Source organism: Sciurus vulgaris (assembly GCF_902686455.1).
Source record: "Sciurus vulgaris genome assembly, chromosome: 3".
Classification (NCBI taxonomy): domain Eukaryota; kingdom Metazoa; phylum Chordata; class Mammalia; order Rodentia; family Sciuridae; genus Sciurus; species Sciurus vulgaris.
The window spans coordinates 58,237,647-58,381,825 of NC_136463.1; the positions used below are offsets into that span (position 1 = coordinate 58,237,647).

Below are 144,179 nucleotides of genomic sequence, written 5' to 3' on the forward strand. Positions count from 1 at the left end.
CTCATCATTCCCATATCAAGCCCCAGTCCTGCTGGGGATGGGGACACTCATGGTTGCTAAACAGGGACAGAGTAAGGGAGGCTGAATGGACCTTGAGTCTAGCAGGTGAAGGGAGTGGGCAGCCAAGAATTTGTTTAGGTGACGTGAGGAGGCCTCTATGAGGGGTATCTCACATGAGCTGAGGTGCCCAGCCTCCCCAGCCTCCCATTCTGCCTGTGTGTGTGTTCCATTGTTCCGTCAGACTTACAAAACACAAATTCAAAGACAAAATTATGAGGAATTTCAAGACAGGGACTGGCAAGCATTAAACCCCAAGCATAAGGACCATGTGTACCTGTGCTAGTTGCACATCCAGCAAGCAGGCCCCATGCACACTGTATAATCCAGATCTAATTTAAGACTTGGACACTGACTGGTTCTTCACGATCATTGCTGAGGTTCTACATCCAATTACTAACTTCCCACAATGGTTTTTCTCCTATTAGATAGAGCTTAAAGCTTTCAGTATCTCAGTTATCATTCTGGACTTTCTTACCCTTGGGGATTGGTTGGGGGTGGGAGTATCCTTAATTTTCTTGCCTATTTTCTTCAACCCATACAGATTCCTGCTTTCTACATGTGATCTTCCTTAGTGGAAATAAGTTGGATCATTTTTTAAATTTTGAAACAGGGTCTTATAAAGTTGCTCAGGCCTCACTAAGTTGCTGAGGCTGGCTTTGAACCTCCTGGCTGTGATCTTCCTGCGTTAACCTCCTAAGCTACTGTGTTACAGGCATGCACCACCACACTGGGCGAGTTGAGTCACTTTTGTTCTGTCCTCTTCTCTCTCTGAACTACCCCCAGAGAACAAGCTAATTGAACAAGATTTTCTTCCTTTCATTACCCTATCTACCCCAAGAGCTGAATCACACTGAATGATTAACAACCATGGGGATAAACCAGTACTGTGGCTTTTGCCTGAAATTCCAACACCCTGGGAGCCTGAGGCAAGAAGATCACAAGTTTGAGACCAAACTCCATGACTTAGCAAGATTCTGTTTCAAAATAAAAAATTAAAAAAGGCTGGGGATGTAGCTCAATGGTAAAACATCTCTGGGTTCAATCCTCAGTCCCTCTCTCTCCCTCTCTCTCTCTCTCTCTCTCTCTCTCTCACACACACACACATTCACACAAACCCATAATGATGATCCAGTAATTCCACTTTTGAGTATAGTCTTTTGCCTCATAATGATATTTTGGTCAAGAATGAACCACATACATGATGTGGACCCATAAGATTATAATGGAGCTGAAATAGTCCAATTACCTAGTGGTACTGTAATGTTGTAGTGCAATGCATTACTTATATGGTTGTGATGCTGGTGTAAACAAACCTATGGGCTGCCAGTCATATAAAAGTATAGCACATACAATTATGCAAATATGATACCTGATAATAATAAATGAGTATGCCACTGATTTATGTACTTACTCAACTATAATTTTTATCATTATGTATTTATTTTTCCTACATTTTTATTGGTCCATTATAGTTTACATACTGATGGAATTTGTTGTTACATATTGATACATGCACACAATATACAATATAACAATATAATTTGACCAATATCACACCCCAAAACTTTCCTCCTTTATCATTATTTTATAGTGTACTCCTTCTTATTAAAAGCTTAGGCTGGGCGTGGTGGCACATGCCTATAATTCCAGTGACTTAGGAGGCTGAGGTAGGGGATCACGAGTTCAAAGTCAGCCTTAGCAACTTAGTGAGGCCCTAAGCAGCTCAGTGAGACCCTATTTCTAAATATAATATAAAAAGGACTGGGGATGTGGCTCAGTGGTTAAGTGTACCTGGGTTCAATCCCTTGTGTTCACTGTGCCTCTTGATTGCATTAAGGTGTCACATCAAGTGACTGACCTAGGTTTGTTTAAGTACATTTTATGGTGTTTACACAACAGAGTGTTATCTCTGTCTTTAAGCAATGAGTAGCTGCATATTCAAATGAATTGAAAGCAGAGTCTCAAAGAGGTATTTGTACACCCATATTCATAGCAACATTATTCACAATAGCCAAAAGGTGAAAGCAACTCAAATGTCCATCAACAGATGGGTAGGTAAACAAGCTGGTATACACATACAATGGAATATTATTCAATCTAAAAAGGAAGGAAATCATAACCCATGCTACAAGGAAGAACCTTAAAAACATGCTAAGTGAAAGAAGTCATTCACAGAAGGACAATTATTGTATTAGTCCACTTACATGAAGTTCCTAGAGTGGTCAAGTTCAAAGAGACAGACAGTAGAATAGGGGAGGGAGGAATAAACAGTGTTTAATTGGTACAGAATTTCAGTTGGGGAAGATGAAAAAATTCTGGATAGGATGCTGGTGATTGTTGCACAACAATGTGAATATATTTGATGCCACAAAACTGTACACTTAAAATTGGTTAAAATGGTGGGGTATGTTGGTGCATGCCTGTAATCCCAGTGGCTCAGGGGGCTGAGGCAGGAGGATCATGAGCTCAAAGCTAGCCTCAGGGGGGAAAAAAAAATGAGGTGCTAAGCAATTCAGTGAACCTTTGTCTCTAAATAAAATCCAAAATAGGGCTGGGGATGTAGCTCAGTGCTTGAGTGCCCCTGAGTTCAATCCCCAGTACCCCACCCCCCCACACACACAAAAGGGCTGGGGATGCAGTTCAGTGGGTAGAGTGCCCTGGGTTCGAACCCAAGTAATGCCATAAAAAAAAAGTTAAAATGGTAAATTGTATTTTATGTATATTTTACTACAAAGATACAGTTTGTTGTCCCCCAAATTATAATATCTGTAAATCAAGACCTTTGTAAATTAAAAGCAAATGAAAACCAGCCACCAAAGAGTCATGAAGCTCCTTTGGGCCAGCAATAAAATATATCATACAAAATATATTAGCAAATACTATTTAGATAAACATTCAGCCTTTCTTTCTTGGTCCCCATGGGTTACAAGGAGTGATGAGTCATGTGGACAGTGAAACGGGGGAACCACCATGTTTGCGTAAATGTGCCAAGAGATTTAATGACCAAGTTGTGCACCCTGAATTATACAACTGCCTTTTCAACAGTCTTTTCTTGAGTCTTGTACTTTCAATAGCTTCACCAGAGCTGTGGCGTATGGATGACTCATCCACTAGGGAAGTTACGTCTGAAGGTGAGAGAGAGACCTAGGCCCCTAGGCAGTAGCCCTAGGAGTAATGCAAAGAAAATATAGGTATCGCTGCAAGAGAGAATGGAGCCAGAGGGCTTTCTGATAAGAGCATTTGTCTACTCCATTCATTGCCTGCAAATGACCATGAACTTCATAACTCTAGGGACTAAGTGGTCCCTGTTTGCAGCTCTGTCCACATGGCCTGCCACATGGTAACATTCAATAAACTTCATTTAATGAAGAGACTTGGGGCCTGGTTCCAAGTTCTGTTGCAATAACACTTCTGTAGTACAGTGGGTTATTTCCCACCACCTCCTCTCTTTCTTTCTTTTTTTTTTATACCAGGGATTGAACACAAGGGTGCTTAACACCTGAACCACATCCCCAGTCCTTTTTATTTTTATTTTGAGACAGGGTCTCACTATGAGGCTTAGAGGCCTGCTAAATTCTGAGGCTGGTTTGGAACCTGTGATCCTCCTGCCTTAGCCACCCAATTTGCCGGGATTACAGGCATATACCACCACACCTAGTGATGGGTTGTTCTGATTAGTTCTGAGACCAGCCAAATCACCAGTCCAAGTGGAAGGACCTGGGATTTGTACCAGTGGTGACTTGTCCAACTATCCCCAAGGATTCTCTACTTCAGACAGGACTTATAAAGTATCTTTCTGTCTTTCAACACAAACAAACTCAAAAGGTTTGGTTGAGAAAAGAATTGCACTATAGACTGTGGAGTGCAATAAGAGCTAGTAGATGGATTAGGAGATGCATAGGACCTTCTTGACTTCATCCAAATTCAGTGATGGAAGTATCTGTGCTGATGTACAAGAAAGGGAGTCAGACCAGGGACCTAGAACTAGAGCTGGTGCTGGCTGTGTGACCTTGAGCCAATTCCTTTCCTTCAGAGGACCTCAGTTTTCCATTTAACAAGTGAAGGGATGACAATACTTTGCAGGTGGGGTGTGATCAGTCCATTTCTCATTCTGGAGAAAACAGAAACCAGCTGTAAGGGAAGCAATTGAGCAAGAGAGATCATCATGAGAATATTCATGTCCTTTGATATAATTATCCCATCCCTTAATATTGATTTCAAGGCAACTATCTAAAAGAAAGAAAAACTTTCTGCAAGAGTATTGCAGTACTGTTCATGGTGGGGCCGGGAAAGGAAGCAACTTGTTGGAATAAGAGGAGAATAGTTAATTGGCTCGGGTGGTGGGTGGGTAACCTGGGTTCTATCCCCAGCTCTGCAAAAACAAAACAAGACTGTAGCTACTGCATGAGTCATCCAGTCATCAGAGATGAGTATCTTGAAAACTTATGTGGCTTGAGGGATTCTTGTGATGATCCAAATCAAAGTCAAAAGGTAAGATTTAAAAGGACAATAAAAAGAAAATAATATTCCTACAGAGAAAGCCTGGGATGAAAAGAGTAAAGGTGGTAATTTTTACCTTGTTTGGATGTTGTATTCATGATGACCTCTTTCTCATTTTTCAGATCTTGTGTACCATTGATGTATGTGTGTGTATGTGTGTGTGTGTGTGTGTGTGTGTGTGTTTTGTACAACAAAAGAAATTAATAGGTATAGCCTGTGATATTCTAATTGATGCCCACAAAGACTAAGGTCCTTACCCAAATGTCTGGATGGCCCCATATTGCTTAGCAACCACCTGCTGAACAGCAGTTGCTAGGAAACCAGGAACAGAGCTGCTCTCCTTGAATAATAGTCCAGCATCAATACTACTGCCAGCCTCTTCCCCTCAAGTTCTCTCTGGTTGTGGCTCCTTCTCCAGCTTTCCCCCTCTGGGTTCCTACCTTCCTGGAGCTAACCTGCTAGTAGCACCCACTGGGATCCCATGATTGTAGAGCCCAGAGGACAGGTGATGACAGTTCACATAGGACTCTTTTGTTTCTGCTGCTCAAGGATTAGGTTCTAGACCAGAGTATGTACACGACTCTAAGTTTAACTTTGTAGTTATTCCATCATTGAAACAAGTATTGCCTACAGCCGCCAGAGGGTCATGGGCCTCTTCTCTGCCTGCTTCTTTGCCTGTTTTTTCCTCCAGAAAGAGCATGGACCTCATTATGGGCCTCCACAACCCCAGCAGGCGTCTGACTCATTGGAAGCATGAAAACCATGACTCTTGAATGAATCCTTTCTTCACAGAGGTCATGTGGATATCTCACTGTCTCAAGTAGCCCACTTTTTTTTTTTTTTTTTTTTGTGGTACCTGGGATTGAACCCAGGGGTGCTTAACCACACCCTCAGCCTTTTAAAAATGTTTTACTTAGAAAAAGGGTCTTGCTGAGTTGCTTAGGTCCTCACCAAGTTGCTGAGGCTGGCTTTGAACTCACAATCCTCCTGCCTCAGCCTCCCAAATTGCAGGGATTACAAGAGTGCACCACCGTGCCTGACTTAAGTAGCCCACTTTAATTAATCTAAGGTGAATTCATCCAAACACAACAATCCTGAAAGACCCCCCAATTTCCCACCATTATTAAGAATGATCCTGCACATGTAGATCCTTCTTTAAAATAGACCATGTCTTATGCCACAAAGCAAATCTTAACAAATACAAAAAATAGATATACTACCCACATTCTATCAGATCATAATGGAATGAAATTAGAAATCAACAATAAAATAAAAAAATATAAGCCACTCCAACACCTGGAGACTAAATAATATGCTATTGAATGATGAATGGATAGCAGAAGAAATCAAGGATGAAATAAAAAAATATTTAGAATGAGAATATCAATATATCAAAACCTCTGGGACACTATAAAGGCAGTGCTGAGAGGAAAGTTCATTGCATTGAGCTCATTCATTAAAAGAATAAAAAGCCAACAAATAAATGACCTAACATTACATCTCAAAGTCCTAGAAAAAGAAGAACAAATCAACACCAAAAGCAGCAGAAGACAGGAAATAATTAAAGTCAGGGCTGAAATCAATGAATCTGAAACAAAAGAAACAATTCAAAAAATTGACAAAACCAAAAGTTGGTTCTTTGAAAAAATAAATAAAATTGATAAACCCTTAGCCAAGCTAACAAGAGAAAGAGAGAGAAAACTCAAATTACTAAAATTTGTGATCACAACAGACACTACTGAAATACAGAAGATAATTAGGAACTATTTTGAAAATTTATACTCCAATAAAATAGAAAATCTCAAAGACAGACAAATTTCTAGAGACATGATCTACTCAAACTGAATCAGAGGACACACACAATTTCAAAGAGATCAGTTTCAAGCAAAGAAATAGAAGATGTCATCAAGAGTGTACCAAGCAGGAAAAGCCCAGGCCCAGATGGATTCCCAGCCAAGTTCTAAAAGACCTTCAAAGAAGAACTAACACTAATGCTCTTTAAATTATTCCATAAAATAGAAAAGGAGGAAACCCTTCCAAATTCATTCTATGAGGCTAGTATCATCCTGATTCCAAAACCAGACAAAGACACATCAAGGAAAGAAAACTTCAGACCAATATCCCTGATGAACATAGATGCAAACATTCTCAATAAAATTCTGGCAAATCACATAGGAAAACATATTAAAAAGATTGTGCTCCATGACCAAGTGGGGTTCCCAGGGATGCATGCTTGGTTCAACATATGTAAATCAATAAAAGTAATTCATCACATCAATAGATTTAAAGACAAGAATCATGATCATCTCAATAGATGCAGAAAAAGCATTTGACAAAATATAGCACCCCTTCATGTTCAAGACTAGAAAAACTAGGGATAGTAGGAACAAACCTCAACATTGTAAAAGCTATCTATACTAAGCCCAAGGCCAACATCATTCTAAATGGAGAAAAATTGAAATCATTCCTTCTAAAAACTGTAACAAGACAGGGATGTCCTCTTTCACCACTTCTATTTACATAGTCCTAGAAACTCTAGCCAGAGCAATTAGATGGAAGAAATTAAAGGGATATGAATAGGAAAAGAAGAACTCAAACTATCACTATTTGCTGAAGACATGATTCTATATTTAGAAGATTCAAAAAATTCCACCAGAAAACTTACAGAACTAATGAATGAATTCAGAAAAGTAGGAGGATAGAAAATCAACACCCATAAATCAAACACCGTCCTATACATCAGTGATGAATCCACTGAAAGAGAAATTAGGAAACTACCCTATTCACAATAACCTCAAAAACAAACAAACAAACACACAAACTTGGGAATCAACCTAATAAAAGAAGTGAAAGATCTCTACAATGAAAACTATAGAATTCTAAAGAAAGATATTGAAGAAGACCTTGGAACATGGAAAGATCTCTCATGTTCTTGGATAGACTGAATTAATATTGTAAAAATGGCCATGCTACCAAAAGCATTATATGGATTTAATGCAATTCCATTAAAATCCCAATGACATTCCTCATAGAAATGGAAAAAGTGATCATGAAATTCATTTGGAAAAATAAGAGACCCAGAATAGCCAAAGCCATCTTTAGCAAGAAAAGTGAATCAGGAAGTATCATACTACCAGACCTTAAATATACTACAGAGCCATAGTAACAAAAATGGCATGGTACTGGCACCAAAACAGACATGTAGATCAATGGTGCTAAATAGAAGACACAGAGACAAACCCACATAAACACAGTTATCTCATACTGGACAAAGGTGCCAAAAACATTCACTGGAGAAAAGATAGTCTCTTCATCAAATGTTGCTGGGAAAACTGGAAATCCATATGAAGCAAAATGAAATTAAACCCCTATCTCTCACCCTGCACAAAACTGAACTCAAAGTGGATCAAAGATTCAGGCACTAGAACAGAGACCCTACACCTTATAGAAGAAAAAGTAGGCCCAAATCTCCAACACTTGTGAAGGAACTGTCTTGTTACATCCTGTTACATCCCTGTTACATCTTGTTACATCCCTGTCTTGTTACAGTTTTTAGAAGGAATGATTTCAATTTTTCCCATTTAGAATGATGTTGGCCTTGGGCTTAGTATAGATAGCTTTTACAATGTTGAGGTTTGTTCCTACTATCCCTAGTTTTTCTAGTCTTCACAAGACTTCTAAAGCACAAGAAGTTAAATCAAGAATCAATAAATGGGATGGATTCAAACTAAAAGACCTCTTCACAACAAAGGAAACAACATGAAAAGAGAGCCTACAGAATGAGAGAATATCTTTACCATACACACCTTGGATAGAGAATTAATCTCCAGGATATATAAAGAACTCAAAAACAAACAAACAAACAAACACAAAAAAACCCTCAACACCAAAAATAACAAATAACCCAATCAATAAATGAGCTAAGGAACTGAACAGACACTTCACAAAAGAAGATGTTCAATCAATCAACAAATAAATGAAAAAGTGCTCTACATCCCTAGTAATTAGAGAAATGCAAATCAAAACCACTCTAAGATTTTATCAAGAATACAAGCAACAATAAATGTTGGTGAGGATTTAGGGGAAAAGGAACACTCATACATTGCTGGTGGAACTGCAAATTGGTGCAACCAGTCTGGAAAGCAGTATGGAGAGTCCTCAGGAAACTTGGAATGGAACCACCATTTGACCCAGCTATCCTACTTCTCAGTTTATACCTGAAGGATTTAAAATCAGCATACTACAGTGATGCAGCCACAGAGATGTTTATAGCAGCTCAATTCACAATAGCCAAATGATGGAATTGACCTAGATGCCCTTCAACAGGTGGATGCATAAAGAAAATGTGGTACCTATACAAAATGGTATATTACTCAGCCTTAAGGAAGAGTGAAATTATTTCATTTGCAGGTAAATGGATGGAGCTGGAGAATATCATACTAAGTGAAATAAGCCAAACCCAAAAAACCAAAGTCCAAATGTTTTCTCTAATATGAGGATGCTAATTCACTATGGGCAGGAGACCTGTGATGGGCTGACAGATCTGACTCCATGAGAATGTTATAGACCAGACTCTAAGGAACATGACTAAACAGACTCCATTTTGCTCTGAGACTCCATGTTATGTAGGAAATAAACTTCTCCCATGGGAACACCCCGCCTCTGTGCCCATCATCAGTTACTTAGTGTGACATGTTTAACAATACAGAATGATAATTCCTATGTAAAGAAAAATTACTCTCTTTTGATTTTTATTGATCCTAAACAATGTACCATGTGAACAGTGATTGTGTGGATGTTAGTAACCATTCTTTAGTTTGTACCTAGGTAAGGGTCATTCTGTTGGGGGCTGTGCCATGTTGGCGGGGCCGGGATGGCACCTGATCACATCGGCAGCGAGGAGGTTAATTGACATAAGCACACTCAGGTGATTTTATCGTCCACGCACACAATGTATGCGCATGTTTTCTCCAGCACTAATTGCCTGCTCCGAGCATCTCACCTAATCTTTGCGTAAGAGGCGTGGCCCTGCTCTCCGCCTCCTGGAGGTGATATAAGCGTAGGCAGAGAGAGACAGAGACACAGCAGCCATTAGCAGAAAAGCAGTAGAAGAAGACACACGCAGGGAAAAGCAGCTAGGAAACGCGTGACGGCAGCTAGTAGGGAAAAACGGCACAGCAGCTAGCAGGCAGCGGCGGAAGGCAGATCGCAGAACGGAGAACTGAGACACATCACTAGGGCACCTTAGGTAGACGTACCCTTAGTTCACAGGATGCAGGACTTTAAGGCGTAGCAAGTCTCTCTTCCTCTGGGCTCTAAGCAAAGTCTGTCCTCTCAAGGTCTCTCTTAAGCAAAGTCTCTCTCTCTCCTCTCAAAGCAAGTAAACCTCATTTCCTCTATCCTCTATAAACAAACAAGCAAGAAAGCAGTGCACTAAAGACAAAGATAGAAGTGCCTCAGTTTCCACTCCACCACCCATAAGACCCATGCAAGTTGTTGCTGCAGGTGGTGACAAATATCCACGGATTTTGGAACTGCAAAGAGCCAGTGACACATTCTGACCCACTTCCCAGACCTCTATCGATTAGCTCATGGTATTAATGTGTAATTTTGAATCATAGCAACAGACACTTATGATTAATATGATTTTTGGTATAAGAACCCCTACAACCCTGTGGTTGGGGCTGTTCTCCCAATAGCCATTTTTTGGGGCAGTGTGAGACAGTCAGCTGGCCAGCTTAATAAAGACTCTCAAATTTGGACTTCTCAGTGGTGATTGGTCTGTTCTTAAGTTGCACCCCATAACAGCACCTAGGGAAAAATAGAGGTACTTTATGTTAGGCAGAGGGCGGTGAAGGGAGGGGAAGGGGTAGAGGGATAAGAAGGATAGTACAATGAACTGGACATTATTATCCTATGTACATATATGATTACATGATTTGTGTGATTCTACATCATATACAATCAGAAGACTGAGAAATTATACACCATTTATGTGTGATGTGTCAAAATGCATTCTACTGTCATGTGTAACTCATTAAAACAACAACAAAAAAAGAATGACCCTGCACTTGTTCCTATCATCTCTACCACCTTGCTCTACCATCACCTTCATCCTGAGGAAGTCATTTTCACCTCTGTCTAATACCCACTGACTGCTCTGTTGAAAAAAGAAAAAAGAGTCAGAGAGATGGACCAGAGTAAGCTGATGACAACTATGAAATGGAGCCAGAGAGCACCCTAGACAGGCCCTCCTGGGAATGAATAGTGGTGGCCCTCTTTTTCTAAGTGGGAATGTGAGTGAATGAACTCACCCTGTGTTCAGCCACACACTGGTTCCTTGACTTATAGAAGTCGCCCTGAAATGTGTTTTGGGTCCGTTATTGGGACCTAAATTGCCTTTTTCTGACCTACTCACAGGTCAAAAGTGTCAGAGGTGTCTCCAAAGTTCAAACCTGAGATTCTGAAGGATTATACATGTCTCTTGAGAACCAAAATATGGGAAATGAACCAGAGGAAAGACAGGGCCTCACTTCTAAGTGGGATGATGGCAAACCTGATTGTCAGTTAAAGAACTCCTGTGTATTTAATATGCAAAGGTGAGAGGTTTCAAAGATTCAATATACTGCATTTGTCCAAGATGACTGCTCCAATACTTATGTCACATACTCTTCTCACAAAGTGACTGAACTACCAACCACTGAGAGGTTGGGGTTAAGTTCCTCCCCTTGAATCTTGGATGGGGTATGATTGCTCTCTTAGAGTATGGTAGAGGGGATACTATGTGACTTCCAAGGCTCGGTCATAAAAGGGTACAGCTTCTGCCTGTCTTGGAACGTTCACCCTGGGAACCCAACTGCCATATTGTAGGGGAGCTATGCAGGTGTTTCAGTCAGTAGCCAGCTAACATTTCAACTCATAGTCAGCATAAACCATCAGACATGTGAATGTGCAGCCTCTAGATAACTCAGGCCCCCAGCTTTTGAGCTTCTTCAATTAATCTGAGTGGAACTGAGGCAAGTTCCCATTTTGCAGTGTCTGTGTACAATAAATGTTGTCATCATTTAATCCAGTAAGGTTTAGGATGCTTTAATATATAGCCATAATAACTGGAACAGTGGACAACTAGAAATAAAGTAGAGCATGGTTACATGAGAAACTAGATATGAGACTTAGTTGGAAATCAAGAAGTGACACTATGCTGAGGTTTGTCCCCGCCATAACTCGTGTTAAGGCTTAATTCCCCCACTGTAATGTTGAGGTGGTGGGGACCTTCAGGGGGAGAATTAGGTCATTGAACACCACTTCAGAAGGAATCAATGCCCATTTCATGGGAGTGTGATAGATTCGAAAAGACTGAATTAATTCCCAAGAAAGCAAGTTATTGTAACCATCTAGCCCCCTTCTCTCCCTTCCTCTGCCTCATGCTACTGGTTTCTCACACTTGCTCCCATCATGAGATTGTTCACAATGTTGTGACTCAGTATAGGCCCTCTCTAAGTGCAATTGCCCCTCTACCCTTCAGAACCATAAGCCAAAATAAATATCTTTCTTTATAAAGTACCCAGCCTCAGGTATTTTGTTATAGCAATGGAAAATGGAATAAGAGCTGGATGCTATGGCACACTCCTGTAACCCCAGCAGTTCAGGAGGCTGAGGCAGAAGGATCCTAAGTTTGAGAGTAGTCTCAGCAACTGAGCAGGACCCTGTCTCAAAATAGAAAATAAAAAAGACTGAGGATGTGGCTCTGTGGTTAATGCCCCTGGCTAGGTTCCATCCCTGGTACCAGAAAAAAAAAAAAAAAAAAAAAAAAAGAAGAAGGAGGAGGAGGAGGATGAGGAGAAGGAGGAAGAAAAAGAGGAGGAAGAAGAAAAGAAAATGGGAGAACCACCCTGAGCCTTACACAACTGTACAGTATGATCTATGATCATCCTAATGGCGGTACAATCTTCCAGTACAGTTAAGGTTTTTCTATCCTTGGTAGACCAACATCTGGCTCCCAGGAAATTTTGTGGATTCACAACTGTATATACATGTCAAACATCAAATTTTATTCATTAAATATATATATTAAGAAATCGATATATGTATTTAATGAGTAAAATTAAAATTATGTGTTGATCCTATCTTAATAAAGCTGGACATGTGATTTTGTTTCTCTTGGGTCAGCAAGGAGAAGTAGAATGGCTTATGTTATAATCTTGGTTGACAGCACCATGAGAGTCTAATGAAGAATGGGGTGTGTGTGTGTGTGTGTGTGCGTGTGTGTGTGTCTGAGGGGGGGATGTAGAGCTTCAGTGAAGTCCCACACTCTACGGCACAGGGCCTCACTCTGTGGTCTAATTTGTGGCTGACATTCCTGAATCCAGAGCCTGTCTTGTTCAGCCCCTACAGAGACTCAACATCCAGCCTTCTGCAGGGTTAGGGGAACAACATTGCCTTTGCCCTGTGGGCTGGCAAGGATGGGAGAGATCTGGGGGCCTAACTCCTGGCTGCTCCTAATATAGACTTTGAATGAATCCTGCTGCTTTTGGCAACTCCGTGCCCATGTAGGAGAGACACAGCACTTCTTTCTTGGGTCCTGCATTTGCAAACTGGTTTCTTGTGAAACTCTACAGGCTCAGGTTTAGCTTTCCCTGCTGTGCCACAGAAGAGCTTATATTCATCTGCTTACCATCTTACAATATTTGTGTTGACATTCTTCATTTCTTACACTTTCCCTAGTTCTCATTATTCTGGGATTGTACTTTTTCTATTCCTCTATGGATATTTTAGTGGGATTTCAGGAGGGAACAGGGATAACTAAGTATACAGAATCCATATCAGGACTATCAAGATAGGTACAGGTATCACTACCATGGGGTCTTACAGGTGGAGAGAAAGATAGGGCACAACTCCAAATATAATAAGGAAAATTGTATATATCCATAACTAGAAGTACTGCTGATTTCTGTGATATAAATTATGTATATATATTTGTTTATTCAACAAATTGTTGAGGTGCCAGGGCATGTGAAATGCATTAGTGATTTATACATTAAAAAGAAAAACAGAAAAAGTGGGCTGGGGTGTAGCTTAGTGGTAGTGTGTGCTTTGCATGGAAGTCTCTGAGTTTGAAAATGGAAATAAATAAAGTAGAATAGAGGGAATTAAGAGTATGGAAGTGGAATATATCAGAAAGGGTAAGCTTGATTGAGAATATGAGTGAGAGTCAAGTCAAGTTTAAAGGAGGTGAGGGAGTTGGCCATGTGGCTATGGAGGAAAGAATATCCCAGGCAGAGAATATAGCGGAAAAGATGGAGGTGAGTCTGTTAAGGAAACTGCATGGCAGGAGCAGATGGAGAGGGGTTGGAGAGGTTGGGAGGCAGCAGGTAGAGCTTTGATATTTAATTCTATTTTATAAATCAATCAAAAACCCAGTGTGTGAGGGTGGGTATGTTTAAAAAAATGACATATGACAGTTGGCAAATTGAAAAGGCAGACTTTATTTAGGACTAATGGGGTTTTGTAGAAGGGGAAAAAATTGGGCCCAACTCTGATTTATAGCCAAGGAACAGAGTGGGACTTGGGGGAACCAAGGTAGGCCATTGGATGGAAAATGATCAAGAAGGTAGGTGCTATGTTTGAATGTGTCCCCTGAAGTTTGTGTGCTGGAAACAATCCCAAAGCAATAGTGTTGAGTGGTGACTGAGCCATGAGGACTCTGCCCTTATAAAGGGATTAATGCCATTACTTTGGTGTTATTTGGTGTTACTGGCTCAGTGACTTTTTGTGCTCTCAGTCAGAAGAATCAGATAAAGGCACAGCTGTGACAGGAACAAGACTCTACTAGGACTTCTTTTTTTTTTTTTAATATTTTTTTAGTTGTAGATGGACATAATACCTTGTTTCATTTATTTACTTATTTTTATGTGGTGCTGAAGATCAAACCCAGTGCCTCATGCCTACCAGGCAAGCGCTCCACTACTGAGCCCCAGCCCCAGCCCTCTACTGGGATTTCTGCTGGAACAGAAGGGAAACAGCCTTGACCAAGAGAGTGTCCATCTGGTTCCCTGGACAAAGGAAGACAGCTGATCGTATTCATGGGAAAGCATTGCTTGCCTGAATGGGCTAGGGTCTAGGAATTTTAATTGACTTTGGGCACATTTTCAAAGGTGTTTTCTTTGTGGAAGGGGGTTCAGCCTGAAGCCAAATGTCCCATCTCTTCCAGTATATTCTTCTTTGCCTTGGGATAAGGATGAGTCTGCAGTTGTTAAGGAAACAGGTGGGGAATGGAAGAAAACACAAACCATGTGAGTAGCAGGTTAAGTGTCCAGAGAATTTGCTGTTTCAGTGATTCCTCAACAGTTTTTCCTTTTATGTTGTTCGTCCTTGCAGAGTCAAGGTGAGATCATCCTGGTTTTGTGATGCACCTGATTTCTGGAGCAATAATAAGACTGAGAGTGAGAGAGTGAGCGAGGAGTTAAGGAAAAGCACACACTGGGCTCTCTTAATCCCTAACAAGCTAAGAAAGCATTTGCCCTTCTTGGGTGGGAGGTTGATTATATCTCATTCGCCCCTTGGGTTTTTTACTCCCTTAACCTTAAGGGATGCTTCCTTTCATAGAGTTGGAGCCCCTACTATCTTAGTGGTTGTGGGTGAGTTATCAAGGGAGTAGGTTCTTGATAGAAAGATGAGTTCAGGAGCCAGGTGCAATGGCACACACCTGTAATCCCAATGGCTCAGGAGGCTAAGGCAAGAGGATCACAAGTTCAAAATCAGCCTCAGCAACTTATCGAGTCCCTAAGCACATGCAGGGCTGCAGGTCAATTGCTTCTTGGAAAAGAAGAAATGTGGGGGTCAGCACAGTGGGCCATTTTATAGAATTATTTTCTCAATCTTGTGTTCCCATCACTCTCACCTGTCTGTCCCCTAAGGTTGTTATCAGAATTTTTGTGTTTGTAAGGTACAAACCCATAGCAGTACTCCAAACAGCAAGAACGTCTGTGAGCAATGGTCTGACCTAAATGACACCCCCTCAGAAAGATCCTTTCATCCTAACTAAAGTGGTGCACACAACCACTGAAACCAGAGTTTTGAGATGAGACTAGATTCCCCACTTCACCAATTTCCTCTGGGTTCTTGCCTTGCAAATTTTGAAGAATAAAATCCATGGGCAATCATGGAAGGGAAAAGTAAACAAATGGAGCAGGATTTATTTAAGCAAGAAAAGATAGAACTTTTGTTGACAGCTCAGTCCTTGTCCCCAATTGAAGGACATGGAAATGGCAACCCCCAAAACAGTGGCCTGGGAAGAGGGAGGGAGGAAGAAGGTGAAACATTGATAACTTTGATCCTTTCCCCACACATCCTTTCCCAGTGACAAGACCAACCTTGGGAAGGAAGAAAATATCACCCACTGAAAAGACAATCCTGGAAAAGGGCAAGCACTGATCCTTTCCCAATAGAACCTTTCTCAGTGACAATACAATAGGCCCTCCATTCTTGTCCTGTAAAAACACTGCCCAGTAAAAACAAATTTTGAATTCTTACAACCTGTTTCCTGAATGCCTAAACTATGTTCTGTTAAAGTCTCCAACGGTTAAAGTCATCCCCCAGCGTGTAACCTACATAAACCAAGACCTCTCCAGTAATTGGGGCCATTTTCTACCCAGAAGGTGAATCCTCCAATGCCTGCCTCTGCTGCTGAATAAAAGGCATAGCTGATCCATGAAGCCAGCTCCCGTCCTAGTTATTTGTACTTTCATTATGGTGCCGAAACTGTTTTGGTTATTTTTGTTTACACCGATGCCAATCCAATAATGAGGACAAGGTTTGGAGAAAAAGGAAAAAGGTTTGCTCCTTTGTTAACAGAGGAGAAACATAGGGGACTCAAAGGTTGTGGTTCTGCCCATCAGCAGGAACAGGTAGCTTTTAAAGAGGTGATTCAAAGGCTACATTCCATGAATTCTCTGTCTGGAGTTGTAATTCACTTGTTAGTTTGTTAGACAGTCATTTATGAGATCTTCTGGTACCATCCCCAAAGTCTGGATTGCTTCATTCCTGTGGTGGGTGTGTACTCAGGTGTAGTGGGTAACTGACCCAGGACTGGATACAAAATAAACTAAGGACACTGTAAAAATTAGTGCCTGGGAAAGGGTGAGAGTTCTCCTCCTCTATCCTGCCAGCTGGTTTTCAGGGAACCTAATTAGCACCATTCACTCTTTCCTTTTGGATTGTAAAGGACTTTCCCTAGGACTCAACTACTTTCCTTTGAAGTGTAAACGCCCCTTTGAAGACTTCAGGCCCAAGGCTAGGGATTTACTGAAGGCCTTGTAAGAGGAGCCAGTTCCCTTACTGCACTCTGCTTCTGAAAACACGACTCCCACTTGAAAACTCTTACACACTATCGTATATTGATTTTTGAAATCTTGTGCACAACTATGTATCGTTTTAGACTAGAAGATTTATGACACTAGATAGCCTATAAATGTAAAAAACTGGTACCAGTTTTTTTGTTTTTGTTTTTTTCTAAAAAACTTCAGAATCTGAAGTGCTGATCTCCTCAGGGCCCACCGGCGTAAAATAAAATTTGGTTTCTCCTACTCTTTGAGTGCTGTTCCTCTTCTTGCCTGATTTCCCCCAACACAGGGACAGATAACTGCCTAGGATGGGGAAGAAAGGTAGTCCAGTTTCTCCTGAGATTAGGGAGGGGGAGAGATTAGGGAGGAGCAGGGAGCGAGGAAGAGAAACAAGTCCATTTTAAAAATAAATCCCATTTGTTTACAATAAAAATAAAATAAAATAAAATTCTATCTTAAAAAATAAAATAAATTGCGGTGTTAGAGCAGCAAGGACTATATTCAAAGCATAAAGTGGACTACTGTTACAGAACTCTCACCATGTGGGAGGGGGCCAGATAGAAGAAAAAAAAGCTTGTATATGGTTCTGGGTAGAGCATGGAGCAAAAACTATGTTAAATAGGCGTTGAAAAAGTACCAGGGCTATCATCTTCCTTTCCATCTTCTTCCTATAACTTCCATCTGGGTTCACCCACACCTTCAGGTTTTCCAACTCTGAAACAAAGGAGTTGGCAGTAAGTGAACACCTGCAGGTGAGCCTCAAGGTCTTTTATATTAGGCCTTGAGGGTACTCATTAATGTCCTACACTTAGCCTCCAGGTGCGATTGGAGTTAGGGGCCCATCATCTTGACTGCCTAGTCATTTTACTATCTATTCTATTTTATCCTCATTCACCACCATCTATCTCCCTCCTCAATTTTTTCCCCTTCTTTTTTTCCCTTTGGCAGCACTGGAGATTGAACCCAGGGCCTTGTGCATGCTAGGCAAGTTCTCTTCCACTCTACCAATTTTATTTTCTTAAAGTACCTCCCCATATCTGAAATGATTTTATTATCTATTTGTTTATTAACTAGTTCTTATCTCCTTGCCAATAGAATGTAAATTGCTAGAGGGCAGATACTGTGGCTTTATTATCACTGGCACCTAGAGCAGCCCAGGGCACAATGGAGGTAGGTTTGTCTAATGATTGTTCACTGCATGAGTAACTGTATAGGAACCTCACCTCCATTAGCCTTCAAAATCAAACAACCCTTTGACTCAAGTACGAAAACTGAGGTTCAGAGAGATTTATATTGTTCCAAGATCACACAACTAGTGGACAGTAGAGCCAGTGATACCGACGGTTATCAGTGATGAGTTCAGTTTCCTCAAATGTTGAAGTTTGAACATTTGAGAAGCGCTGAGGCAAGTGTAGAAAGCAAATTTTATTTAAAAAATAGTAACACAGACTTCTCCCTGGAGGGAGAAGGGGCCCATAGCTGGTAATGGATATGGAAAATGACAAACCCCAAAATAGTGTGGCCTGGGGAGAGGGAGTGAGGAAGAAGGCAATACATTGACAACATTGATCCTTTCTCAATATATTCTTTCCCAGTGACAAGACAGGCCCTGGGGAGGCGATATCCCTCAAGTCTGGAATGATAGTGTCTGGGAAGAGGCCAAAGCATTGCTCCTTCCCAAAACAAATCTTTTCCCAGATACTAACTGCTGACCCCAGATCCCCCATCTCTTGCAGTAAGAACAGATCCAAAATTCCTGAGTGCCCAAACTGCCACCCCTCATTAATTAACTCACCTCTCAGGGTAACCTATGTAAGCACAGACTCCACTATTGGTCAGAGGCTGATTTTCCACCAGGAAACTGGGTCCGTCAGAGGAGTGACCATTGCTGAATAAAGGCTCTGCTGATCTGTGAAGTTTGCACCTGACTAGGTCCAAGAAGTGGGAATGTCTTGCCCCTTTTATACACTTTAGGTTTTCTTTGTTCTCCTGTCCTCTTCCCCCTTCTCTCTCTCCTTCCTGCCTACCTACATGACTAGGCCCTGGAGATGCCACGTGGAATGGCCAAAAGGTGCGAAGCAGGTGGGCTGGAAAGGCCAAGGTGGAGTGAGCCAGGCGGGAATGAAGCGGCAGCCCAGGGCGCATTAATTAGCAGCTCCCCATCTGTTCAGGGGGTGCTTCATTAATAACCTTCTGGGAGGAGCAACATAGGCAGGCCATCTTGGTAATCAAAGGGCTCTGGAGGCATTAACATTCCAACCTCCCAGGGGCGGTCTCCAACTTCCCGAACCCAAACCAGCCTCGTGATCTAGTTACCTATCTACACTGACTGCCTATCTTAATTCTTGCTTCACATTCACTATCTGTCCCTCAAAATTCCAGTTGTCGCTAATAGAATTGGAATCCAAAGCAGACGTGCATCTCTGTCTCTCCAACCACACACACTTGTTTGCTTCTGGTCTTTCTCCTACTCCTAGACTGGCCCCATTTTGGAGCTGGCTGCCTTGGAAACGATTTGGGAGTAGATTTCTGCAGCCTCAGGACAACGAATGTTTGAGACAGGCTGGGGGAGGGGAAAGGAAGAGGGCTTCGCGGAAGGGGGCGGGGCTGGATGGCCTTCCGAGGGTGTTGGAGCTGCAGCTGTGGTGCCCCTCCTCCTGCTCCATCCTCTCTTTCTTCTCATTTCCCGCGCGCCTGGGGAATGTCTGCCTGACCGAGTCCACTTGTGCGGACCCCATTCCCAAGGCGAGCGCAAGAAAACCACCCTGCGCCCCAGCACTCTTGCACCAAACCTGCTGCTCCGGTTTCCCCCGATTTCGTTCTCAGAGGTCCGGGGCCAGCCTCCCTCGCTTGCCACGAGAAAGCAGCTGGCCTGCGCCCTCTTATGTAGGCATCTGGGTGGTCACCCTAGGAGGTCGGAGCTGGATGCTCCAAGAAGACGCGGGAGGGCCCAGTGAACTGAATGTCTCTCACGACGGGGGTACCACCTCGTCCCCGGCGGTGCCCTCAGCTTCCATTTGCGTCCTTGAATTCAAACATTCAGGTCCATCGAGTCTTCTAGGCGAGTCGGGAGGGGCAGGCTTGGAGGGGTGGGTGGGAATGAAAATAGGTGAAACTTAAGACTTGAGACTTAAGCGGCGTTTTTTTGGGCGTCATCTCGTGATTTGGGGGAACATTGTCTAGTACGCGTCTAGATATAGGTCTCTGGACCTGTTTGACCCTTGTTTATTCTCCCAGTGAGTAAAGAAAAACTGGTGACTGATAACTGCAATCTTCTGAATACAGAGCATTTTGCACCAGAACATCTTTTCTAACTTTATTTGGGGTCTGTTACTGAATCTTACTTTGTGTGCTCAATTGTTGTGTAATTTGAGGAAATATCCCTGCCTAGAGTTTGTTGGCCCACCAGGAAGAGAATGTTCGGGCGTGGAATGGGAGCCCTCAGACATCGTCCTTTGGAAGGTTTGTTCCGAAGCCGAGGGGGTCACCTCACCCTCCTTGGCCCCTTGGATGGATGATGAGCTTAGGGTAGTGGGCTTGAGGAGTCTGCAAAGTAGAAACCCCATTGTCCCTCTTATCAGCCTAGGAGCCTGTTGCTTTCCGTTATTGAACTGTCTGCAAGTCGGTGGGTAGGCTCCATGTCTTCCTGCAGAGCCAGATCCGGATAGCGGCCCTCCAGAGAGGGCCTCCTGGGGAGAGTCAACCCTTTGGTTCTGTGGGGCCCGGAGCCTTGTAGTGCTTCATCGCCCGGAGGAGGAGCCAGTTGTGCCTCAGAGTTGACGCAGGCCAAGGGAGGATATCAGTGCTCAGCGGGTGCCCACCAGAGCGCTTGGAGTTTGTTGAGTTATAGTGCCTCGCACCCAGGGGCTCGGGATGACGTGGACTATGCGGTTTTTGTTTAATTTTGCCGAAGGCTTTGTCACTGCTGCCGAGCTTGGAGGACACTGGTAAGCCTGAGGAACCGTCTTCTTTGGAGGCCCCTGCTGGACATGTCCTGCATGTCTAGAGACTCCCCAACTGCAGATCTCCCTGGACGCGGGCCTAGAACTCGGTTGCTGAGTAGAATGAGACTCTGGGAGGCCCTCTGGGGTAAGAGGGAGGGCTATCTTTGGGGACTGTGGTAGCAAGCCTGTGCAGTCATGGGAAGGACATTGAAATATTAAAGACTTATTCATTACTAAAATAGTTCAGGAGAGAAGTGGCATTAAGGAAGGAATGGATCAAACATGCCCAAAGGGAGAAAAGACGGCTATATAGAAAAACGAGAGTGAGTGAGTGGAAGGAGTGGGAGTGGGGGTGGGGTATGACATACAACTTTTTAAAGAGCTTGGGATTCATTCATTGCTTGTCTGCATCAAACTTCCACTTGTGCATGCACTGTAATAGGTCCTAATGGTGCACTCTGTGTATGTGCCTGTTTGGCCACGGAAGTAGTGGAAATAAAATCTTTGGATTTGCTTATTCAGGGGATGGGGTCATTACTAGCTGGTTACTTATTGTGCCCAGGGAATCCTTAATGAATGCATGCGATGCTGCTCCAGTTAGAGACCAGAAACTTTGTGAATGTGCTGTTCATATCCAAATGGCATTGCATGGTGAAGAAATTGTCTTGTGGGGAAGTGAGCAATAATGCATTGATCACCTGAGCCCTTTTGCCTTCCTAAAGGCTGAGGACTTTTAGCGCTTGAGTAAAGAAAGGGGTTCTTTCCCTGGTCCGACTGTGACTTTAAGGAACTGCCTCTTCTCAAGGGGACAGGATGCAAAGGCCACAGGGAAAATCTAGGGGTACCAAGGGGTTGACCTTTCAGGATTGCCTGTTTTTTAGTGACTAACCCATCAGTATCTGGGCTCACCCTTTCTTGCCTCATCCCTACCTTTTTTCTCCTAATAATAGACCTTCTCCTGCCTTCCTAATAGTCTGTCCTATTAGGACAGACTTTCCATTAGAGCTCAGCACCTTCCTGTTCTGTTCCTCTGTATTGTCCCCTAGTAATCAAACTAAAGTCTAACATCTTCCACATATTCCTTGATTGTAGGTACCCCGTTTACTCAGGGTACTGCCTTGCTGTTTCCTCACTTAAGGAATGTAGTTTCCTGGTGTACAGATGTCTACAGACCCCTCAGAAGATAGTTGGGGCAGGGGAGGTCACACTCTGTAGTACCCATTTGGGCCTTCTTTGAACCTTAAATTGACAGGGGCTAATAGAGCCAAATTTAATGTTCTAATAAGGAGCTGAATATATTATATTAGTGGGAACAAAATAATGATTTAAGGGATCCTGGAAAAGCATAATTGCTCATTAATTTTCTGCCTTTTCCAAAAGAGATTTGAAGGAAGTGCTTTTTTGTTTGTTTATTTGTTTTTGGTTCTCTGGACTCTTAGTTGCAAAAACAGAAAAAAACATTGGAAATAGCTTGGGTAAAAAAGTGGATATGGTAAGGAACCAGAATGTCTCATGAACCCAAGGGCACAAATGTAACCTGACTTCAGCCACACAGTGGAAGCAGGGCCTGGAAGGCTGGACAATGTAGGGTGACTACCATCTCCATCCCTCACCCTGCCCACCTGCTTCATTTTCTTTTCTACTTCAACCTCCTATTCTGTTATGTCCAGGAAATGGTCCCTGCTAACATCTCCTCCATTACTATTCTGCTGAGGCTAGGGAGAAAGGGTCAGTTACAAACACAGCTATTTCTGCTATCGTTTAGCACGCTGGGGAATGGAGCAGCTCCGGAGGCATCCATTATACTCTGCCTCTGACTGCCCCTCACGTGGGAACACACACACTCATCAGAACATACAAACATTACACCACCCACACAGCCAAGCTTTCCTTCATCCACACTATTTCAAAGATACCCTGGCCTAATATACCCCTCCTCTGTTATACAAAAGCAAATAGTTACTGCCCTTTGCAATGGAATGAAATCCCCAAAAGTCCATGTTTTTGCAAGCAGAAGTATAGTGGTAAAGACATGACAGTTCCTCTGGAGGGACTGGCTGTTCTCTTAGTTATCCAGGGAAGTGATTAACCTTAAGGCAAGAGAAACTGGATCACCCCAAGTATTTCCTACAGGAAACATAAACCCACTTCCCACACCAAAGTCATTTTTGTTAGGCGGGTAAAATAGATGACAGCAGACAATTCTATGTGGGGCAAAATACGGATCCTGAAAATAGCTCTTTTACCAGTTAGCTACAAACCACTGGTTAAAGGATATTGGAGTTTCTTGGAATTTGGCGGATGTCACAGGAAATTTAAAAAAATGATTTCAGGATCACAAAATGGTGTAGAAGCCTATAGTTTTGCCAGCTGCCTGCCTAAGAGTAAGAGATAATGACCTAGTCTCAAATTTATGTTCTTGCTCCCCTAGTTGGCAAGGACAAGTTCCAGGAATCTCTACATTGAATGCATTTCCAGGTCTTCAGTGACAGCAGGCTATCTGTCCAACTGAGACTTGGGTGGGGACTCTGAAGCCAGCTTTCAAAGGGCTGAATCCCATCTCCACCATTTATTTTCTGTGGGACTTTAGGGAAATTAGCTAACATCTCTCTGCCTCAGTTTCCTTGTAAAACAAGGATGAGGATAGTACCTGTCATCATAGGGTTTGTGATGATTAAATGTTTCAACGTGGCTGTGCCATGATGCCCAGATATTTGGTCAAGCATTATTCTGGATGTTTCTGTGAAGGTGATTTTGGAGGAGACTAACATTTAACTTGGAGGACTTTGAATAAAGCAATTCTTCCAGCAGAAGAACATTAACTGTTCCTTGGATTTCCAGTCTGCTAGCTTACCCTGCAAATTTTGGATTTGTCAGACTCCATAATAGTGTGAGCCAATTCCTTAAAACCTCTCTCCCCATTATATTGATGGCGTTTCTCTGGAGAATCCTGAGAGACACAGGGTCGTGATTAGAATTAGATGAACTCTGCACATAATACTTTTTGAATAGGACAGGGATGGGGGTCATGCTAACAGATTCTTACTTCAGTGTTCACACATATATTTGAACTTCAAGGATATCTGTGTTTTCTTGCTCTTTGAACAAATCCCAAAGTTACTGAAAATGCCCTCTTACCTTCAGCAAGGGAGCAAGAGACACTTGAGTCTCCCTGCAAAGTCAGACATTCAAAGGTGGCACAGCAGGAAGTTGGAGGCTGTCCACAGAGACTGCCTGCAATGACTCTTGGTGTTGTAGCACCAACAATTGTGGCACCTCCAGCTGGGAGCTGCAACATGGAGGATAGTCCATTGGGCAGACCCTGACCTAACAGACTACACCTGTAGCTTCCTGGTGGTGTGGATCAGAACTTCCTCTAGAAAGCTTCAAGTTTTTACCTTCAAAATGGAATTGATGTGGGGCACAGTGATACACACCTGTAATCCAGTGGCTTGGGAGGCTGAGGCAGGAGGATCGCAAGTTCAAAACCAGCCTCGGCAACAGCTAGGTGCTAAGTAATTCAGTGAGACCCAGTCTCTAAATAAAATTACAAAATAGGGCTGGGGATGTGGCCCAGTGGTCAAGTGCCCCTAAGTTCAATCCTCAGTACCCTCCCCCCGCAAAAAAAAAAGAATATATTAATTGATTAGAACTGATTAACAGGGGCTGGGGAGATAGCTCAGTTGGTAAAGTGCTTGCCTTGCAAGCACAGGGTCCTGGGTTCGATTCCCAGCACCTCAAAAAAAAAAAAAAAAAAAAAAAAACTGATTAACGGACACTGTTCTATGCAATTTGATGTCTAGTGTAAGGCAAAATAGGCAAATAGTTTGATCTCTCTGTGCTTCTGAGAGGCTTTTATGAGACCTTTGTTTATGTAGAGAAGAAACAAAGTCTAAGACAAATGTGGCCTCTCACCCTTAAGATAGCTGAGGACATCAAATTCAGATGCAAGTTTTGTATCTGCCACATTTAGCAGAGAACTTGACACAGGGGCTGATCTGAAATTCCATCTAAATCATCAAATTTATTATGTATAGCTTTCTTGTCTTTGGAAGTGGAGAGTCACAGTCTTAGGTGTAGAGTCCTGAGATGCTGTAGGAGATTTTACTGTTAGCAACAGAAAGTAGCCAGTTATCTGGATCTTAGGTAAAAACATCCTTGTCAAAGCATGAGACTCCTCTTCCATTATAGGGCATGTCTAAGAGCTGGGATACAAAAATTTGGGGACATCCTCAGAATCAATCAAATTTGTGGAACATGTTAACAATGTGGTCTGAGCAAGAAGGTCAATGAGTCCAGAAGGTGGCATTTCTGGATCATGCTTATGAGGCAGCTGGGACTAATGTCACAAGTGTGAAATCCTCCCTTTCCAATTTGTTTTATGCTATGCACGAATCCTCTTAGATTCTCTGTGGGGATAGTTGTGGGTGGTTGAGCTATGCTGACCCCCCTCACCTATCCAGTGAGCAGTGAAGCCAAGAGATTGTACCTACCCTTTATTGCTGCAGTAGTCCCTCCCTGCCACCCCCAACACAGTTTCACTTTCTGTAGTTTGTTACCTGAGATCAAATGTATCCCAAGGATATTAAATGGAAAATTCCATGAATAAACAATTCCTAAATTTTAAATTGTGTGTCATTCTGAGTAGCATGATGTAATCTTTCACCGTCCTTCTCTGTACAGCCTGGGAAGTGAATCATCACCTTTTTGTGTGCATACATGCTGCTGCATATGATGTAGCCTCTTAGTTACTCAGTAGTTGTCTGGGTTATCAGACCAACTGTCACAGTATCATAGTCCTTGGGTTCACGTAACTCATTTTCCTTAATAATGGCTCCAATGTGGAAGAGTAGTGATACTAACAAGTCAGATATGCCAAAGAGAAGCCACATAGTACTTCCTTTAAGAAAAAGGTGAAGGTACAATAAGATATTTTGAGAAAGAGGGACCACATTAATTTAACTGTCTATACACACATATTCTCTTTTATTATTGATGATTGTTGTTAATCTCTCTCTTTCTTTCTTTGTACTAGGGAATGAACCTAGAAGACTTAACCATTGAGCAAAGTCCTTAGTCTTTTTATTTTTTTTTAATTTATTTTTTATTTTTATTTTTTGCAGTGCTGGGGATTGAACCCAGGGCCTTGTGCTTGCAAGGCAGGCACTCTACCAACTGAGCTATATCCCCAGTCCTATTTTTTTATTTTGAGACAGGGTCTTGCTAAGTTGTTTAGGGCTTCGCTAAGTTGCTGAGGCTGGTTTTAAACTTGTGATCCTCCTGCTTCAACCTCCTGAGCCACTAGGATTACAGGTGTGCACCACTGCACCCAGCTATTGTTAATCTCTTATTTAGCTAACTTATAAATTAGGTATGTATATATAGGAAAAACATAATTATCTCTAAGATTCAGTACTAACCACAGATTCAGGCATCCACTGGGGGGTCTTAGAATATATTCCCCGCAGAAAAGGGAGGACTTCTGTACAAACTATATGCTTGACACTGACTCTGAGCACCTGCATGTATTATCTCATGCAACTAAAATAAACCCTCAAGGTCAGGGACACCAAAGAAGAGATCCCCCCACCCAGAAATATCCTACTATGCAGTGGATGGGAAAGGAAGAGGGTGGGGGACTCAAGTGCAGTGGCTGACTGGGGAGGGAGATAAGATCAACTTGTGATTCTGAATCTTGGGCAGGGGTAGTATGAGTGAAGCTTTGCTTTCATGAGTCAAAGGCAACTTTGTATGTTGTATGTTGTAATACCAATGGGTTTAATTCTTTTTTCTCCATGCTTCATGAATTTTGTTATTTTTTAAAATTAAAAAAAAATTTAGTCATACATGACAGCAGGATGTATTTTGACATATCATACATACATGGAGTATAACTCTCCATTCTTGGGGTTGTACATGATGTGGAGTTACACTGGTCATGTGTTATATATGAACATAGGAATGTTATGTCCAATTCATTCTACTGTCTTCCCCATTCCCATCCCGTGCCCCTGCCCCGTCCATTCTGGTGAATCTCCATGCCCTGCTTTCCCGGCCTATTGGGAATCATTATCCGCCTTTCAGAGAGAACATTCAGCTTTTGGTTTTTGGGGATTGGTTTATTTCACTTAGCATGATGGGCTCTAGTTCCATCCATTTACTGGCAAATTCCATAATTTCATTCTTCTTTATGGTTGAACAATATTCCAATGGGTTCAACTCTAAGATTATGATTCACTGGAGTCATGGGTGTAGCCCATTAACTTGGAGATTATTAGTAGGGTAGACTCTGGCATCACATGGATAATGTGATGATCAGTGAGGGTATTAAGGGGAATATCCAGAGAAAGTGCCTTTACCATTAACCTATTAATAAATCTTTACTTAATATTCCCCATGGGCCAGGCACTATACTACGCACTGGGAAGGAATTGAAGGGTAGATCAGACATGGCTCCTGCCCTTAGGAAGCTAACCATTTAAGTGGGAGAAGATGAGCAATTGAAGTAGCAGGGATGATGCCACATCTGATGGGGCAAGAGGGACACAGGCTGCTGCAGGAACACAGGGTAGTGTGGTACCTAAACCTGATGTAAGGGCATGGAATCACTTTCTACAGGAGGACATCTCTCAGCTAAAACCTAGACTCCATTCCCCCTGTGGCCTCCTTCTCTGTCCCTCCTGGCTCTAGGAATCCATTTAGAACCAATATAAAAGCCAAGTCAACATGACAACTGGAGAGGCCCACAGTCCTAGCCCCCACTTCTTTATTTTTCTAAGAAACACAGACAACCTTGACTGCTTGGTAACCTGGCCAGCTGCTTGTTTTCTTCTGAAGGATGGAACCCAATGTGTGACTTTACCCATTCCTAGGCATTGATAAAATTGTCTAGATTAAACAGATTGAGTATGTGTCAAAACATGTAGAAACTATCCCTGGCTCTGAAATTTCATAAACTCTCACAAAAACTCCATGACCAAACACTCTCTCATGAATCTGCCTGTATAGAACATCTCCTTTCCTGGTATTCATCTAGAGGATGTTGATACCCTCTATAATAAATGCTTTAGATAGATCACCCTGGCATTTAGTCCTTCCTTCTTTGGAACCCTAACCAGATCTATCTTGGGGTGATTTGGGATAGTCCCTGGCAGGAATTCCCCTACAACCACTTTTGAGGAAACCACAGCTGTGAGTTTGGCTGGATAGAATAACTGAAAAAATAAATCTTTCCTCCTCCTATTCACAGGTCATTCAAACTCCTCAAATACACATGTCCATTTCCATTGTCTCAAGTCAGAGGTAAACAGTCCCATGGCCTCTCTATTCCTGTGTGCATCTGGATGGGACAAGGAGGATTCTGGGCTTGGCTGCTAGGGTCACAAGACCAGCCTCTTCAAGATCTGCAGGAATCTTGCCAACTTCAGAAGAACATTCCCTGAGATGCTGTTATCCCACCTAGACTGTAGGCTGTGAAAGTCAAAGGAGGTAGTCTGAGCGCCTGTGAGGCACTTCTGGGCAGGGATGCCCATCAGGGGGCATCATCCATAACTTTAGAGCTGGAATGCAACTCAGACGACAACTTGTTTATGGATGAAGAAACTGAGACCCAAAGAAGGATCAGGCAGAGCCAGGACTCAAAGGTGAGTGCTCAGACTTCAGTTGCTGAACCTGTCAGAGATTCCTGAGTCTTCTCCCCACTTCTCCCAGAGTTCCACAATCAGGTGAGGATGGATCTCCTTCAAGGCTCGGTAGAGCTTGTCTTTGCAGGACCAGTCCCAGGACCGGCTGAAGCTGAAGAGCTTGCGCATCTGACCTGGCTTGGTATTCTCAGCCCGTACCGTCTCATACTGTTCTTCGCTCAGCACCTGTCCATGCAGCTTGTCCAAGACAGGGTCCACTGATGTCACTCGGGCCACCAGCTGCTCCCGATGCTGATCCACGAAGTGCAGTGAGCCTGAGGCATCTGGGGGTGAAGTGAGGCTGTCAATGAGTGAGGACAGACTCCCACTGTAGGCCACAGTTCTAGCTCTTTTTGCTTATTTCCTCTGCATTTCTGGCTCCCTTCTCCCTCTGGAAAGGCATTTGACCACCAGAAAAGCACCTCAACCATTCCTCATGCCAGCATCTAGCCTCGAATTCTGATGGAGTAGGGAGGAAGGATTCATGATGGATTGTGTGACTGAGGGTGGGGTGCGAGGGCCTCCATGGGCAGGAGCAAGGTGGATGGGGAGGGCCTGTGCCCTGGGCATGCGCCGCTCTTCAACCAGATCCCTGGTGAGGTTTGCAATGAGAAGGTCCCTTCCTTTCTCTCTCCCCTTCCCTCCAGGACCAGACAGTACACCCCAGGACACAGCTGGTTCCTGTGGTCTCTGACAGATATTACTGACCTTTGGTGACCGGAGGGATCAGAGTAGCTGCAGGTCTGAGGTCACCTGGAGGAAAAGAGAGATGTAGAAGCATTCGTAATGGTTATAAACATATAGACACACCTTGAAACTCCCACCCACTTCTGAGATTCTTAGATTCTGAGAACAAATTACAGACAAATTGTGGTAGAATCTGGAGTAAGGCCTGGAAGGGCCTTTAGGGATTTATCTAGATGAATTCCTTCCTTATGCATATGGGGAAACCGAGGCTCAGAGGGAATGATCATAGACTAATAAAGAGAGAGAAATTATCTGAACGATCAATAGCAATTTCTCCTACAACATCACATCTCAGACTCAAGGTTTTATCCTGTCTTGGCCTGCACTGACTCTCTGATGGAGACTATGCAACTCCCTTGTCAGATAGCTTAAACTATTTGACATTCTTATTCTGAGCAAAAATGTACTCTTTGTACTTGTTTGATATTCTATGCACACAGACCAAATATGTGTGTTTTGAATTTAGGATGTCAGAATCAAGAACAAGCAAACCTTTGCACATGGAAATAATGAGTGAATTTTAACAGGAGAGAGCAACAGCAGCAGCAACAACAACAACAACGAAACAGTAGCAAATGAAGGGGCTTAAATAATTACTTTCATTAAGTAATGAAAGTACTTATACTTAATGGGGAAGGGGAAGTTTGCAGCAGTTCATGTGAATGAGGTCTGAGAGTTTAAGGAGACCCTAAGTTTAGTGGACCCAAAGGGCAAGGAAATGGGCACAAGGACCCAGGCTGTGGTATTGGGGGCACTGGGTCCATTTGTATGGCAGGGTAGGTGTTGGGGGAGGGTGTTCCTCATACTTGATTTTGACTGAAAAATCTTGGACTCAATTCTGACTCGTGCAATCTGGAGTATCTATTGAAGGTGACAGGGTGGCCAAGAATTAAAAAACCCAAGTATAAGAGGAATGATAGAGGGAACTGGAGATGTTTAGCTTGCATCAGGATAGACATGAGGGAGGTCCAGTATCTGAAGATTTTCCCTGGGGAGGAAAGTGGACTTGTGTGGGTTTCAAGGGACAGAAGTAAGATTGATAGGAGGAAGAAGTTGGCTTAACATAAGGAAAAAGAACAACATTGCCACTATTTATTAAGGATCATTGCTTGAGGCATGCACAGACATCATTTTATTTAGTCTTTCCAACAATGCTACCAGTTAGTCATTTTGATCCTCATTTTACAGATGAGTAACCCCAGACTCAAATGAGTTCAGTAATTTTCCCAAGATCACTCGGCAAGTAAATGCTGGGGTGGGATTCAAACCAGGTCTGAGGCTGGGGCTGGTTATTTCTCCACCTGTGGTTGCACCCAAGACAAGGCTGAGTCCAGCTCATCCCCTTTCCACCACATTGTGGAGCCTATTTTTGTCAGTCGAGTTGATACCATCACCATTGTTTGACAGCTGGCAAGGGCTGGTTGTCCCTAGAAGTACTAATTATGGGATTTTGGTTTTGGTGGACATTGGTACTGGGCTAAGAGACTGTAAGTTTTCTTCACCACTGAATGTTGGAAGCCGTGTATAAATTATGGGTTTGTTTGAGCCAACATAAGGCAGGGAGGCTACTTTTTCTGGGAACTCACTGGTGAAATTCCCCAGTTGGAGAAAGCCCAGATCATGCTGGTGCACCGCCTTAGCTCACACCCTAGATTCAAATGCAGCTGCCTGGAGATGGTCATAACCTGCCAAACCCCAAACAACTTGTTCTTCTCATCTTTATCTTGTTTTCCTCAAGAAGCCTGCCACACTGAAACTCTTTGACGTATTTCCCCTTAAATAAAGGATTTGGGTCTTTTTCCCTTGTTCAGTTCCAATTCCTATCTGGGCTGGAAGATCCACCAGGTGCCACACTTTTAAAACTATCTTCAGTCTATTGTCTTCTGTTCCCTACTGATTATTTTTAGACATTTTATTTCCCCAGCCAGTTCACACCTCCAAGCTGGAATCTACTCTACCAGGGTGCTGGTAACCTTGGCACCTGAAAGTTCATTATTTGATTTCCCCTTGTCTATTTTGAAAATACTGACTGATCCTGTGGTGCAATGTTGGCAAAAGTGGCTTAATCCATCAATGGTAGAACCATCTAGGGCTTACTCTCTCATTTCATATCCAAGCTATCATGAGCAACTGTGTCGAAAGCCTGGCAGATATTAAAATCTGCTGATTCAAGAGCAGTGTGGAGCCAGGTGTGGTGACTAAAATCCCAGCCACTCCACAGACTGAGACAGGAGGATTGCAAGTTGGAGGCCAGCCTCAGCAACTTAGCCAGATCCTAAGCAACTTAGTGAGACCCTGTCTCAAAATAAAAAAATAAAAAAGGACTGGGAATATGGCCCAGTGGTAAGGCGCCCCTGGGTTCAATCCCAGTCCTGAAACCAAACAAATAAACAACCTTCCCTCAACCAAAAAAATCCCACAAAACAAAAAGATCAGTGTGGAGATACAGCAGTACACAGGAGAGAAAATGGGGGCTTAGTAAATTAGATGGATTTGAGTTTAAATTCTAGTTATACCAGATGTTACATAACTTGAAAAAAACACATAACTTCTCTGGGCTATTCTCCTTCGTGGATTTTGAGCTCCCCGGCTACCCAACGCTGACTTTCCTTCCCCCACCTCTGAGCTTTCTAGACTTGTCCTGGTTTTACCTGGTTTTAGCAGGGCCTTCCATACTATAGTTCCACCTTTCTTGTCTTTTATTTGCAACTTGATCCCTGATCCCAAGTGACCAACATAGAACTCAGAGAAGAGCTGAGGTTTTCCAGGGCTCCGATAGCAGAGCTCCAGTTCCTGAAGAGACAAAGAGTTGCCATGTGAGAAGCCACTGTTCATCCTGCAAGTGAGGTCTTTCCTATCTGATACCTTGTTGGCCCTGCCCAACCCCATAAGGATACTGACTATCTCTTTTACTGGAATCGGTCTCCATCTTCAGACCACAAATCTCCAAAGGACAAGGACACAGCTGGGTACCTCATGCCTGAGTCAGGGCTCATCCTAAAGGTAGTGCTCACACATCCTAAGGCAGATCTTTCACCCTCCATCTTGAACGAATCTTTCTTCATCTGTCTCCCCCATCTGGAATCCAAATCCCCATGTCTCCAATCTAGAACCTTTCTTCCTGATAGATACCATACTCAAACCACTTTCAGTCAATAGAAAATTTATAGCCATCCCCTGTTGAAATCAAAACAGAACTCATGATTCTCAACTGTTTTCCAAACATTCCCCTCATGTTTCCTCAAACTCAGTTAATGGCTCTACAATCTATGGAGCACTCAGGTTCCAAATTTAAGCATCATTGTTGATTCTTGCCTTTTTCTTCTCATACACACCAATCTACCAAGTCCTGTTGCCTCTACCTCAAAAATAGCTTCCTTCCTCCCTCCTTTCCTCTCTCCATACCACACTTCTTCCTTCCTTCCTTCCTTCCTTCCTTCCTTCCTTCCTTCCTTCCTTCCTTCCTTCCTTCCTTCCTTCCTTCCTTCCTTCCTTCCTTCCTTCCTTCCTTCCTTCCTTCCATTCTTTCCTTCTCTTTCCCTTTTTGTGGTACTGGGGATTGAACCCAAGAGTAGTGTTCTACCTCTGAGCTACATCTCAGCCCTTTCTATTTTGAGGTTGGTTCTTGCTAAATTGCCAAGGTTGGCCTTGTACTTGTGATCCTCCTGCCTCAGCCTTCTAAGCGTCCAGGATTAGTTTCCACCAAAATAGGTTTTGAGAGCAGTTAGACTAATAGTATTTTTTTTTTTTTTTTTTGGTACTAGGTATTGAACCTAGGGGTACCTTATCATTAAGTCACATCACAACCCTTTAAAATTTTTATTTATTTTTTTGTTTTATTTTGAGGCAGGGTCTCACCAAGTTGTTTAGGGCCTCTCTCAGTTGCCGAGGCTGGACTCAAACTTCCAATTCTCCTGCCTCAGCCTCTCAAGTCACTGGGATTAGAAGCATGCGCTACCATGCCCCGGAGTCCTTGTTTTGGTCATCGTCTGTGTTTCAGTTGTCCTGAATCCATCAACTCTTCTCATCTTCATTGCTACGTCCCTAGTAGAACCACCATGAACTCTCACCTGCAGAATTGCAATAGCCTTTTGACTTGTTTCTCTGCTTCTAACCTTGCCTGCTTATCATCCATTCTCAGCCAGAGGCATCTTTATGAAAGTAAACCAGGTCTTACACTATGTTTAAGACACCCCAAGGACTTCCTATTGTGTGTAGAACAAAATCTAGACTCCATGCCAGGCCCAAGTGGACCAAAGAGCTTGGGAGACTTTGCCTCTGATCTTACCCCATCATTTGCTGCATACCCTAAACTCTGCCACTGTCCTTCTTTCTGATACCTGGAGGTGTCAAACTTGCCCCACTTCTGCACACATTCCTTCCATCTGAAACACTGTTACAAATCCTCACATGCCTGAACCTTTCTTGTTACCCAGGTCTCAACTTAAGTGGCAAGTCAGGAGATGCCTTCCATGACTACCCAGTCACTCTTTCCCCATGATGTACTTGCTTCATAGCACTTGGTGTCACTGTATTTGGTCACTGGTTCTTTAATTATTTGAACTTGGGATGTAAGCTTCCCAAGAGAAGGGATTCACCTGCTAGGGCCACTGAACTATCTCCATTGAAGAATATACTTGGCACTGGGCTAATGTTTGTTGAGTTACTGAATTTTGTCTCTCTCTCAACCCTCCTTAACAACTGACACTGCAGGAAAACTCCAAAATATTCATTCTCGGATTCGTACTTTCTAACTCTAAAGCTAAACATCACAGCCAGGCACAGAGGTCCATGTCTGTAATCTCAGCACCTCAGGAGGCTGAGGCAGGAGAATAGCAAATTTGAGACCAGTTTTGGCAACTTAAGAGATCCTGTCTCAAAAATAAAAAATAAAAAGGGCTGGGGACGTAACTCAGGGTTAGAGCTTTCCTGAGTTCTATTGTCAGTAACCACCCTCACCCCAAATCAATATCACTTACTCCTAACTATAGGACATCTATCTGTCTATTCATTAGATAGGATAATCAGGAATCTTTCAGAGGCTGCTGATTTTGGAAGTGGACAACTTCTGCTGAGATGTCAGAATAAGGTTTTCTCATCCCTCAGTACCCTTTTCTATCCTTTTAATTGTACTACTAACTCTCTGTCTACAACTCCACTTTGACACCCTCTACAACATTAATATATTCTCCCTTTTTTTTCAGCCTGTTATTTCTGATTCCCTCTGTTTTTCTTCTATCACTTGAGGAAAACCAAAACTCTCTTAGACACTTTCCCCAAATATAACTACTGCTCTGCATTTAGCTGCCTGTTGGATCTACCAACCTCCCCTTTTTCTTGCAGATAAAAATCTCACAGCTAGTCGAGGGAGAATTTTCACTATAGTAAATACTTCTTGTTGAATTTTCACTTGTTGCAATGGGACAATTTGTGACTAGGGAGTGGGGAGCACACTGGCCACCAAACTTTCTTTAACAGACTCAGTTGGATTCTGATGTTTTGCTTGATTGGATTTCATAATCTGGGATCCTTTTGGTTTTGGTAATTGTAGTTGTCTGATGTATCCTTTCCTGAGTCTTAAATGTTGGTACATAACCACTGTCATTTCAGATGGTTCAAAGACTCATCTTACACTCATCTAACCATGGTTCAACTATAGACCATCATTCATGGAGGTTTCTCTGATCCTAAGCAGCAAAACCTGGGCAATGATGATATCATGAATGAATGCCCAGTAAAACGATCTCATCTGCTTTTGGCCAAAGGAGGACAGTGGTACTGAGAAAGAACAAAAAATATCTCCTGGTGTCAGGAATTGATCTGATGCTCACAGCTAGACCTCAGTGTCATTATAAACTGATCTGAGGTTTGCAGCTCAGCCTGGTGGACATACACAGGACATCTACCTTAGACTGGTCACTAGGCAGCCCAGAAAATACCAAACATCCCTCCACCACACACTAAATGACTGCTATTTCTTTAACAATTACAGTTTTATTATTTATTTATTTATTTATTTTAGTACTGGAGATTGAACCCAGGGGTGTTCTATCAATGATCTACATCCCCAGCCCTTTTTACAAATTTTTATTGTGTGAGACAAGGTCTTGCTAAGTTGCCCAAAATGGTCTTGAATTTGCAATCCTCCTGGGTTACAAGCATGCACCATTATGCCTGGATATATTAATTTTTGTTTTCTTTAGTTTGTCTCTTAGAGATAAGATTTGTTGAGCTGCTCAATCATAGAATTGCTCCTGCTTTCTGACAATATCCAATCTAGAGCAAATCTGTTTCCTTAGACATTCCCTCCAATTACCCATTTGAGACCCAGATCCTAAAGTAGTTTTTTTTAACCTTTTACTGAGATGCCCTCATAATTTCCCATGGTGTGTAGTCTCCTGCTGCAACAAATAATAAACACAGTGTGTTTGATTACAGGTGCGTTCCTGGTGCATTTTGACTGGAAGGCATCGATACCCTGTAGTCCAAACACTTACCAGTGCCCTCAAGTTGAACCCCATCATACTCCCCATCCCAAATGTGATCGCCCTCCCCCTAACTTCCTTTCTTACAATCTTTGAAGCATTCTTACCCTAAATTCCACTTGCCTCTGCTCAATCCCAATTCACCTGGTCCCTGGGAAAGCCCTGAGACCTTCCCCATACGCTTTCCTAAGCATGAGTTCTGATTCACTGAGGAGCAAACATCTGGAATGCTCACCTTGGGAATGATTTCCAGCTTCCTTGAAGCAGACACAGTATAGCGGGATCCCAGGTAAAGGGGTGTCACTGGAGGTGGCTTGTGTATTCGCACAAAATGGAACTTCTTTTCTTCATCATCTATGGCCTGAGGAACGTATAGAAAAATGACTAAGGGAGATCTGCCTTACAGAATATGGTCTGAATAAAGTGAGATGCCTTCCTCTTCCCTGGTGTTCTGTCACATAGACAGTCCTATGCTTGGCCTCTGCTATGCCAGGGTAGAAATAGGGTCATTGCCAGAGAAGAAGGGAGGATAGAGAAAGGTCACAATTTTGGGCATGGAGGTTTTCTATCCTTTTGACTCTTAGAAAGAGGTTGCAAAAGAAAAAGGCTGTCTGGAGGTGAGTGGTGGAACAGTGAACATAGTTTGGGGGGACTTGAGTGTCAGAAGACTAGTCCACATTGAGCAGAGGGCAAGATTATTCACCCCAATCAAGGTTCCTTCCTTCAAAAGTCCCATCCTTATCCCCCGGATCCCTCTAGGAGACTCTCTGGTTGCATCTCATGTTTACTGTCAGTCTACCTTGCCTTTTTGGTTCTTAGCCTCACCTTCTGAATGGAGCAATCACTAGGGATCAGGTAGAGGTGGAAGGAGGTGATTTCCTTGGGATGGAGTTGATGGTACAGCAGTGTGGTGGAGGTGATGGGGATGAAGCACAGGGCGGTGGGGATCATTCTCAGGAGGATTCCCATCGGGGAGAAGCTGGGGTTTTCCAGGACTGCGTAGTGTGGCTCCACCCTGGCTGGCTTCTCCAGGAACATCCCCTCCTCTTTAAAGTGGGCCACATAGAACAGGGAGATGTCCACATGCCCCCCTGTCAAAGAGCCGATTTGAAGAGGTGAGGATTCAGTGTGCTCACAAAGTTAGGCTTGGCTGGGGTAGTAGGATACCTGGGTTTTGGCTCAGAGATCTTCCTGGGAGAAACCTAGAGCTATGGTCTGAATGTTTGGGTCTTCCAAAATTCACATGTTTAGATCCTAACCCCCAAGGTGATGGCATCAGGCATATTTGGGAGGTGATGAAGTCATGGAGGTAGAACCCTCATGAATAGAATTAGCACCCTTATAAAAGAGACCCCAGGGAGCCCTTCTATCCTGTGAAGTTACAACTAGAAGGTACTTTCTAATGAGGAAGAGGGCCCTTGCCAAACACTGAATCTCTGGGCACCTTGATCTTGGACTCCATAGTCTCCAGATCTGTGAGAAATAAATTAGTTTTTTATAAACTATCAAGTATATAATATTTTACTATAGCAGCCTCAAATGGACCAAGACACCCAGCATAAGGAAGGAGGGCATGTCTGGGCAGTTCTGGGAGGTGGCTTCAGTAGCCAGGGACAATACTGTCTCTAGCGTGGGAGCACCACAGGAACACTGACCCTTGAGTCCCCAAACTCAGACACAGGTCCAGCTGCTGGCCCTGGAACTGGGAGAGATTCTGACACTATGGTTACCTGTGCTGGTGTGGATTCTGTAACTCTGAGGACCTGATGAGCGATGCTGGCAGGTTTGACTAGGTAGGTAGAAAACAAGGAGGAGGATGGGGTAGTGAGAAAATGGAGTGACCAAGGGCAGCCTACATTGTTCATCTGTTTGGCTACCATTCAAACTGTTATTTTGGGAAGAACCCCTTCCTCCACCATTGTGTGGGTATTGGCAGGAAGCAGCTACTCTCTGGCAGCTATGACACAGGTGTGTGACCAAGACTTAAGTGGGTACTCCTAATCAGGACTCGAGTCTAGAGGGGTGAAGTTCAGATGAAGAGATGACTGGAAATAATTTTGGCAGTTGCAGTAGGGTCAAGAGTCCAGTGGTTCCCATGACAGAAGGATCCCACAGGGACTGTGATTGCAGTAGAGATGGCTTTGTATTTTCTTGGTGTGACCTTGGCTGTGTCCTTGGTTTCTCAGCATGGTTGGTTCACTGCTTCCCCCCACCCCTTAGACTTGTTGCATAACTTTTTGTTAAGAATATGGCTATTCAAGAATATTCTAATGCATTTCTTTACTTCCTAAACAAACCAGAATTTCTTTCTTTGATTGTAATCTCTGACCAGTGTACCAGGTTGGCGTGTTGAAGCCATAAGAGAGAGTTCCAAGAGATGAAGGCTGGGAATGGGAGCAACACTGGCTTAGAGATCAGGAGTTCTGGCTCCATCACTATTTTGTCAGGCAACCACTGAAATGCAGGTGGTATCTAGGTAGCAAGACATCCATCCAGCTAGACAAGGTCCTTAGTGTGGGTATCAATCAAAACATTACTGAGTGATATTAATTCTAGAAGGGGCCATGAGGACCATCACTTAAGACCATGCACTTATTAATTGCATTTTTGGATGAAAAATATTACAGTGGTGTACTTCTGAAAAGAAAATCAAGAATTCACACATGAATTTCACCAACCAAGCAATACAGCTATTATGATCATTGTTGCCTTTTCCATTACAGTCATTCTGTGCAGTAACACTTTTCCCATATATCCATCCTAGTCCAGGTAGCTTTTTCTCCTGCTTTTCCCACAAGGGTTTAAATTGTTGCAAGCACCTGTCAGATCTTTCTCATAATCACAGCATGTGATCCCCACTAGTGGAGGCCTCTCTCTTGTAATTCACCATCTGCCTCTGGTTGTAGAGTTGAGTTTGCTTCCAAGTTTTCACCTTGATAAATAGTACTGCAATGCACATATTTCTGCAGAGAGCTTTTCTATTTCCTTTGGGTTATTGACTTGGAATCAATAAGCACCAAGGGATGAGAAAAGGATATGAAAGCATATGGCCTTTCCCAGCCTCCCAAATGACTATTCCAAGAGGTGGTGCTGTTTGCTTGGCACTGTCATCAGTGACACTAGGTGAATGGTCTCACCTGGACCTCCACAGAACCAGAATGTCTGAAATCCTGGGAGGGAAGCCAAACAGCCAGCCACAGCCCTGGTAACATATTCCGGCACTCTGACCATAGTCTGTAGCACTTACAGATGCTCTGTGCCATGCTGATTTTGGTTGAATTCTGGAAGGTGCTCTGCCTCTCCAACTTACCTTCTTGCTAGGATGTCCTGAGGAGTTTTCTGGGATGTAGAACTTTCAATGCTAAGACCAGGAAAGTTCTGGGTCATCTAAGAACATATTTTGTCCCTTTTACAGACTGTAGCAAAATCACCTTCTCATATCTTCTTGATCAACAGTGTGTTTGGAGGGAAAAGAGTAACAGCAGAGAAGATTATGGTTTGAAGGGGAAGAAGCTTGAGGGATGACTGGGGCAAGTGTCATCAGCAGGAAGACCAGGGCCTTCAGCCTGAAGCTGGTCTCATTAGACATATTCAGAATAAGCCATCAGAGATAGGAGTGTTTCTATGGCAGGGTCTTGGGCCTGGGCCTAATATTTACTTATGGATGCTCCATGGACGTAGTTGGTAAGTGGGACAAATAAGCACTGCAGTGCTGGAGCTCATGGTTCAACAAGGAAGACAGACAGTGAATAGATCACCGTCGAAACGATCACAAGTACTCTGTCATGTGAAGCCCCTTAGCAGCCTCCTTTTCCCCCACCTTCATGCCCAGCGATTGCCTTGGTCACTGCTGCTCCCATCCTCTAAGTGGATCTTACTTCTTTGGACCCTGCCCTTGGGCCTGTGACCTGAGGTCACCCTGGCCCTGTCTTTCTGCTGAGAGTTGTCAGCACCTTCCAGGCTCAGGTGAGCTGTTGACTCATGCTCAAGGAGGGACAATGGGATTCACATGTAAAGACTGTCCAGTAGAGCAGTTAAATAAAGACTGCCTGAACTCCACTCCCAGCAATGCAGCTCAGAGCAAACTATATAACTTCCCTGTATATCATCTGAAAAGTGCAACCAAGAGTGTCTTCCTCCTATTGTGGTTATGAAGATTGAATGAGTTTGTATCTTAGGGTAGCAGGGGCTTCCTTTATGATCATGGAAATGCAGCTTGACCAGCTATATCATCATTTAACTCTTGCGGTTCTTTCCTCAAACAACTTGGCTCAGTTCTCCTGAGAACCCTTGGGGTCTGGGACTGAAAAAGTAGTAAGATCTTTTGAAGATGTATTTTGCTGAACCTGAGTAGATGTGGGGCTCTCTACTGCTGTACAGTCAGAAGGTATTGGTTCCAGAGAGCCAATGTGGGTCCCAGCAATCTAGTCTGGGTGAGCTTCTTGGATGGGTGGATAAAAGGAGTGAGTATAACACAAATGAGGGAATTCACCTTGCCATAGCGCAGGTAATGAGGAGAACAGGGGTCTATGTGCCCTGTTTTTAAAATTTATTTATTTATTGGTACAGGGGATGGAACCCAGGGGTGCTTTACCACTGAGCTATATCCTCAGCCTTTTTATTTTGAGACAGGGTCTCACTTAGTTTCTGAGGCCAACCTCAAACTTATGATCTTCCTGCCTTCTGTGACTATGTAGTCACATAATGGGTCTAGTATTGATTTCGCTATTCCTTTTTCCTCTTTCTTGCTTTGGATTTTTGGGATTTCTCATTCTGAGAAGTCTCATATCTCTCAGAAAGTCTACAAAAATGTTGGTAATTTCCTTTTTTAATATTGCATCTTTTCCATTCTCTTTATCATATTGCTCTGAAATTCCAAATAGATGTATATGAGACCTTCTTATGGTATCCTCCATGTTAATCTTTTGAAAATTTTTTCTTTCACATTTTCTCTCAATCTAATTTGTTAAAATTTATCATTTTTAATGACTTCTTGCTCACATTTTATTTTATTTCTTGGTACCAGGGATTGAATCCAGGGTACTGAACCACATTGCTAGTATTTTTATTTTTTATTTTAAGACAGCGCCTCACTATGTTGCTGAGGCTGGCTCGGAACTTGTGATCCTTCTGCCTCAGGCTCCCGAGCTGCTGGGATTACAGGTAGACACCACTTGCCCAGCTTCATATCTTAAAGACTACTTATCTCTTTGAGCATGTTAATCACACATATTTTATTTTCTGTTTCTGATAATTCCAGTAACTGAAGCATTTAAAGGGCTGACTCTGGAACTTGAGGGTCCCTCTGGCTCTCACTTGTGGTGGTTAATGTTGGTGAGATTTTTGACCATGAGGCTATAGTTCTTGGAACTTTATCTGTGGGAAGTTTTTGGAGGTGACTGAGAACAGAAGCCTTTATGACTACTGTCTTATGTTAGGAAGTCCATGACTTCAGCTTTCTAAAGGATTTCTTTTGTTTGTTTGTTATTTTGGTGATGCTGGGGATTGAACCCAGGGCCTCATGCATGCTAGGCAAGCACTCTACCAACTGAGCTATATCCCCAGCCCTCTCCAATGGCATTGGGCAACTCTGTCTTTTCCTGCCTACAGGGTTTGTAATGGTTTACCATTGTTGATAGGCCCTGGCTACTAAATATTCCTTGTTAGTTCACTAGCCTTACTTTGACATCATCCTGTCTTTAAAAATCTCTTTAAAAATCTCAGCTGAGCATATCACCTGTTTCCTGCTGGGACCCTGAATGATACAATCTATGTAAAGAACATTTAACATTAATATGCTAGTTAATCTTATAATTGAGGATTGATCATTTTCTATTTAGGGAAACTTTCAGGTAAACTTAGGTAAAAATAATTATAAGGCTGAGAGACATTTGTTTTGAAAAAAGATGTGTCCAATCAAGAATGGAATGAGGGAGAACCTCAGTCTCTACCTCTGTAACCTTACCCTCTGCCTTAGTAAGGAAGCCATGAGCTCCCTTCCTATCATTGATTATTCTATATTCTCAGGCCCATTATTACCACCCTCCTCCCTATCCTGCCCTCATTTACCTTGGAGGGCCACAAAGTGAGGTAGGTACACAGCGGCCACAGCTCCCCGCTCAGCTTTGATGTCAAACAGAGGCCCTGCCACCATCCAGCTGTGCAGTGGGACAGTGTTGCCTAGGAACTGGTCCCAGGCACAGAAGTCAATCTCGATGGTCACTGCCCTTCTCACCACAAAGCTGAGACCCGTGTTGGGCCAGTAGTAGGGACCAGCCACAGGGAAGTGAACTCTAGGAAGAAGAGGGAGATGATACTAAATTATACAAACTCCCTGAACACCTGCTGGATGTAGACCTGGTGCAGGAGCTTGTGGATACAGCAGAGGAGCTACAACCTCAGACTTTAGAGTCACAAGGTTTGGTTTGGATCCTGGCTCCTCTGCTCTCTGACTGTGTATCTCTGAGCAAGTTGTTTAGCCTTCCTAACCTCAGTTTCCTCATCTGTAATTAGGAATAATAGCAAAACCTATCTCTTAGGGCTGTGAGTGATGAGTAAACTAATGCAAGTCAGCAATTCATACAGGCCTGGGAGCCCCTAGCTATTGCTTTTTTTAAAATTATTTTTTTTATTTTTAAAGACTGCATTTTGATTCATTGTACACAAATGGGGTACATCTTTTCATTTCTGTGGTTGTGCATGATGTAGATTCATACCATTTGTATAATCATGCATGTACATAGGGTAATGATGTCTGTCTCATTCAACCATTTTTCATACCCCCTCCCTCTCATTTCCCTCTGCATAATCTAAAATTCCTCCATTCTTCTCTCACCCCCACCCCTTCACCCCCATTATATATCATCATCCATTTATCAGGGAAAACATTTGGACTTTGATCTTTTGGGATTGGCTTATTTCACTTAGCATGATATTCTCCAATTCCATCCATTTATCTGCAAATGCCATAATATAATTCTTCTTTATGGCTGAATAATATAGCTATTTCTATTACCATGATGACCATGATGAAATTGGCAAGTGTTCTTGCCAATTATTATTATTACTAAATGACCTACTTACCAGTAGTGAATAGCAATCTACATGCTGATATTAATGATAACTCTTGGAGCTAAAAACAATACTTTTTGGAGATTTTAAATGACTTTTCACTTGGTTCTCCACGTGGCACATGGTCTGCTAGACAGGTGCCACTTTCTGTAAATGCAAATTGGGAGTGATACTATCTCCCGTCTGAGAAAGTGACTTGACAGTGTTTGGTGAGTGGTGACATATTTGTTATGTAAGAGATCATGATTTTGATTATAGACATTTATGACTCATGAGATATAGATGCTTGGAGGGTAGGCTTACCATATTTATCTTAGGATTCCCCCACCAGTAGGGTAGTTATCACATAGTAGCTATTAATACAATGGAAGCACATAGATTAAAAGAGATTTAAGAGATACAATCAAATACAATGAGCAGATCTTGTTTTGATCACCAGCAAGCATGCATTTTAGATAACTGAGCAAATTTGAATACAGACTGGGTGTTAGATGATATAAAAACTCATGTCAGCTGTCAGCTTTGTTAGATGTCACAATGGCATGGTGGTTATAGAAGAAAAAGTATTTTTGTTTTTCTGGGTATGCCAAATGAAATATTTAAGGATAAAATAACCCAATGTCTTGGATTTAAAATATTATAACAATAATGAAAAAGGATGAAAGAGAATAAGTGAATTTGGCAAAATGGTGACTGAAATTGGGTAATGGGATATGAATGTTCCTTTACTGTTTTTGTGTATAGTTGAAACTTTTCACAATAAAACATTTTTTTTTTTACATAATAAAAACTACACACCTAGTATCTAAGTCCTGTCCCTGCCTGCTGATTTGGTAAGGGGAGAGTACCTAGTGGGGAGTGGGGCACAGGAGGCCAGCCTGGGACAGGCAGAGACCTCTCACTCACCGGTACAGGCTCCTCTCTTTGTCCACCATGTCAGGAGCCACAGGCCCTGTGGGGCCCCAGAAGTTTTCTTCAGTTCCCACAGACTCTGTGTGCAAGTCCTCCAAAGAGGCACAAGAAGACAGATGGAAGGGTTTCACTTGTGCTACTTGTGGGGAGCCTCCCTCTGGAATAGGCAGGACAGTGGTCAGTATTCTCCTGACTATCTGAGTCTATCCCTCTATCTGAGTCTATTCCTCCACTGACCTTTGACCCAGCCTCTGTCTACCTCCCCTTCCACGCTGGTTCAGAGTATCACTCTTTTCAGAATGCCCTAAGTGGACGGCTCAAAAGATAGATGAGCAGGGATGAAGAGGTGACTCCTTGAACTCAGGATCCCAGAATGGGAGTCTGATGCATGCATAGACATTGGAGTTGGGCAGCAGCAGACCCCAAGGCTGGGAGAGAGGGAAGCAGAAATTCCTCGAGGTTCTTGCAACCAGAATATCTTGCACAAGGCAGGACCCTTCTAGATGGGAAACCCCATCCTATTCCAGAGATAGGGAACTGGAGATCATCCCATGTCTCAGAGCTACCCATTTCATCATGAGGCTCCCAGTCCAGTCCCTTCAAATACCTGATTGTGATCTCTGCCGCTTGAGTGAGGACATGCTCTTACCCATCTCTCCTCCATCCAGGTTCCCAGTAGGGATCATCACACTTGGCTTCCTGCCAGAGAAGTTCATTTTCCCTTAGATCCTGGGGGAAGCTAGGGATGTCTACACGACATCCCCACTTGAAATTCAACTGATCTAAGTTCAAACCCAGTCCCATGCTTCTGTGGTCTCTGTCTCTGTGAATGGTCTCCATCCACCCATGCACCCATGCCAGAACCACAGCAACATCCTGATTCCTTCCTCCCTGCTGTGGTTTGATGTGTTGATGTGTCCCCAAAAGATCATGCATGAGGAAGTTAATCCCCTGTGCAATGGTGTTGGGAGGTGGGAGCTTTTTAAATGTGATGAGGTCACGAGGGCAGTGCTTTTCTCTGTAGGTTGATATCATTATCACAGGGGTGGATTTGTTGAGTTGAGGGTGGATTTGTTATAAAAGCAAGTTCAGCCCCTTTTTACTCTCTCACATGTACTCTCTGGCTCTTCTGCTTTCTTCCATGGATAATGCAGAGAGAAGGGCCTTTCCAGATGCAAGTTTCTCCACCTTGGACTTCCCAGCCTTTAGAACTGTAAGAAACAATCTCTGCTCTTCATAAATTACCCAGTTTCATATATTCTGTTATGGCAGCACAAAAGAAACTAAGACATTTGCCCACCCTGATAGCTGATCACCTTGATAACACCTCCCAATAGCTCTCCTTTCTATTCTCTATTCTCTGCCTCCAGAGCCTCTATCCTAGTTCCAGGGCCTTGCCTTTGTGGCCTGAACCACTATAGTATCCCTGCTTCTGCTCTGGGTCTCGCTCTAGCACATTTTCTACACAGTAGCTGATCTTAAAGTATGAATCCAATATATCACTACTGCTAAAGCCCTGTAATGTCTATTAATTGCTTCTGAGGGGAAAGTTCTTAAAATGGTCCAAAGGGCCTTGCTATGGCCTGTGTCCCTCTCCAACCCCACCTGTGCCATTTTCTCCCTACTCACTGATCTCTAGATCAGTGGCTCTCAAACTGTGTGTGTGTGTGTGCTTAAAAATTGCATGGAGGGTTTGTTAAAACAGATTCCATTGAAGGAAAATGTCCCCACCCCAGAGATTCCAGTTTAGTAGGTCTGGAGTAGGGCCTGAGAATTTGCATTTCTGAGAAGCTCCCTGGTGATGATGAGACTGATGCTGCTGGTCCATGGACAACACTTTGAGTAGCACTGCTCCATGCATCTGGTCTCCTGCTGTTCCTCAAAGGAGCTGAGCTGTCTCCTGCCTCAGAGTCTCTGCTCAGTTCAGCTGACCTGTCCCGTCTTTCAGAGCTCACCTCAGCTCCTTGGACAAGGTCAAACAGGCCCATTAGTGCACTCACACCCACCCCAGGAGCAATTAAACAGACTTGTGGCAGAACTTGTGCCGGTCTCTCTGCTGGATTTGAGATAGAAAAAATAAAATAAAGGTGTCTAAAGGAAGGAAAATGAGACTATAACATTAATCTGAAAACCTCGTGCTCAAGTTCCTCACACTTCATGTCCCTGGCCATGATCCCTCCCAGGCCTGTCACTCCCCAAGCCAATTTTTTTCCCCCTAAGGCCTGTCACTCCCAAATTTCTAGGACATCTCCAAATATTTATTCACAATCTTAGTGTTATTGGAAATTCACTAATGAAAATGTGCCACGTACTTTTAGGACAGATGGAGCAAAGGGAAATATGATATTTTAAGGAATCTATAACATAGGGAATATTCCAAACATTATCTATTGATCAGATAATGCAGACAATGTCGAAGATCCTGAGAACAGCCAGACCACCATAAACCATCTTGCAATCATCATCAGAGGAATATCATCCACCATACCTTTCCGTGCTTACCGCTTACAAAATTTGTTTTTTCTCACAAAGTTTCTTTTAAAAGGAGAACACAAGACCCCCCAAAGTGCTGTCTCATTTAAGATAGCCCATATTCTGTCTTGAATATATACTCTTTGCTTTCCTGAATAAATGTCTTTTTGTGCCTCTCTGACACATTGAACTTCTTTTCTCTGATGTATGTCAAGCACTTCATTATTCTGAGTTGAGATCCCCCATCCAGGACCTCCCTGCACCCCTTCCAGTGACAGACCGAGCTCCTGGAGGTTGGACTGTGTCTTGTTCACTGCTGTGTCCTCAGTTCCCCAAATAGTACCTCATACACAGGGAATGTTTGTTTAATGAATGGATGACTCTGTGCTTAAACCTAGGAGCCCTTTCCTTTCCATTTATGGTGAGTACACAGCAGTCAAGAACTTGAGGACAGAAAGACTTCACTGTCAGGTGCTGAAATGTGCCAAACTAGGAGAGCATGGGGGCCACAGTGCATTCCCTGGGGTGGAGGCTGGACTGTCTTGCTCTGAGGTGCTCACCCAAGTCCAGGGGATGCATACAAGTGTGGGCGGAGGTGGTAATAGGGAGATGTGATGGTGGTCTTTCCCTGAAAGGTCTCTCTGTGTCTTTGTCTTTGTCTCCCCCTTGTGGTCATCATTCCAAATCTCTGGAACTGGCAGTCACTCCTTACCATGCTCTGCTGGGCTCAGGATTCACTCACTCACTCACTCACTCACTCACTCACTCACTCACTCACTCACTCACTCACTCACTTTTTGACTCCTTATTTGTCAAGTGGAAGAGCTTAAGCAAGCAGGTGATATGATTCCATTTTCACTAAACAACCACAAAACTGATCTCACTCTGGCTTCTGTGGTTTTCTTGGTTTCTTTCTGGCTCTGTTTGTCTCTCCCACCACCCCAAGACTCTTTGTCCACCTCTTAGCTCTGGACAGCTTCAAGGGCTTAGCCCTGGGCCTGGGTCAGCCGGAGAGGTCCGGGTTCACCCTTACCATCTGCTGGAGATGAGCAACCTGGGTGTCTCTTCCTCCAGGGCCTTCAGCTCTTCCCTCACTTGGTCACTCAAAAGGGTATAGTCCAGCCTGCAAGCACAGGGGAGGTCTGGTTATCCTGGGATTCTTCACATGATCCCAAGGCCCTCAAGGACCCAGATCCTGGGTTCCACTACCTGCTAAAGGAACTGTCACAGGTTCCCTGGGAATCAGACTCTGAGATGGAGATAGAGCGAGGAAGTTTATTAGGGCATGTTCTTGGGTCAACTCCAGGACAAGGGGAGAGAGAGCAGAGGTGGAAACTGCTGTGATGTTGTCTCATTGGTGGCCGTGGCTAGCTCATGGGGACTTCTGAAGTTGGGATGAAATGACCCTTTGGAACTAGGATGAGGGACTGGGACTTTACACCCCAACACGGGCAGGTCATTGGATGCAGGCTGTTCGAGGGAGGGGCCATGACCTTGGGTGAGGTGGTTGTCATTGGCAGAGGACATCCCTGTGGCCAGCTACCATCAGCATGTCCAGTGGTGGGGGGATGCATCTTCATTCCTGAAGGGGCTCTGGGCAACACTTCACAGTGTTCACCATAGAATGGCTATTCAGAGTGATCACCTAGGTCCTAGGTGAAGGATATGGAAATGATAAAACTCCCCAAGACAGTCAGTGACCCTGGAGGAGGGAGGGAGAGAGAAGCCAAAACTTTGATCCTTCCAATCAATCATCTCCCAGTGACCAAACAAACCCTGGAAAGGAGATAACCATCAATCTGAAGATAGTAGTCCTGGGGGGAAGGATCCTTTCCCAAATAAATTCTCTCTCAGTGGCAGTGAAACCACACATCAGTCTTGTCCCCATGTCAATACAATGACCCCAGAAAGTCAGATGAGCACTAGATTCTGAACTCTGAACCCTCCATCCCTGCCCTATAAGAACCATGCCCAGTAAAAACACGTTCCAGGTGTTTGCAACCTTTTCCCCACATCCTGTTAAAGTCTTTAAGGACTAAGACACCTCCTAATGTAACCCACATAAACCCATATCTCTCCTGTAATTGGGACCATTTTCTACCCAGAAAGTAAGCCCATCTGATGCCTGACTCTGCTGCTGAATAAAAGGCATAGCTGATCCTTGAAGTCTGCTCTCATCCCAGTTATTTGTGCTTTCATTATGGTGCCAAAACTGTTTTGGTTATTGTTGCCTACACTCAGTCCTGGGATTTCCTTCCCAGAGGCTGAAAGGAGAGAATCCTGGGATTTCTGTTGTATTTAAGGTAGTTACTGCCTTCTCTGGGCCTCTGTGTCCTCAATCTATAACCTGGAATTGGTTGCTCCTGCTCTGCCCACTGTGAGGCAGGGTGAAAGAGCCTACATCTGCAAAAGGCCATGCATTGTTATTGCTGTCAGAGCTGTTCTTTGGGGGAGGAAGATTGAGTCCTTGAAGTTGAAGCTGGTCCCTGTTCACCAAGCCCAGGCTCCAGGAGCGGGGAGGCAGAAGCCATCTCAGGATTTCAGGAAGCAAGTTCCCCTTTGAGGAGGCCAAGGTTTGACAAGTAACCATTGATCCTGTATGCTTCGGGAGGGAAGGGTCCATTTCTGTATTGTATTCCTAGGGCCTAGGCAGTGCCTGACACATGGGAAACTAGCCAGGAATCAGCGTATGAGTAAATAATGGATGAAGCACTACCTGGAGTGAGGTGAATATGGGAAAGACCCTTAGAACATGCAGTCTCACCAATAATTATCAGGTGATCATGCTCATCTCTTGCTGGCACCATCTTTGTTTTTCTATGCAGTTTGTTTTAGTATAATCTACAAGGTGGGCACAATATTCCCATTACATAGATGAAGAAACCAAGTTTCAGATGAGATAGTGACTTGCCCAAGTCACACAATATAACTGGCACAGATGATAAGGAGTCCACACCACTTGGGCTATGCATTTATCCTTCTCCTTCTCCTGTCCTCTGGCACCCCACCTCCACCTCACCAGAAGGGACCCACAGGGCTCTTACCACAGGAGTGTGAGTTGGCAGGTGGGATGCTTGAGCCCCTTGTACAGCAGCCTCACACCATGGTCACCCAGATCATTCTGTTGCAGGTCTAGCTCCATCAGGCTGGGGCTGCAGCTGAGCACAAAGGCCAGGTCCTGGCAGCAGCTGGAAGTGAGACCACAGCCGACCAGCCTGCAGGAGAGATACACACAGGCCTTTAGGTAACTGGGGTCTGGTTAATTATTATGGCCCTTTGGTGTTCCTGGGTGACATTAAAGGAACATAAAGGCTGGGTATGGTGGCACACACCTGTAATCCCAGAGCCTTGGGAGGCTGAGGCAGGAGGATCATGAGTTTGAAGCCAGCTTCATCGACTTAGTGAAGCCTTAAGCAAATCAGTGAGATCCTGTGTCTAAATAAAAAATACAAAAAAGGGTTGGGGATGTGGCTCAGTGGTTAAGTGAACCTGATTGAGTTCAATCCCTGGTACCAAAAAAAAGGGAATGAAAAGATTTTCCTGGCTTGTGGTAACTTGGGAGGTTTAAATTTTCCTCTCAGGAAAATTAATCACTAACTTATGGAATTTAATTTGCAACCCAGGAACCACTCAGGATGTAGGCAACCTCCCTTTCTCACTCCTGTGTGAGGCATACAAAATCTGCCCGTGCACAATATGAATCTTGTATGAGCAATTTACTCAGTGTCTCATTGGTGTGTGTGGGTTTAGTTGTTAACCACATTGGCTCTGCCAAATACCCGAAGTCAGAGGACACAGGATGCTCAGTCGAGGAGAAAAACTAGTGAGTTTCTAATATATGAACAGAATTCTACTGGAATTCAGGGCCTATCCTGGATTCTCCAGTACATATTGGGGTCTGGAGAATATGCTGGTCCAGGCCAGGGCCATGTATCACAGGTAGCATGCTGCTCTGAGCAGTGCTAAGCTCTTTAGTCTGCCTTGTCTTATCTGTGTGGATAACTGTCTCCCAAAGTTGAGCTTCAGGTCAAATGGAATGAACATAGGGATCCATTGGTCAGCTGCTTCTGAACTTGGGGAAAGGTTCATGCTCCATGATGTCCAGAACAGTGCAATTCTGCAATTCTTACTATTCATGGGCCAAGCATCATAGGGAGATGATGGGATGGCTCATCTGGAAGAAGCAAGGATGGTGGGGAAGGCTGGTTTTACTGTTCTTCCAAATAAAGTCCCCTTTTACCTTTCACTGTATTCTGAAGTGGGGTAGCTCAGACATGCCCTGAGAAGGGGCTGGTGCTGTGTGCTTGGGGATAACTTATTGTGGCCTATTTAATCTTGGTAAAAAATGCCCCCCCCCCTTTTGGTACCAGGGATTGAACCCAGGGGTGCTTAGCTGCTGAGTCACATTCCCAGCTCTTTTTCACTTTTTATTTAGAGACAGGATCTCACTAAGTTGCTTGCTAAGTTTCTGAGACTGGCTTTGAACTCGAGATCCTCTTGCCTCAGCCTTGTGAGTTGCTGGGATTACAGGTGTGTGCACCACCACACACAGCTTCAACAATGTTCTCCTTAATTAGTACATCCTCTTTAGAAGGTAAAATTAGCAGTGCACATAGTCATTACCCAGAAATTCTCAGAATTTAATCTACAGATAATATACTGTGTCTCAGGCTACATAGACCTTCAAAAACTAATGGCAAATTTGTGTAGTGAAATTCCATGCTGCCATTAAAAAGAATGAACCAACTGTTATGTTTTGTTGTGGGACTGTCTCTAAGATCTATTTTAAATGATGAAGCGAGGTGCAGAACAACATTTGTGACCTTTTATACAAGAAGAGGCTGTGCATGTGCAATATGTATATATAGGCATTCTCCAGGTGATTGCTGTCTGGAGATCCTCTGCTCTTGGCATCTCAGTCCAACTTCTGCTGCCTTTGTCTTTCACAGCTGAATCTGCTCTGCTTGCAGCAGAACACTCAGGATGTATCTGCTGACCAACCTGGTAGTGTGTCACTTAAAGGGTCTTGGCTAAAAGGGGGCACTTGGCAAGTGGATTTTGATGTGAGACCTGGCTTCAAAACCCATTGCTACTGCTTCCTGCCTACACAGCCTTGTGAAAATAATTTAAACTTTGACTTAATTTTGTCATTTGTAGATGCAATAAGGACAAAATATTATGGATGTGACAGAGTTCCTAGCCTTCCAGGGATGGCTGATTCCTGGTGTTAGAAAGAGATCCTAGTGGCTTCCCTTCCCATCCTACTATCCCATTCACTTCTTTGCTCAGGATCATTGAGTGGGGAAACAGGTAATAGCTCTGTGAAGGGGAAGATTGGACCTTGAAAAGAAGGGAGGGAAGTGCAAATAGGACTAGAGATGTGAACAAACATCTCTTGGGGCTCAGGCAGAAGCCAAAAGGAGACCTCATGGCAGCTTTGAGACCTGAGTGCATATGTGTGTGTAATTTTGTGCATCAGGGTGGGGGTTCAGAGAGACTAGGAAGATGGGAGCAATCCACTTTTGTTTCCCTATGGTAGAGGGCATGGCTTTATCCCCCAGATGAAGACAGTAGTAAAAGACTGAGTCAGGTGGACACCAGTGAGTTCAGTTCTCTAGGACTGAACCCCATGCTAAGCAGGAGGACCTGTTACTAGGGAGACCATGGTAGGTGAGGACAGGAAAGCAATAGAAGCAAACACTGTCCTGAGCACGTCATCTCAGAACAATCCTATGAAGTCAGTGCTATTATTATCCTCCTCTGTGGTAGATTGTGAAATGGCCACAAAAGTTCTGTCCTGGTTCCCACTTGCACCTGTGCCCTTTGGTGGTGTCTTCCCATCAAGAACTACAGTCTATTCTCTACCCCTAGAATCCTGGCTTCTAGATATCAGGGGATCTTTCACCAATGGGACAATAGCAAAGGTGACTAAAACAGGTGCTTGAGAAGGGCTTGTACACTGGGACTTGGCCTCTCTTGCTGCTTGTGGAACCCTGAGGTTGCCCTCCTTAGTCCTGGTGTGGGTAAGCATCCCCTAGGGGAGTCTCCACAGTGAACTGAGTTTCTGCAGTCTCCTCCCCACACCACAAAGCAGATCCCCCTTTTCATTGCCTTTTTCCTTAATCTGCCACATGGTCAGCTTCTCCCTCTACCTGTCCATGCCCACCCTCACCAGACAGTGTCCATCAAAGAGGAACAATTACCATAGTCGCTGTAGCTTGCAATGATTCTGACTCAGCTCCTGGAAAAGGTGCTGGGCTCCAGTGTCTGCTATCAAGTTGAAGTTCAGCTCCAGCTCAGTCAGGGTCTGGCTGGTGTTCAGCCCCAAGGCAAGGTCCTTGCAGCTCTCAGCAGTGAGGCCACAGCTGGCCAACCTGTGGGAGACACACACATCCATGACCTTGATTTTATCACCTGTGGTTCAGTGTACACCCACAAGCAACCATGGAACACCTGCTGTGGGTCACATCTCTGGTCCAGGTGGAGGACCACCTCTCCCAGGTCCCCAGAAATGCACATGCTATGGTGGGGATAGACTTAGAAACAAATAGCAGTAGGTCAGTTTTTTTTTTTTTTTAAAGAGTTACATTTTATTATCATTGCTCAGTACTTGGGTCCCACACTGAGTGAGCTAGGGCAAGCAGAATTTGCGTATCTTGCTCACTACAGTATTTATAGCACCAGGAGTGGTGCCTGGGACAAGGAAGTTCCAGGTGTTTAGAGTATTGTTTAAGGAGTGAAGGTGTGAGGGTTGGTCAGAAATTCTCTTTTGCGGGTGGGAAAGGATGAGAATGACATTTATACTGTCTCCATTAAAGAATCTGGGGCAGAATCTCCCAGTGGTATGTCCCAGGAGCTCATGGAATGTATGGATCCTGGAGAAGACATTCAAATCTGCTCCAGCAGCTCAGAGAAGTAAGGGATTTAGGTGTGGTCTCAGAGTTCCAGTACACTTGGAAGGGGGTCAGCAATAGCAGCAGTAGTAGCAGAAGGGATCCTAGAGACATCCAGATGCTCAAAACGCTGCTGGGCTCCTGGCCTATGCTGCTTCCTTGGAACCTGGCCTAGGCCAGGCCTCCATCAGGATCTGCCAGGCCCAGCAGGTCCTCTGCCAGACTGGTGAGCTCATTCTCCTCCAGCGCCTCCACCAGGCGCTGCAGTGTAGCTCGGCGACCCTCAGCCTGCACGAAGCGACGCAGCAGCTGGAAGGCTTGCTGGTACAGCCCATCGCGCTCATACTCATAGGCCAGCGAGTCCAGTGCCGGGTCCCGCAATGCCCGACAGCCACGCTGCAGTGAGCGTCCCACCCTGCGCCACTTGAGGCCCACTAAACGCGCGAACGTCTGTTGGTCCTGCAGGTTTAGTGGCCGATTCACTACTGGCCGACCCTGGAATAGAAACGTCTGTCCAGACAAGGGCAGTGGCTTCTCCTCTGGCGGAGAGGGGATCAGGGACTGCGAGGGGGCCGGGACAACATCAACATCCACGCTATCACCCTGGCGCGCCAAACCGAACGTCAGATTGCAGAGCGCATCTTCCAGCTCAGCTAGTTCCTCGTCTGGGAGCCTGTCAGGCTTCTGGGCTAAGATGCAATTCAAACAATGCTCCTCATCTGTCAGGCAAGCATCCAGCCGCTGGGCACCGGCGCGTAGCTCCAGCTGCAGCAGTACGGAGTGTTGGGCCAGTGCTGCTGCCAAGCACCTTTGCAGCTGGGCACGCAGCGTCCCTTCACGGTAGACCAGGAGGAAGCGGCTACAGGGCTGTCGCCCACAGAAACGCAACTGCACAATCAGCTGCGGGTCACTGCGGTGGATCTTGAGTATCTGCAGCATGTTCTGGCCCTTGGTGCTCTCTGTCAATGATGTCTGCAGAGCCCTGTATATTGCCACCTTCTTCTGGGGGTGTGCATAGGCATCAGACAAAACCACCTTGTCCAGTAAGAATTCCAAAAACAGGTATGTGCTGCCCACCCACTCTTCATGCCCATTTGGCCCAGCAGCCATCTTGCCTCCTGCCCGCCTCCGCGGGGTCTGGGTTCCCACGCCCCTAGGTCAGTTTTTGATCAAAACTCTACAATGCTTTCCCACATTACTCAGAGTAAAATTTAAAGTTCTTATCCTGGTCACCGGGATCCATCCTGATGACCTGGATCCTTGTCATCTCTATTCTCATCTCTTTTAGCTCCATTGTTACTACCTCCTCCCTATTTCTTTTTTTTTTTAAATTCATTTTTATTGTAAACAAATGGGATACATCTTGTTTCTCTGTTTGTACATGAAGTAGAGGCATACCATTTGTGTAATCATACATTTACCTAGGGTAATAGTTTTTGATTCATTCTGTTATTTTTTTCCTCCCCCCGGACCCCTCCCACCCCTCTTATTCCTTTATACAGTCCCTCCTTCCTCCATTCTTGCCCCCCTCTCACCCCTCATTATGTGTCATCATCTGCTTATCAGTGAGATCATTCGTCCTTTGGTTTTTTGAGATTGATTTATCTCACTTAGCATGATATTCTCCAATTTCATCCATTTGCTTGCAAATGCCATGATTTTATCATTCTTTATGGCTGAGTAATATTCCATTGTATATATACACCACAGTTTCTTTATCCATTCATCCATTGAAGGGCATCTAGGTTGGTTCCACAATCTGGCTATTGTGAATTGAGCAGCTATGAACATTGTTGTGGCTGTATCTCTATAGTATGCTGATTTTAAGTCCTTTGGGTATAGGCCAAGGAGTGGGGATAGCTGGGTCAAATGGTGGTTCCATTCCAAGTTTTCTGAGGAATCTCCACACTGCTTTCCAGAGCAGCTGCACTAATTTGCAGCCCCACCTCCTCCCTATTTCTTAAACACACCAGGGCCTTTGTACTTGCTCCTTCTTCTGTGTGGAACAATCTGGAACAAATCAGTATCTTATGGTTTGCTTCCTCATGAGCTTCAGGTCTTTACTCGAAGGTAAGTCACTTGATGAAGTCTTGCTCACCACCCTGCCTATTCAAAATTGTACATCTGCCCCCAGACTCCCCACAACTTTGTTCTGCTTTACTTTGTCTATAGCCCAAATCATGCATTTTACTTGCTATTTGGATTTTTGTGTTCCTTCCTCTTCAGAATATAAACTCCATGAGTTTTGCCCATTTTTGTTACTAGCCACACTCCCACCCCTTGGTTAGTGCACTTCATAAGTATGTAGATGAATGTATGGAATAGCGTCAAAAAGGGGGGAAGTCAGGGTCAGCTGAAGGCAGATGAATTAGTGATTAATTGTGAGAGAGGAAGGAGGGGAAGGTGTGCCTGCAATGAGTGACTCCCTAAGGTGAGGGTGGGGTGGTGGGGCACTCCTGGTTGGTAGGGTGGATGTGAAATCACAGTACATTTTTAGTTTAGTTATGTTGGCATAAAGATTAAGTTTGAGGATATCAAGATAGCAGTAGGTCTCAGATGATGTTATGAGATACTTGGACTTTATTCAGTGGGCAGTGAAAGTGGGCCTGTGAAAGTTCTTGAGGATAGGTGTGATCTTTGTATTATTTTGAAAAGATCTCTGACAGCAAGTGGAGGATGCTGGGTTGGGCAATGCAAGAAGCACGGAGTGGGGGGAGAATGAACACCTGGGTCATTGTCGTGCTGTGGAGAGATGTTTCTGGGAGACCAGATGGCACTCAGTGACTCTTCAGATTTGGGTACCAGGGAAACTTCTAGATTGGATATGGAGTTGAAGCTACTGCACTTACTGAGAAAGCAGATGAGAGAGGACACAGAATGAGCTTCTCAGGCCCACAACTAAGTGTACTTGTCACATAGTGCCAAGTGCTCAGGAGGGCCCATGATTGGGGTTTAATTCTTTGTGGCTGCCATTTTGGATTTTAAATATGTCTATCTTTGAATATATGTTTTGGGAGCAAATTTGATGGAATAACAGAATCTTATCATATGTATGATCTTATCTCAAGCCACTTCCCTCCTTCCCTGAGCTAGAGGACTACCAACTTCTCTACCTCCTGGTGTCACAGGGCTCCAGTTAGCCTAATCTCAATTCAGTGACCACAGTTACCCTCTGTTCCCAGGGGGGCCTGGAATAGGTATGGGGAAGATCAAGGTGGGACACTTAGAACCATGGCACATTTGGTGATTTGGTGAGAACAAGTCTCTTGCACATTGCTGATCTGGATACCTCATGCATCCTAGCAATACCCTGGAGGGAGTGGTTCTCCCATCTGCTGTGAATTGGGTGGTAGAACTATGGGCACATACATGCTGTCTGGCTTGACTTTTGCACCCACTCTGGGGCATGGTGCATGGGTCTGGTGACTGTTGGGAGGGGAAACCTGGCATTTGGTGGGCTGTGTGCACATATTGAGTTGTGGGTGGCGTCCAAAGGAGTCTCTTTTGTGGCCTTCCTTATCTGCAGGGATACCCCTTCCTCAAATCCCAACTTCTCCCTATATCACCAAGGACATCTGGCCTCAGGCTTCAGTGAGAAGGCTAAGGTCATCTGGCTGGGGGTGGAGGAGTGGACTGGATAAATGTTCTGAAGCCAGACAAACATGGGTTTAGGTCTCACCTTTGTCTGCTACCAGTTGACTGTGGGCAGGTTTTATTGTCTTTGAGTTTCATTTACCTACCTATAACATGGATTTGCTAAGTCTATTGTGCAAAGTAGTTGCAAAGATCTGAGAAGATAGTGAATGCTGTGTATTCAGGATAGTGCCTGGCAGTATTTAAAGGTGCTGCCGCTGTGGGACCGGAAACCCTCAGCACCCCTCAAACTCTCATCCTCAGCGGCCATGCTTCCACAGTCAGTTTCTGTTCCTTTGTTCCAGAGGAGGCCAAGGCTCCTTCTTCAGGTATCTTTGACCCCATGTCCTTCTTACCTTCTTCTGACTTTGCTCTTTCTAGATCTTTGAGATCTCTATCCTCTTATCTTACAACTTCTCCTATGTCTATGTGATATGCTCCACTTTACAGGCTCATGAAAAAAATTTCATAGAATTCTTTTTTTTTTTTTTTTTTTCAGAGCAGAGAGTATTTGAGAACCCATGGACCACCAGCACCAGCATCTTGGGTATATGATGGATGCTTCTGCAGCATGTGTTCCATTTTATTTTATTTTATTTTATTTTATTTATTTTTTTATTGTAAACAAATGGGATACATGTTGTTTCTCTGTTTGTACATGGCGTAAAGGCATACCATTTGTGTAATCATAAATTTACATAGAGTAATGTTGTTTGATTCATTCTGTTATTTTTTCCCTTCCCCCCACCCCTCCCACCCCTCTTTACTCATAGAATTCTTGGTTCTAGCCCATTCAATGTATTTCAAGATAAATAAAAAAAATGACATGATCCTATATTTAGAAAATCCAAAGAAGGCTTTTCACAGTGGCATACACCTGTAATTTCAGCAGCTCATGAGGCTGAGGCAGGAGGATTGTAAGTTCAAAACCAGTCTCAGCAACTTAGTGAGACCCTAAGCAACTCAGCGAGACCCTTTTAATAAAAATATGCACTCAGACAGATGAATGGATAAAGAAAATGTTAAATATACACAACTCAGTCTTAAAGAAGAATGAAATTATGCATTTGTAGGTAAATGAATGGAGCTGGAGAATATCATGCTAAGTGAAATAAGTTGAACCCCAAAAACCAAAGACTGAATGTTTTCTCTGATAAGTGGATGCTGATCCATAATGAGGGTGGGGTAGGAAGGAATGAAAGAACTTTGGATTGTGCAGAGGGTAGGGTAGGAGATGGGGGGATGAGAAGGACAGTGGAATGAGACAGACATTATCACCCTATACACATGTATGATTACACTACCGGTATGACTCTGCACCATGTTCAGCCAGCGGAAGGAGAAGTTGTGCTCCATTTGTGTACAATGTGTCAAAATTCATTCTACTGTCATGTATAACTAATTAGAACAAATTAAAAAAATAAATATAAATATAAATATAAAAAATATAAAAAAGGGCTAGGGATGTGACTCAATGGTTAAACATCCCTGGGTTCAATCCCTGGTGCCAAAAACCAAACGAACATACATACAAACAAAAAATCCTCAAAGAAGTCCACCAGGAAACTTGTAGAACTGATAAACAAATTTAGCAAGGCAGCAGGATACAAGATCAACATACATAGATTTATTGCTTTCCTATACTCCAATAATAAATCTGTTGAAAAAGGAATTAGGAAAACTATCCCATTCCCAGTAATCTTAAACACAATCTGGAAATAAATCCAGCCAAGGAAGTGAAAGACCTCTACAATGAAAACTACAGAACACTGAAGAAAGAAATTGAAGAAGACCTTAGAAGATGAAAAGATCTCCTGTATTCTTGCATAGGCAGAATTAACGTTATCAAAAATCTCCATGCTACCAAAAGTATTACCAGATTTAATGCAATCCTATTAAAATATCAATGACATTCTTCACAGAACTAAAAAAAAAAAAGCTCTAAAATTCATTTATAAGAATAAGAGAAACAGAGAAACAAGATGTATCCCATTTGTTCACAATAAAAATAAATTAAAAAAAAAAAAAAGAATAAGAGACCCAGAATAGCTAAAGCAATCCTGAGCAAGAAGAGTGATATTGGAGGCATCACAATATTGGACCTCAAATGATACTAGAGAGTTATAGTAAACAAAATAGCATGGGATTGGCACCAAAACAGACCAATGGAATAGAGTAGAAGATGCAGAGACAAATCCACATAGATATAGTCATCTGATACTTGACAAAGGTGTGGAAAACATATGTTGGAGAAAGATAGCCTTTTAACGAATGATGCTGGGAAAACTGAATATTCACATGTAGAAGAATGAAATTTGATTCCTATCTCTCACACTGTACAAAAGCCAACTCAAAGTGAATCAAAGGCCTAGGAATTAGATCAGAAACTCTGCAACTGCTAGAAAAAAATATAAGCTTAACACTCCAATGTACTGGGACATGCATTGACTTCCTTAACAAAGCTTCTAAAGTGCAAGAAAGAAAACTAAGAATCATGTGGGATGGCATCAAATTAAAAAACTTCTGCATAGCAGAGGAAACAGGAATGTGTAAAGATAGCCTATAAGAATGGAAGAAGATCATCCGGGCATGGTGGTACATGCCTGTAATCCCAGTGGCTTGAGAGGCTGAGGCTGGAGGATCATGAGTCAAAGCCAGCCTCAGCAAAAGCAAGGTGCTAAGCAACTCAGTGAGCCTCTGTCTCTAAATAAAATGCAATATAGGGCTGGGGATGTAGCTCAGTGGTTGAGTGCCCCTAGTTCAATCCCTGGTAACTCCCCACCCCAAATAAGATAAAAAAAAAAAAAAGAATGGGAAAAGATCTTTGCTACCTGCTCCTCAGAGAGGGGATTAATATCCAGACTATATGAAGAACTCAAAAAACTTTATACCCCTCCAAAAAAACCTCACCAAATCACCCAATTAATAAATGGGCAAAACAAAAAACAAAAAACAAACAAACAAAAACAACAACAACAAAAAAAACTAAATAGACATTTCTCAAAAGAAGAAACACAAATGGCCAACACATGTGAAAAAATGTTCAGCATCTCTAGAAAACAGGGAAATGCAAATAAAAATTGCATTAATATTTCATTTCACTCCAGTCAGAATTGCAATTATCAAGAATACAAATAATAAATGTTGGCTAGGGTGTGTGTGTGGGGAAGGTACACTTGTCCATTATTGGTTGGACTGAATGTTAGTATAACTACTCTGTAAAGCAGTATTGAGATTCCTCAAAAGAAGAAATGAAATAACCATATGATTTAGCTCTCCCATCCATGGTATATATCCAAAAGATCTAAGCTCAGTGTACTATAGGGATGCAGTCACATCAATTGTTTATGGCAGTGCAATTCACAATAGTCAAGCTGTGGAACCAGCCCAGGTGGCCATCAACAGATGAATGGATACATAAAATATGGCATATATTCATAATGGAATTTTACTCAGTCATAAAGAACTAAATTATGTCATTTGCTGGCAAATGGATGGAACTGGAGAACATCATGCTAAGTAAACCAGACCCAGGAAATCAAGGGTTGAATATTTTCTCTCATATGTGGCAGCTAGACCAAAGTAAGGTGGTGGGGAATGAGGAGAGAATTCCATAAAAATAGAAGAGAAATTTGTGGAGTAGAGGAAGGGGATTGAGGGGCTGGGTGGAGGGACAGGAAAAGGGAGGAGTGGTGGAAAGAATCTGAACAAACATTCCTAAATACATATATGACTATACCATAGTGAACTTCACCTTTATGTATATCCGTAATGCACTAATTAAAAAGACTATAAATAGAATAAAGATTAATAGTGTAGCGGAAAGGGAACAGGGGAAGGGAGGAGAGAAGTGAAAGGGAAAGGGGAAGCACTGGGGACTGAATTGGAGCACATTACATTTCATGCTTATATAATGATGTCAAAATGAACCCCAACAGTGACATAAGCCAGAGTAGAAGAACATTGCATGATCTCACTTGTTTGTAAAAAAGAAATACACAAAACAATAGAATGGAGTTTACACAGGGGAGTCTGGGAGAGAATGCTATTCCCTCTGCCTGGAATGTTTTCCCTCTTGCTTCACTTAGTCAAATCCTCTGTGTTTTTTAGATCTCCTTCAAGTCACTTCCTCAAGAGGGTTTTCTCCACAGGAACCTTTATCTGGGCCTGTTGTCATGTTTGTTAGTATAGTTCTTTAATACAAACTGGGAAAAGATTTCTGTGTGGCTGTTTACCATAGTAGTACTGGCATCTGTCACAGTGCATGGTCAGAGGGGATCAATGGATATGTGATGAATACAAAGACTAGTCTCTCATCCTAGACTCAGTTTCTGCCTCCCATCTCCCACCTATTCCTATTTCAGTGCATACCCCAGGCCAGACTCACCGTAAGGTCTCCAGGTTGCAAGAAGATTGTCTCAAGGTCTTACCAAGATCCTGCACTGCAGAGTGACTTAGCGAATTTCCACTTAGGTCCAGCTCCTTCAGGCCTCCACTGATCCCAAGAGTGGAGAAGAGAACCTCCCAACTGTTGTTGGTGATTGGGGTCCACCTGGACCTGAGGGAGACAGAGAGGGGCAGGAGAGATGTGACTTGAATACGCAGAGTCTTGGTGCATAGCACTGCACAACAGAGTGGGGTTCTATCCTCCTGAACACCAGGCCTCAATTGGCAGTGCCATTGCCAGAGCTGACCCACCTGCTCCACCAACATGGTTAGGTGCCCCTTCTCTGTGTGGTACCTTAGTCTACATCCCATACAAGTGGCATACTGATGTGCTCTTCCTCTGCATCTATTTCTGTTTCAGCCTGGGGGTTCCTTGAGTGTAGAGGCAGATAGTTAGTATCTCTTTTTATCTAGTACTCAGGATAGGCCTTGGCATAGAGGAGGAGTTTGGTGATTTGGACCGCCATCCTCCCTTCAGTGAAGACATACTCTCTTTGGCACAAAATTTTGGAGTTCCAGTGGCTAGAAAGGAGATGGGAACAAAGTCTAAGAGAGGGACTTGAGGATGATTTTGTGATGGGATGTTGGATATGATCATATGTATACTGCATATATACTGCTGTCCATGTTGGTTTTCATGGGCCCTTGTACCTTCTAAGGATAGCAAGATCTTGGTGAAGATCCACAGGAAAGAGATGGCAAAGGGAATGTTCTAGGAGAGAATATTTACAACCCAGATGGGAGAGGATGATGGTTTTCTTTTTTTTTTTTTTTATTATTCCAATGCTATATTTATTTTTGCCATTGTTAGCTATCTTTATTTTAAGTTATATATTTTATTTTTAGTTCAGTTTTTCTTTTTTTTAAATTTATTTTAATTAAAAATCATAAATTTACATAGGGCAATGTTGTTTGATTCATTCTGCTATTTTTTTTCCCTTCCCCCCCCACCCCTCTTACCCCTCTTTTCCCTCTATACAGTCCTTCCTTCCTCCATTCTTACCACCCTCCTTATCCCTAACCCTAAACCTAACCCTAACCCTAACGCTAACCCCTCCTACCCCCCCTTATATGTCCTCATCCGCTTATCAGCCTGCAAATGCCATTTGCCTGCAAATGCCATAATTTTATCATTCTTCATGGCGGAGTAATATTCCTTTGTATATATATGCCACAGTTTCTTTAGGATGATGGTTTTCATATGGGAGTTTTAGAGTAGTCTCTGCCTTTTATGACTTCCGCCCATGTACTTTCTCCATTTTCACTTACCACTTTAATGATCTCATCTGCTTCTGGGGTGATATGGTTGATTATGAGGTGTCCCCCCAAACTCATGTTAATGAAGGAATATTCAGAGGTGAAACAATTCAATTGTGAGAGCTTTAAACTTATCAGTCCATTCTAGTTTGAATGGATTGGGTGGTAACCATAGGCAGGTGGGGCATGACTAGAGGAGATATGTCACTGGGGGTATGCCCTAGAAGGGTGCATCTTCCCTGTGCCTCTTCCCCCTCCCTCTTCCTGCTTCCTGACTCCATCTTGAGTTGAAAAGCTTTCCTCTGCTGGACCCTTCCCCCATGATGTGTTGCTTTACTTTGAGCCCAGAGCAATGGAGTCGACCATCTATGGACAGACCTCTGAAACCATGAATCCTAAATAAACTTTCCCTTCTCTAATTTGTACTTGTTTGGTATTTTGGTCACAGAGATGCAAAATCTTACTGAAACACAGGGCTTCAACTGCTCAAGCTATATTCCATGTTTCAGAGTGACATTTGTTTTCTTGCCAGATGTCTCTATTATCACACTCCAGTAACTCTTTGACCCATTAATGTCCAATCTTAATTCATCTTTTCCCCAAAGCCTCCAGAGCAGTGCAGAGGTGTGGAGCAGACTCTGAAACCAGCGACCTGCATGGAAGTCCCCTTCCCTGTGCCTTATTCAGTCTCCTTAGCTGCAAAATCAGGATAGCAATACTACCTGATGCTGCACAGGGTTTGTGATGATTACAAGATATTGCAGAATTGCTCCCAAATCCTAGTGCAGTTATAAACATTAATGACTTCAGAAATATAAATGCTGTCAGGTGTGGTGGTGCATGCCTATAATTCCAGTGGCTTGGGAGACTGAGATAGGAGAATCGAGAGTTCAAAGCCAACTTCAGCAAAAGTGAGGCACTAAGCAACGCAGTGAGACCCTGTCTGTAAATAAAATGCAAAATAGGGCTGGGGATGTGGCTCAGTGGTTAAGTGCCCCTGAGTTCAATCCCTGGTATCATCCCCGCAAAAAAATATGCTACCCATGCATCAAACAAAACAAAATAAAACAAAAAGATTCTCAAGGTGGCCAGTGTTGAATGAAACAAAATGTTAAAGATGTGTTATTCAAGTTCCACAAAACTAAATAACTGTAAAATAAATCAAATAATTAAAGTTTGAAAGGATGGATTTTTTTTTCAACACATACATAGCATTTTATACCAACTGAAAGGAAAAATGTAGAATTTATTCTTCAAAGTGCATGATGCTTGATTACAAGTCAAATAAATGCCTGAAGCCTCTCATCCTGCTATCTTCATTGCCTTGCTATCTCTGGCTGTCCTCCTTTCCCTTTCAAAAGCCTTTGGCCAGCCTCGTCATTTCTTCCTGGAATTTTTTTTTTGGTGGACTCTAGTTTCCTTGCTGTTCTCCCTGCCTGGACTGGCTGACTCAGAGCCTCTCAAATCTCCCTCTCCACTTGTGGCAGAACCCTATCACTTTCCCATAGATCTTCTCCAGGCTCCATTTGCCACCATGCATTCCAAACTTTCTTTCTCTGGCCTGGTGTCCCTGGTTCCCCTTGGCCCCCATCTGGCTTCTGCCTCTCCAGGTCCCACAGGCCACTGCCACCAGTATCACCTATATCCACATCCTTTAAGGGCAACATCATGTTTATAACCAAGAATAACTAGAAACAATCTAAAATGGCCATGAATAGGGGAATGGTCAAACCAGTCATAGAACTCTTCTGAGGGATTATTTTGAGGCTATTCAAAATGCTGTTGTATCAGACTTAATAGCACAAAAAGATAGTCTTGAGCTATTGAGCTATTAAGAAAAAAAAGCTGACTGATATAAAATGCATAGTATATCAAATGACTAGAAGATAAACTCAATTTTTTTTTTTTTTTTTTTTTTTGGTGCCAAGAATTGACTTCAGGGCTGCTTAACCACTGAGCCACATTCCCAGCCCTTTTTATTTGTATTTTTTATTTTGAGACAGGGTCTCACTAAGTTGCTGAGGCTGACTTTGAAGCTGCCATTCCCCTGCGTCAGGTTCCTGAGCCACTGGGATTACAGGCATGCTCCACTGTGCCCAAGCATGCAGAGGATCTTCAGTAAGTAGAGAACGGTGGTTGGATTGGGCAGTTAGAAATCATGGTGACCTCCATCCTTTTGCCCTTGGGACCAGGTTGAGTATGAGTGCCTCCAGTGCTCAGAATGTGTGGTCTTCATGGGACTGACAGGAGCTGATGAGAGGAAAGATCAAGATACTCACAGAACAATTCCAGGAGGCCTCCATACTTGTCCCTTCTGTCTGCTCTCATTCAGTTGAAGCCTTTTCACGTGACTGCAGAATTTAATGCAGAAAGTGAACACCAGAAGCTCCATGTCTGTCTGGACACATATCTTTGTTCCTTGGAAAGAGGCCATCACCTGCATTAGGAATTCCTCATCCTGAGTCTCATACAAACAGTGGAGAAACTCCAGAGAGTGTAGCTGCCCAGGTGGGGATTCAGCCTCCGCCCACCACAGCAGCTCCCATTTCCTTTTCTGAGACAGCCTGCAAGTGAAGATGTTCTCCACTGTTCTTGACCCCTGATTGCTTAAGAGGCCGAATAGGAAGCGCATGGTTGGTGCCCCAAAGAGGTTGTGCCTTCCATATGCTTCTAGCAGTTCTGCAATACCTCCAAGGCCATCAGGACTTTTGCTTCTTTCCTCCTTATCCCTCAAGGCATAGGATATTGCTGCAAAGAACTCCTGGAAACAGAGATGAATAAAGCTGTAGCTCAGGGAGTTGGGGTGCTTGTGAAGAACACCCATCTTCAAGAAAATGGTGATGATGGCTCCATTTAACCGGTGCTTCCTTAGGTCACCTGCACTGAACACGGTCTTTCTTTGCCAGATGCCTTCAGCAGCCAGAGAGCAGAAGTCCCTGAGCTGTGTCCCGAGGTGTGGAGCTGGGAAGTCCTGGAAAAGGTAGTGCAGACAGAGGGCTGTGGTGGTCTGAAAGGTGGGTGGGAGTGCTTCTCCCAACTTCATCTGCTCCTTCAGGCAAGTGCAGACCAGCCAAGACACCAAGGGCACGAGACACAAGGTCAAGAGCTCAGGATTTGATTTCAGCAAAGTTAAGGCTCTGTTTGCTTGGCTTTCGTCTGTGAAATATTTGTAGAAATATTCTTTCCTGCCAGACTCAGAGAAGCCTAGGACTTCTACCCAACGTGGTTGCTTCAAAGAAGGAATGAGTTTCTTCAGATCTGTGGTTCGAGCTGTGACCAGCAAGGAGGCCTCAGGGAGTATGACTTTCCCCAGCAAACTGCCCAGCAGTGCATGCATGGGCTGTGGCTGACTCCAGTGCACACAGAGCTCAGAACTCTGATTCTCCAAGACCCATTTTGGTTCATCGACACCATCCAAGATGAAGAGCAACTGCTCTGGCTGAGACAAGATCTGCCCAATGGGAGCTGCAGGGGCTGCCAAATCTTCTGAGATGAGCTCAGCCAGACTCACCACCTTGTACTGGGCCAGCTCTCTGCAGCTGAAGTAGAAGACATGCTGGAAGCGGTCCCTGTACAGCTGGCCTTCCTCCCAGGCTCCTCTCACCTGCCTGGCCAGTGTTGACTTTCCAATTCCTGCAGCCCCATGCAGTATAACAGTATGAGGTTCCTCCTGGATACCTGGGTCTGGGCCAAATAATTCGCTGATCTCAATCAAATGTCCTTTTTCCTCCACTACATCATGATGCCAGCTTTTCCTGGTCAGGGGATCCTGGCCTCCAGGATGAGGTTTTTGTAGAAGTAACAGCTGTGTGAATTTTTGGTGCAAGTCATCATTTTTCCAGGACTGTGTGTTGCAGAACTTTTCTTTTCTCTGGTTTTGGTATCTTTCTCCGATTCCTAAATAAGGGAGGGAACAATGGGACAAATGGTCAGAATAGAGGTGGTCATTCATTCATTTAACAACTGAATGAACTTAGGTACCTACTCCAAGCCACATACCACACTGGTTGCAGACAATGGTATGTTCTGGCCAGTGAAGTGGAAGGAACATGGACTTTTGAGTAGAAAATTCTAGTTCAAATCTTTACCAAGTCATACTCCCTGATGACTTCATTTCATTCAAATATTTATCAAGGGCTTACAATGGGCCAGGTGCTACTCTAGGAATGGGAATAAAGAGTGAACCACCAGACACAACTCTCTGCCTTCATTAAACCTATGACTTGGGCTATTAGCTGCACTGAGGCTGTTTTCTCATCTGTAAGTTGGACATTGTGATATCTCCTTGTAGGAGGAATGGAGGAGATCATGGATAATGGAGCAGATGCTGTTGTCTACTGAACAGCATCTTTTCAACACCCATCATTGCAGAACCTGCCAATCACATCCTTCTGCAAGCACTTGTGATTGTCTGTGGGTTCTCTTGTGGCTCACAAGTGCTGTGTGCCAGAAATACTGCTAAGTTAATACTCTAGGGAGACCATTAACTGACATCAGATGGGGTCTTCTGCACTCAGGACAGACAACTTTGAGGCATGTTCTGTATTGTCTCCTAGACATCCTCAGCAGCATCCAACCTCAGTTGCCGCTATGGTTTGGATGTCATTTGTTTTTCTGCAAAGATTCTGAAATTTGGTTGCCAATGTAGTGGTGTTGGTAGGTGGGGCCCAGTGGTAGGAATTTTAGGTCATGAGATAGGAGCTCTCATGAATGGATTCATACATTTCTTGTGGATATGGGTTAGCTGTGGAGGGCACTTGACTCCCTTTCTTCTCTTCTGTAGGCTCCTGCTTGCTCTTCTGCCCCCTGTCCCTCCTGCCACACATGGAGCAGCACAAGATCTTCACCAGAAGCTGAGCAGATGTGACCATCTGATCTTGGACATTTGGCATCCAGAACCAGAAAGAGATAAGTAAATCCCTTTTCTTTATAAAGAGGTCTCAGTTACCTGGTCTCAGTTACTTTGTTGTAGCAACAGAAAATGGACTAAGACAGATGTAGCCTGCTCCATAGTGCACCTTTGCTTGGATTCCCCCTCTCCTGACTCATTTACTTCTTCACTACCAGTGCATCTGGGGAATCACCTTCCCCCAAAATTTCCTGCACACAGATCTCATCTCATCTCAATATCTGCTTCTGAGGGAACCCAACTTGTGAAAAATGGAAAGATACCTTGTGGATGGTGAGAAGCTGAGCCATGTAAGGGATTGTTCCCCATGGAGGGACCTCAGGCTTCTAATTTAGTCATTGTTACAATCTCTCCCCATCTTTCTCTTCCCAACAGCTTGAATGCCTCTCACTTTCCCCCTTAGATGAGGTTTAAAGGTGATATAGATAATTCATCTGGGATGGTGAAGCCCAGTTCACCCCAGAACCTGCTGGGCTATATCTAGAGGTGAAGGTTGCTTCCTGTCTTACCTTTCAGGTGGGATGAAGAAAATCTGGGGAAAGTTGGGAGTGTGGAGTCAATTCATATTATTAGTCCTTGTGAGATTGCAGCTTCAGGGGCCAACTCACCTCTGAAATCATAATCTATAGGTCTGTCTTTATTGTTTTTTGTGAGAACATTTCTAGTAATGGGAGCATCTTCTAGGAACAACAGGATGGTTACCTGGGGCCATGGTTCACCCTGCTCAGGCTGTGCCAGTTGAGATGCCAAGAGAGGATTACCTCTTCTGATGTCGCTTTTTCTAAAACCTCCTAGTTTTTATGGATCTGTGACCATGGACCACCCTCTTGAATCAGGTCACACTTAAAAAATATTTTCTTTCTTGAATTAAGTAATTCTTAAAAAAATTCTCTACCTTGAATGAATTTCATTTTAATGTTATGCCCCTGACCAGGTGTTGGCCAGTTCCATTCAAATCCCAAAAAACGGGAGGCTGGCTAGATTTGGCCTGTTTGCCAGTCCCAAACAGCCACCTGTTTTTGTACAAATTGCAAGCTGAGAATGACTGTTATACTTTTAAATGGTTGAAAAAAATCAAAAGATGAATATCATTTCATGTGGTGACAATTATATGATATTCAAAATTTAGTGTCCATGAATACAGTGTCATTGGGACACAGTTATGACAGCATGTTGGTATATTGTCTATGGTTGCTTTGAGGCTGTGATGGCAGGTTTGAGTAGTTGTGACAAAGACCACAGAGTTGAAATATTGTATACCATTTCCCTTACACAGGCAAAATTTCCTCCTTTGTTCTTGATCAATCAAAAAGTCTGCCTTGTGATTTTTGTACTTGTTGTGAAACTTCAAGAATTCCTTAAGAATCTATAATCAGGGAAAACTGTATCTCTCTTGAATTGGTCTTTTCTGGCCTTATTGATAATAGCTACTATGTAACCCATTATATTGCCCTTTATGCTCTGCTTACCAGGATGCTCAGAACTAAGGGAACCTTTAATTTTCCTTCATGTTTTTCGTTCTTGTTTTTTTCATTTTTTAATGGTTATTGCATTCTAGTAATATTGCATTGGTATGTTTCTGTAAGATGCCTCTACTCCTTCCTATTTTCCTGCCTTTCCTCATTTCCTCCCTCCCTTCTTCTTTCCTCTTTCTTTCTTTTTTTTTTTTTTTGGATGGGAAGTGGTGTGACTAATTAAATCAGTTAATACACATTGAGCCTAGGCCACATTTTAGGCCCATGAATTCTGTAAGTTAACTCCCAGCTGTGTGTAGAAGGAATCTTTAATTCAACATCTTAGATACCAAGGGAGCATCTCCTAACATGAGTTAAGACCATGGCACTAGGAGCCAGTGTGGCTGTGGCTTTGGAATGACTGCCCTCATTGCCTTCATGGCAGAGGGAGTAGGTTATAGGGGTTAAAGTTGTGGACTGTGGTGTTGGGGAGAAGGAAGGCTGAATTCTGCTCTGCCCCTAATTGTGAGACATTACTTTTTTCATCCTCAGTTTTCTCATCTGCAAGGTGGGACAATAACAGTGGTTGTGAAATTTAAATAGAATGTGCAAATGAAGCATTGGGCACAGGGCCTGATGTGAAGTGGGGTATCCCTCAAACACTTGCAGGCATGTGACTTTCTCTAGACCACTTCCAGCAGGGGTTGGTGAGAAGCTCTGTGGACCTCAAATAGAGCTTTCCTGGTCCCTGGGCAGTGGAGTATGTTTCTTGTGTTGGAGAATACACCCACATTCTCATTTTGAGGGGTTTCCTGGAAGCAGTGCCTTGGTCCTGTGGTGAGATTCAGTGGCAGGGTTCCTAGGGAACAGATTCAGAGGTTTTCTGGGTCCTCTGCTCACCTGCCAACCTGGCCCCCTGGGGCCTGATTTGTTCATGCTTTGTACTCCTGCCCTGCCCCAGGAGCTCAGCAAGACCTCACCTGTGTAACAGTTTCCAGATGTTTCAGGCAGTAGCCACTCAGTCTCAGGAGCTCCCTGATGACTTGGTTCTGGGTTGATCTGAGGTGGAGGTTCCCGGCCCCCCAGCACTGTGGAGGTTGGGGGATTGGGTGACTCTTGGCTTGGAGACTCTTGGTCTGTGGAGCTTGAAGGAGCTTGGAGAAGAAACAAGGAAGGGTATCCTGGGCAGGCGGTGGGGATGACAGAAAAGAAATGGCTAGTTACTGAATATCTGTTTTATTTCAGACACATTTTTTTTTTTTATCTCTCTCTCTCTCTCTCTTTTTTTTTTTTTTTTTGGTGCTACTGGGGATTAAACCCAGGGCTTTGTGCATGATAGGCAAGTGCTCTACCACTGAGCTATTTCCCCAGTCCCTGGAAAGATGCATTTTGACTCTCACAACAATCTTGTGGCATAGTTGTTAAAATCTTATTTTTAAAGTCATGTAAAGGTAGATGTAGAGTTTTATTTTCCTATCAGCTGGTCTGAAATATTTTGGTGGGAGTACAATGTGTTTAAGGTAGAAAGATTTTGATGAGCTGGGTGGTGGTGGATGCTTGTAATCCCAGCAGCCCGCCAGTCTGAGGTAGGAGGATCATGAGTTCAAAGTCAGCGTCAGCAAATTGAGGTGCTAAGCAACTCAGTGAGACCCTGTCTCTAAATAAAATACAAAAATAGGGCTGGGGATGTGACTCAGTTGTTGAGTGTCCCTGAGTTCAAAACCTGGTGCCCCCCACCCCTACAAAAAATGATTTTGATGAACCTCTTGAGGACAAAACTCTCTATTTCAAATAACCACAGTTATTGCAGCATCCTAGGGAGGGTGGGTCCTCTTTACTGCAATGCACTGGTTTGCAAGGCACTGAAAACTCAGGTTATACAAGTTGGAGGTAGAGTGGAATTGTTCCAAGTAGTAGAGGGGGAAGAGCCAATGAGTCTGGGTATTGTGCTGGGCAATGGGAAGAGGAGGATGCTGTTGGCATAAATGGGGACCTTTGTGGGGGGAGACATGTGAGCAGTCTAGCCCCTCCTATAATATCTGTGGTAGAGTCTTTGCTCAAATTTTGTGCAAGTGGATTTGTGTGTGTGTGTGTGTGTGTGTGTGTGTGTGTGTGTGTGCACGCACGCGTATAGCTCAATTCTACACTGTGGAGTTGGAGGTGGCACAAGGAGCTAAAACTAAGTAGCATGAAGTCTCTCAGATGAGAGTGGAAAGGCTTGTTCCACATCACACAATAAGCCGGTGAAGTCAGGATGAAAACTGAGGGCAATGGAGTTGGAGCCTTCGTTCCCCCATGCCAGAGCTTGGGAGCAGAGGGGTGTGAGTGGGTACAGGGGAGAGGGAAGGGAGGAAGGGGAAGGGAAGGGGGTACAGATGGGACTTTCACAAAGCAGGGGCAGGGTGGAGAAGAAAATAACTTCCCCAGGCATGGATTGTTCTGGATTCTAGCCCTGGCTCTACCCCTAAGTGCTTGTGAGCTTGAACAGGTGGGCTAATCTCTCTAGCTCTTCTGCACTGGCAAGAAGTGGCCATTTTGATGTTGGGAAGGGACAGGAAGAGGCAGGGGTATAGCTGAGATTTGTACCCTGGTGACCAAAATGGTGGAGAATAAAATAAGAGAAGTTAGGAAAGGGAACTGGTTGGGGCCGAGGAATGAACCTAGCCTCTTCTTGGGGTCCATCTGGAGAATAGAGCCCTCCTTTCTACTTCTGGACTACCCTGACCCCACGGATCTTCAGTAGCCACCAAGATTATGCACTGAGCTCTGCCTGGTCAAGGACTTTGCCACCATGAAATCAGTTGGGTAAGACTGATGCACATGGGTCTCATTTTCCCCATCTGTCAAATGGAAAGGGGAGCAGTCTCAGCACCAAGAGGTCCCTGAACAACCATTACTTCCAGCCTTATTGCGTTCACTACCCTATCCTGGCTCCTTCATCGTTCCTCATAGTACCCCCATCCAGGTCCCCATGCAGGTACATGGTTACCTGTGGGGATCCACTGGCTGACTCACCCCTTCCTCCTGTCCCAGGGCTGTCAACTCAATTCAGCAAACCTCACCTTTCTGGATGTATCCAAGTGTGTCAGGAAAAATTCTTCTCTTTGATTCCTTGGTGCATCCCGGGCCAGAATAACCCCAGAGCTTCAGCACCTCTGTGGAGGTGGGCGAGCTGGGGGACTCCATGGTGGGTATACTTGGAGAGCTGAGGACTGAGGGAGAGTGGCCTATGGGAAGGAGACAGAGGTTGAAGGCTTGTCAGAGGGGCAGGGACAGGAGCAGACTGAGACTGGGGTTCTTCATATTAATCAGGCCCCAATTCTTAACCAAATGAGGTCAGGAGAAATCCATGAGCCTACTAAAGACCTCCATAACCTCCCCCACAGACTCATCCAGAGAATGATGGCCTCACAGTCATTACTGGGCAAAAAAGTCCTGATCTGGGGTTCAGGAAGTTTGCACACCAGTCCTGGTTCTAATGTTATCTCTTTGATAAGTTAACACTATGCTCTGAGCTTCTACTCTCCCATGTGGGGCTACCAGCTTCTGCCTGCCAGGGTTGCCAATACAATAATAGTAGCAGCAGCAATAGCAAGAGCTTGTATTTATTGAGAATTTACTGTATAGTGGACTGTGCTAAAGGTTTCACATGGATTATCTCTTTTAACCCTCACATGGAGCAAGGAGACAGGCTCTTACTTTCCCATTTTATAGATGGAGAAACTGAGGCAGAGTAGTGAAGTGATTTGCCCAGGGTGGCAATGCTGTGACAGAAGGCTGCCTCTGCTCTGCTCCCAGTCTGTGTTCATAGCTACAATGCTTTGCAAGGGCTTCTTGGGGAGCTGGGCTTGAAATCTGTGCCCGCTCTTCTCTGTACCCTTCTGAATGCCAGCCTCTCCATCACCAGCTCTTCAAGGAGCTGTGAGGACCACATGGGGGATGGTAATGCACTTGAATAGAAGAGGGTATAGGGAAAGGGAGCCCCTTTACAAGAGCCCCCCAGTAAGCCTTCCATCAGCCTAGCCTGGCACCTGGATGCTCCTTTGGGCAACCCCAAGCCACCCACCTAGAGGTGGCTTGGTGGGAGGGTTCAGTGGTGGTAGTGGGGGGTCCCAGTGGGACTGGAGTGGGGGTCTTTTTCAACTTACTTGATATCAAGGCTCTCTCTTCCTTGGCCTGGGCACACAGCAGATTCAGGCCCATCTGTTCCCAGGTGTGGAGGGCCAGGTCCCAGGCTTTCTGCTCCCCATACTGAGCCACCAGTTGCAAGGACACCTCCATGCCACTTGCCTTCTCTGCTTGAGCTGGTGTCACCCCAGAAGAGCACCCAAAGAATGTTTTGTTGGATAGACGAAGCTGGAACTCCTTTAGCTCCTCCTTCTTTAGTAGCTCCAAGTAATGGGCCAGCTGGTCCTGGGTTCCTCCAGCCATCTCTGCCCCAGGCAGGGGAGCCTTGGAGATATTCACGGGGGTAGGTGATGGGTGAGTGAGTGGGTGATGAATGGCATCAGGCAGGTAGAAAACAGTGTCTTCCTTTGCTGCCCCCTACCATTCTCAATGCACGACTCTCAAGGGACCATTTCTCTTGGCCTGGCAAACTCCTCTTCAGCATTTGGATCTCAGTTTTGTAAACTGAGGATATCTACCAATAGATGGTGTTGGGAGGAGAGAGGGGAGAGGGGTGGTAGGAAAAACCACAGAACAGATGAGCCCCAAGGGGACCAGAAGACACTGGAAGAAGTCAGATTCCATGGAGGTGCTGGGGCAGGGCCCAGGGCTAGTCAGGGAGGGTGATGGGGAGAAGGAATGGAGGATGGAGGGGTGGGAAGATGGAGGAATGGGGAGATGAGGGTGAGGGTGTGACTGGCACTTACTATTCTGGATTCCTCAGATTCTTCCTTCTCCTGGGATCTGGACTCCTGGATCAACCCTTGAGTTACAGCACCGAGAGGGGGTGAGGTGGGGGGCAAATGCCCTGCAGGGGTGGGTTCAGAGCCCAGGACTGAGCTCAGGGCTGCCCATTTGCAGGTCTCTCCAGAATCCTCCTGTTTGGGACATCTTCTAGTTGAGAATGACCCAGAGCAGGAAGGAAAATCACCCAGAGGGAACATATGAGGGGTGTGGTCTAGGGAGGGCACAGGCCAGGCCAGGCCTATTGCTACATCAAGGACACAGACACAAGCCTTGTACAGGTGCACATAGCACCCTGCCACCCATTACCTAGACCCAGGGTGCAGACTCTCCAGCAGGGACTGGGGGCCTGGGCCCTGGCTCTCAGGGTAGGTGGCGTCCCCCTGTGTCTGCCAGGGAAGCTCCTTAGTGTAAAATATTAGAGTTGATACTGGAAGCATCTTTCCAGCCTCTCGTGGTTTGGGGGCTTCCTGGGCCCCTTTGCCCATCCTGACATCTATCCATACATTCTATATCTATCTGGAATTATGTACATATATCCCAGACCTAGGGGACCGTGCAGGCTGCCCAGCACTCAGCTAGTAAACATCTCCACCCGAAAGCGGAACAGCCCCTGCATTATCACCGCAAAGTCAGGCACTGGGAGAGTCAGGCACAGATGTCCTTCCTCTTTTGTCAATCAGCAGAGCTTGGGGACTCTAGGTTGGAGAATGAAATTGCCCAACTCGTTTGCTGTTGTGAAATAACATCAAGAGTTTTGTAAGATGCCTGATTTACCCTGAGCTGCCGGAGCTCAGGCTTCCGGAGCTTCAGTCCATGGCTTGCTCAGATGCTGGGTCCCTGAGTGGCTGGTTCATTTCTTTGAGCTTCAGTCTGCTTGTTTATTTAGGGGGACATCAAAAGTTTGCCAGGAGCCTTCAGTTCAGCAAAAGTTCTTCAGACATCCTGGATCTGAGCTCTCAATCAGATCACTTTCTGCCTTGTTTCAGTAAATGACTGCTTGGGCCCAAAACATCAGGTCTTCTTTGACTCCTGTCTCTCTCTCAAACCTCACATCCAATCTAGCAACTCCTGCTGACATCATTGAGATAAATCCGAAACCAGACTCTTCTTCCCATACCCACAGAGACTGCTGGACAGCCAGCACATTCTTTTACCAGGATTGCTGCTCTAGCCTCTAAACTCTTCTCTGTGATGCTGATGCTGCCCTTTTGCTGTCTACTTCATCCAGCAGCCAGAATTTTCCATCTAACATATGAATTAATTAAGGCCACCTCTCAGCCCCAAACCTTTCAATTCTCTCCATCTCACTGTGAATCAAAACCAAAGTCCTCCCAGTGGCTCATGAGGCACTGTGATCTAGCCCTTGCTGTCTCTCTGGATTATATCCTACTCCCTTTCCCTCCCCCACTCAGCTGTGGGTCCTCTTAAGAGGCCTCCTTCCTATTCCTTGAACACACCAAGAATATTCTCACCTCAAGGCCTTTTCACTGGCTGTTCCGTTCTCTTGGAATGACATTCCCCAGATATCCAGTCTTTTTACCTGTCCTTTAAAGCTTTACTCCTTCCCTCTATAACCTTCACCCTGCTTTATTTTCCATTGACACAACCTGATGTTATAAACTTACTTTCTATCACCCTCACCTGAAAATAGAATGTTAACTTTTGGAAGACAGGATTTCACCTGTTTTATTGAGTCTTACATTTCCTGCGTCTAAAACATTGCCTGTCTCACAATATCAGTACCATGAATGCTTACAGATCCTGAATGTCTTTTGACCTTTCCTTTTTCATCCTTCTAAGCAACTATTCACTCTGGCCACTAGATGGCACTCAAGTACTTTCTGAGTGTTGACACTGCTTCAACACTCTCCCACTGAGGTTTTTTTTTTTTTTTTTTTTTTTTAAATTCGCTTTATTGCAAAAATAACTTCTTGTGGACCCAATTTAAAATCAAAGTAGTCTATTGGGTTTCTAACAACATCAACCCCCCCCCCCAAAAAAAAGATGTTATCTGTTCTCTGTCACTTGTGATCATGATGCTCCAGAGTCACCTGCATTCATTTTCTTAGCTGTCCTTTTAGACATTTGCTTTCACATTTCTTAATACACGTTTCTACTATTAGTTCTTTATCATTAGCTTTAGATATCAGCTATTGATTTCCTATTATACATTATGAGGATTTAACTCTTTTCATGCTCTTCTTCATCCAAATACAATCTTTCCCTTGCTCCATCCCCCATCTTCCCAATAGAGATTTCCCATCCCCCTAGGTAGCACATATAAATGGAATCGTACAATTAAAAAAAAAAAAAATTCCCTTGGGGCCTGGGTTTTTAAAGTTCTCTCTGTTTCTGGTGCTTTGGGTCTTTGTTTCCTTTCACTACAGGTTTTTAGGAACTCATGAAAATCCCACTTTTATTCAAGTCATGCTATTTTCTATTAAAAAAGAACTGATGAGGATAATCCACATGTCCCCTACCCTACTAGAGTAAACCAATGCTTTCTTTTCATATTTAAATTATTGTGACTTGAAACCAAATCTCTACAACTTTGGGGTGTATGTCTCTTTAACATTTGCTTCCGCCCAGCTGTTTCCAAGAGTGTCCCTGGCATTGTCTTCTGGGGATTCGGAGGTCAGTCCACGGTGTGCCCCATGATCTCCTGGTCTTACTGCCTTGCCGTTGTCCCCATGATCTCAGATGCCATCTCTGTCTTCCTGAGATTGGTGGGCCTTGTGGTTCTCTTTGGTCCACTAATTCTGAGGCCACTGTTCTTTTCCTGTGCACTTCATAATGTGGGACAGGATCCCCTTGATTCTCCATGCACAGCTAAGACCATGATATGAAGATAACAACTTTGAGCAGGACTCTCTTAAAGGATCATGGATAAAGGAAAGTAAATAGAGCAGAAGGTGACTTACAGTGGCAGCTGCTGGCAACGTTCTCAGCCCACAGGTCCAAGGCCATCCTTGGGCCCTCTCTCCCAGCTGGCAGTCTATAGCTCTGTCTGGTCTTCGGCTGACACGGATAGGTCATTCTTCAGCCCCAAGATTCTCCAGCCTCCATACTTTGGAGATTGGTCCATCTGGCTTCAGGTCCCCAGGAAGAGAACAAGTTTTCCCTATGTCCAGATCATTCCTATTAGAGCATTAACCTCCTCTCAGGATGAGAGCTATGGAAAAATATCTATCCCTTTAGGTGTGTGGTTAGCACTATGGACCCAGCAAGACAGTAGCTGACAATTCATCTTCCCCAAGCTGGTGTGTTTCAAGCTTAGAAAAAACCGTACACTGAATACCGGCAGTTGTAATTCTTTGTTAAAAAATGTAATCTAGTCCATCTAGTCTCCCTCATTCCCTGCACCTCCCCTTCCTCCTTCTTTTCTTGATACTGGGGATTGAACCCAGGGGTGCTCTACCACATCCCCAGCCCTCTTAATTTTTATTTTGTGATAGGGCTTGCTGACTTGCTGAGACTGGCCTTGACCTTGTGATTCTCCTGCCTCAGCCTCCCCGAGATGCTGGGATCACAGGTGTATGCCACTGTGCCTGGCTCCTCTTCCACCTTCTAATTTTTCCTCCAGTTCAAAAGTGAAGGAGATGTCAGACTTGGTGTCTGCCCCTAACCGTGGTTTGCATTTAATATCTGTGAAATTGAACAATATCAACATAAAAAATAAAAAAAAGAGATTCAGTGAAGAAAATTGATATTTATTGAGAATCACAGAACAGTTCATGAGAATATCAAGGTATTGCTGTGGGAATATGCATAACATGGTAAACTATGGGTGGGACGAGGCAGCCAACCATGGTGGAACATCCCTGTCATCCCAGCTACTTGGGAGGCTGAGGCAGGAGGATTGCAAGTTCGAGGTCAACCTGGGTAACTTAGTGAGTCCCTGTCTCAAAAAAAAAAAAAAAGTACAAAGGGCTGAGGATTGTAGCTTAAGAGCATCCCTGGGTTCAATCTCCTATACCTAAGTGGGGAGGAAAAAAAGATCAGGTTTTTTTTTTTTTTTTTTTTTTTTTTCACGTAAGGGAGTTTATTAAGCAAAGAGTGTCTCCCTGCAGGGTAAGAGAGAAAATGAGAGGAAAAGAGAAAGGGCATGTGCTAGAGAGAGTGGAAAGCAAGGAGGAGAAAGAAGTGAGTCACGGGGAGAGAAAAGCAAGAGAGAAAAGATGGTGGGGGTAGCTACCCTTAAGCAGTTGAATTCTGCCGGGCCAACAGGAGACTAATAACAGAGAAGGATACTTGCAAGCTAACTGATGAAATAATAGCTAGCAAGGATGTTCACAGACTGACAGTAGTTGGGAGGTGGGGAAATGGCTGCAACGGAAAGGGTGGGAGAGCAGCTTTGTACATTACATTCCCCCGTTTCTGTTTTTTTTTTAAATTTCATTTATTTATTTATTTATTTAAATTTATTTTTATTGTAAACAAATGGGATACATGTTGTTTCTGTTTGTACATGGAGTAACAGCACACCATTTGCATATTCATACATTTACATAGAGTAATGATGTTTGATTCATTCCATTATTTTTTTCCTTCCCCCCCACACCACCCACCTCTCTTTTTCCTCTATACAGTCCCTCCTTCCTCCATTCTTGCCCCCCTCCCACCCCCATTATGTGTCATCATCCGCTTATCAGTGAGATCATTCGCCTTTTGGATTTTTGAGATTGGCTTATCTCAATTAGCATGATATTCTCCAATTTCATCCATTTGCCTGCAAATACCATAATTTTATTATTCTTTATAGCTGAGTAATATTCCATTGTGTGTGTGTGTGTGTGTGTGTGTGTGTGTGTGTGTGTGTATATATATATCACAATTTCTTTATCCATTCATCAATTGAAGGGCATCTAGGTTGGTTCCACAATCTGGCTATTGCGAATTGAGCAGCTGTGAACATTGATGTGGCTGTATCTCTGTAATATGCTGATTTTAAGTCCTTTGGGTATAGGCCAAGGAGTGGGATAGCTGGGTCAAATGATGGTTCCATTCCAAGTTTTCTGAGGAATCTCCACACTGCTTTCCAGAGTGGCTGCACTAATTTGCAGCCCCACCAGCAATGTATGAGTGTACCTTTTTCCCCACATCCTCTCCAACACCTATTATTGCTTGTATTCTTGATAATCGCCATTCTAATTGGGGTGAGATGGAATCTTAGTGTAGTTTTGATTTGCATTTCTCTTATTACTAAAGATGGTGAACATTTTTTCATATGTTTTTTGATTGCTTGTAGATCTTCTGTGAAGCGTCTGTTCATATCCTTAGCGCATTGTTGATTGGATTATTTGTATTCTTGGTGTAGAGTTTTTTTGAGTTCTTTATATATTCTGGAAATCAGTGCTTTATCTAAAGTGTGAGTGGCAAAGATTTTCTCCCACTCTGTAGGCTCTCTCTTCGCATTGCTGATAGTTTCCTTTGCTGAGCGAAAGCTATTTAGTTTGAATCTATCCCAGTTATTGATTCTTGCTTTTATTTCTTGTGCTATGGGAGTCCTGTTAAGGAAGTATGATCCTAAGCCAAAAAGGTGAAGATTTGGACCTACTTTTTCTTCTATAAGATGCAGGGTCTCTGGTCTGATTCTGAGGTCCTTGATCCATTGTGAGTTGAGTTTTGTGCAGGGTGGGAGATAGGGGTTTAGTTTCATTCTGTTGCATATGGATTTCCAGTTTTCCCAGTACCATTTGTTGAAGAGGCTATCTTTTCTGCATTGCATATTTTTGGCACCTTTGTCTAGTATGAGAAAATTGTATTTATTTGGGTTTGTGTCCGTGTTCTCTATTCTGTACCATTGATCTACCTGTCTATTTTGGTGCCAATACCATGCCGTTTTTGTTACTATTGCTTTGTAGTAGAGTTGAAGTTCTGGTATTGCGATACCCCCTGTTTCATTCTTCCTGCTAAGGATTGCTTTATCTATTCTGGGTTTCTTATTCTTCCAGATGAATTTCATGATTGCTTGCTCTATTTCTGTAAGGTACGTCATTGGGATTTTAATTGGAATTGCATTGAATCTGTATAGCACTTTTGGTAGTATGGCCGTTTTGACAATATTAATTCTGCCTATCCAAGAACATGGGAGATCTTTCCGTCTTCTAAGGTCTTCCTTAATTTCTTTCTTCAATGTTTTGTAGTTTTCATTGTAGAGATCTTTTACCTCTTTGGTTAGATTGATGTCCAAGTATTTTATTTTATTTTTTTGAGGCTATTGCAAATGGAGTTGTTTTCCTCATTTCCCTTTCAGCTGTTTCGTCGCTTGCGTATAAAAATGCTGTAGATTTATGTGTGTTGATTTCATAGACTGTTATTTTGCTGAATTCACTGATGAGGTCTAGAAGTTTTCTGGAGGAGGTTTTTGGATCCTCTAAATATAGAATCATGTCATCCGCAAATAGTGACAGCTTAAGTTCCTCTTTTCCTATTCATATCCCTTTAATTTCTTTAGTCTGCCTAATTGCTCTGGCTAAAGTTTTGAGGACAATGTTGAATAGAATGGTGAAAGAGGACATCCCTGTCTTGTTCCCGTTTTTAAAGGGAATGGTTTCAGTTTTTCTCCATTAAGAATGATGTTGTCCATGGGCTTAGCATAAATAACCTTTACAATGTTCAGGTATGTTCCTACTATCCCTATTTTTTCTAGTGTTTTGAGCATGAAGGGGTGTTGTATTTTGTCAAATGCTTTTTCTGCATCAATTAAAATAACCATATGATTCTTATCCTTAAGTCTATTGACATGATGGATTACGTTTATTGATTTATGAATGTTGAACCATCCTTGCATTCCAGGGATGAACCCCACTTGATCGTGGTGCACAATTTTCTTAATATGTTTTTGGATACGGTTTGCCAATATTTTGTTAAGGATCTTTGCATCTATATTCATCAAGGATATTGGTCTAAAATTTTCTTTCCTTGATGTGTCTTTTCCTGGTTTGGGTATGAGGGTGACATTAACTTCATAGAATGAGTTTGGTAGGGTACCCTCCTTTTCTATTTCCTGGAATACTTTGAGAAGTATTGGAATGAGATCTTCTTTGAAGGTCTTGTAGAACTCGGCTGAGAATCTGTCAGGTCCTGGGCTTTTCTTGGATGGTAGATTTTTAATGGCTTCTTCTATTTCATTGCCTGATATTGATCTGTTTAAATTGTGTATGTCCTCCTGGTTCAGTTTGGGAGGAGCATACATCTCTAGAAATTTGTCAATGTCTTCAGTAGTTTCTATTTTGTTGGAATACAGATTTTCAAAGTAGCGTCTCATTGTGTTCTGTATCTCAGTGGTGTGTGTTGTGATATTTCCTTTTGCATCATGTATTTTAGTAATTTGAGTCTTCTCTCTCCTCTTTGTTAGTGTGGCTAAGGGTTTGTTTATTTTGTTTACTTTCTCAAAGAACCAACTTTTTGTTTTGTCAATTTTTTGAATAGTTTCTTTTGTTTCAATTTCATTGATTTCAGCTCTGATTTTAATTATTTCCTGTCTTCTACTTTTGCTGTTATTCTGTTCTTCTTTTTCTAGGGCTTTGAGCTGTAATGTTAGGTCATTTAGTTGTTGACTTTTCATTCTCTTCTGGAATGCGCTCCATGCAATGAATTTTCCTCTTAGTACTGCTTTCATAGTGTCCCAGAGATTTTGATATGTTGTATTGTCGTTCTCATTGACCTCTAAGAATTTTTTAATCTCCTCCCTGATGTTTTTTGTTATCTGTGTTTCATTCAATAGCATATTATTTAGTCTCCAGGTTTGGAGTAATTTCTCTTTTTTATTTAGTCATTGATTTCTACTCTCAGTCCATTATGATGTGATAGAACACAAGGCAGTATCTCTATTTTTTTGCATTTCCTAAGGGCTGCTTTGTGGCATAACATATGGTCTATTTTCGAGAAGGTTCCATGTGCTGCTGAGAAGAAAGTGAATCCACTCATTGATGGATGGAATATTCTATATATGTCTATGAAGTCTAGGTTATTGATTGTGTTATTGAGTTCTATGGTTTCTTTGGTTGGATTTTGTTTGGAAGATCTATCTAGTGGTGACAGTGGTGCATTAAAGTCACCCAGAATTATTGTGTTGTGGTCTATTTGATTCCTGAAATTGAGAAGGATTTGTTTGATGTACAGGGATGCACCATTGTTTGGGACATAAATATTTACTGTCATTATGTCTTCCGGATTTATGGTTCCCTTAAGCTATGAAATGTCCTTCTTTATCCCTTCTGACTAACGTGGCTTGAAGTCCATTTTATCTGATATAAGGATGGAAACCCTCACTTTTTTACTGAGTCCATGTGTGTGGTAGGTTTTTTCCCATCCTTTCACCTTTAGTCTGTGGATGTCTTTTTCTACGAGATGAGTCTCTTGCAGGCAGCATATTGTTGGGTCTTTCTTTTTAATCCATTCTGCCAGTCTATGTCTTTTGATTGATGAGTTTAGGCCATTAACGTTCAGGGTTATTATTGAGATATGATTTGTATTCCCAGTCATTTGGCTTATTTTTGGTTCTTATGTTGGCTTGGTTTCTCCTTTGAGTGGTTTTTCTCTAAGGTAGTTCCTCCCTTTGCTGACCTCCATTGTTGTTTTTCATTTCCTCCTCATGGAATATTTTGTTGAGAACATTCTGTAGTGCAGGCTTTGTATTTGTAAATTCTTTTAACTTTTGTTTATCATGGAAGGATTTTATTTCATCTTCAAATCTGAAGGTTAGTTTTGCTGGGTATAGGATTCTTGGTTGGCAACCATGTTCTTTCAGAGCTTGAAATATTTTGTTCCAGGCCCTTCTAGCTTTTAGAGTCTGGGTTGAGAAGTTTGCTGCTATCCGTATTGGTCTCCCCCTATATGTAATCTGATGCTTTTCTCTCGTGGCCTTCAAAATCCTATCTTTATTTTGAATGTTAGGCATTTTCATTATAATGTGCCTTGGTGTAGATCTGTTGTGATTCTGTGCATTTGGTGTTCTGTAAGCCTCTTGTATTTGATTTTCCATTTCATTCTTCAGGTTTGGGAAATTTTCTGATTTTCATTGAATAGGTTGTTCATTCCTTTGGTTTGTATCTCTGTGCCTTCCTCAATCCCAATGATTTTTAAATTTGGTCTTTTCATGATGTCCCATAGTTCTTGGAGATTCTGTTCATGATTTCTTACCATCTTCTCTGTTTGGGCCACTTTATTTTCACGATCAAATATTTTGTCTTCATTGTCTGAGGTTCTGTCTTTCAAGTGGTCTAGTCTTTTGGTGATGCACCCCATTGAGTTTTTTTATTTGGTTTATTGTCTCCTTCATTTCAAGGATTTCCATTTATTTTGTTTTTTTGAGAATCTCTATCTCTTTGTTGAAATGATCTTTTGCTTCCTGCAGGTGCTCTTTCAGCTTATTGGTATTATCATTCATTGCCTGCATTTGCTCTCTTATCTCATCCTTTGCTTCATGAATCATCTTAATCATGTATAATCTGAAGTCCTTTTCTGACATTTTTTCTAACATACTGTCATTGGATTCTATTAATATAGAATCTAGATTTGTTTGGATCATCTTCTTCCCTTGTTTTTTTCATGTTGTTCATGTATCTTCCCCTCTGGCAGTGCAGATCTGGGATATTACAGATTTCCCCCTATAGGCTTATAGTGGCCCTATAGGTTTCCAAAACCCTTTCTTTAAGGGGAGATCAATATTAGCAGGGCCCAAATCAGACACTATACAATCCTAGACCAAATAGCCCCTATGGGGACAATAACAAAATTGTCATAGTAAACAAAATGAGTTGAAATATTATCTTTGGTAAAACAAACAGGTTTGCAGTAAGGTCTGCAGTTTCTAATGGAGGACAAAGAGGATGCAGAGGGATGTAGAATGTGGCTGTTAATGGGATAAGAAAAGAATATACAGAAGTTCTAGAAAATAGAAAGGGTGAGAGTGTAATCAAAAGAAATCGGATATTAGCATGCAAAAAAGGGAGAAAGAGACTCTGAGGGAACAGGTAAACAAAAGGAAAAGAGAGCAAGAAAAGTAAAGAAATAAAAACTTAAAATTTTTAAAAAGGAGAAAAAAGAAAATCTACTGTATAACAGTCATATACTAATGAAACCTCCCAGTGTTCAGTAGCCTGATGCATGAGAGGTACCTGACAATGAGCTTCAAGCCTCCAGAAGGTGTCGCAGGATGGGATTTGCCCCACCCAAAGATCAGAGCTATGGCTTCCAGGATTATCCAAGATGGCCGCTCTGGCTTCGAAATATGTTGGCAAATGGGGAGCTGCAGCTCAGGGGTGGACATGGTCAGCTGGAGGTCCTGGAGAAGGGATGCAGTTGGTCTGTCAGGGGTCCTGGAGGTCCAGTGTGTTTGGTGTAGTTGTGAGATCCTGGAGGCCGGGTGCAATCAGTCAGTCTGGGGTCCCGGTGACAGGGCACAGTCAGTTGGTCTGGGTGTCCTGGTGGCAGGGAGCAGTCAGTCGATGTGAGGGCCCCAGAGGCAGGGAGTGATCGGTTGTGCTGAGGTATCCTGGAGACGGGGCTCATTCAGTCCAGCCAGGGGTCCTACGGGGCCTGGCTGTTGTCTCAAAATGGCAGCAGCCACGTGTGATCAAACCTGCAGGTACTGTAACAGTGAACTTCCAGGCGATAGCAGGCAGCTGGTGCTCCACTGGTGGTGGGCGATCAGTTTCCTGTTTTTGGATGATCGGGAGGTGAACCTCGTGTGTTGGGAGATGGATAGGTGTAAGGCAGGCGATGGACAGGCGAGAGGCAGGCAAATGGCGGGTGATAGAAGCCTGACAGTGAGCAATCTGCTCTCAAAAAAGGCGTTGATATGCTGGCAGACTGCAGGTCTTCATAGCAGACAAATGGGGTAAACACCAGGGGATCAATAAGCAGCAAAAACTGCCTCACAGAGAAACAGATATCCTCTGCTTGAACCCGGAGTTACGGAGCAACAAGTAACGCAGCCTCCCTCTAGTCCACCATCTTGGATCTCCTGGTTTCTGTTTTTATAAGAAAATCTTTTGTTCTCCAGTTCTTTCCAAAGCCTTCTCTCTCCTTCCTGTCTAAGTGAGTGGTGAGATGTCCGTTCTCCCAGGGGCAATCTTCAACTTCCAGACTTCCAGAGGCAGATGGTTTTCATGGACTTCATTTCCTTGATTTGACTGATCCCCTATTTCTACACTAACTGCCTGTTCCCAATTCTGGCTTCATTCACCCCTCTAATTTTAGGAACTCCTTTACTGCTGTAGGGAAAGGGGGGTGATGACTGATCTGGCTTCTTTGAGCTGGAAGTGGGCAGCGTGGGGCAAGCAGTTTGGAGTTCCCCTTTTAGAAATTGGGTTAGTTGAGGGGTCCATGGTAGAAGTCTGGTTGGGGAAGAGCAGGTTGTAAAGGCATTTGGGGATGGGTGCTTCTATGAGAGAAGAACAAGAAGACATGAGTACTGAAATGAGACTAATACAAATATAAATGTTGCAGAATCTGGAACATGCCGTCAGGAATGTAAACACACCATTTAGTACTAGCAAACATAGATTAAGCCTACCTGTGTCTGTAGGCCTTAAACTGACTAAAATCTTCTGACTCTGGCAGTTTATTTTTGATAGTTATCAGGTATATTTGCCTAAGAATCTCTATGGTGTTCGCTCTTGAAGCAGTACTTCAATCTGAAGTCTGGTGTTGCATGCAAAAAGCTGAGCGTCTGGGCGAATGGAAGGTGGGGTCATGTCCGGGGGCACTGGAGCGTCAGATGGGGTTCCACTTGCCTAAGAGGCAGTGGAAGGACCCATCCGAGTCACAGCACCAATGTAAGAAATCTCACGAAAACCACACTGGACACGGGAAATAACATAAGGGAGTTTATTAAGCAAACAGAGTGTCTCCCTGCAGGGAAAGAGAAAGGGCATGTGCTAGAGAAAGTGGAAAGTGAGGAGGAGAAAGAAAGTCAAAGGGAAGTTTTCAAAGACAAAAATGGGGATGATTACATCAGATATTTTGAAACAATAATCCTTGACCACAATGATTAATAATAGGAGTGGTGTCAGTCTGAGGTTGAGCAGACAGTTAGACATTTGCTGGGCAGATGTCCCTGAAGAAGCACTTTTTATATAATGTTGTGGTGGGGTGTTTGGTGATACTAACTACCAGGAAGTCATGTATTGGAACACTTTATAACCTTCCTGCTTTATTTACATTTTGTTGTTGTTGTTGGGGTTGACACAAGTGCCTCCATTTTTTTTTTTTTTTTGGTACCAGGGATTGAACTCAGGGGCACTTGACTGCTGAGTAGTATCCCCAGCCATGTTTTGTATTTTATTTAGAGACAGGGTCTCACTGAGTTGCTTAGTGCCTCATTTATTCTGAGGCTGGCTTTGAACTTGTGATTCTCCTGCCTCAGCCTCCCAAGCTGCTGGGATTACAGGCATGCACCACCACGCCCAGCTGAGTGACTCCATTTTGATGATAACATCATTCATATATCTTTCACAGCAAGAATATACATGCTCACATAACCATTTTCCAAGGACACACAAAATCCAAAGGACACAGTTAATTTATATCATTTACACTAGAACATATCCTCCCACTCTGAATATTCTCATTTGACTATCTTAATTGCATGTAAGTCTCAGTGAAGAACAATGATTGGTTCCTGTGTATGTCCCATAAAATCAACCATCACCAGGGTCCTCAAAGTGAGGCACACCGATATCTCCACCCCAGAAATCATGCGTAACTTTTTAGGAATTCTTTTTACCTTGAAAACATTTCAAATTTACAGGAAAATGGCAAGAGTTGCACAGTGAACTTCCATATAAACTTTACCTAGATTCCCCCATTATAACATTATGACATTCTCTTTCTAACTCTGTATGCTATTTTTCAATTTATTTTTATTTATTTTTGGCTGGTTATTTGAGAATAAGTTGTAGATGACATGCCCTTTTACTTATAAGGACTTTGGCAAGGATCTACTAAGAATAGTTATTTTCTTATATAACCACAATGCAATTCTGGAAATTTAACATCAATCTGATAGAACTATCCAAATACACTTAATTTTTAAAAAACAATTCTCCCTTGTTTTTTAACTAATTATTAGAATAACAAAATATAATACAAAAAATGTAAAGTAAAAAGTTAAAAAAATTTTTTGACTTCCATAACCATCCCAACCACTTCCCAGGGGTAACCAGTATTATATGAATGTTACATGAATATTTCAATGTTACATGAAAAAAAATCATATTTTTACATGAATGTAGTTACTTCTCTATGTACTTCATGTGCAGGACCTAATATATATATTTTTTATAGCAGAGAATTCTCTTATTTTTTGAGATGGGGGTCTCTCTATGTTGCCGAGGCTGTCATTTTAATTTATTTCTGGTTTTTGATTTGAATTAGTTTCTCCAGTGATTCACTGTTCTTCTAGTGTAGTTCCTCCCCTTGCTGGTTTTCGCTTTTATTTATCATTTCTTCTTTGTGAAATTTCTTATTGAGTATGTTTTGCAGTGCAGGCTTTCTAGGTGTGAATTCTTTTAACTTTTGTTTATCATGAAAAGTTTTTATTTCATCATAATTCTAAAGCTTAATTTTTCTGGGTATAGGATTCCCTGCTGGCCTCCATTTTATTTCAGTTTTTCTAGTGCTTTGAACATGAAGGGTGCTATATTTTGTCAAATGCTTTTTCTGCATCTATTGAGATGATCATGATTCTTGTCTTTAAATCTATTGATGTGATGAATTACTTTTATTGATTTACATATGTTGAACCAAGCATGCATCCCTGGGCTGAACCCAACTTGGTCATGGAGCACAATCTTTTTAATATGTTTTCCTATGTGATTTGCCAGAATTTTATTGAGAATGTTTGCATCTATGTTCATCAGGGATATTGGTCTGAAGTATTCTTTTCTTGATGTGTCTTTGTCTGGTTTTGGAATCAGGATGATACTAGCCTCATAGAATGAATTTGGAAGGGTTCCCTCCTCTTCTATTTCATGGAATAATTTGAAGAGTATTAGTGTTAATTCTTCTTTGAAGGTTTTGTAGAACTTGGCTGAGAATCCATTTGGTCATGGGCTTCTCCTGATTGGTTGACTTTTGATGGCATCTTCTATTTCATTGCTTAAAATCAATCTATTTAAATTGTGTATATCTGATTCAGTTTGGGTAGGTCATGTCTCTAGAAATTTGTCAATATCTTTGAGATTTTCTATTTTATTGGAGTATAAATCTTCAAAATGCTTTCTAATTATCTTCTGTATTTCAGTAGTGTCCATTGTGATATTTCCATTTGCATCACAAATTTTAGTAGTTTGATTTTCTCTCTCTCTTTGTTAGTTTGGTTAAGGATTTATGATTGTATGTATTTTTTCAAATAACCAACTTTTGGTTTTGTCAATTTTTTGAATTGTTTATTTTGTTTCAATTTCATTGATTTTAGCTCTGATTTTAATTATTTCCTGTCTTCTACTACTTTTGGTGTTGATTTGTTCTTTTTCTAGGGCTTTGAGATGTAATGTTATGTCATTTACTTGTTGACTTTTTATTCTTTTAGTGAATGAGTTCAATGCAATGAACTTTCTTCTTAGCACTGCATTCATAGTGTCCCAGAGATTTTGATATGATGTATTGGTGTTTTCCTTTACCTCTACAAATTTTTAACTTCCTCCCTGATTTCTTCTGTCATCCATTCATCATTCAATAACATATTATTTAGTCCTCAGGTGTTGGAGTAGTTTATACTTTTTATTTTATCATTGCTTTCTAATTTCATTCCATTATGATCTGATAGAATGCAGAGTAGTATCTCTATTTTTTTAATATTTACCAGGAGTTGCTTTGTGGCATAACATATGGTTTATTTTAGAGAAGGATCCATGTGCTCCTGATAAGAAAGTGTATTTGCACATTGATGGATGAAATAGTCTATATATGTGTTTTAAGTCTAAATTATTGATTTTATTATTTAGTTCTATAGTTTCTTTTTTCAGTTTTTGTTTGGAAGATCTATCCAGGGGTCAGAGTCGTTTGTTAAAGTCACCAGAATTACTGTGTTGTGGTCTATTCGATTCTTGAAATTGAGAAGATTTTGTTTGATGTATGTAGATGCTCCATTGTTTGGAGCATAAATATTTATGATTTTGATGTCTTAATGTATAATTCCCTTAAGCAGTATGAAATGTCCTTTTTTTTAATCCCTTCTGACTAACTTTGACTTGAAGTCTACCTTATCTGATATGAGGATGGAAACCCCTGCTTCTTTATGCAGTCCATGTGAGTGATATGTTTCTTTACCATCCTTTCACCTTCAGTCTGTGAATATTTTTTCTATGAGATGAGTCTCTTAAAGACAGCATATTTTTTTAATATTTATTTATTTGTTTATTTATTTTTTGTTGTTTGATTCATTCTGTTATTTTTTCCCTTCCCCCCACCCCTCCCACCCCTCTTTTCCCTCTATACAGTCCTTCCTTCCTCCATTCTTACCCCCTCCCTAACCCTAACCCTAAACCTAACCCTAACCTAACTCTAACCTCCCCTACACCCCATTATGTGTCATCATCTGCTTATCAGCGAGATCACTTGGCCTTTGGTTTTTTTAAATTTTTTTAATTTTTAATTTTTTTATTATTGTAAGCAAATGGGATACATGTTGTTTCTCTATTTGTACATGGAGTCAAGGCATACCATTTGTGTAATCATAAATTTACATAGGGCAATGTTGTTTGATTCATTCTGTTATTTTTTCCCTTCCCCCCACCCCTCCCACCCCTCTTTTCCCTCTATACAGTCCTTCCTTCCTCCATTCTTACCACCCTCCTTATCCCTAACCCTAACGCTAACACCTCCCACCCCCATTATATGTCCTCATCCGCTTATCAGCGAGATCATTTGTCCTTTAGTTTTTTGAGATTGGCTTATCGCACTTAGCATGATATTCTCCAATTTCATCCATTTGCCTGCAAATGCCATAATTTTATCATTCTTCATGGCAGATTAATATTCCATTGTATATATATGCCACAGTTTCTTTATCCATTCATCAACTGAAGGGCATCTAGGTTGGTTCCACAATCTGGCTATGGTGAATTGAACAGCTATGAACATTGATGTGGCTGTATCTCTGTAGTATGCTGATTTTAAGTCCTTTGGGTATAGGCCAAGGAGTGGGATAGCTGGGTCAAATGGTGGTTCCATTCCAAGTTTTCTGAGGAATCTCCATACTGCTTTCCAGAGTGGCTACACTAATTTGCAACTCCACCAGCAATGTATGAGTGTACCTTTTTTCCCACATCCTCTCCAACACCTATTGTTGCTTGTATTCTTGATAATCGCCATTCTAATTGGGGAGAGATGGAATCTTAGTGTAGTTTTGATTTGCATTTCTCTTGTTACTAGAGATGTTGAACATTTTTTCATATATCTGTTGATTGCTTGTACATCTTCTTCTGTGAGTGTCTGTTCATTTCCTTAGTGCATTTGTTGATTGGATTATTTGTATTCTTGGTGTAGAGTTTTTTGAGTTCTTTATATATTCTGGAAATTAGTGCTCTATCTGAAGTATGAGTGGCAAAGATTTTCTCCCACTCTGTAGGCACTCTCTTCACATTATTGATAGTTTCCTTTGCTGAGAAAAAGCTTTTTAGTTTGAATCTATCCCAGTTGTTGATTCTTGCTTTTATTTCTTGTGCTATGGGAATCCTCTTAAGGAAGTCTGATCCTAAGCCAACATGTTGAAGATTTGGACCTACTTTTTCTTCTATAAGAAGATTTGGATCTACTTTTTCTTTTATACTTTCTCTGGTCTGATTCCAAGGTCCTTGATCCATTTTTGAGTTGAGTTTTGTGCAGGGTGAGAGATAGGGATTTAGTTTCATTCTGTTGCATATGGATTTCCAGTTTTCCCAGCACCATTTGTTGAAGAGGCTATCTTTTCTCCATTGCATATTTTTGGCCCCTTTGTCTTATATGAGAAAATTGTATTTATTTGGGTTTGTGTCTGTGTCCTCTATTCTGTACCATTGATCTACCTGTCTATTTTGGTACCAATGCCATGCCATTTTTGTTACTATTGCTTTGTAGTAGAGTTGAAGATCTGGTATTGCGATACCCCCTGATTCGCTCTTTCTGCTAAGGATTTCTTTATCTATTCTGGGTTTCTTATTCTTCCAGATGAATTTCATAATTGCTTGCTCTATTTCTGTAAGGTACATCATTGGGATTTTAATTGGAATTGCATTGAGTAAAACAGCATATTGTTGGGTCTTTTTAAAAAAATTCAATCTGCCAGTCTATGTCTTCTGAATGATGAATTTAGGCCATTAACGTTCAAGGTTATTATTGAGATATGATTTGTATTCCTGGTCATTTTGGTTTATTTTTGGTTTTTAACTTGACTTGCTTTGTCTAATTGACTTTTCCTTTAGTGTAGTTCTTTCCTTTGCTGATTTTTGTAGTTTTTCTTTCTCATTTCCTTCTCATGGAACATTTTGCTGAGAATGTTCTGTAGTGCAGGTTTTCTAGTTGTAAATTCTTTTAACTTTTTTCTCATGGAATGTTTTTATTTCATCATAAAATCTGATGATTAATTGTGCTGAGTGTAAGATTCTTGGTTGGCATCCATTTTCTTTCAGACTTGGTACATTGTTCCAGGACCTCTTAGCTTTGAGGGTCTGGATTGAGAAATCTGCTAAGATTCAAATTGGTTTTCCTTTACCTGTAAGCTAATACTTTTCTCTTGTGACCTTTAAAATGCTATCCTTCTTTTGTATGCTAGGCATTTTCATTATAATGTGCCTTGGTGTGGATCTATTGTAATTTTGTACATCTGGGGTCCTGCAAGCCTCTTGTATTTGATTTTCCATTTCACCCTTTAGGTTTGGGAAAATTTCTGATATTATTTCATTGAAAAGATTGTGTATTTCTTTGGTTTGAATTTCTGTGCTTTTCTCTATTCTGATAAATCTTAAATTTGGTCTTTTCATTTTATCCCATAATTCTTGGAAGTTCTGTTCATGATTTCTTACCATCTTCACTGTGTGGTCAACTTTATTTTCAAGATAATATGTTTTGTCTCCATTGCCTGAAGTTCTGTCTTCCAAGTGATCTAGTCTGTTGGTGATGCTTTCTACTGAAGAAAAAATTTTTTTGCAAGGAATTGAACCCAGGGACACTTAATCAATTAGCCACACCCCTAGTCCTCTATTGGATTTTTAATTTGATTTAGTGTTTCCTTCATTTCAAGGATTTCAATTTTTTTTCAGAAATTCTGTTTATTTTTTTATTCTTTATTTTATTTTTTGGTGGTGCTGGGAATTGAACCCAGGGCCTTGTGCTTGTGAGGCAAGCACTTTACCAACTGAGCTATATCCCCAGCCCAGAGATTCTGTTTATTTTTAAAATCTCTTTATGGAAGTGATCTTTGGCTATCTGTATTTGTTCCTATACCATCCTTTACTTCACAAGCTAGTTTAGCTACGTACATTCTGATCTCCTTCTCTGACATTTCTTCTAATGTGTTGCTAGTGGATTCTATTATTGTAGCATCTTGGTTTGTTTGGGGTGCTTTATTCCCTTGTGTTTTCATTTTGTTCATGTGTCTTCCCCTATAGGAGTGCGGATCCAAGGTATTACAATTTCTACCCTATAGACTTATAGTGTCCCTGCAGGTTTCCAATACTTCACCTTTAAGGGAGAGATCAATGTTCATAGCACCCAAAGCAAATAATATACAGCCTTAAACCAAATAACTCCTATTAAGACATTAAGAGTTTTGTTGCAACAAACAGAAAAGATGTGTTAAATTATTGTGTACAATATAGACAATAGGATTGCAAAAGGGTCTACAATTTCTAATGGTAGACAAAGAGAAAACGGGTGATGTATGATGTGATGTTTGTTAGGTGGGGGGAGAAGATAGAAGTATTAGATCTTACGAAGAGCAAAAGAGGAATCAATAGAAGATTGTTGGCAGCAGAAAAGAGAGAAAGAGAATCTTGGGAAATAGATAAGTGAGAATAAAATATAGATAAAGAGTAAAAATAAAAAAAGGAAAAAATTAAAAAGAAGAAAAAATGTAAAAATAAAAGAATATACAACAAAACTGACTGTACTATTCAAACATCCCAGTTCTCAATGGCTGGATGCATGAAAAGTGCTTGGTTTAAGAAATGGTGGGGAGTGAGAGCCTTTCTACACAGAGCCAGCCACAAGTCCCCAAGCCAGCGGTGACCTCCGGCCCGCAAGCAGCCTCTGGGACCAGGGCAAGGCAGCCAGAGACCTCTCCAGGCGGACCTGCCCCCCCCAGCCCCCTTGCCTGCAGGCTTTTTCCACAGGGCGATCCAAGATGGCAGACTAGAGGGTGACTACATCTCCAGTCGCTCCAGAACCCAGGATTCAAGAAGGGGAGGCATTGAGAGACTTGGACTAAAATAGAACCACGGGGTGAGTCTCCCCCACCCGGGGAAGCGCTGCCCGGGTGGCAGGCCCGGATTTGGGTGGCTGATTAGAGTAAAGTAGGGCAGCTAGAGTCTTCCCCAGGCAGCTCTGTGCACTCCGGCAGTGGGCTCCTCCCACAGGGCCAGATTCTCCAGCATCTCAGAGCAGGCCCCCCAGTGAGAGCCTCTCTGCACAGAACCAAGCTTCAAGTCCCTGAACCAGGGTGGCGAGTTCCTGCCCACAGGTTGCTTCAGGGACCAGGTCAGGGCAGCTGGGGACGTCCCCAAGCAGGCCACAGCCTGGCTCCCTCTGGTGGGAAGCACCTCTCCAGGCTAGCTTCTCGGAGCAGCCCCCCAGTGAGAGCCTTTCCACACAGAGCCAGCTCCAAGTCCTGGAACCAGTAGCGGGCTAGGGGCAGCTTTCCTTGGAAGCACTGCATTATCAAGTTACTCCAAGACTTCAGACTACTGAAGGCAGGAAGTGATACACTGGAAATCTACAGGGACACTATAAGCCAATAGAAGAATTCTGTAATATCACAAAGTCCCACTGACATCTGACCAATATGAGAAAACAAGGGAAGAAAATGTCCCAAACAAACCTAGATACTATATCAATAAAACCCAATGACAGCACAGCAGAAGAAATGTCAGAAAGGGATTTCAGAATGTACATAATTAAAACAATCAGGGAAGCAAACGAGGAGATGAAAGAGCAAATGCAGGCATTGAAGGAGGAGATGAAAGAGCAAATGCAGGCATTAAATGATCGCACCAATCAACAGTTAAAGGAGCAAATATGGGAAGCAAGAGATCATTTCAATAAAGAGTTAGAGATATTGAAAAAAACAAACAGAAATCCTTGAAATGAAGGAAACAATAAACCAAGTTAAAAATTCCATAGAGCATAACCAATAGGATAGAACACCTGGAAGACAGAACCTCAGACATTGAACACAAAAAATTTAATCTTGAAAACAAAGTTGAACAGAGAAGATGGTAAGAAATCATGAACAGAATCTACAAGAATTATGGGATATCGTGAAAAGGCCAAATTTAAGAATTATTGGGATTGAGGAAGGCTTAGAGAAACAAACCAAAGGAATGAACAATCTATTCAATGAAATAATATCAGAAAATTTCCCAAATAGAAGAATGAAATGGAAAACCAAGTACAAGAGGCTTATAGGACTCCAAATATACAAAATTACAACAGACCCACACCAAGACACATTATTATGAAAATACCTAGCATACAAAATAAAGACAGAATTTTAAAGGCCGCGAGAGAAAAGAACCAAATTACATTCAGGGGGAAACCAATAAGAATATCAGCAGATTTTTCAATCCAGACCCTAAAAGCTAGAAGGGCCTGGAACAACATTTACCAAGCCCTGAAAGAAAATGGATGCCAACCAAGAATCTTATACCCAGCAAAACTTACTTTCAGATTTGGCAACTAAATAAAATCCTTCCATGATAAACAAAAGTTAAAGGAATTTACAAAAAGAAAGCCAGCATTGCAGAACATTCTCAGCAAAGTATTCCATGAGGAAGAGATGAAAAACAATGATGCAAATCAGCAACGGGAGGAACTAGCCTAAAGGAATAGCCAAATAAAGGGGAAACCAAATCATATCAAAAAACAAAAATGAGTCAAATGACTGGGAATACAAATCATATCACAATAATGACCCTGAATGTTAATGGCCTGAACTCATCAATCAAAAGACATAGACTGGCAGAATGGATTAAAAAGAAAAATCCAACCATTTGCTGCCTGCAAGAGACTCATCTCATAGAAAGAGATACCCATAGACTAAAGGTGAAAGGATGGGAAAAAGCATACCATGCACACGGACACAGCAAAAAAACACTGGAGTATCCATCCTCATATCAGATAATGTGGACTTTAAGCCAAAACTAGTCATAAGGGATAAAGAAGGACATTTCATACTGCTTAAAGGAAGCATAAATAAGCAAGTCATAACAATCATAAATATCTATGCCCCCAACATTGGCTCATCCATGTACATCAAACAAATCCTTCTCAATTCCAGAAATCAAAGAGACACAACACAATAATACTAGGCGATTTTAACACACTTCTCTCACCACTGGATAGATGCAAACAAAAATTGAATGAAGAAACCATAGATCTCAATAACACAATCAACAATTTAGACTTAACCGACTTATATAAAATATACCATACAACAAAGAACGAATACACTTTCTTCTCAGCAATACATGGATCCTTCTCTAAAATAGACCATGTCTTATGCCTCAAAGCTACTGTTAATAAATACAAGAAGATAGAGATACTACCTTGTAGTCTATCAGATCATAATGGATTGAAATTAGAAATAAATGACAGAATAAAAAACAGAAACTTCTCCAATACCTGGAGATTAAATAATACACTATTATATGATGAATGGATAACAGAAGACATCAGGAGGGAAATACAAAAATTTTTAGAAGTAAATGAGCACAAAGATACATCATATCAAAATCTCTGGGGCACTATGAAAGCAGTACTTAGAGGAAGATTTATTTCATGGGGTGCATTCAACAAAAGAAGTAGAAATCAACAAATAAACGACTTAACACTACAGCTCAAAGCCCTAGAAAAAGAAGAGGAGACAACACCAAAAGTAGTAGAAGACAGGAAATAGTTAAAATCAGAGCCAAAATCAACGAAATTGAAACAAAAGAAACAATCGGAAAAATTACCAAAAAAATAGTTGGTTCTCTGAAAAAATAAACAAAATTGGTAAACCCTTAGCCACACTAACAAAGAGAAAGAGGGAGAAAACTCAAATTACTAAAATTCAGAATGAACAAGGAAATATCACAACAGACACGAGTGAAATACAAAACATAATTAGAAGCTATTTTGAAAACCTATACTCCAACAAAACAGAAAACCTCGAAGACATCAACAAGTTTCTAGAGACATATAAATTACCTAAACTGAACGAGGAGGACATATACAACTTAAATAAATCAATTTCAAGCAATGAAATAGAAGAGGTCATCAAAAGCCTACCAACAAAGAAAAGTCCGGGACCAGATGGGTTCTCAGCTGAGTTCTACAAAACCTTTAAAGAAGAGCTCATTCCAATATTTCTCAAAGTATTCCATAAAATAGAAGAGGAGGGAGCCCTCCCAAACTCATTCTATGAAGCCAATATCACCCTGATACCTAAACCAGACAGAGACACATTGAGGAAAGAAAATTTCAGACCAATATCCTTAATGAACATTGATGCAAGAATTCTCAACAAAATTTTAGCAAATTGCATACGAAAATATATTAAAAAGATAGTGCATCACGATCAAGTGGGTTTTATCCCAGGGATGCAAGGTTGGTTCAACATCCAGAAATCAATAAATGTAATTCACCATATCAACAGACTAAAAGTTAAGAATCACATGATTATTTCAATAGATGCAGATAAAGCATTCAATAAAATACAGCATCCCTTCATACTCAAAACACTAGAGAAAATTGGGGTAGTGGGAACATTCCTTAACATTGTAAAGGCCATCTACGCTAAGCCCATGGCCAATATCAATCTAAATGGTGAAAAACGGAAAGCATTCCCCCTAAAAACTGGAACAAGGCAGGGATGCCCTCTTTCACCACTTCTATTCAATATCGTTCTTGACAGTCTAGCCAGAGCAATTACACAAACCAAAGTAATTAAAGGGATACGAATTGGAAAAGAGGAACTCAAACTATCCCTGTTCACTGATGACATGATTATATATTTAGAGGAACCCGGAAATTCCACCAGAAAACTCTTAGAACTCATAAGTGAATTCAGTAAAGTAGCAGGTTACAAGATCAATGCTCCTAAATCCAATGCATTTTTATACATAAGTGATGAATCTTCAGAAAGAGAAATTAGGAAAACTACCCCATTCACAATGGCATCGAAAAAAATAAAATACTTGGGAATCAATCTCACAAAAGAGGTGAAATACCTCTACAATGAGAACTACAGAACACTAAAGAAAGAAATTAAAGAACACCTTAGAAGATGGAAAGATCTCCCATGTTCATGGATAGGCAGAATTAATATTGTCAAAATGGCCATACTACCAAAAGTGCTATACAGATTCAATGCAATGCCAATTAAAATCCCAATGATGTACCTTACAGAAATTGAGCAAGCAATTATGAAATTCATCTGGAAGAATAAGAAACCCAGAATAGCTAAAGAAATCCTCAGTAGAAAGAGCGAAGCAGGGGGTATCGCAATACCAGAACTTCAACTCTATTACAAAGCAATAGTAACAAAAACAGCATGGTATTGGCACCAAAATAGACAGGTAGATCAATGGTACAGAATAGAGAACACGGACACAAACCCAAATAAATACAATTTTCTCATACTAGACAAAGGTGCCAAAAATATGCAATGCAGAAAAGATAGCCTCTTCAACAAATGGTGCTAGGAAAACTGGAAATCCATATGCAACAGAATGAAACTAAACCCCTATCTCTCACCCTGCACAAAACTCAACTCAAAGTGGATCAAGGACCTCGGAATCAGACCAGAGACCCTGCATCTTATTGAAGAAAAAGTAGGTCCAAACCTTCAACTTGTTGGCTTAGGATCAGACTTCCTTAACAGGACTCCCATAGCACAAGAAATAAAAGGTAGGATCAACCACTGAGATAGATTCAAACTAAAAAGCTTTCTCTCAGCAAAGGAAACTATCAGTAATGTGAAGAGAGAGCCTAGAGAGTGGGAGAATATCTTTGCCACTCATACTTTAGATAGAGCACTAATTTCCAGAATCTTTAAGAACTCAAAAAACTCTACACCAAGAATACAAATAATCCAATCAACAAATGCGCTAAGGAAATGAACAGACACTCACAGAAGAAGATGTACAAGCAATCAACAGATATATGAAAACATGTTCAACATCTCTAAGTAATAAGAGAAATGCAAATCAAAACTGCCCTAAGATTCCATCTCACCCCAATTAGAATGGCGATTATCAAGAATACAAGCAACAATAGGTGTTGGAGAGGATGTGGGGAAAAAGGTACACTCATACATTGCTGGTGGGACTGCAAATTAGTGCAGCCACTCTGGAAAGCAGTATGGAGGTTCCTCAGAAAGCTTGGAATGGAACCACCATTTGACCCAGCTATCCCACTCCTTGGCCTATACCCAAAGGACTTAAAATCAGCATACTACAGATACAGCCACATCAATGTTCATAGCTGTTCAATTCACCATAGCCAGATTGTGGAACCAACCTAGATGATGAATGGATAAAGAAACTGGCATATATATGCAATGGAATATTACTCCGCCATGAAGAATGATAAAATTATGGCATTTGCAGGCAAATGGATGAAATCGGAGGATATAATGCTATGTGCGATAAGCCAATGTCAAAAAACTAAAGGACGAACTATCTCGCTGATAAGCGGATGAGGACATATAGGGGGGGGGGTAGGAGGGGTTAGCGTTAGGGTTAGGGTTAGGTGTAGGATTAGGGATAAGGAGGGTGGTAAGAATGGAGGAAGGAAGGACTGTATAGAGGGAAAAGAGGGGTGGGAAGGGTGGGGGGTGAAGGGAAAAATATAACAGAATGAATCAAACAATATTGCCCCATGTAAATTTATGATTTTTAATTAATATAAATAAACAATAAAAAAAGAAAAAAAAAAGAAATGGTGGGGATGTGAAAATAGATGAAGAAAGGGAACAAAACAAAACAAAACAAAACAAAAACCTCAAAGGAAAATTGAACAATTATTTCCGTTGGAGTTCAACAGTTCCTCTGGTTCCCTTCTCATGTGACAGGTGTGGTTGTTTGGAGTTTGCTGGCACCTCCACCCTTCGAAAGGTGAGGGTTACTAGGGTGGGAGAGTTAGTCTTGGAGGTGGGACTCCTGGAGATGGGGTATAGCAATTGTCAGTCTCTATTGGAAGAGTGAACCCCAGGAATCTCCTTTGTGGTCCATCCATTTGATGTTGGAGCCTGATTTTAGCCCTCATGTCACTTGTGGACCCCACAATTCCTGGTCTCTACTATAGCCTCTAAACTGTATCTCTTCTGCTCCCACCTTTTTGAGTTCCCCGTCAGGCACCTCTCGCCCTGGGGGTCCTGAGGGTGAGTGATGGGACCTGTGTGCCTGCCATGGAGAGCTGTTCTGTATTGGGCAGATCAGGACCAGGCTTTCAGAGCTGCCTGGATATGTAGCTGCAAGCACTAGGCCAGGTTGGTGGCTAGGGAGGGGTTGATTACCAAGCCAGTGGGACCAGGGGATTGGTGGATGCCAGATTGGGGAGGTAGTCGGGTACTGGGCTGGTGTCAAGTCCCAGCAAGTTCTGGCTTGAGTAGGCCCTGGAAACCCAGTGGATGCTGGACTGGTGGAATGGGAAAGTCAAGAGCAAGGTGCTCTCACACCCTCTTCTGATCTATTGACCCCATGCAAGTTTTTTTCCCTGCCTCTGCAGCAAGATGGTGGCTATTAGCACACCTAGCAGGGAGATCTCAGGTGTTACCAAGCCTGAAGGTATTGATGATGGTCTTCAGGCCCTGGTTGGTGTCCCTAGATGGAAGTGGTCATGTCTCTAGATAGTGGTGGTGGCAAACCTGTAGGTGTCTTGATATTGAGCTTCTAGGTCCTGGCCAGTGTTCCAAGATGGAGGCTGCTGCAACTTGAGATGGTGATGGAAGTAATGGAGGTAGCCCAAGATGGCAGTGGAGGTTCCCACGATGGAGGTGATCACTTTCAGAAGTGCATTAGTGAAGTTGGGCCATGTGGTGACAGTGGGTGGTCATGTTCAGTGATGCAGAATTGTGGCAGGCAGCACTGTGGTGGGTGGCTGTCTCCAGGCCTTGTCTGGTGGCCCAAGGTGGAGTCTACCATATTGAGGTGGCTATGATGGTGGCTGTGGTGTCCCAAGATGAAGGCAGTTGCATTGGGAGATGGGCAGCAGATGCAGGTGGCTCAGTGATGGTGGGTGGCTGCATTGGTAGATGGGAAGCCTGCAGAGTGGTAGCTCTGTGTTGTGTGGTAGCTCTCTCATCTCTTTATTTGCTACCTGTATTTGCTCTCTTACATCATCTACTTCACAGATCAGTTTAACTATGTACCTTCTAAACTCCTCTGACATTTCTTCCACTGTAGTGTCAATGGATTCTGTTCTTGGAGTATCTTGGTTTGTTTGGGAAGATTTGTTTCCTTACTTTTTTTTATGTTGGTTGTGTGTCTACCCATATGACAGTCTGAGGCAGTAGAGTTTCTACCCTGTGAACTTAGAGTGTCCCTGAAGTTTTCCAGTATCTCACTGTTTAGGGGAAGACAAATAATAACAAAAATGAAAGCAAACAATACACAGCACTAAACCAAATAGTTCATACTGTGACATCTACAATGTTAATTATCACAATAAACAGAAATGATATAATCAGTTATTGCCTACAATAAAAACAGTAAGTTTGCCAAAGGGTTTACAATTTCAAATGGTGGACAGGGAAAGAACAGAAGTGGTATAGGATTTGATGTTTAGGAGGGAGGAGGAGAGAAGATGGACGTAAAAAATTAAAGGAAGAGTGAAAGAACAATAGAGATTGTTAGCAGAAGAAAAGAGAGAAAGAGAATCAAGGGGAATAGCTAGGTAGGAGAAAAAATATATAAATTAAAATTTAAGAAAATTAAAAAAAAAGAATATAAAACAAACCCAAAATATGCTAATCAAAAATTCTAGTCCTCAAAAAAACCTGATCCATGAAAAATAACTGGCTTCAAAAATGCTAGATGTGAAAAAAAAACACAACAAATATGAGTATGTATAAATGTCCATGTACCATTAAGGTCACAATTTAACAGAGAAAAGAAAAAGAAAAAAGGAAAAAAGAAAAAAAATCTTGATGAAAAGTTAAAGAATTCTTTCCACTGAAGTTCAAAAGATTCTCGGCTTCTCTTCTCAGCAGTTTTAGGTGGGTCATCTGGAGTGTGAGGCTCCACTCTCTGGATTGCTGCAGTGAGAGGTGATCCCATAGGTGGAGTTCCTGGAGGCAGGGTTTAGGCTTAGAGGGGCTTCAGGCTTTTCCCTGAATGCCAATTAGTCTGGAGATTTTAAATCAGTGCACCTCCAGTGCCTAGTACTTGCTGGTCCACACTGGAAGTCTCTACCCCAGGGATCTCCCCTGGGTTCCACTCCTGTGGTGGAGGAGCCAATTCTTAGTCCCTTACATCACCTACAGACCCCACATTTCCTGGTCTTGGGTTCAATCTCTCCTTCTCTGCCATTTCAAATTCCCTGCCAGATGTGTCTCTCACAGCTGGTCCTGCAAGCAGCTAATTGGAGGAACAGGGGTAAATCTGGGTGGGTTTCCAAGGCCAGTTGTCCCCTGTGTAAACCTATCTCCATGTTTGATTTTTCTCCTGGTTACTTAAACACACTCCATGTCGTGCAGTGTGTGTTTACTGGGCCTGTACTTTGGACCAAACCCAGGTTGACCAGGAATTGGATCCCTCAGCTGCTGGCCCCCACGCTGCAGTTGCAAAATGTTCCTTCCTTTGTCCTCCACATGCCATCTGGAGAGATGGCACTTCTTCCCTGAACAAGGATATTGTGTAGTGCTCCTTTCAGTTTAGTTGGGCAGTGTCCTTGATCGCTAAATACTCCATACCCAGACATGCCTCAGGCTCCCTAAAATTGCAGGTTCCTTTAATTCCCTTATCCCTCCACTTTGCTTGTGGAGGGACTGCTTTGGCTGGTGCTTCTGGCCTGATTGTGGCAAGGGCTGTGCCGCTGGGAATTTCTTCCTTATTTTATTATATCCAACCTCCTGAGTCTTCCATCTGCTTTGAATGTCCAGTTTTAAATTCCAGTAGAGTCCCCTGACCCTTTTTTTCACCCACCTTGCTGAGAAGCTGTCTGTCTGCTTTCTTGGTTTCACACCACGGAGCAGCCAGGAAAGTGACCTCCTCTATTCTACCATCTTGAAAACCTTCCCAAGACTGGCTTAGAAATGGAGATCTCCTTCCTTGCGTTGGTCTCCCGAATGTCTGGGATTACAGGAGTGTGCCTCTGTATTTAGCAGTACTTAATTTTTTAATGAATTGAATTTTTTCCTCTTAAAGTAGTTTGCAGACCCTTTGGTGTTAGTATATATTGATCTAAGCCTTTTTTTTCCCTTTTCCCTTTTTTTGTAGTTATATAATAATTTGGATGTATGATTTTAAAAATCAATTTGATGGCAATCTAGCTTGCTTTTATTTGCATTTCTCTGCTACAAATCATGCTTTTATGACCAACTTAGAGGACTTTTTTGGGGGTGGTGTGGGTGTTGAGGGTGGAAACCAGGACTTCATGCATGCTATGTCAATGCTCTACCACTGAGCTACATCTTCAGCCCTATAGTCAACTTTGTGTGAGTACCTCAAAGGGATAGATTCCAAGAGAAGAAATTTTGGGATGAAGGGATCACACATTTAAAAATTTTGCTTTGGAAATGTGCTTTTCTGCAGAACTTACTCACTTTTCTCTTTCAAGCTCTCTGTCAAGGGACTGGAGATATATATGCATGCTTCTTTGGTTTGTCTTATGGGAAGTGTTTTGTGTCAAATGTTTCATCCCTCTCTTAAAAATACACATAAAAAATATGGGGAAAGCTGGTTTGTAAGACCAGTGTCTCAGGAGGCTGAGATAGGAGGATCACAAGTTCAAAGCCAGTGTCAGTAAAGTTAGTGAGGTCCTAAGCAACTTAGTGAGATCCTGTCTTGAAATAAAAAATAAAAATGACCGGAGATGTGGCTCAGTGGTTAAGTACCCCTGGTTTAATCTCCCATACCAAATATATATATATATTCCCCCCCCCCTTTTTTCCCCAAGTCTCAAAGGATATGGTTCCTATACCGTCTACATTCTGGTTTCCTCTTATCTTCTCCCTATTCTCATTTTCATTTTGTTTGATATGTGTACTAACTTAATATATGTTTAATTTTTCTTGTATCCTTATATAATGTAACTTTTTCCTTCCAGAAAATTCTCCATTGAACCATTTTTCCTTGTGCAGGGAGGGGACAGACAATGGTCTGTTGAGAGGGCTCTATTACCTGCAAGCCCTCTGTGGAGCCAGCTTACCTTGCTTTCCCAACACCTTCCTAAGACTGGGATCTTAGGTGCAGATGAAAACCAGATCTACAAGTCTTCTAAGTGTGGTCCTGCACATCATGTTGCCTTCACTGTGTGGGAAGGTGTGCTTTCAGGGTGACGGGCCAGTATATCCACCTACAACAGGCATATGCTCCTGTCACTCCCAAGGCTGCTTCTGAAAGGCAGTTGGAATGCAGTTGGGATGTGAACCTCAGGTTTGCAGTGACCCTCACACTGGGGGAACCCTGACCTCTTGGACTACACCTGCATTCATTGCATTAAGAGGACTGTCACTCATCCCCTCCACCCAGATTTTGAACTAAATACAGAGACTGGATGATGACCTCTGGGTGTATCCAGATTCATGGATGTCAATTAAAGCAAAAGGGTTTTAACTCTAGCAGGAGGGACTTGGGTAGGACTGCTGCAGAGTAGGACTTCTGCTCAGGGAGAGGTGCTAACTACAGAAACAAGTTAGAGGAGGTGAACATGGAATTCCCTTCAAGTGCCCTTTAAGAATAAGCCCGATCTTCAACTGTCTGAGATTAGTGTGGGTGATTAATGAGTCCCCTGTGACAGCCCTGCTAAACCTCCCTAGAAAACTACAAATCCACAACACTAACTGGTCATTAAACTCCACTACTCCAGGCTCTCTTTTTTTCAACAAAATTTGGCTTAGGCCACCAGGTGGTGATAGTTCAACAGAAATAAGACTGAGTTACAAGTGAGAACTCTGAGGCCAAGAAAGGAAAATTTTTGTGAACACAGTGGCCCCACAGAGTCGGCTGGTGGAAGGAAATTTGGAGGCTAGTTCTTCCTGTCCAGGTGCTAGGGGAAACTGAAAAACAGACTGAGGAGGAAGCAGATGCCACTCATGGTGGCCTCCTTGGACTTTTAGTGGTCAGCCAGTCTTCCCTGTGTTCACTCTTGGTCAGATTCAGAAACCAGGACCCTGCTGACAAAGGATCATGGGCAGATGAAATGTGTGGCCTGGAATGATCAGACTAAGGCCTCACTAATCTGCAGGGTCTGTCCCAGATCAGGGAGGTCTGTGGTTACAGGAGAAAGCCTAAAGGAGATGCTATTGATCCTTTATGAATTCTTGCCTTTCTATCCCCTAGACTGTAAGTTCTTGAAGGCAGGGATTGTGTCTGCTGTGTGTGCGACCATACCCTCCTCACTGAATACAGTATATTAGTTCTAAGTGGTAGAAGCTCAGGGTTTATTGGTTGATACAAAAGAATGATTAGTAGGATAATAGCAGGTCTTCATGGAGCTGTCCAGGGTTCTTACCAGGACCTGTTTCCTTTGGTGGACTGGTCTTCTGCTTTCTTACCTTTTCCCCAGGGCTTTGCCACAAAACCTATTCCTGATACACATTTACTGAATTGCATCCTCACTTGACAGTCTTACTGTGCCCTAGGGACCCATTAAGTAGTCTGCTAAGTCAGGTCCAAATGAATGTGTCTCAGCACAGAACCAAATGGGTTCTGCCTCCATATTGGTGGCATTTTTGATTCTCAATTTATGTCCCTCCCATGTCACTGCAGTGAAGGATGCATGGTGGGAAAGTAGCAAGGGATGATGCTAGAGGAGTGAGCTGTGGCCAGATTGTGAAACCTCGAGGTGAGAATTCAGGGCAGGGCATATGTTTTGTACATCTCAGAGTGCTCACGGTGTCTTGCACAAATTCTAGGCACAAAACAAGCACTCAATAAAAGATGTATAATGTCTAATTGTGCAGACCTGTGAAAGGTTATGAAAATATGGACCTGGTTCTAGGCTCAGTTCCCTGGAATGGCTCAGTTAATACTCTCAGAGGAGAGGAGGATGGATGAATGATCCCTATTCCCATTTATTTCTTCCTGGCATTTATTTACATCTGCATTGATTAAAAGAGCCAGTTCTTTGTTCTTTTGTGTTGCTTCTGTCTTAGACTCACATACAATACAAGGTTAAGATAGGGATGGGGAAGGTAAGAATCAGGAGCACAGACAGAGTTAGGGGAGCGAATCCCAAGACTGGGGACTACAGTTTCGAAAACAGACTGTAGGGAAAGTAGGTATCTACTATCCAGCTCAGAAACCAGTGGGTGAAGAAATTAAATTTCAGAAGTATCGATGTAGATGGGCCAAGAGATAGATGCAGGGGGGGGGGATTTGGAGAAAATGACTCAATCTTGCTCTGGTATGTTGTGGGGAGCCCTGATGCCAGTGCCCATTGTTACCTGAGCAAAAAGCTTTTCCAAGGACAGAAACCATCCAGAAGGGCTTTGGGTGCAAAAGGCAAGCCTCCTACTTTTTGCACAAACTGGAGCACTCAGTTGGAGGACTCTAGGCACTGCTCTGGTCTCCACAGCACCTTGGAGGTACACTAAGTTGGAAGAAGCCCAGTGAAAGGCCATGAGTCAGGTGCCCTGCATCCCTCCATCTTTTCCCACAAGTATTTGTCCCCGAGACATCTCCATTTTCTGCGTCTGCCCTCTTCTCCATCCACTCTGATCACCATCCTTTCTTCCCTAAGTCGCTATGATAATCACCTCTCAAATGCTTCTCTCCATGTATGATCTGACCACTTCCAACCCACCCTCCACAAAGGCAGCAATAGGGATTCTTCTGGAATCCAATCTTAACCATATCACACCCCTTCATAAACCTGTTCAATAATTCCACACTGCTGGGTGGCACTCAAGCTTCTTTAACCTTGGTTCACATTTCAACCTTTCCTCTATCCTCCTCCTCAGGTACTCTCTACTCCAGCCTCAACCTCACAGTGTTCTTGGAATTACCATGTTCTGTCACCCACTTGGTACCTTTGCTGATACTTTTCACTCTCTTGGGGATGTCTTCCTTGTCTTTGATGAACTCCTCTCTAAGATCCAGTTCAAGTGTCACCTCTTGCTGGAAACCTCTCATTTCCCCAGGCACAGTTCCTTCTTTTCTTTCATGTAAACTATTTATTTTCCTACTTTTCTGTGTTAGTCAGCTTTCTGTCACTGTGACAAAACACCCAAGCAACTAAATTTAAAGGAGGAAAGATTTATTTTGGTTCATGGTTTCAGAGGTTTCAGTCCATGGTCTCTTGGTCCCATTGCTATGGGCCTGTGGTGATGCAGAATATCATGATGGGGAGCATGTGGCAGAACAGGCAGAGCAGAGAACAGAGGTATTCACTTCATGACCAGGAGGGAGGGAGGGAGGGAGAGAGAGAGAGAGACAGAGAGAGAGAGAGAGAGAGAGAGAGAGAGAGAGAGAGAGAGAGAGAGAGAGAGAGAGAGAGGGGGAGAGGGTTGGTGACAAGATATACCCTTTGAGGACACACTCTCTGTGACCTACCTCCTCCAATTAAGCCCAACCTCCTAAAGTTTCCACCATCTCCCAAGAGTGCCACTAGCTGGAGACCAAAACTTGAACACATGAGGCTTTGGGGGACATTACCAGATCCAAATTCTAATGATATTTTAGAGGGTTTGGTCCTTCTCTATCTCCCCTGTGGGGCACACCAAAAACTCCCTGAGAATAATTAATTTGCTTTCTCTCCATGTTCCTGTCCCCCCACTGCCCAGCAGAGTGTCTGGCACTTTTTTGGTGCATGATGAGTATTTTGAGATTTGTAAATTCAATTGAGCCCATTGGTAGACCCAAGGCTTCCCTCTGGGGACAGATCCTTCAATCAAAAAGGGTGGAAGGTGAGACAGGGCACAGCCGAAAGCTCTAAAATACCAAGACAAGTAGAGGGCTGCACAAACTTCTCACATCTGTCTCTTGGGGCTGGTTGTTTCCCCCTCTGCTTACAGACTCATCTGTTCTCTCTCTCTTATTCTTTATTTTACTTATTTATTTTTATGTGGTGCTGAGGATGGAACCCAGTGCCTCACACATGCTAAGCAAGTACTCTGTCACTGAGCCACAACCACAGCCTCCTTGTCTTTCTCTTAAAAGTTGTGTTCAGGCCATTGGCTACTGGCTTCTGTCTAGGCTTGACTGGAGATTAGAGTGTGGAAAGAAGGGAGAAGCCAGGAAAGCTCCCCTGTTCTCTCTGCTCTGGGCAGGAGAACATTTTCTGGTCTGGTTGCATCTACATAGCTGTTCCCAGTTCCGTCTGGACAGTAACTCCTTCCATGGTCTCACCTCTTGCTGTCACTCACACTGGGTGACCCTGCCTTTTTGGTTTGGGTAATTCCATTATTCCTCATGTCCTGTAATAGTGAAGCAGCACTAACTTCCTGCTGCTGTTAATTCTGATTATTTCACACTCTCTGTTTTGGTGTCTTAGTCTTTCCATACTCATTGTAACCCATTTTCTCTATTAAATAATCTATGATTGAAATACTGAAGTGGTTTCAGTTTTTTCCAAATAGACCCTGACTATTACAGTCTTTTAAAAAGTGTATTTTAATATTTATTTATTTATTTATTTGTTTGGTGATGATGATGATGATGATGATGATGATGATTTGTGGTACTGGGGATTGAACCCAGGGCCTTGTGCATGCTAGGCAAGTACTCTAATATTGAGCTATTTCCACAACACTGTTAATTTTATTCTGATATGAGATTTTAATAAGTTGCCCAGGCTGGCCTCAAATTTGTGATCCTCCTGCCCCAGGCTCCTGAGTAGCTGGGATTACAGGTGTGTGCCACCATGCTCAAATATTTTTATTTAAAATTGATACACAGTAATTGTACATATTATGGGGTATTACAGTATTCTTGCTTGGATTAGCTGAAGGTTCTAAGGTTCCTGGACCAACCTCTGTCCTTGGTACTATCCATGGGAGTCCCTTGCTTTGATCATAGTGTCCCTGCAAGGCAGCCATTGGTGGCCCTTATGAGAGCCAACTTAGTTTCTCACTGTTGTATGCTTTTCACTTCCCACTGGGTGATTTTGGTGATCTGGCTCCTTGGTTCAACCAATCCTTCCATGCCCTTAAGTTCTTATGAAGAAGGAACTTGAATCTTGGAAGAACAATTTGGGAGGCTTGGTGCAAGACCACAACCTACTTTCAGGATGCTAATGATATTTTGTGCCCTGATGCTTGGAAGAGAAATGTTTGAAACACATTCAGAGAGTGGTAAACTTCAACAATTCATTAGGCCAAGAGTCGATGCCAACAGGAAACATAAAACCCTTCCTGAGAGGCCTGGCTGAACTCAACAATTGATCTGTATAGTACTATTAAGGCGAATGAGCCTGTTGCATGGTCATTACTGCTATGGAGCAGTGATAAAATACCTTAGGGAAACCTGAGTCAGACCTGGGCTTGGTAGACCAAAGCTGATCACCAGGTGGTTTCCAGGATCCTTTGCAGGATGTAGCAGGCCAAAGAGACTCCACAACCTCTGGTGGAGGAGCTGAGATTCAGGGAGCAGGGCTGAAGAGGAGATGGATGGGCCACTCTGAGGAAGTGGCTGGGACCAGGTGCAAGCTTCCCCTGGAACTGAGAGATGAAAATATTTAAAGCTTCAGTTTGATGAGTAAATATGATTCCCATTGAGCAAAGAGAGAGGAGGCAAGAAAGAGTTAAGAGAGAGTGAGAGAAAGAGATCTGGGACCAGAAAAAGTGAGGACATTTCTACAGAGGTCATGGAGGAGCTAGGATGGTAGAAAAGATAGGAATCCAGCATGAGGGGCACTGATACCCATTTTGTCAGCAGAATATTTTGACTCCAGGCATTGGGCTTCTGCATGCCCAGTACGTGACAATGCAGAGGTGGTGAAGTCTGTGGTTTTCTTTGGAACTCACATCTCTGGTTGTGGAGACTGAACATAAAGCAGGTGACCATGGATCAGTGTGATAAGTGTTCTGGTATGTGCCCATTGCTGTGGAAGCTTAAAGGAGGAGCACCTGCTGGGCAAGCTTGGTGACAGGGATTTCTGTGGGGCTTCTTGAAACATGGTCTGTGGTTCTGCAGGAAGATAGGAAGCAGTGAGGTGGGGAAGGTACTGCAGGCATCTGGAGACTGGTATCCAAAAGCCTGTTGTGAGAGGGAGAGCAGAATGTGTTCTGAGCACTGCTGTGGGCGTGGGCGGGTGACGTTAGGGGAGGATGGAGAGCTAAGTGGTAGAGGAAGGGGCTCTGAAGTGCCTGATGTGATTCTGGGAGTCTGGAATGTTTTCCTGCAAGCAGTGGGGAACTGTAAAGCAGTATGGCAGAGGGGTGATACAATCACATCTGTGCTTTAGAAAGATTATCCTGGTTGCAACAGGGAAGCAGGAGTGGAGAGGAATAAGAGTGAGACAGGGAGATGAACACAGGTGGTTGTTATTATGATTCAGCTGCGAGCTGCTTCCTGCCACCCCAGGCTATGCTGTGGACCCAAACAGTCCAGCTGTAACAACCAGGCAGAGAGACAGGGATTGTCCTGTTCCTAACCAGGATCTCTGGGGCTCATTCTGGAGTGGAGAGAGGGGTCTCAGGGAGCAGCTTTTGGGACAGAAGAGTAGAGGAATCAGCCTGCCAGGCTCTGAGATGTGCACCCCAAGCTTGCAGGTGGAGTACCGTGTCCTCTGCAGCCCATTGCAGGCCGATGTGTGAGTCAGTGGGACGAGAGCTTTGCAGGTGGAGGCAGAGGTTTAATGGCTGCTGATGAGTTGTGAGAGTGAGGATTTTTTCGGGAATGTATGTGAAGGAGGCATCTCTATACAGCTAAATTCCTTTATTAACTTAATGAGTTTGGCTGCTTTCCTGGAAATGCAAGTGCCATTTGGCACCATCGCTGCTGCTTCAGAAAGGGTGTCATTAAACTAAGAATCTGTAGGAACGCACAATAGCGATAAACGAAGCTGCTGGGGAGATTGCACAGCCTCACGCAGACTTTGCAAGGACCTTCAAATGGAAAAGGCACTGTACTCAGTTAGGGGCTGCAGATGGAGGTAGCGCAGACTCCAGTAATTATCTGGACAATCCATTTGTGCAGGTAATGTTGGGTGATGCTGGGAGCACTAATGTTAAAGCCATTTTGAGGTTGAAGTAGAGACTTCAAAGGGATCAAAATGCAGGTGTGTTGGTGCACACCTGTTATCCTGGCTCCTGGGAGGCTGAGGCAGGAAGATCACAAGTTTGAGGCCAGCCTGGGAAACTTAGTGAGACCCTGTTACAAAATAAAATAAGAAGGACTGAGGATGTACCCAGTGGTAGGACAGTTACTGAGCATGCACAAGGCCATGGGACTATTAAGAAAACCCAGAAGGGGTGGGGCTTAAGACACCTTCCACCTTTCTCTGTCCCAGATATATACTCAAGTCTGGGTTTCTTTTTCTTTCTCCCTCCTTCCCTTCTTCCCTATCACTCTCTCTTTCTTTCTGTGCTAGGGATTAAACCTGGGGCCTTATGCATGATGGGCAAGTACTCTACCAATAAGATATAGCCCTAGCCCAAGCCTGAGTTTCCAAGGACAGGACTCAAGTGTCATTCCTTGTTCTATGTCCCAGCTTTGTATCCCTTGTCTTGGTGGTTCCCAAACCCACGGAGAGGGAAACCTGAGGCAAATTACTTCTTGCAAATCCTGGATCAGATTTTGAATCCCACAGGCTGGAATTAGATCAGTGGGTAGCATGAAAACAGCACTCTGACTTTTGTTCTTTGGGAGGAAACTTGAAATTAGGGCTGGGGACAAGAAGTTTTGAACTTTTGAATTGATATTATCATTGTGAAACCCTCTGTCTCTAAATTGACTTTGGACCTGAAAATTGGACCTGGACACCCCATGACAATAAAAACTTTCCTGATGGTGTCAGCCAAGAAAATTTGCCTTAATTCATGGGATGTCAGGTCGCAGGAGTCACTGCTGCAGAGAATGGGACCCAATGGCCATAGAACTGCCTCTTCCTGACACTTGTTTGCTACATGCCAGTCACTGTCTCTAGCCCTGCAGCTAGTCTGTGGTGGTGGTGTTAGTCCTTTACAGGGGCCAAGTGAAGATTCAGAGAGAGATGAAGACACTGGAAAAGGCCTTTCCCCTGGTAGGGGAAGGAGTTAGGATGGAACTCTGATTATCTTCTACCAAAACAAATGCCTTTGCCCACATACCTTCCTTGTCCATGAGGAAGATGTACGTTGGGGACCCACGTGAAGTCAGACTCGAGCTCAGCCCAGCTGAGAAAAGCATCTGTGACTCCTTCCAACCCCTCTTGGCTCCCATCCCAGGAGCGGATTCCACATGGTTGAGAGCTTTTGTAAAATTTTTATTTTTCAATTACATGCTCATTGTAACAAATTCAAACAACATAAGGCAGAAAAAGTAGGTGGAGAAAGACTTTGCCTCCCCCTCTGGGCCAGAGACTTCCTTAGACTCCAGCAGGCGGAGTGTGATGGGAGGGGCGAACTCAGGAACCAGCTTGCCTGGCTCCTCTCTGTGCTCTGCCACTGGGTAACTCCACAACCTTTGAAATACTGCTTAACTCCTCAGTACCTCAGGCTCTTCATCTGTAAAATGGGACAAGAGTACTTATCTCATGAGGCTGCTGCAGGAATTAAATATTTAGATAAGTGTTTGGCAAAGAATAAGTACTTGATAAATCATCAGCTATTTTTATTATATATGTTGTTTAAAAACTAAAACAAGTATGAACACTACACATATTGTGCCTCAGCCTCCTTTTTTCACTTTACAATATGCTGTAGATTTCTTTCCAAGTTGGTACATATGGTACTTCTTTAATGCTTGTGTAGAATTTTATTTGTAGGGATGTACTATAATTTATTCATCCAGATATGGATATTTAGATTTTTTCTACTTTTTAAAAACCATTACAAGTAATGTGACCCAGTGTTGTTTACATGGCCTTATGAGCAGGATAGAGTTCTAGGGTGGGATCACAGGGTTCTAATATATATATGTTAAATATGATTATAGATTTATAAATTTTTTCCAAAATACAGTGCCCATTATATTTTCACTGATCACATAATAAGAAAGCCTGTATCCTTATCCTTAACCAACACTAGATTTATAACTGATGGATTAAAGAAATATCCAACTAAATGTTTACATAAATTGTAAGAAAGATGTTCATATTAAAGTGACTTAGTCATCTACTTTATGCCACAAATATGCATACACAATATAAAAGAGACATCAACCCAAGAAAAAGATGGCAAAGGTCATGAGATCCCGTTGGCACACCTTCGTACTAAAGTTTGGTGTGTAGGCATCACTACGCAGACATGCTCAAATCCTTATGATACCTACTCAATATCACCCCCATTTTTAGAGATGAGAAAACAGAGGCATGGAGAGATTAAAAAGTAGTTTGCCTAAGATCAGGCAGCTGGTGAGTGGCAGCTTAGGAGTAGAACCCCCACCTCCCTACACCAGGATCTGGTCTGTTCAGCCATGCAGTCTCCATGTAGAGGTCCACACATACTTTGGATCTGAAGAAATTGTTGAGGCCTCAAAACAGTGGGACCTTCTGTAGCCTGAGATGCAGAGCTCTGAATGGTTTGATTCTGCCATGCTTCTTGTGTAACTTTAGATAATTTCCCTATCAGAGGGGCCACACACTAATAGGGAAGCATCAGGGTTGACATAAAGCATTCTTGATCCCCTTCACTCCTCAGGATGGAGAGACTGGGAGGTAAGTGGCAGGACAGCTCCTCCCAGTGAGACTATATTAGCATCCCTGTATATTTATATCAAATAGCCCATAACTCCTTCTTGCTCTCATTTCTGTACATACCTATCAGTGTAGTAAATCCTGGGCATGCCTGCCTGCTTTCCTTTTTCTTTTTCTTTTTAAAATAAAACAGAATCAGAGCCTTTTGTGTTCAAAAGCTAAGTGTCTATAAATCAGTGCTCCTTGAATGGGAAGATGTATGTGGATCCATGAATACAGGGCTTTGAATTATTTATCAAGAAGTGATGCTTCTTGAAAGTCATGTATACCTCAGCCCACAGCAAAGCCGGTGGCTTCTCAAGATGTCTTTGTGGTCAGGAGAGAGGATGATGTGAATTTAAAGAATTATGCATGAGATCCCCTCATCATTTGGTGCCTACTCCCACTTTTCCAACCTCCAGATGTCCCAAGCTGCAGCCACTCCCAGGTGCTCACGGATTCCTGATGCATTATGTTCACACGTAGTGTTTCTTCCCCTTGGATGCTCCTTTCCACTTATCCATTCTGCAAACTCTTATGCATCTGCCAAAGCCAGCATTCTTTTAGAATTTCTCTTTCCCTCAGTCAGGGTCATAGCTTCCTTCTTTGTAAGTCTGGCAAGACACAGATCATTTCAAGGGCAGAGCTAGTGAGATCTATCTATCCAGTGGTAGAATGAAGTCAAGCACATAGAGCTTGAGTTGTTGAGTGAGGGAATGGTTTGGTGTCAGTAGGGGGACATCTCTGCTGGTTCTGCACAAGGTGTCTGGCACGTGATACTCATTCAATTTCCAGCACATTGTGCAAAAACACTTCCGTGAGTGGCTTGAATGAAGATGCTGGGGCAGATGCTTCATTGACTCTGTGGGTAATGCAACCTGGAAGTGAGAGTGAGCACACAAAATGATTACTCAGTATTTGAAAAGATTTTGAAAGGTTGGCAGAATTGCCTGAAATTAACAAAAGGCCACTGAATATGGATAAATTGTAAGTGTTACTCATATAAAGGTGTGAGAATCAATGGCTTTTGTGGCTGGGGAGTTGGGGAAGGAAGATTCACAGGTGAGTGAGGTGTGAAATAGTCCTCTGCATGTGCTGTGGTTTTTCATACCCTAGCAGAGGGGAAGCTGAGAAGCTTGTCTGGAAAGAGACAGGGATAGGCAGAGGTTTGTTCACTGCCTCCTCTGTGGTTGTAATGATGCCTGCTACTTAGCAGGTGCTCCATAAATATTTGTTGAATTATGAATGAACACTCTAACAACTTTGCATTTACTCTCCACTTGGAATATCCTCAGTCTTCAAATTCTTACTAGTCTTCAAAACTAAATTCAGGGCTCCCCAGATTTAGGGCACTTTCCCATGTGGATACTTCTCCACTGGGCTGTTAGAAAACTCTGCTTTAAAATGTAGGACTTATCAAACTGTGTTCCTAGTATGGATTCCTCGTTACACTCAGAGCTTGGCAGAAGCAGAGACTGGTTTGATTGATCTCTGATTGAACAATGCATTCCATGTCACTGGTGTTCAATATGTTTGTGGAATGAATGACTGAGAAGTGCTGACACACGATGCTTATTTAATTTGCAGTGAAGTTATGAGAATTAGAGATGGATCAAAGAGTAAGGTACTTGACCATGAGGGCAAGGCTGTAGGGCATGGGTTCAAAGGATCCCAGCATGTTGCTAAGAGAAGAATGGGGTTCACAATTTGTAAGGGGAAAAATAAAACAGGAATTTGGATATTGGCCTGTGAAAATAAGTAGGTTTGATTTCCAAGCTCAAATCAAGCTTCAGGAGCTTGTTTGTGAACTCAGGTAATCTGACTCTGAATCTAGTGCATTGTTTGTACTTTACAGTTATGTCCAAGACATTGGAGGTGCAGTTCAGAGTTTTGACAGGGTCCCAGCCCTCAGAGGCAGTGGAAGAGAGGAGAATGTCACTGGAGTTCAGGAGGCTGAAGAGCCAGCTATATGACAATACATTAGAGGAGCATCGTTTTGGATATTGAATTCATCAAGGGATAGAGTACAGAGCACATTTTAAAGAATTCTTCAGAATAAAAATTATAGAAACCAACTTCAAAGAAGCTTAAGCAAAAAAGGATAGTTTATTGGCTTTCAGTATCCCAGAAAGGGCAGATCAGTCAAGATCAGTGGGGAAGGCAGGGAAGTGGCTGGATCTTAAGAACAATTGGAACCAGGAATTTTAGGGCTAACAGGCTTCCCCCACCCTGTTCTCTCATCATACCTTGCCTATTGGGCATTTTTGTTTTATTTGTTGTCTCCATGATAAATGACTTTCTTCATGTGGCAGGACACATGGCAGTACGTCTGGATCTTATTTATCATAGCTGTAAACATCAAAGAGAATGCTTCTTTAGACTGTGATGGTTAATCTTGATTTTCAACTTGATTGGATCCAGAGATGCTTAGAAAATTAGCCATACACACTTCCAGGTGTGTCTGTGAGGGTGTTTTCAGAGATGATTTTTGGCATGTGTGTCAGTGAACTAAGGGAAACACAAGCTCTAGAAGCAGAAAGTCTCTCAGTGTGTGCAAGCTTGATTCTTCTCGAGTGGGTACAATTTAATTTTTATTTTTTTGTCTGCTACTTCACCTGTGGACATCAAACTCCAGCTTTTCCAACCTTTGAATACAGACTCACATCAGCGCCTCTCCAGGGAACTCCTAGTGCTTCAACCTTCAACTGGGGCTACATCATTGATCCCTCTTGTTCTGAGCCTTCAAGATTCATAGACTGAGCAGCTACTAATTTCCTCACTCTGCAGTCTTCAGATAGTGTTGTGGGACTATCCAGCCTCAGATTGTGTAAGCCAATGTAATAAACATTATTTTATAATTATATCTATATATACACACATGTATATGTATGAGTGTGTGTATATATATGTATATTCATATATATATTTACATTTATATTCTATTGGTTCCATTCCTCTAGGGGACCCTGACTAGTACAAGGACACAGGTTTTTAATTTCCAGAGAATAGACCCATTGGCTCAGAGGCAGAGAGGTGTCATCCCTTGACCAGTACTTGCCATTAGGTAGGATGGGAGAAGAACTTGCAGAGAGGAGAAGCATAGCCATTTAAGAGAAATTTATTCTTCATTTTATGAGAGAGATATGGCAATTGGGATGACTTTGGCTGCAAATAGAAGAAATCTGACTCACACTGCTTAAACAATAAGTGGATTTATTGGTTCATACTGTGAAGTCCAGGTTATAAATGGTATAGGGATCAGTTTAATCCAACAGCTCCAGTGTCCATATTTCTGCACTTCCCTCTTCTTGCTTTGTTTTTGTCTTCAGGCTGCTTCAATTACGGGACAAAAAAGAGGCAGCAGTTTTCAGCTCTACATTCACATATCAGATCCAGAGAAAGAGAAATCTTTTAGAAGATTTTTCATAATAACAAGGAAGCTTTATTCTCAGAGTCTTTCAGCAAACCTCTGGATGGTTTCCTTGGTTCGATAATACCTGGCCCTGAGAAGGCAGGTGCTGAGCGCTTTGCAGCACTGATCTCAGTCCTCACAACAGTACTGATGTGGCAGGTGCTGTTCTTATTCCCATTCTGCAAGTGAGGCAACTGTGGCCCAGGGAACTAAGCCACACGTTCAAGTTCACAGAGTTAGTAAGAGAAGGAGCCAGGGCTTGAAGGCAGGGTTTGGAGCCCAAAGTTCATGCTCCAAGACTCTTGGCAGAGCATGTGTGGAATTCTTGGCAAGTAGCAGCAAGCCCTCATGTGTTTATGATGGTGGCATTCCAAAGCCCTCATCATGAGGGTCTCCATACTCAGTCTCTCTCTGCCACCACCCTTTAGCACACATGAGAGATCAGGGCTGCAAAGCACCCCAGCACATGTCTCCTCAGGACCAGGCACTACCACTTTGCCAGATCCTGAGGGCAGGAAATCTGGAGCAGAAATTTAGTCCATGCCCCCAGAACCCAGTCCAGGACTCTGTTGGCAAGAGGTATCTCCATTCAGGCCTACTCTGCCCAATACTGATATAATGGGTACTGCAGCTCCTTGCACTTCAGAATTCTATCCCCTTTCTCCTCCTCCTCCTTGGTTTTCATTTTGTCCCAGCCAAATCTTGGATTCTTCAGACTGGAGAATCAGATGAGCTTAAATTCCAACTTTCCCCCAAGGTCTTGGGAAAGTCATTTAATTTCTCTGAACCTATTTCTTCATCTGGAAAACCCAGTCATGGCTGGTTACATGTTTCACATATTTTAATGAATCCTCAAAAGTACTTGGGGACCCTATATACATGTATGACTACACTACTGGTGTCACTCTGCACCATGTACAGTGGAGGAATGAGAAGTTGTATTCCATTTGTGTACAATGTGTCAAAATGCACTCTGCTGTCATGTATAACTAATTAGAACAAATTTTAAAAAAGTACTTTGAGATACTATTAGTTTGTTTATTTTAGAGATGAAGAAACAGGATCAGTGAGGTAAGACCAGTTGTAAAACACAACAAACAATAGAACACCAAAACAACAAAACAAAACAAAAAAATCCCTATGCCCCTAACAAGTAGCAAAGTTGCAGCCATACCTGGTCAGAGCTGATCTCAAAGCTCACACTTAACCACTGTGTTGACTAGCACTGAGCTACCAGCACTGTACTAAGCCAGTGTTGAGTCATCTAGCACTTTACTAACCAGCTCATTTTAACTAGCCTTAAGCTGGACATGACTGGGCTTTCCAGCCTTGTGCTTACCAGCATTAAGTTACTCAGCCTTGATATATCCAGCCCTGTGCCATCCAGTCCCATGTGAGGTGCCAGAGGAGTGGGGACCCTCAGATCTGTGCAAAAGCCAATGGTTATGGGAAGTGCTACCAGTCTCAATTACCTGAAGGACTGCTGGGAGAAGAGGGGTTAGGCTTATCTGCTTCTTATCAGGGTTGAAACTTGGGGAACAACATTCTGGAGACAGTTGAGAATTTGGTACGGAATGAACACCCCAAAAAATGATTGTTGTGGGTTCTTCTGCCTGAATCTGGCAGTGCCACCCAGACGCCCTTGAAGGGTGCATAGGAGAAATGAGCTCCAGACCTCCAAAGACTCAGAGTCTTCTTCAGCAAAGAAGTGCAGATTCGGGCTCTTTGAGGGGCAAACTCCAGACCTCCCCATTCTGGGAGCAGAATTCCCATCAGTTCAGATGAACCAGATTGGATCATATGCACACTGTACTTTTATGCTTTTCACACTGTGCTGTGAACCTCCAGTGCCTGTGCCAGGCAAATAGGCAGGGGCTGAGCAAGAAAAGCATCCTCCCTCTGAGGCAAACATTCCTCACAAACCTTTTCCTCCCCAAAGTCATTAATAACAGTCTTCATCCTTGCAGCATCTGCTAACGATTTATTATTACATGGGTAGTATAACATTTTCATATACCCAACATTTTTCATGCTAGGTTGAGTTAATTACAAACGATTCACAAGCAAGAAGCATTTCCTCCAGCAATCCATTGCAAACAATGATGCTTTGTTCCCTCTCGCCACCTGAAGCAAGACTTTACCATCTTCTTGGCTTCCACAACCTTCCCTCATTTATCACTATTGCTCTTAATGAGTCACACAAATCCATAGGAAGGGCCTCTGAAATTTTTGACTTGGTGGCTGCTTTTTGCTATAAAAATAACTTCTATTTTTGGAGCATAAAATAAGGTTATATTTTTCATATTAAAATATACATAATTGTACCCAGAATTTAGGTATCCAACTGCATATAGGTTTTTCAAGAATAGAGTTGCTTGGATCTTTTTGAAAATGGCATCCCAGTTCCTCATTCAGTGCAGAAAGAACTTTCCCTCAGAAGCGTCTCTTAATACCCATGTCCATGGGATGTAGAAGAAATTGGGGGATATCATGGAGATGACTGAGGGACCTTAATGTTCATTAGAGAGGTGACAGAATGTTTCTATGTGGGGGCAGAGCTGTACCAAGCATGTCTTTCCAAATCAGTGCATCTCCTAGAATTAAAAATAGTAAGTTAACAGCATAAGTTTATGAAGTTCTACTGAGTGCCAGGCACTAAGTCCCACATGTATTTTTTACATATATACATATATTTAATATATATAATAGGTAACATTCTTGTAGTCATTCTGAGATAACAACTATTAGCATTCTCACTTTACATGTGGGGAAACAGAGGTGCAGAGAGCTAAGTGACTTGCCCAACATCCTAGGGCTGGGAAGTGTTGGAACCAGGATTCAAATCTAGATGATGTTGCTCTTGTCTGAACTCTTAATCTTCTCTCCAGCCTTCTTGGACTCCTTCTTGGAGTGTACATACTGTTTATTTTAATATGCCACTATGATGACTCTGAAGACTATAAAGAAGAGATGTTGAATGAATCAATGTGAATGAAGACCATGAGTTTGTAGAAAAAGGCAGTCAAAGGGCAGCACTTTTCTAGGGCTCTCTATCCCTTTCAAACAATTGTAAAAAGCCCCACCTAACACACCCAGTGGAATCCTTTCCATCAGCACTGCGTCTGTGAGGGAGCTTGGTGGAGGGGACATCCTTGAAATTGGAAGATCTGTGTTTGAGACCTGGTGCCATCTCTTTCCAGTGATGTAGTGTGAAAGGAATATCAGTCCACTAACAAGGCCTTCTACTAACTAGCTGTGTGCCCTTAAGACTTGTATTTTCCCTCTCTGGGCCTTAGTTCTGATATCTGCAAATTAAGAGGTTGACCTGGATGATAACTAATGTCACATCTTGCTCTAATGGGGGCAATTTTAGGGTAGGAGGCAAAAATCACTTATTTGGTAAACAGACCTCAAACCATTCTGGTGGTAGCCACACGAAGCACATTCTGGAGAGTAATTCTGTGTTCAAATTCATGCTCAGAGGAAGGATGCCTGGAACTATTTGAGTCTGTCATGTGTAGCAGTGCCAGGCTAGCTCAGGCACACGTAAGACCTGCAGAGCCAAGACCCCCAGACTCCGGGAGTTGGGTAAAAGCAGGCTTGTGGAGAGCAGCCAGCAAACTCATTTATTGCAGGAACAGGTATACATTTTATAAGTTTCTTGCCCAATCACAATGTGCCACTGGGGATCGGACCACCAAGTTCCTATACAGATTTCCTTGGTAACACTAGGTCAACTTGGGGCAGTTGTTTACATTCTTAGGTGGTCAGAGCAGAATGCTCCTCTCTGCAAGTTTACACACTTGAGACATTAAACTGCTGTGAGCCAAGGACTAGGATTTCTCTCAACAGTCATGGACTGTGAGGGGAAGTGGTGATAGTTGTAGCAGGTATTTGACATTCTAGTCTCATAAACTTCATTATTTTTAAAAGTACCTTTAGTTGTGGATGTAAGCAATAACTTTATTTTGTTTATTTTTTATGTGGTGCTGAGGATTAAACCCAGTGCCTTGCACAGGTGAGGCAAACACTCTGAGCCACAATTGCAGCCCCCATAAACCTCATTCTTTAGATGTAGAAACTGAGCCTAGAGTGGTTAATGACTTCTCTAAAACTTCAGGAAGAGATAATAGTGGAGTTGGAATTGAAAGTCGGTTCTTCTACTTACCTGCCACTGAAAGGCACAGTAGAGGAATTGGTCCAATAGTGAATAGTTACTGACATTTGTTGAAAGCTCACCATGTCCTCACTATGTGTGATAGATTAAATTATTGTTCATCACTCATTCCTTGCCTCTGATCTCACTCACAGGCAAGCAGATAAGAAATAAGTGCTTGTATAATACTGAGATTTCTGTGGTTGTTATGCAGCAATAGCTAACTGATACAGGGATTGATGTATGAAGTGGAAAGTTCCCATGACAAGAACCTGAAATATGTGATGTTGGCTTTGGGACTGGGTGGCAGGTGGTAGGAAAGTGTCATAGGAGGCTAGTGAAATGGCACTCATGTTATGTAATAGCAAAACATTTGTAAGACTGTCACTTGGAATAAGCTGGAAGATAGAAAATACGCCTGAGGCATTTGTCAAATTGGATGAAGGCATTTTGAGGCAGGATGTTGAAAGTATGAGCTGGCTGCTGCTAATTACATTTGGAAGTGAAAAACTCAAGAAGGAATTGGCCAGTTTGGAAGCAGAATTCCAAGGGACCACATAGTGCAGAAATTACCCTGGGAAAGCAAAATGATTTTTCACCATACTGAAGATGTGGCCTCAACAACACAGCTTTGGGGGATGAAATTTAAGGTTTTGTGGGTCATTTTGCAGTAATAGCAGACTAAGAGTTGCTATGCATGCGTTAGCTCATTTTTTTCTTCATAATAATCACAGAATATAGATGCTATTATTTCCATTTCATAGACTATGAAAATGAGGTTTAGAGAGGTTTTGAAACATGCCTAAGACATGAGGCAGATCCAGAGTTGGAACTCGATGGATCTAACTCCAAAACACATTCTCTAACCCAGCAAGCTCTCTGCCTTTTAATGTTTGTTTTCTTTATGTGTAAGTTTGGTAGGCAGAATAATGGACCCTCAGCTATGTCCATATCCTAATCCTTGGAGATGGCAAGGGGGACTTGAAGTTGCAGATGGAATTAGGTTTGCTGATCTTCAGGTGGGAGATTCTTCTGGGCTCTCTGGTGGACCCAAAGTAATCACAAAGGTTCTTATGTATACAAGAGGGAGGAAGAAGAGTTGAGTCAGAGGGACATTTAAACTTCTATGCTTTTATTTATTTTATTTTATTTTATTTTTATTTGTTATTTCTAGATATACATCAAGGTAGAGTATATTTTTTTTTCAAAAATATACTCTACCATCATACATACATACAATATACATACATACAATATACATACATACATAGGATAAGTATAACTCGTTCCAATTAGGATCCCATTATTGTGATAGTACATGATGTGGAGTCTGATGCTCTACCGACTGAGCTATCCAGACTCCTCATGATGTGGAGTTGCACTGGTTGTGTATTCATATATAAGGATAGGAAAGTTATGTTTGATTCTTTCTACTATCTTTCCTATTCCCATCTTCCCTCCCTTCCCTTCATTCCCTTTTGTCTAATCCAGTGAACTTCTATTCTTCCCCTCTCTTGTTGTGGGTTAGCATCCACATATCAGAGAGAACATTCTACCTTTGATTTTTTGGGGGAACTGGCTTATTTCACTTAGTGTGTTAGTCTTAATTGTTAAATGCTGCTGGTTTTGGAAGTGGAGAAAGGGGCCACAATTGAAGGAATGTACGAAGCCTTTAGAAACTGGAAAAGACAAGGGAACAGATTCTCCCCTGGATCTTCCAGAAGGAATAATCTTGTTGATACTTTGATTTTAGCTCAGTAGACCTGTTTTGGAATTCTGATCTCCAGAACTGTAACATAAATTTGTGCTGTTTTAAGCCAAGAGGTTTGTGGTGATTTGTTATAACAGCAATAAGATACTAATAAAATGAGTATTCCTAAATGTGTGCTTTGTGTGGACAGGCACATGTGCTTTGCTAAGTGTGTGTATTTCATCAAAATCTGATTGTCCTTGAGGGAAGCAAGCCTCTTTGGTAACCAAAAGGGTAAAGAAGCTAGAAGATTCCTGGGCGGGCTGCAAACTTCCCACCTGTTCCTTTACTAGTTGACCAGAGCCCAACACAACATTGTGATTAAATTCAATAAGTGCAATGTGTCAGAGGATCTACAGGTAAGTATCTATGTGAGTGAGTGGGAGCTTGCATCTGTGTTTTGGCGCTCATGTAAACATGTGTGGTTGGGCATGTGCCATCCTTGCTCATGGATGCCTGTAGACTGATGTGTTTACATTTATGTATGAGTATGAATCTCTGCAGGCATGGGTGTACCTGCATGAGGTGCATGAGAACACATCTGTGCACTACTGTGTGTTGTGTGTGCGTGTGCAAATGTGTGTACACCTCAATTCACTTGGAGATTTCAGGTTTGAGATCAGAATTTTCCTAACCTGAGGATTTGGCACCTTTCTGAGCCAGATCCCTGGCTGAGGGGTAGCACAGGAGCCCTTGACAGGAATCATTAATTTGCTCTTTTCTCCCTGGGGCTGGAGTAAAATGAAGCTTGTTTTCCATTTCTACACAATGAGAAGAAATGTATCGATTTTTCCTCACTTCTGATTGTTCACATTAGAGGCTTGTTTCTAAATAATTGGCACCAGGATCATTCATTTTACTGCACAGACATATTTTATGGGTTTCTTTTCCCTTTGAGACACAGTCCTGGGTGAACCCCAAGCAAGTCCTTTTTGTAGATTGGTGTTTCTCTGCTTGGAGAACATCCTCCAAGGGTATGTTCAGCTGCTGCTGTGGTCCCCTTTTAATCGCTCATTTTCTCACATTAATTTGTCCAAAAGATTGTATCAAATGCAGTGGTGTGCGGATCAAATCCAGGCAGTGGGTGAGGGCTGTGGTTGAGGGGCATCAGCTGGTTTTTGTATGCTGGACAGATCTGGGACTAACTGTCAGCCTGCAAGGAAGTCTCCCACCATCCTTCTCAGTAAGCAGTGAAGAAATTCAAGGGCTGAGGGTGAAGGCATGGGAGAGAGGGAGGGACAAAGAGTCAAAACTCAAGGCTAGCAAGGTCCCTTCTCCTCACTGTGCTCCTGCCATGCTGACATCTCAAAGGATGCTGCCCCATATTCAACCTGTCCCATAATTAGAAAGTAACTTACACCTCCATCCTTTAGGCTTCTCTGAGCTCTCACACTGGTAGGATGCTCCCTTGCATAGCTCCCTCTCTCCCAAGTCAACATCTGAACCTCTTTTTGCACATTCTGACTTGGGTTTCAAGGCAAGTTTCTATTGATGTAATTTTTTTGAGATTGGAACTCACCCTTGACTCCCTGTCTCTGGCTTCCTTCCCCAAGAGGGGTTTTATTTTTCAGTACTGGGGATTGAATCCATGCCCTTGCACATTCTAAGAGGGGTTTCTAATGCTACCACTTATCTGCCTGGATCACCCTCATTCCTTGGGATCACAAAATCCAGATATTAGCTGAAATGGAAAAGGTGACCCCCCCACCCCAGATAAGGCTGACCATCTTGACTCACCTCCACCCTGGTTGGGGTACCCCACTTGGACATCTTGGCTGGATCCAAAGCTAATTTTCTTTTCTCAAGATGATGCTAAGAGTAAGTTCCTGGTAGGGCTGGCCTTTGCATGGAGACATCAGGTGTCTAAGTTTCAGTGCCACCAGTGAAGGAAGAGAAGATCCAGGCCAAAAGAATTCCAGCTTTCCATTAGGTGACCTTCAAGATAATTCCATGTTCTAAGGATGGTAGAGTAAAAAGACCAAGAATCCTGACTCCCATTTACTATGGAATACTTTCTATTCCTTAACTCAGTATTTCTGTATATGAGAGAGAAATCAATGATTTCCACTTTCTGTTACTAGTTTCTGAATGCAAATCCCAATATATGAGGCTATACAGTTACAGCTCTTACCAAGAATAGTTGGGTATTCATGGTCTGGGTGGCTCATGCTCAAGTAAACTATTGATTTTTAAAAATTTTATCACTAAAACCTAAACATGCTCTTTCTTTTTTTAAAAAAAATTTAGGGTAGATGGACACAATATATTTATTTTACTTATTTATTTTTACGTGGTGTTGAGGATTGAATCTTGTGCCTCACATATGCCAGGCAAATGCTTTACCACTGAGCCACAACCCCAGTCCCACATGCTCTTTCATTTTCAGCAGAGCATTGGGCCTCAATTTCCATTGGCAATTTTAATAATGCTGGGCCAGCTTGATTTTAATTGAAGGCTTATAGGCATCTCCACAATTTGGGGATAGTCAGGTGATCAAAAGGAGAAAACCTTATTATAAAGTGGCAGATGCAAGGGGAGTTCAGAACCCAGAGACTTTCTCAGAGATTCCTCCAAAATAGGTATCCTAAGTAAAGCAACAATTAGCATAGGTTAAATGTGCCTAGCACAGCTAAGCAGCCAGGCTGTACAGCCCAGCAGAGCTCACTCCACTCTGTAGGCTGTGCATGCACACATGCAGCTGACTGTCAAGACCTGTTTGGATGTGTTATTAAGGTCAATGTTTGTTCTGGTTGGGGTTGCCTAGGCTGTGTTAGGGGTACTACTCTGAGTAGCTTCTCTGCATAGTATGAAGATTTTAAGCCTGCCACCCTCCTCCCTTGATGATAGACCACTTTATTTCCAGGTCTAATCTAGAACCCTGGAATCCACCAGAGATCAAACTATGTGTTCACATAAATGATTTAGTCTACACATGTGCAGCTCTCCATAATGCTGAAGAGGAGGACAATGGCCAGAGCATGTGTGTTATGGAACCACAGAGACCCTTCCTCCAAGTGGATAGTGCTCAGACTTTTTAGGTTGTTTTCTTTAATTGCTTATTTGGTTGTGGGTTGTTTTTATGATCAGTACAGATATACTTTGGGAATTAATCATATTCTATCTATGCAGTCACTTTTTTCTCTATGCCTCAAATGACAAGCTCTTGACTTTCAAACAGAGCCATGTATTAGGTCATGTTGAGTCCTTCAGTCCTTCCATCTAAATAAACATCCACTCAGCATGTATGAATGCCAGCCCCTGGACCTTCACCAGTCTGGTCCCTCCCTCAGCAGTCAAGCTGGCCAAGCTCAGCCCCACCTGAGGCACGGCATGGCTCTTATGGCTTGTAGTTCTATTCTTCACTCCAGTGTCATGATGTGTCTGTCTATCTCTCTGGGAAGTCCAGACATTTTACTCTCCCTAAATCTTTTGGGAAAGTTACTCAGTACTAACTAGGGGTGAGATCAGGGGTCTTTATTGCCTAGATCCTAAAGTGGTTTTGGATGGGGATCCTTAGATGTCCTTTTATAGTTCATCTTGGGTGGAAATTCCCATCCTTTCTAGTGCTGCTTTTCCCTTCTGCCCCATCCTGGATCCTACAGTTCCCATACCCCTCTTCCCCATCTAGAGGAGGAATGCAAGATCTTAGGATGATGAGGAGATCTTGGGAATGTTCTCCAACAGGTTGTGAAGAGTGGAAGCCTAGTCATATCTGTGACAGTTTAAAGGTATTCCTGGAGGACTTCCTGTTCCACGTGCTGAACAGGAAGTTATTTCTCTTCCTTTTTGCAGCCTGTAAAGGAATACAGGCAGCATAAACATTTAGCAAGGAAGGCAATGGCTAGGGGCAGTGGATGAGAGATTTTAACACAAGTTTGGAAAGCAGAAAATACATAAAGAAATGCCAGTTGATGAGGCAGTGTGGACAAACTTAGCTCAGAATACATGCTAAGGGAACATGCTTAGTGGAGCCAGAGATGGCCTCAGATTTTGATAACAGGTACTTTAGGCTGGCTTAGGATGAAAAAGTGAGGAGGAATAATTGAAGTTATGTGAAAAACTTGTTTCTCTTTCCCAAGATGCAGACCAGATGATGGTATCAAATTTATCCCCTGGACAAAAGAGAATGTTTCCGTCCCTCTCATTTTCTTCCTTCCTTTTCTTCCTTCCCTCTCTCCCTCCCTTCCCTCCTCCCCTTTCTTTCTTTCTTTCTTTCTTTCTTTCTTTCTTTCTTTCTTTCTTTCTTTCTTTCTTTCTTTCTTTCTTTCTTTCTTTCTCTTTCTCTCTTTCTTTCTTTCTTTCTTTCTTTCTTTCTTTCTTTCTTTCTTTCTTTCTTTCTTTCTTTCTTTCTTTCTTTCTTTCTTTCTTTCTTTCTTTCTTTCTTTCTTTCTTTCTTTCTTTCTTTCTTTCTCTTCTTACTCCCACTCTTATGGTACAGGGGATTGAACACAGGGCCTCACACATGCTAAGCAAGTACTCTGGCACTGATCTATGGCCCCGACCCTTTAAAAAAATTATTCTGTTTTGAGACAAGGTCTCCATAATTTTCCCAGACTGCCCTCAAATTTATAATTCTTTCGCCTCAGCCTCCTGAAATTTGGGGATTACAGATGTGTGCCACTGCAGGCACCCAGCCCTGGGAATAATTATTTCTTAAGAAATTGTCTGAAGTTTCAGGACAGAATTAGATCAGCAAGTGTGAGTTGGTTTGGTATAATTCTGACTTTCTGGTATTTCTTGTGGCATGAAGATTACGAGGTGGCCAGCCTTGGACACAGAACTCCTGGTCAGACTATTTGTCATTTCAATCAAAAACATGAATGGATGACCAAGGATCCCCATACATTTCAGGAGAATCTGAACAACAGACAAAGAAAAAGGTAGATGGAGAGTTGACTTCAGAGGAAACTGAGATGATTAGGGAAAAGACTAGAACTCCTAAAATGCCTCCTCTCTCCAAAGGATTCGTGCTGGCCCTGGGTGTATGCAACACCCTGAATGGTGCTATCCAAGGTTCTCACTCTTGGGTCAATGTGGAAAATTTACACATATTCATTTAACCTGGGTTTCTGTAATGACCAAAACAGGATCTATGAGCCACATGTAACTATTTATATTTAATTTTAAATTAATTAAAATGAAACAAAATAAAAAATTCAGCCCTTCATTCTCACTAGCCACATTTCAAGTCTTTAGTAGCCACATGTGGCTAGTGGTTATCATATTGGACGGAGCTGATGCAGAACATTTATATCACTGAAGAAAATTCTACTGGGCAGTGTTGATCTATAGCAATAGGTTTTAGCCTAAACTTGTATTTTAACATCATTGCAAAGATTTATATACACACATACATACATCAATCACTTCCTTTTTAAAAAGTATTTATTTGTTTTTATATATTTTTAAATTGAGGCATAATTTATATATAGCAAAATGCACAAATCTTAAGTGTACAGGTTGATGAATTTTTAATATGTATATGCCAGTGTGACTACCACTCAAATCGATATGTGGAACATTTCCATCACTCCAGAAAGTTCCCTTGTACCCTTTCCTCAATATTTCAGTTCAATCTCTTCCCCCTTTCCCAAATAACTACTGCTCTGAAATCTATCACTGTAGATTTTGCCTGTTTTTGAACTCATAAATGGGATCATATAGTATATCTTTAGCATCCAGTTCTTTCTGTGAGGTGCCTTCGAGAGCCCTTTATGTTGTGTGTGTTTTGTGCATGTTGTGTTTGTTCTATTTTATTGCCAAGCTGTGTTTCATTGCATAAATTTGTTTATCCATTCACCCATTGAAGAACATTTGGGTTGTTTCCAGTTCTTGTCTGTAATGAATAAAGATGCCGTAAACATTGTTTTCAAGTCTTTTGGGGGCAGGTCTCTCTCTCTTTAGGAACTTTCTGGTTTGGACATTGTCAGATTATAGGATCCACCTGGGATGGGTGTTCCTGGTAAGAATTTGAAGGGCAATTCTTAGCTGAGCCTCTGTCTTCTGAAATAGGGAAGAATCACATGGAGTTTAAATTTAACCAAGAGGAAGACAAAATCATTTGGAATAGAGTCACTGAAGGCTGAAAATGGGTTGAAAAATGGGTGGATTGCCTTAGAGATTGTTTTTGGCATCTTTATGTATGTTGTAGGGTTTCTTTGAGATATTATGAGCTTCCTGATGCTCAGTCCTGGGAGTCCTAGCAATGCCATCCGCCTTGTGAGCCCCAGCATTCATCTGATAGCTCCTGCCTTAGGTTAAGCTTGTCCTTTCTTGCCTGAGTAATGCATTAGCCTTCTTGACGGTCCACAGCCAGGGTGATCTTTCTAAAATCTGACTCTAATTTTATTCATTACAATACTTAAGTGGCTCCCTGTTGCCCATAGGAGAAATCTAAACTCCTGATTAAGGCATGGAAAGCCCACTGTGATTGGTCCTGAAGTTACCTTTCTAATGCCATTTCTTTGGAGTTTTCTACACCTAATTCTCACTCCAGCTATACCAGAGGGAGACTCTTATAGGTCTTTGCCTTGGGACCAGGGTGAGGCAAAAAATTCACCTTAGCAAAAAAAAATCTCAGCAACCAAGATAATAATATGTTAAATCAATATATTAAAAATCAAAGTTAATTAAAAAATTTACTATGAAACATATCAGAATTTCATATAAATACAGGCTCTGACAGTGTTGTGCTGAGCTATATTGGAGTCTGGCAAAGGGAAAATGTGCATCCTTATATGTGTACTTTTGAGTATGTTTTAAAAGTATTTTTTAAATATTGGAAAAATAGAAAAGTAGACATCAACACTTATTAAGTGTTTCAGTATGTGATCTTACCCCAAGCCAGAATTCATTACAATTTCACTTTCTTGGTTTTAGTAGAAACAAATGACACACACACACACACACACAAACACACACACACACAGAGACACACACAAACACACACATACATAGACACACACTCACACACATACACCTGTGCGATGGGTTTAAATCCAGGGGTGCTCTACCACTGAGGTACATCTCCAACCCTTTTTAAATTTTACTTGGAACAGGTCTTGCTAAGTTGTCCAGGCTGGCTTCAAACTTGTGATCCTCCTGTCTTGGCCTCCCAAGTCTTGGATCACAGGCAGGAGCCACCACACCTAGCTGTCAGTTGTATTTTAACTTGGAGTTCTGGAAAAGAGTAGAGTTTCCGTGTGGTTTTACTATGGCTCTGCATGGCATCCATGTCCTCTTTTAAAAATTTGTTCTTTTTAGATATACACAACAGTAAAATGTATTTTGATATATCATCCATGACTTCTCTACTTGGGATCCCCCTTTCTTCTGACTAGGCAATGTGGGGTCTTGAACCTGGGCTACCTATGCCTCTGCCCTAGCATCGTCACTCACTAGTTAGTTATATGATATTGGGAAAATTATTTAACTTCTCTCTCTGTACTTCAGTTTCGTCATCTGCAGAAAAGGTATCATAAGGGAAGATCTTCATTAGAGTGGTTGTAAGGATTAACTGAGAGAGTCCATGTAAAGAAAAATAATTGTGAGGCCCAGAGTAAGCTCTTAGAAGAAGAGAAAGTGAGTTATCACCATCCCAGATGCATTCTTGCCATTCTTCAAACCTAATGTAAGCCTGAGGATCCTTCTCTGCCTTCTCTCCATGCAGAGTTGTCACTTCCCCTTTCTCTGGGATCCCTCGACCCTGTCCTTCCTTCTGGCATCTCCCTGACCACATTGCGTTGTCTTCACGTTTATCATGTGTGTCCTCCACCATGTTATGAACAGCCCAAAGGCATCTTCTGGAAAGCCAGGGTTGAACTTGCTACGTCAGCTTGGGTCTCTTAGTGCTTAGCTCTGGGCTTGCTCTGCTGAGAAGGAGAAAAAGGATGGTATTTCTGTCCCAGGGAGGTCAAAGTCTAAGGGAACAGTTGACTGACATGAAGACCGGTGACTGCACATTGCAGGCCAGTCCTAACTTCAGTCCCCAGATGGTTGGGGATAAGCCCTCAGTGTTCTAGAGGGAGGACCCAGCCCTGCCGTTGTGCAGAGGCCCTTGGGATACTTGAACACTGAAATGAACCATTTCAAGGAGTTGTGGAGCCTCTTAGAGTGATTGTTGGGGTCTGAATAGCACCTTAGGTCATACAGGGAACTATTGGATTGGGACTAGTCTTGTACCTTGTGGGCATGTTCATACCTTTTAATGGGATATCCACTGATTCTGTGTTGGGGTTCATTTATGACTCTTCATCTGAGGAGGCTTCTATACCACCAGTGCTGCTTTTAGCCTCTAGTCTAGGACTCCTGTGCTTCCTTTCCCACTCCCTGAATCACTCAGGTTTCCAGTAGAGAAACAACAGGGAGATGCTTGGGCATATATATGTATGTACAGTTGTGTGCCACATAATGTTGCATTGGTCAGTGATGGAATGTATATGCAATAGTGGTCCCATAGATCATAATGGAGTGGAAAAGTTCCTACTGCCTCGTGATGTAGTAATGTCATTATAAGATGCATTACTCATGTGTTTGTGGTGATGGTGGTGTAAACAAACCTAATGTTCAGCCATCATATAAAAATACAGCACATATAATTATGTAGTACGTGATACTTGAGTATGAAAATAAATGGATATTGTTGGCATATGTATTTATAATACTTTTTATCATTATTGTAGCATGTACTCCCTCTACTTGCAAAACAAACAAACAAAAGAGGGCTCGGGACAGAGTACAGTGGTAGAGTGCTTGTCTAGCATAAGCAAGGCCCTGGGCCTCATCCTCAGCACAGATAAAAAATAGTTCATTGTAAAATAGTATACTGTGTTATTCTGGCAGCAGTCTCATGCATCTCATGTTTACTGTGTTTCTTTATTGCGGCAAGAGGCCATGTTGAGTGACTGACCTACACCTCCTAGGTTTGTGTAAGTGCAGCCTATGATGTTTGCACAATGGTGAAACTGGCTTACAACACAATTCTCAGAACACATTGGTGTTATTAAGTGATGTGTGACTGTATGTGAGCGAGTGTGTATATGGAATTGGTTTATACAACTGGGCAAGGGTCGAGTGGGAGGGAGCTGGGTAAACAGGCCACCAACAGGGGCAGGCCAGAATTATTGGCATGAGTTGAAACTTCTGTCCACAGGCAGAATTTCCTTTTCTTCAGGGAAAAACTCGTCCTGATCTTAAGCTTTTACCTGATTATATCATTTCCACCCAGAATATCAAGGACACTCTCCTTCACTTAAAGTCAACTGATGATAAACATTAATCATATCCATAAAATACTCACATAGCAACACAAGACTAGGGTTTGATTGAATAACTGGGGACTATGACTTAGCCAAGTTGACTTGTAAAACTAGTCATCACGTTTTCCATATTCATTTCCTGAATCTATGGAAGAAGAAGAAACAAATTTAGACACTTTGTGCCTGTGAAAACCAAGAGACATGATTAAAAAGGGATTCTCATAGGTTAGAACTCATATTGGATCCAAATAACTTACACATGCCCCTCAGTAGCTGAGGCAGAAACCACACTACTGCAGAACTGGTGTAAACATCCTCTTCCACAGGAACACAGGTCTCCATCAGGTGGTAGGAAAAGAGTAGGTGAGGCAAAAATTAAGAAAGCATACATTTCCTGTGCACCATTCATGCCAGATTTCTAAAAAGCCTCATTCCCAGAGCTTATATAGTGAGTGATACATTCTTCTAACACTTTCATATGGGAGCTACCATGTCTCCTCTGTATACTCCTCCCTCTGCCCTCCCACCCGCCCATACACATACCTACGGACCCACTCTCCAAACATCCATCTATCCTTCCATCTATCCACTCACCCACCTATCCATACCTCTACATATGTTCCTATCATCCACCATCCTTACAGTTATCCCTACATATATTCTCTTAACCATCAATCCATCCATCCATCCATTCATCCATTCATCTGTCCACCCACCCACCCATCCACCCACCATCTATCTACCCACATAGGAGGCTGAGATGGTTAATTGTCACGTAGAGTTTTGTTAAAAATGTGGATTGAGTTTTTTGAGACAAATATTTTTTTCTATATAAATACCAGCCCAAAAATGTTGTATTGAGAGATACTTAATGTTCTATGAAGTTTGAGTGTTAAAAACAGAGATGTTGAATGGGGAAATGTTCCTTGGGGAGAAATTCTGCAGGGTATGCTATGTCTGGCTTTGCATGTGCTCCTTGAGGCAGGGACTACATCAGACTCATTCCCCTCTTCCCATTCCCACTCACAGGGCAGAGCCAGGCCCAGTACAAATTCCTGAACTGACTGAAGAATGACTGGAGGGTTCAGAGCATTGTATTGGTCTGAAAAGAGATCCATCCCCACCTCCTTTTTCTGCCCTGCTGTTTGTGGAAGGGGCTAACTCTTACAGGCAGCATGTCCTACTCTTCTATGTCAGTGGCTCCCAGAGGGGCTCAGTCAATGGGAAGTACTTATGGAAGATGGGGAGGTAGAAGAAGGGAGAAACTAGAGTTCTTGACCTCTCTTTGGCTGTTTTGGGTGGAGACTTCATTATCTGCTGCCCCTCCTTTGTGATTTCATCTTATTCAGGGCGACTCCATGTGCCTCCTGGCCATCCTTCCTTTCTCTGTCCCTGTGGCCTGAGGGTGGCAGCTTCTTGTGATGATAACACTTGGTCACCTCATTGTTGTGTTCCCATCACCTGTGTAACCAATTCTCCACATTCAATCTCTCTGCAGCTGAGTGGCTTCTTTTTTCCTAGTTGGATTCTGATTAATGCAAGACTGAATTGTGGGTGTGTCTTTTCTTGCCCCAGAACCTCAGACCATCTGAGAAATTCTCCACCTACATACCAACTGCTGTGAGAAACTCCATTAGACACAAATGATGTGGGATGACATTTGCACCTAAAAGGAGGTACTGCTACTTCTGTATAAAAATAAAAATACAGACAAGCAGTTTGGGGAGAGAGAGTAAAATGAGGTTTTGAGGGGAGAAGTTATTAATTACAAGAATAACAACTGTTCAACCATTAGACTTCTAATATGTGCCGGATGACTTGCATACCTTCTTGCTAACCCTACAGAGAAGGTCTGTTGATCTCGTTTTACAGATGAGCAAATGGAGGCTGGTAAATGGCACAGTTGAAATTTGAACCTCTGATCCCTGTCTCTCCAGATCCTGTGCCCATCCTGTGTAGTGCACTGAGAGAGAGAGAGAGAGGAACCCTCACAAAGAAGTAATATACATATTTGTTTATTAGTTAAATGTGTGATATGTAAATATGTATTTCATATATTAAAAACAAGATTATTTATAAGTTCCTAAGAAGTTTAATAGGACAGGACTTGCTGCTCAGCATTGGGAATACCAAATCCTCAAAGTTCATGTCACAGTGGTGACATCCGCCACTATGGCCAACAGCCTGTGTGACATCTCTGAACACACAGATATCACATTGGCTGTCACTTTAACAAAGCTGCATGTCAGGAGACCTGCCGCAGTAAAATCCTGGGCTTGATTGTTCAGAAGACTGTGTCTTCCTCACAGGTCACAGAGCAAACACGGTGACAAACAAGCCAATTACAAGAAGAAAGAGGAGGTATCAAAGAGCAAATAGGGTCCTTGCCCAGCAGGAGAAGCCAAGAAAATGAGCCTCGAGGGCCTCTGCAACATTTAACTCTTCCTTCAGGGAACTCAGTACAGAAGTCTGCCTAGAGGACTTAATTTTCAAAAAAGTTTTTTTGATAAATGCACAGAGCAGAGAATTCTTATCAAGAATAAACTGGGGCCAAATGAAGGCAGTGAGGTCATTGCCATGGTCCTTTTAAAAAACGTACTAGTTTTCAAAGCTTTGGATCTCCAGCATTCTTCTAGGGTTATATGAAGTGCATTTTATATATGAAGATAGTTGTTTCCTTGGCAATGGTGTGTGGATTACTGACTCTCTACTATTTCCTTGATAATCTTTGTCTTCAGTGAGGAGTGTTTTAGAGGTTAATCTGGGGCCAAAGAGCAGAGGATGAGCCCTTGGTTGCTCACAAAGGAATTAGCCTTGACACCTGGGTTCATTTGCCCCACATTATGCCAGCCTGAAGTCTTTGCCTGGGCTGTGTCTCAGATAGGGTGGGGTCTCCTGAGGGCTCACCACCAAGCTCTGCTCATTTCTTTCATCTCCAACTTCAGTTTCAACTGTCCCTGCAAGACTTTGTGGGCAACTCTGTCTGGTTTCTTAAACTACCTCAGGACTGAGATACAAGGGTACTATTTGGCCATCTTTGATTTGTTCTCCTTTTCCCCTTACATCAAAATTATTTTACACACCATTTCCAGATGAGAGAATATTATAGCACATATTGCCAGCTCAAGAAAATATGAAAATTCAAAATTTGAAGTATGATTTCTATTGAATGTATATTCATAAAGTTGAAAAATCTTAAGTTGGTCTATCATGAGATGGAGACTGTCTGTACTGATCTTTCCAAAAAGCGAAATATAATGTACAAGTTTTCCAAGGATGGCTGCAACAACATCTCCCATCTCTTAAGATCTTGATGTGTTCTTGATACTCTTCCAAGTGATATCTATGTTCTTTCCCTTTCAATTTGGGAAGATCTTTATGACTGTCTTGACTGATGGAGTGTGGTCAAGTGATGCTGTGATTTCAAGGCTCAACTGTTTATCTACCATGTCCTACTGTCTTGTGGTGCTAGCTCTTGGGACCCAGCCACCATGCTGTGAGGAAACTCAAAAGAAGTCACATGGTCACATGAGATATTCTGGCCACGAGTCTACCTGAAGTCCAGCTGACAACTGCAACTGCTAGATATGTGAATAAAGATGCCTCAAGGTGATCCAGCCCTTAGCCATTGAGTTATCCAGCCAGAGTCTCCCCAGCTGAGATGCTAGACAGTGAGAGAAGAGAAAAAATTGTCCCTGATATGCTCTGTACAAACTCTTGACCCACAGATTGTGCCAGCTGAGTAAAAGTTTGCTTTAATGCCACTAAGTTGTAGGGGATTCATTAGGTAGCAGCAGTAGATCTGTCCTGGGTCATGACTACCCTCCAGTTCCAGACTTAGTGATGTCTGCTCTTTCCTCACAGTTCCACTTCTCTAGTATACAACAGACACAGTCTCCTTTATTGTGAATTCTCATACCAACCTCTACTGCTCACCCAGGGGAGTCAGGTCAGACCCCATGCACCCATTCTCTAGCCAGCTGGAGGCTGGTTCAAACAGGGCTACTGTACCCATGTTCCTCTGCATGTGTAATTCTCTTCCTCTGGTCAGCTCTTCTCTTCTTACCTCAGTCCTCTCAACTTGGGGAACTCCTACTTGGGTGAATTCAATGGCTAATCTAAAATTTTCTTTCCTGGATAGAAAACTCTAGAAGGTCCCAGACTTAAATGCCTATTGAGTTAAGTCTGAGCTAGGGTGTGTGTGTGTTGGAGATCCCATGTACATTCATGGTTGCAGCTGATACCTTGCCCCAGATAATTGTTGTCACATTGAGGTCTGCCCTTAATATGGTTAGCTCTTCTGACTTTACAAGCTAAGGCTGGGTTTTTATGTAAAGTATTCCAGTTTTAAACCTTTAGGCAGGTCAATCAAACTGTTGCTTCTTGTCTGGGGATATCAGTTGGCCATTCCAGTCCATACCAATTAGCTACCTCTCACCAGGGTACAGCCCACATAGTGTTTCTAGGGAAATTTCCAGACTCTTTGGACATTATTTTATAATAATGTGAGCTCTCCAAAGATGAGGTTGAGTCTTGTGCTTGCATCTCTGTCCCCAGGGGTTGGCATAGGAGTGGAGTGGATGCACAGTTAGTACCATGGTCTCCGTAGTCCTGATCTCTGACATGGGGGTTCAGCCCCTGCCTTCTAATCTCTTCCCCATAGCTGAGCCCCAAACAACTCTGAGCACTGCTTCTTCTCGGATGATGTCACCCTCTCATTTTCTTTCCCAGGCTTCACCCCTCTGAAGTAGCCCTTCACATTTTGAAAAGCTCCCCTTTCTGCCACTGCCTCCCTTCTCCTATTTGGAGTCTGAGATAGTCAAAAGCCCTTCTGGTTCCAGTGTGTAAATTTATTCTGAGATGGGTGCCTCTTCAAGCTTGTTGTCTCAGCCAAAGCAGGACACTTAGAGCTGATTATCACATTACTGCCGTGCTGATGTGCAGTGCAGATCTGCAAGTGAGACTGCACAACACAGAGAAGAATAGTGCTTTAGAAGAAGTTGTCTGTGGCATTATGGATGCTCCACCAGCAACAGTGTTCCTATATTCTCTCTGGAAGAGCTAACGATGCTGACAAAATATATCCAACTGCTGTTCCCTTCCACACACCCAGATAAAAGGTGGCATGTTGATGTAGGGCACATCATTTGGTGATAGTAAGACGTTATCTTTTCTTTATGAATAATAGAAGACGTTTGACTTGCTCATAATCTTTAAAAAACTGTAGTCATAGTAACATATGTGTTGCCCCTTAATATGAGAATTTCCCCCCTTAAAGACAACAGCCTATTTTACAAAGTGTTCTTCTCCCCTCAAAAACAATATTCATTAGATTTTTAACTGTACCAAAATCAGATAAAGAAAAAAAAAAGATTGACTTCTGCTGGTGAGATTCTTGGCTATTACTCATGTGGGGTGACATAAGAGCTCGATTCTTTCTGGCCAAGAATTATAGTGTCTGATGAAAAGGATCATCAGCAATTGTACACAACTCATGGGGTGAGTGGTGGGGTCTGCCTACATAGGTTTCAGGAGAAGTAACCAAAATGGAAGAGAAGTTCCAGGTTGTTTAAGACCAGGTATCCTTGCCTTTATCATGAAGGTGGCCCTGCTCTGTGGTTATGATGGGTGGGAAGGGGTATTATATAAATGTGGGCATTTTTTTTGTAATTGACACACTTCAATAGGGAAATTTGTGTAAACAGGAGGATGTGGACGTTGATGAAAGTGGGGTTGATTAGCTTGGAGTGGGTAGTAGATGGCATTCAGGTGATGTGATGGTCAGTTTCAAGTATGAGAGGCAATTGACCCCTTTTGAGAGGGATTTGACCCATTTTGAGAGGGATTTGACCCGGTTTGGTGGCCCTAAAGGAGAGAACCAGTAACCATGGATGTGAGGATCAAGGGCTGGAATATACAGAAGTGCTGAACTCAGTCCTTGGTTCACAGTAAGTGCTTAATAAATACTATCTTTGATTTGTGCTGTTTGACTTAACTGAAGATATGAGGCTTAACCAAAGATTTAAAATTCCAAGTCTTTCCTCTATGCCCACCCTTTCTCTCTCAGTCTTAGTCTCTGTATCTCAGTCTTTGTCTCTTTTACACTGTCTCTGGTTTATCTCTAATTATTGTACTTATCTCTACTTGTCTGTCTGTCTCTGTCCCTCACTGTGCACTTTCTCTCTCTCTTATTCTGTCTGTCTCCTTTTCCTTTTCTTCCTGCCAGACCCAGAGCCCAGCTGTGTTTTTTCGGGCCCAGGAGCAGGCTGTTGTCCTTGGTGCTGATGAGGACAGCAGGTCCCAGTCTTCCACCCTTCGTTATGGAACAGAGATGGATGGTAGTGGTTTTCCTTGAACAGACAACCAGCAGGGATTCTCCATCTGCTAGTGCAGGCAGAGTAACTTCCCTTATGGGACCAGCTCCTCTAGAGCATGTAGGACCCTCTTGGTCATGAGAGCAGCTGCTTTTCTGCCCTCTTCCCACAAACACACTTAATCTTGCCATGTACTTGCCCATATGGCCTCCATGGGGCTGGAGCAGCAGGTCCTTTCTTGTCTCTGGACTGCAGTGAAACAGATTGGAAGAGGATTTATTTCTCTTGCTCTAGTGGTGCATAGCAGCTCCGTGGTGTGTGTGTGTGTGTGTGTGTGTGTTTCTGGAAATATAGGCACTTTATCCATGGAAACCCTTTACCAGGAGAATGATGTCAAAAGTTGTATCACTTTAGCCCTCAAAGAAGCTTTCTTTAGTATCACCTGAAGTGAATTAAATGAGAAGGGCCGTGAGAATTTGTCTCTCTTGGTCCTTCTCAGTAGGTGATGTGATAGGGGAGGGCTCAGCAATTAGGGGAAGGGACAAGGTGCTCTGAGGAGGTGAAATGTGATCACAGAATTTAAAAGAAACCATGAGTAAGTTGCAGTCTTGGCCTCATCACTAACTCTGTGATTTTGGGCAGAGGATAGATCAGTTTCCCTTTCTGAAACCAGAGGCAAATATCCACCCAGTCTTCTGCCTAGAGTTGTTCTAAGAAAACAATATGAGAGAATCTGGAAACTAAGCATTGTGCAAACTCTATAGCTCACATTTTCCAAGTGTTTTTTTTTTTAAAGTCAGGCTCTGGAGTAGGCACTTTCCATGCATATCTCATACAATCATTGATACTAATGAGGTAGGCATGATTGTCTCATTTAAGGGATGAGGAAACTGAGGCTTCTGAGAATTTATGCGTTCTTCCCAAGGTCTCTGAGGGGCAGGGGGAGTACAGTGAATGCTGGGAATGAACTCAAGTCTGGTTGACTCCAAAGTTCTTGTCTCTTTCCTTGTGGCCCATCCCTAGACTGTCTTGGAGGATAAGCTATGGTTGATATTCCTGCAGCCTGGTTGTTTTGATGAACTGACTGAGACCCAGGCAGATGGTAGGGTTTGAGTTGGCAAATCCATTCTGAGACATCCAAGAGGCTCACCTTGGATACACCAGAGGACATTTGGAGACAGAAGATGTTGGAGTTCCTTACCTCAGGAAGGGGCCATCTGCTCTGAGCTCTTTCAGATAAGTTACCTTCAGCCTCCGTGACTTTCTCCAACACTTATGGGCTTCAGAGGTTAAAGACACCAGGTGTCTACTGTCTTATGTGTCCAGAGAGAACAGAACTGTGCCTGAAAAAGAAACGTGTCAATGAGAGGAGTCCAGGGGGCTCCTCTCATTGGCAATAAAAACCCAGTCTGAGGATTCTTCAACTGGAGCTGCTCTTCTGCCTTCTTCCGTATGCATCCTCAGCCTCCAGCTCCAAGCCACCTTCATCCACTCATACCTTCTGTTTTTATTTAAATGAAACAAAAAATGCTTTTAAAGTCCCAAGTTCAAAACTCTAAGCATGACCATTCTGGTATAGACAAGTAGGTTGGGATTAGCAAAGGCTAATCAGGAAAGGATTCTGAACTGAGTGAGTTTCTGCAACTAGGTTGTCCAGTTTCATAAGTCACTTTTCCTATTTTCTAATCATTTGCAATATTAAAAAAAATCTCAGTAAATCTTTTGGGGCTTTTAGATTATAAAAGTCTTGGTGTGTACTTGGTCCTAAATGTGAGTTGACTTCCTTATTCTTATGCTAGTAGAACTGGGAAATATGATCAGCCTGCCAGTGGGCAGGCTGGCTTCAGCTGCCATTGATGCTATTGCTGCCACGTGGGATGGTTGTTGCCAGCTGGTCCAGAACCAGTGTGATGTTTACCTGTGCATGGCTGTGATCATGCACTTGCTTGTTCAAGACGTTCTTTGAGAACAGTGGTCCTTCCTCATTACTTTCCCTGTTGGCACAGTGTGTTCCACACAGGGAATTCCAAATCAATAGTTCCTTGGCTCATACTCATATTCCCATCACATGATGGGCCAACCATGAGGCTTCCACCATCTTCAGTCAAACATGGTACCAAGACAAACTCTCTGTCATTTGCTTGGGTCATCTCTCCAGATTTCCCCTTCCCTCAGGATAGGTCTTAGCTCCCCATGTCCTTTCCTGTGAATTGATCTCAGTTGGGATCATACAGTCCCTCAGCAATTCCGATCAATTTGAACTTCACAGTGGAAGAGGGCGACATGGGCATATTTATGAGAAGTTGCCTGAGGGCCCAATCTCCAGGACCCTTTCTGCTTGCCAAAGAGAGTCAATAGGAGCAGCCAATACTTTGGCCAGAAAAATGTCCCACTGTGCCCCTCCCCTCAAGGCCATAGAGGGCGCTTGTCATTTTTACATATGAATCAAAGGGTTTTCCCAGAACAATCCATTTACATAGAAAAGTAGTAGCAACATTTAAATGGCAGCTTCGACCCCTAGAAATACTTGGATTCTTTCCACTCAGGTATCCTGGCACATTTATAAGAATATGATTTGGATGTGATTTAGAAGTGTCTTTCAAAGATTCATATGTTGGATGCTTGGTTTTATGGTGGTGGTGTTGGGAGATGGTGTAGAGACTTAAAAAGTGAGGCTTATTGGGGGAGTCCTTACATCACTGCCCTTGGAAGGGTTTAGGGTAACTCTCATGGGACCCCTGAACTCCTGTGAGAATTAGAGAAAGTTGTTATAAAAGAGATCCCAACCCCAGAATCACACCCTGACTTCCTGTTTTTGTGATGTAATCTCTTCTTTCTGCACATACTTCTGACATTGCCATTGACCATGAGTTGATGTATTCAAGGGAGGCCAGTCAATCCTGACCAGTCTTGTTTGAACTTTCATCTTCCCAAAACGTGAGCTAAACAAACCTAATCTCTTTATAAAGTTAGCCTGTCTCGGGCATTTAATTATGGTAATGAGAAACAGACTAATAAAGAAACCATAAAGATGCTTTGAACTTCCATCATCTTTCTAGGGCAGGTTCCTGAACTGGGGACTCATGTCTTTGTTCCAGAGACTTTTTCATGCTTTGGGCTTAGTTTTTGTTCTCAGTGAGGTGAATATCCTAATCCTCATAATCATTCCTGGGAGAAAAACCTTACCGCTTATTTCCCATCTGAGTGGCCCTGGCCTTAGTGGGAGGGAGGCAAGCTTCCCCTCTCCCTTTACTTTTTTTTTTTTTTTTTTTTTTTTACAATTTTTAATAAAATTTTCAATTTTGACTGCAAATGCCATAATTTTATCATTCTTTATGGCAGAGTAATATTCCATTGTGTGTATGTATATATATATATATATATATATATTTATATATATCATGGTTTCTTTATCCATTCATCAATTGAAGGACATGTAGGTTGGTTCCACAATCTGGCTATTGTGAAATGGTATGCCTTTACTCCATGTACAAACAGAGAAACAACATGTATCCCATTTGTTTACAATAAAAAAAAAAATTCAATTTTGAAAAATTCTAGATTTACACAAAAACAAAGATGGTATAGAAAATTCCTGTGTTCTCTTCATATAGCTTCCTCTGATATTAACATACTAAATAACCATGGCACTTTTTATCAAAACTAAGTAATTAACATTGGTACAGTACTGTTTATTAATTTAATTATTGACTTTATTTGGATTTCACCAGTTTTTCTACTAATGTCCTTTGTCTATTCCAGAATCCAATATGGGGTATCCTAATATATTAACACTGGTGGGAGTATTCACACCAAAGAAATTGGCAAATACTACAAATCAGGGTGTGATTTGATATTTTGTTGATGATTTAGACTTAATAAGGTGGTGGAGAAAATATAAGTAAAGGAAGATTTGTTTTAAGTATCTGTTTTTCCTGTGCCCCAAGCTCAGCCTGAGTAGGTGGAATAGGCAAAATGTGAATGAACAGGAATGAACAGGTGCTAATGAAAGACAGACTTTTCCTCCTGACTAGTTGTGACTAAGATTCATAGCCAGAATCCCAAACATGCTGGGACACCCTAGTTGTTCACTGAGGCACAACCGCATGAGACCTGATCAACCCTGCTACTCTTGGGACAATTCCCAGAGCACTGTTCAGAGGTCTCAGGTCTAGTCTTGACCCTATCACTCTAGCTGCTCTGCTAGGCTGGGAATAATGGTCCAAAACCTGATTCTATATCCTGCCATCCCATGTTCATAGGGACAGTGTGTATGTTTGTGTGGCTGTGTCTGATATAATAGCAACTTGAAAGATGGAACTTGTTTGCGCTGTTGAGGGATGGTCATTGTGGACCCCTGGAGTCTGCTGCATGGGTGTCCAGTGTCCTCTTTGGCCTCATGAAAACTATTTCTGTATCAGTCAGGGTTCAAATATGGAAGAAGAAGAAGCACATTGAGTTTCATACAACAAGGGATATATGACAGGAATTAGACTGTGTAACGGCAGGAGCTGGGTAAGGTTGCTGCTCCTGCATCTGTTGTTGTGCCCAAAGTCACTGTAGTTCAGCAAGACTGATAGTTGGAAAAGAAAACTGGGTATATTTGGGGAGTTTAAAAGACAAGCTGGAAATCCTGAAGGCAATTACAACCAATGGTGTACCAGAACTAGCTGATTATTAAATGTTCAGGATTTTCTGATCCAGCTCTGAAATATAGCCATTATTAAAAACTAGATTAACTCTTCCAAATTAATTATATGAGGCTAGTATCACTCTGATACCAAAACCAGACAAAGACACATCAAGGAAAGAAAACTTTAGACCAATATCCCTGATGAACATAGTTGTAAAAATCCTTAACAAAATACTGGCAAATCACATACAAAAATATATTAAAAAGATAGTGCATCATGATCAAGTGGGGTTTATTCCAAGGATGTAAGGTTGGTTCAACATCCAGAAATCCATAAATGCAATTCATCACATCAATAGGCTTAAAGTTAAGAATCACATGATTATTTCAATAGATGCTGTGAAAGCGTTTGATAAAATAGAGCACTCCTTCGTGCTTAAAACACTAAAAAAAATAGGAATAGTAGGAACAAACCTCAACATTGTAAAGGCTATCTATGCTAAGCCTGTAGCCAACATCATTCTTTTCTTTTCTTTTTTATTGTAAACAAATGGGATACATGTTGTTTCTCTGTTTGTACATGGAGTAAAGGCATACCATTTGTGTGATCATAAATTTACATAGGGTAATGTTGTTTGATTCATTCTGTTATTTTTTCCCTTCCCCCAACCCCTCTCACCCCTCTTCTCCCTCTATACAGTCATTCCTTCCTCCATTCTTACCCCCCTCCCTAACCCTAACCCTAAACCTAACCCTAACCCTAACACTAAACCCTCCCACACCCAATTATGTGTCATCATCTGCTTATCAGCGAGACCATTTGTCCTTTGGTTTTTTGAGATTGACTTATCTCAGCATGATAGTCTCCAATTTCATCCATTTGCCTGAAAATGCCATAATTTTATCATTCTTTATGGCAGAGTAATATTCCATTGTATATATATACCACAGTTTCTTTATCCCATTCATCAATTGAAGGACATCTAGGTTGGTTCCACAATCTGGCTATTGTGAATTGAGCAGCAATGAACATTGATGTGGATGTATCTCTGTAGTATGCTGATTTTAAGTCCTTTGGGTATAGGCCAAGGAGTGGAATAACTGGGTCAAATGGTGGTTCCATTACAAGCTTTCTGAGGAATCTTCACACTGCTTTCCAGAGTGGCAGTGCTAATTTGCAACCCCACCAGCAATGTATGAGTGTACATTTTTCCCCACATCCTCGCCAACACTTATTGTTGCTTGTGTTCTTGATAATCGCCATTCTAATTGGGGTGAGATGGAATCGTAGGATAGTTTTTATTTGCATTTCTCTTATTACTAGAGAGGTTGAACACATTTTTTCATATATCTGTTGATTGCTTGTAGATCTTCTTCTGTGAGTGTCTGTTCATTTCCTTAGCGCATTTGTTGATTGCATTATTTGTATTCTTGGTGTAGAGTTTTTTGAGTTCTTTATAGATTCTGGAAATCAGTGCTCTATCTGAAGTATGAGTGGCAAAGATTTTCTCCCACTCTGTAGGCTCTCTCTTCACATTACTGATAGTTTCCTTTGCTGAGAGAAAGCTTTTTAGTTTGAATCTATCTCAGTTATTGATTCTTGCTTTTATTTCTTGTGCTATGGGAGTCCTGTTAAGGAAGTCTGATCCTAAGCTGACATGTTTGGACCAACGTTTTCTTCTATAAGATGCAGGGTCTCTGGTCTGATTCTGAGATCCTTGATCCATTTTGAGTTGATTTTTGTGCAGGGTGAGAGATAGGGGTTTAGT

The 144,179-nt window shown here is 42.6% G+C and overlaps 2 protein-coding genes across 4 annotated transcripts; both read right to left on the reverse strand.

Moving 5' to 3' along the window:
* Positions 1-26,949: 26,949 nt before the first annotated feature.
* Positions 26,950-73,812, reverse strand: NLRP1 (NLR family pyrin domain containing 1). 3 transcript variants are annotated; one of them, XM_079132400.1, is made up of 17 exons: positions 73,681-73,812; positions 72,955-73,258; positions 71,869-72,033; positions 69,787-69,987; positions 64,723-66,340; positions 61,128-61,298; positions 52,418-52,588; positions 49,259-49,429; positions 47,248-47,337; positions 44,392-44,441; positions 43,737-43,899; positions 41,829-42,052; positions 36,585-36,850; positions 35,995-36,120; positions 31,926-32,067; positions 29,236-29,280; positions 26,950-28,811 (listed from the first exon to the last, which is right to left on the reverse strand). In XM_079132400.1, the coding sequence occupies exons 2-17, from the start codon at positions 73,235-73,237 to the stop codon at positions 28,504-28,506; spliced, it is 4,194 nt and encodes a 1,397-aa protein (XP_078988526.1). In that variant the 5' UTR covers positions 73,238-73,258; positions 73,681-73,812; the 3' UTR covers positions 26,950-28,503. The 3 variants fall into 3 exon arrangements, with proteins under 3 accessions (XP_078988526.1, XP_078988525.1, XP_078988527.1); XM_079132399.1 differs by having other exon boundaries at positions 44,350-44,441; XM_079132401.1 differs by lacking the exon at positions 31,926-32,067 and having other exon boundaries at positions 28,689-28,811; positions 44,350-44,441.
* LOC306656872 (tumor necrosis factor receptor type 1-associated DEATH domain protein-like) lies at positions 52,997-54,254 on the reverse strand. Its single transcript, XM_079132449.1, has one exon. It carries the CDS (start codon positions 54,215-54,217, stop codon positions 53,279-53,281), a length of 939 nt encoding a protein of 312 aa, XP_078988575.1. The 5' UTR covers positions 54,218-54,254; the 3' UTR covers positions 52,997-53,278.
* Positions 73,813-144,179: the final 70,367 nt, after the last annotated feature.

Coding starts and splice junctions, on each gene's coding strand:
- LOC306656872 (XM_079132449.1), bottom strand. CDS start 54,217: ATGGCTGCTGGGCCAAATGGGCATGAAGAGTGGGTGGGCAGCACATAC.
- NLRP1 (XM_079132399.1), bottom strand. CDS start 73,237: ATGGCTGGAGGAACCCAGGACCAGCTGGCCCATTACTTGGAGCTACTA. Junction 72,034..72,954: donor AGAGAGAGCCTTGATATCAA/GTAAGTTGAAAA, acceptor TCCTTCCCATAG/GCCACTCTCCCTCAGTCCTC. Junction 32,068..35,994: donor AGCTGGAAATCATTCCCAAG/GTGAGCATTCCA, acceptor TTGTCTCTTCAG/GAACTGGAGCTCTGCTATCG.